At 40.7% G+C, this 144179-nt stretch overlaps 2 protein-coding genes and 2 pseudogenes across 5 annotated transcripts; 1 reads left to right on the top strand and 3 right to left on the bottom strand.

Moving 5' to 3' along the window:
* Window positions 1-18914: 18914 nt before the first annotated feature.
* LOC118650716 (dnaJ homolog subfamily C member 17-like) lies at window positions 18915-19823 on the bottom strand. The gene has a single exon (XM_036299025.1). It carries the CDS (start codon window positions 19818-19820, stop codon window positions 18915-18917), a length of 906 nt encoding a protein of 301 aa, XP_036154918.1. The 5' UTR covers window positions 19821-19823.
* A 2966-nt stretch (window positions 19824-22789) lies between these two features.
* AEBP2 (AE binding protein 2) lies at window positions 22790-86932 on the top strand. Of its 4 annotated transcripts, none has more exons than XM_036297325.1 (9): window positions 22792-23615; window positions 41765-41972; window positions 54228-54335; window positions 64987-65173; window positions 68078-68202; window positions 72790-72857; window positions 76862-76975; window positions 79526-79552; window positions 86720-86932. In XM_036297325.1, the coding sequence occupies exons 1-9, from the start codon at window positions 22942-22944 to the stop codon at window positions 86820-86822; spliced, it is 1614 nt and encodes a 537-aa protein (XP_036153218.1). In that variant the 5' UTR covers window positions 22792-22941; the 3' UTR covers window positions 86823-86932. The 4 variants fall into 4 exon arrangements, 3 of the variants coding, with proteins under 3 accessions (XP_036153218.1, XP_036153219.1, XP_036153220.1); XM_036297326.1 differs by having other exon boundaries at window positions 22793-23615; window positions 86756-86931; XM_036297327.1 differs by lacking the exon at window positions 86720-86932 and adding an exon at window positions 80069-81628 and having other exon boundaries at window positions 22795-23615.
* Window positions 27654-28196, bottom strand: LOC118649857 (annotated as a pseudogene).
* Window positions 86933-100161: 13229 nt separating the features above from the next.
* LOC118650714 lies at window positions 100162-100757 on the bottom strand (annotated as a pseudogene).
* Window positions 100758-144179: the final 43422 nt, after the last annotated feature.

Below are 144179 nucleotides of genomic sequence, written 5' to 3'. Positions count from 1 at the left end.
AAAATTTAAGCCCACTGGAAAATGGCTTCCACATTCCAAAGGATGAGGAAGGAAAACTATGAAATCATTTTGAATGGATTTGTTCAGCAGGGGAAGAGCTAGCTCATTTTCCACGTGAGCTGCCAAGTTCACCAGCCGTGGGGGGGAATGATTTTACTCTTACTTTCTTACCTCACATAGTTGTTTAAACTGCAGTCTTATGGAAATGAAAGTCCCATTTGGAGATCAGATTCTTCAGATGGATTTAATTTATGTACCATTTGACCAAGTCAATCAGACCAGGCTTAGTAGATGGCTTTTTTCATTAAAATGTTGTAGGCTTAGCTTAGGAATCTTTTCAGTAAGTTACAGAGAGTCCGTTTAGCAAGTGCTGCACTTAATTTAAGCTTTCTACCTAATTATATTTGCGCTGTATTAACATTTTCTACTGAGCAATAGTTCTATTGCCTCTCTTTAAAAGCAAACTTTCTGAATCATCCTCTGATTTTGCCTTCTAAAATCTAGAGTTTCCACCAGATTCATTGGTAGCTCAATATGCTCAAGGGAACGGATTTCAGCCTGTGTAGCTTGTTTGTGTGGCTGTCAGAAATGTGCAAGGATGGAGCAGACCGGGGCAAGATATCTGTACAATTAGAACCGCTCTTCTCAGGGATCAGACTCTGTCTCACTCTAAGATTAGGCCGAGTGTCCTAACTTCACTGCTAAGCTTCCTTTTTCTTACTGTTTGAGAATATAAATGAATTAAATTACTGTAACTTGCAGCGCTGAAGCCTGTTGGATTTAAGAGATGGTATGCACACCCACATGTAAATGTGCACCTGGGATTAACTCCCTTCAAGGGAAGGTGCAGCAAAGCACACCTCCTGCTCCCTCATTATGTCAGAGGTTAGTAAATCCACAGAGGGCGGACCTCCTGGCCGGCCCAATGGTGTGGATGTGTTGGAGGCGTAACAGCACCAGCTGCTCGACCCGGGAAGTCAGAAGGGACCTTAGTTCAGCAACCTCGGTACTTGAGTTCTGCCTAAGAAAGAACTCAGAGTCAAGACTCAAACTATAAGAGAAAGTTTATTTAGAAAGTCACAGAAAAAAAGAGAAAAAAACAAAAAAGGCGGGGCGGGGGGAAGAAATTTTTAAAAAAAGAAAGTGGCCGAAACCGGTTTGGCTCAGTGTATAGAGCGTCGGCTTGCGGACTGAAAGGTCCCAGGTTCGATTCCGGTCAAGGGCATGTACCTGGGTTGCGGGCACATCCCCCAGTGGGAGATGTGCAGGAGGCAGCTGATCGATGTTCCTCTCTCATCGATGTTTCTAACTCTCTATCTCTCTCCCTTCCTCTCTGTGAAAAATCAATAAAATATATTTTAAAAAAAAAAAAGAAAAAAAAAAAGAAAGTGACAGAGGTAGAAGAAGTGAGCTGTAGAAGAAATGGGCCCAGGAAACAAGTTTTACAGAAGCGAAAGCAGGACCTTGGAGCTTAGGAGAAAGAGAGAGGCCAGGAAAATGGGCTGGAGGGTGGGGGTGGGAAAGGCATGGGCATGCTCCATAGAGAGAGACGCACTGGGACCTCTCTGGAGGGTGTTTTTCTGGAGGTCTCAGGGGGAGGATCTCAGTAGAATATTCCGCAGTTTTCCAGGTGTGTTCTTTCAGGGCCATGGTCTCCTCTCATTAGTTGGCACCAGGCAGGAGGGTCATTAGTCAGTCAGTGCAGCTGGTCCTGATGTCAGCCATGGCGTCTCTAGTGGTTTTGCTGCATTTCTGAGCCTGGGGCTGAAACACAACTGAGGCCTAGATGTGTTTTATGCAGGTCGGAATCTCGTTGTCATGGGAGCTTAATGCTTAAGGCTATTCTCCCTTGTTCTTCCCCCTCTAGGGGAGGTCTAACCGGCATAATAGCAACATGCCAGGAGAGGAAAGGTCAGGGGAGGGTCTGAACCACATGGCCAGTGATATGAAAGGTCAGCAGTCTAAAGGGCAGGATCAGAGATGTGCTAGGGCAGGAAAACTTACCCAGGGAGGTGAGGATCTTGTTTTCCCAGGTTTGCCCGTTGCTAGGCACCTGGGGCTCTCCACCCTGGTGACCTCTACCTGGCCCTTCGTCCTTGCTCTGCTCACGTCTGTCTAACCGCCTACCACAAATGGAATAGATTCAAATATCTGAGAACAGAACCTGCATCATGTCTGGTTGTTTACCGATATGTTCTCTAGCTGAGAGAGCCCGTGAGAACTCCCCTGCTCTCTCCATAGCCTCCTGGTGCCTCTAGGAACTGCTTCTCTCGTTTCTAAGCTTTATCTATCCCTTTCTCCAACCAAAAAGAGATTTCTGAGTTTTTTTGACCCTACAAATCCTAGCACCTAGTAGGTGTTCAGAAATTATCTGTGGAGTAAATATAAATACTACTACCTTATGGCCATATGGGACGTGTCTGCCAGACTTTGGAAATTATCTGAACTGTTTCTGCCCACATGGATCTTAATAGCTAAGAATTCTGAGAGGGGAAGTGTCTTGAAGGCCGCTCATTGAGGTGCGTTTGAAGAGACCTGTCATTGTTATGCCAATACACATAGATAGCTGCTTTGGGGGCAGAGGAGGGAAAGGTTAACATGCTTTTCAAGTGCTAAAGTGCATAATTTGTTATGGGCAAACGAACTTTTGTTACTTAAACTAAAGTTAACTTCCATATCAATGACAGAGGAGTTGATGATGACAACAATGATTAGGCTCACTTAAAGCTCTCAGGAATGCTAATAGATGTGAAAAGCCGGGCTATTTTGCTGACAGATAAACTAAAGTACTGGCAAGGCTGTTAGAAAATGATTAGAGGTCAGTGTGTGGGAGCGAGGACTACAATTTGGGAGTGGGTCTTCTAAAGCTGTTTAAGTCCGCTGAACAAACACATTTCATAAAACACAAGGGAAATCATCTTAGGGTCTAGTGTTCATTAGCTCAAGTGTTAAAATAAATACTGTAAGGTGGCCAGTGTGGCTCAGTTGATTGAGTGTTGTCCTGTGAACTAGGAGATCAGGGTTCAATTCCTGGTCATGTTACATGCCGAGTTTTGGGCTCGATCCCCAGTAGGGGGCATGCAGGAGGCAGGTGATTGATGTTTCTTGCGCATGGATGTTTCTCCCTCTCCCTGAAATCAATAAAAACATATTAAAAAAAAATGACTACAGTATACAGCTGGCCCTGGCCGCAGTTGGTTAGAGAGTCATCCAGATACACCAAGGTTGTGGGTTCATTCTCGGTCAGGGCACATACAAGAATCAACCAATGGAATCAACCAGTGAATACATAAATAACAAAAATCTCCATATTTCTATCGCTCTCTCTCCCTCTCTTCCTTCTTCTCTCTCTCAAATCAGTAAATAAGAATAAAATAAATACAGCCCAGCCAGTGTGGCTCAGTGGTTGAGCATCCATATTTTATTGATTTTTTTACAGAGAGGAAAAGAAAGAGATAGAGAGCTAGAAACATCGATGAGAGAGAAACATTGATCAGCTGCCTCTAGTGGGAATGTGCCGGCAACCAAGGTACATGCCCTTGACCAGAATTGAACCTGGGATTCTTCAGTCCGCAGGCCGATGCTCTATCCACGGAGGCAAACCGATCAGGGCAATACAAATATTTTTAATTAAAAAATAACAACATAAAAACGTACAGCTTATTTGAGAATTAATGCTAATTTGAGAGTTCACAATATTAGAGATTGGTCAAGAGAGAGGATATAGCTCACCATTAGCATGGGAACCCCCTGGCCAGGCAGTGTGCCCTGACTGATGGACCCCATCTTAAACAGACTCAGCCTGCCCAGATATCCACCTGGACTAGAGAAGGATAAAATACAAAGAGAGAATTTCTTCTTCGGCCTTTAGTCTTACCTCTTACAGGGCCAGAGGAGCCTGCGGATGAAAAAGAGGTGCTGTAATAAATCATAAATTCTTTTATTTTAAAAAAATATATTTTTATTGATTTCAGAGAGGAAAAGTGAGATAGAAACATCAATGATGAGAATCATTGATTGGCTGCCTCCTGCACGCCCCCTACTGGGTATCGAGCCCACATGCCAGGCATGTGTCCTTGACCAGAATTGAACCAGAGACCCTTTAGTCTGCAGGCCGACATTTTATCCACTGAGCCAAACCTGGCCAGGGCAAATCATGAATTCTTAACAGGGTAGGTCATCATGCCCTATAACTTAATTTTTTTTTAAATATATTTTATTGATTTTTTACAGAGAGGAAGGGAGAGAGATAGAGAGTTAGAAACATCGATGAGAGAGAAACACCGATCAGCTGCCTCCTGCACATCTCTTACTGGGGATGTGCCCGCAACCGCAACCCAGGTACATGCCCTTGACCGGAATCGAACCTGGGACCTTTCAGTCCGCAGGCCGACGCTCTATCCACTGAGCCAAACCGGTTTCAGCAACTTAATTTTTTTTTAAATCCTCACCCAAGGATATTTTTTCCATTGATTTTTAGAGAGAGTGGAAGGGAGGGGGAGAGAAAGAGAGAGAGAAACACTGATGTGAAAGACATCCATCGGCTGCCTCCTGCACAAGCCTTGACCAGGGACTAGCCCACAACCGAGATAAGTGCAGACTGCTCTATCCACGGAGCCAAACCGGTTAGGGCCCTGCAACTTTTCAGCCAAAAGTTTATCTTAAGGAAGCCCTGTCCATCCATTGTTTCTGTGCATCAAGGTCACACACTTTTTTTTTTTTCAATATCATGGCATTATTTTATTTTTCAATTACAGTTGACATTCAATATTATTTTATATTCGTTTCAGGTATACAACTGTGGGCAAAAAGGGCCATGTGCTAACCTGACAAGTTCAGGGAAGGCCTGCTTGGCAGCATTTCAAATTCAGAGACTTAAAGTAACCACAAAGGATGGTCTGAAATGAAAACTTTTTAATTAAAAGCAGTTTATGGCAGGGAGTCAAGTCCTCGGCTAGTACCTCCCCTGACAAAAGTCAGTCTTTACCTTAACTGAGCCTGTCTATTGTCTTTTGCATCTATGATGACGTACCATTGGAATGTCAGGGTGACTTCCCTTTTTCCAGGCCCCAGGGAGCAGCCAAGGCACCAGAGCAGAGCCACACATCCTCTCGCCTTATTTTTGTCCTATTGGTTGCTGACTAGTAACTATGCTGTGTCCACCTATGTAAACGATGCTTCATTTCACTTTTTATCCAGTCCCAGAGGTTTCCCGCTTTGCTTTCTCCCTCCTTGCTAATCTAGCACCAATGAATTTCATGTAACCCACTAACACATCTTTTTTTATTGTAATGTATAAAATAAGGTGCAAAACTGCCATTCTCTGGAGAATCGTCTCAATGCATTGAGAGTTTGCTTCCCAGCAACTGTCGACAGTTTGGTTCAAATAAACTCACAAAAATTCTTTACAGGTTTGGCCTTGTGGTTCAGTGGTTAAGCGTTGACCCAGAAGGTCATGGTTCAATTCCCAGTCAAGGCACATGCCAGGGTTGCCAGCTCAATCCCCAGTGTATGCGTGTGTGTGTGTGTGTGTGTGTGGGGGGGGCGTGTAGAAGGCAGCAGACCGATGATTCTCTCTCATCATTGATGTTTCTAACTTTCCCTCTCCCTTCCTCTCTCTGAAATCAATAAAAACATATTAAAGCCCTAACTGGTTTGGCTCAGTGGATAGAGCATCGGCCTGCAGACTGAAGGGTCCCAGGTTCGATTCTAGTCAAGGACATGTACCTTGGTTGCAGGCACATCCCCAGTAGGGGGTGTGCAGGAGGCAGCTGATCAATGTTTCTAACTCTCTATCCCTCTCCCTTCCTCTTTGTAAAAAATCAATAAAATATATTTTTAAAAAAAATATTAAAAAAATTCTTTACAGGTTTGAATGTTTCATATATATATATAATATATACCATGTTATATAATGTACCATGTTAACAATTTTATTTTTTTAATATATTTTTATTCATTTCAGAGAGGGAAGGAGAGGGAAAGAGATAGAAACATTAATGATGAGAGAGAATCATTGATCGGCTGCCTCCTGCACACCCCCTACTGGGGATCGAGCCTGTAACCCAGGCATGTGTACTGACTGGGAATTGAACCATGATCTCCTGGTTCATAGACTGACGCTCAACAACTGAGCCATGACAGCTGGGCTGAATGGTTCTCATATGGACACAGCATGGTGGTTAGACAATTATATAATTTACAAAGTGATTCCTCCCAACAATTCTAGTACCCACCTGGCACCTTACAATGTTATTACAATGTTATTGACTATATTTACTATGCTGTACTTTACATCCCTGGGGTAGGTTAACCCTTGTCTTTTTATTATTATCTTTTTTATTTAAACCCACCTTTTGGAGTTCCTCTTTTCAGACCCCCTCCTTCTAAGACAGGGGTGGGCAAACTTTTTGACTCGAGGGCCACAATGGGTTCTTAAACTGGACTGGAGGGCCGGAACAAAAGCATGGATGGAGTGTTTGTGTGAACTAATATAAATTCAAAGTAAACATCATTACATAAAAGGGTACGGTCTTTTTTTTTTTTTAGTTTTATTCATTTCAAACGGGCTGGATCCAGCCTGCGGGCCATAGTTTGCCCACGGCTGTACTAAGATGTGACCACCCTCAAGAGAGCACGTAATCTTGTTAACTATCCTGTAGTCCAATCCCTGCCTTGCTTTCACCCACCTTTCTGTAATCTTCCTTTTGTCTCCTTTTTAATTTCAAATACATAAAAGAAACTGCAGCCCTAACCGGTTTGGCTCGGTGGATAGAGCGTGGGCCTGGGGACTGAAGGGTCCCAGGTTCGATTCTGGTCAAGGGCATGTACCTTGGTTGTGGGCACATCCCCAGTAGGGGGTGTGCAGGAGGCGCTGATCGGTGTTTCTCTCCCATCGATGTTTCTAACTTTCTATCCCTCTCCCTTCCTCTCTGTAAAAAAAAAAACATAAAAAAACCCTATTACATATATATATATATAAACTGCAGAGCGCAGTAATAGGTTTTTGGTGGGCCCTTCTCTGTGGGCGTCTCACAGTGCACCCACACCAGAGTAAATTACAGCCTGGAACCACTGCCCGGCCTCCCACTCTGTGGTTTGGGAACACAGTGTGGGAAAAGTAAAAAACACAAACTGCAAAACTCATGTTCTGGAGAGCATTTGAGATTTTTTAAAATTTTATTTTATTTCAGAGAGAGGAAGGGAATTAATCCATGTAAAGCTCTTAGAACAATGCTTGGCGTAAGTAAAAACTGAATAAATGCTTGTTATTATTAATAATCAGCATCATTTCAAGTCCTGCCAGATCTGAGACCACCACCACTGCTGGAACGTCTCCTAAAGAAAACATATTTATTAAATTTCTTTTAAGCTTGTGTAGGGAAACTAGCATTTATTTGTTTTTTAAACTATGTTTTTATTGATTTTAGAGAAAGAGGCAGGGAGGGGGAGAGAGACACTGCCTCCTGCACGCCCCCTACTGAAGACGGAACCCCAAACCTGGGCATGTGCCCTGAGCAGACATGGAACCTACAAGTGCTTAGTGAAGGGAAACTAGCACTAACTATGTTACAGGCAGGAAGCACCTTTTCATTTTCTTTCTTTTTTTTTAAAAAAAATGAGTATGTGTCATTCTTTTTTAAAATATTTTTATTGATTTCAGAGAGGAAGGGAGAAAGAGAGAGAGAGAGAGAGAAGCATCAATGATGAAAGAGAATCACTGATCGACCACCTCTGGCACAACCTCACTGGAGATGGAGACAGCAACCCAGGCATGTGCCCTGGCCGGGAATTGAACCCGTGACCTCCTGATTCATAGGTCCATGCTCAACCATTGAGCCACACAGACCAGGCACTTTTTAATTTTCATTATTATTTTTTAAATGTATTGATTTTAGAGAAAGAGGGGGAGGGGGAGAGAGAGAGAGAGAGAGAGAGAGAGAGAGAGAGAGAGAGAGATCAATTTGTTGTTCTACTTATTTATTCATCCATTGGTTGGTTGTTGTATGTGCCCTGACCAGTGATCGAAACCTTGGCATATCAGAATGATTTTCCAACCAACTAGGGCTTTTTTTTTTTTTTTAAATTTAAAAAGCACTCCTATATATACCTACTGCTTTACTCCTCACAAGAAAGTCACCATTATTGCCCACATTTTTGAGATGGGGAAACAGACGCCACAAGTGAGGTGAAGCCCAAAGTTTCCTGGCAATTGCTGCCTTGGATTTGGAAAACTCTACCTGTCTCTAAACCTGGTACCTATTTCACATCACCCACATGCGAGGGATCATCAGTCCCTGCTGTTCAGGCAGTGCGCGTTCTGTTCTGCACATCCCCGGCCACTACCTGCCCAGCCTTTGCCCTCCACAGGGCTGTCTCTCTCCTCAGGGAGTGCCTTTTTGAAGTCACACTCAGGTTTTCTATGGACTCTCCACAGACCTGGGAATCTTACATCTTGTGCCAAAATTCAAGTCACCTATGAACACTGTCATCATGACTGCATGTTTCCATGACCAGTGTGGTTTAGTGGTTAGAGTGTTGGTCGTGCACTGAAAGGTCATAGTTCAATTCCTGCTCAAGGGCATGTATCTGCATTGCAGTACCTGGGTTCTGGGTTCAATCCCCAGCCCTGGTCTGGGTTTCTCTTTTTCTCTCTTTCCCTGCCCCTCCCTTCCTTCCACTCTCTAAAAATCAATGGACAAAAATCTCCTAGGGTAAAGATTAACAACAACAAACGATTGCATGTTTTGATTTCCAAAGTTTTTATGAGAGGGAATCTCAAACTGAGTGGGTTTTTAGGATGTGCTGAAATGGCACACGTGAAGTGCCTGAGATTTTCAGGGAAAAGGGCAGACTAGGGTAAGGTGAGAGAGATGCCTAGGACCAGCATTTAAGGAAATGTTACTCTCGCAGGAACCAGAGAATGCTGCCTCTTTCTGTTTTCTGTTCCAGGCTTCTCACCTCACCCTCACCCTGGCCCTGCCAGTAAACACTGAATAGCTCAGGATGTATGTGTGGGTACAAAAGAGACGGTAGAAAAGTGGTTTAAGGCCAAGTCATACAGAACCTTCAGAGTCATCCCTGACAGTTTGTATGTGATATCATGGTGTTTCTCAAAGTGTGGTGTTGAAATCATCTTTTTATTTTTATTTAACTTTAGATAGGACTTACACCCATGATATCACAATAAGATATGGAAAATGTCATTGCCCTAAAGTAGCAGTTATTAATGTTGTCATCAGTATTAATTTCTAAAAGAATTAGAAAGGTCTTTTCTATAGAGAATACAGTAGCCTGGCCGAGTCCTTCGGAAATCTTCTTCCTCTTTGCCTTCAGGAAAGGCATAAATAAGAAAATGCTGAAAATTTCTAGTGAAGTCATTGTGAAGTCTGGAATTTTCTTTAATATATTGTAGCAAATACGTTGTGATGTTGTGTGTGTACCATTTGGATTAATCTATTACCCAGATGCTGCCAGCATTCTAATCCAGAAGGGACAAGCCAGTAACAACCAAATTCTTGTTGGGTCTGGTTTTTAAAAATTAACTGTGAAATCCACTTTGGGGAAAAATGTGGAAATTTGAGACCAGACTGAGCATTAGAGGATATTAGGGGATTACTAAGTATGTAACGGTATTGTAATCATGGGGAAATGTACTTAGGTTGTGAGAACTGCATACTAAAGTATTTAAGGATGGCCTGGCTGGCATGGCTCCGTGGTTGAGCGTGGACCTATGAACCAGGAGGTCGATTTCCAGTTAGAGCACATATCTGGGTTGTGGGCTCTGGGCTGGATCTCCAGTGATGGGCATGCAGGAGGCAGCCGATCGATGATTCTCTCATCATTGATGTTTCTATCCCTTTCTCTCTGAAATCAATAAAAATATATTGAAAGTATTTAAAGGTGAAATGTCATGATGTCTCTAACTATATAATATATGAGCAAATATGATAAAATGTTAAGACATAAAGTCTTGGTGATGAGTATATGGGTGTTCATTTTGCTACTCTTTTTATCTATGTTTAAAAATGTTCATAATGAAAAGCTAAAGAAAGAAAACAAGAATGCACAGTCCAGGGGCGGTGGTTTTCTGACACTCAGGCTTCAAATGCTTCTGTTACCAGTATCTTGATCAACACTGACACTTTAATTTGCTTACTAAATGTGAGAAATGGGTTTTTACTGGTAAAAAAAATGGGGCCTGTTGACCAACATGATGAATGCTAGCAACAAGATTTTTTCCTAACAAAATGAAACATACAGAAGATTTGTGATTATCTAAAATATCCCAGAGACTCTGCCTGCTCTTACATATGCGTGTAATAGTCCCCGGAGGCCCTTAGCAATGATGGCCTGGGCTAAATCCTACAAGGGACCTCTGGCCAAGAACACTGGAAGCTCCTGGATGACTGACCCAATTCTCCCTCTAGATATAATCTTGGCTTTCAGTTAAAGAGAAATTGTGTGTGTGTGTGTGTGTGGCTACTTTTATCTACCAAAAAGAACCTAAAAGTTGTGCATACCCAAATTGGCTCAGGTTAGTTTGCGAGATAGGACTTACACATACTAGGTTCTCAATATTTACATATTACTTCCATTCCCCAGTTTTGCACTTTCTGAGATATGTGGTGTCTTCTTAGCTATCTTTTCAAAATAGCAATGTCCCACTCTCTTTTACTTACTGTACACTCCAGCTAAACTGATAATTCAATAGTTGGCTAGGTCATCTAAATAATCCCCATATAATTTCCCTTTATTTGAAATGAAATGTTGGATATAATGTAAACACTAATGAACACCATGGTGTCGTTGAAGACCCATTCTGTTCATATTTCTCAGAAGTTGATGTCAAGGATGCATGTTTCATTTTCCTTGTTATTATATGTGTCTAGAAAAATCACATCGTGTTTTCCTTAAATCTCACACTCACGGTACTTTTGATACCAGATATGTGAACCAATTCTCCAACACCAGCTGAGTGTCTTACAATTCAATTCAGTTCTGACACTATCTATCTGGAATTAGAGTCAGATCCCACAAGTTAAGGGCTCAATCTCACAAGATTGTCCCCCCACTTCACATGCCAATCATAGGTACTTCTGATCTATAGGCTATAAATCAGAGTTCCCAAAACCCCTCATCAGGTTCAATAATTTACTAGAACAGCTCACAGAACTTAGAAGAATATTAACAGGTGAAGGTATTTACCAACCTGGAAGCTATCTAAACTCCATAGTTCTGGGACTTTTACGGAGGCTTCATCACTTAGGCCTGATCAATTATTTACTCAATCTTCAGCCCCTCCCCCCTCCCTGGAGGATGGGGGTAGGGGCTGAAAATTCCAAAGCTCCTAATAATCATGGCTTGGTCTTTCTGCTCACCAGCCCCCATCCTGAAGCTATCTAGGAGCCTACCCAGAGAGTCCCTTCCTTAAAACAAAAGATGCTCCTATCACCCAAAAAATTCCAAGTGATTTAGAAATTCTAAGGAACCAGGGTCAAAGACCATATATAAAAACAAAAGAAGTTCCTAGAATCTTTTTTTTCTTTCTTAAATTTATTTCAATTGATTTCAGAGAGGAAGAGAGAAGGAGAGATAGAAACATCAATGATGAGAGAGAAGCACCGATAGGCTGCCTCTTGCACATTCCTCACTGGGGATTGAACCTGCAACCCGGGCATGTGCCCTGACTGGGAATCGGAACTGTGACCTCCTGGTTCATAGGTCAACACTCAACACTGAGCCACACCAGCTGGGCCCTAGCATTTTTATTGCTTAGGAAATTACCAGGAACCAGGGTTGAAAACCAAAATTTATATTTATTATATTTTATCACAATAAGATATGGAAAATGTAATTGCTCTAAAGTAGCAATTATTAACACTCATCAGATCATGTGGGACTACATATACATACATGTATATGATTACTTACATAAATGGACCAGAACCTTAGCATTTCAAATGCACATTGATAGTTATTTTTTTAAAATATATTTTATTGATTTTTTTACAGAGAGGAAGGGAGAGAGATAGAGAGTCAGAAACATCGATGAGAGAGAAACATCGATCAGCCGCCTCCTGCACATCCCCCACCGGGGATGTGCCCGCAACCCAGGTATATGCCCTTGACTGGAATCGAACCCGGGACCCCTCAGTCCGCAGGCCGACGCTCCATCCACTGAGCCAAACCGGCTTCGGCTCAAATGCACATTGATAGTTATTTTTTATATAAATAAAATTCTCTAATACAAATGATTCAATAAAGTCCTGCTTTTACTTTCCTTTCTACCCAATTTACATTCCATTGTCCACTCTCCTGCTTATGTCTTTAACTTTTTTGGTTCTTTGCCCGTTTGACTTACCCTTCTGGAAACGCCCTGACGTTGGAACAATTCAGTATGCCTGTCACAGACTCCTACAGAAGTCTGTTGTAAATGTTTCCCTCCACGTCCTACGTGGTACAGGGCTCAGGATCTGGACGAGGAGCCGCACACAAATGAAAGAGAAAAGACAAGAGATAATTTGGAAATATTGGGGGGCCAGGCGGGTCAGTCCAACTCGAGAGGAAGGACTTCCACTGGTGCTCAGGCCGCACCAACCTTTTATTGGTTTGGGATCCAACCATAGCCCTTAGGCAGGCAATTTCCAGTAACAGGCAGACTAGCCCATGAGCAAGGATTTACATAATAATAAGTGGGGAAGTTGCTTCAACTACCATTGTCTGGACTAACAATGAATGCACAGCCCTGACCTTTGCAAGGGCTTCAAGGATCACCAGCCTTCTGGGTTCCTTGTCCACACCTCTCTGCTAGTGAAGACAATAGGCGGTCTCCCACAGAAGTCCTGCAAGCATCTCCATCACCCCACCAAATGAGAGTGTAAAGGTCCTGCAGCCTGGACAATCAATTTTGGCATGAATCCCAGACTAAGCTAAGACAGTTGTAATGCTATCCCCAAGTTATTTGGGGTAAGATTCAGAGAGTTTAGTCAATTTCTTCAAGGCTAAAGATTTGAGCAAGAGTGGTATTCAAAATATTCAATGCAGTGGTTCTCAACCTTCCTAATGCCGCGACCCTTTAATACAGTTCCTCATGTTGTGGTGACCCCCAACCATAAAATTATTTTCATTGCTACTTCATAACTGTAATTTTGCTACTGTAAACAATATGTAATTATATATGTGTTTTCCGATGGTCTTAGGCGACCCCTGTGAAAGGGTCGTTTGACCCCCAAAGGGGTCGCGACCCACAGGTTGAGAGCCGCTGATTCAATGACTGGAATGGTATGGGCTCTGGCCATTCAGAATGGTTGCAAACCATGTCACAGTACAAGGGGCCTGGAGGCACCTGATATGCCTATGTATATGTATATACATCTATATTTATCTATCTATCTATCTATCTATCTATCTATCTATATGTATTTATTGATTTCAGAGAGGAAGGGAGAGGGAGAAAGAGACACAAACATCAATGATGAGAGAGAATCATTGATTGGCTGTCTCCTGCACGCCCCACACTGGGGATAGAACCTGCAACCTGTGCATGTGCCCTGACTGGGAGTCGAACTGTGACCTCTTGGTTCATAGGTCAACACTCAACCACTGAGCCTTGCTGGCTGGGTCTGATATACCTTTTGTTGTTCTGGTAGTTGCTGGATCATGGGGAGAACCAGGGGAACCAAAGGATTTGGTAACTTTTAGTATTTTAAAATCTGTATGTGAAACTTGAAAGCTCTGGTCAGCCATACTCCCTGCCATATGTATTGCATCTGTTAGAATTTACTTTAAAATACTTCCTTATAAACAGTGTAATGTATTTGTGTGTAAATTAACTTTAATCTACACTCTCAGGGAGGTTGGTTATCATTAGAGTTACCTATTAGGCATTCACACTCTAGGGGTGGTTAGTTATAATTTGAAGTGCCCTAATCAGAAAGTCATACTCCCCAGGTGGCTACTTAAGCGTTTCAAAGATCTTCATCGAAATTTACACCAAGAGATTCATTCATTACCATAAGGGATATTAGAAATACATTTTCATTAGTGAAACAAATGGTGTTCCAGATACATGGCTAGCTAAAAAGATTTCACAGCCCTAGCACTCTTGTGAAAAGAGGTCCAAGAACACTTGACCAGAGTGTCAATTCCATGAGAGCAGGAATTTTATTGGCTTTACTCATAACTATAGACTCAGTGCTAAGAACAGGGCCTGACACATAATAGACACTAAAGATATCCTCTATATGACGAATAAGTTGCTGGAAAGCCCAGTAACCTACTACTTCCTAGGCCTGTTCTATTGGATTCTGTGTTGTCCACCTCTCCCCATTACCTTCTGTTCCATCTACTGACAAACCGGAACAGTTGGGCTAATTATGCTCTCAGAGTGAACCTCTCATATAAGATATTTGAAGGCATGCTTGAGGACAGAGAGTGAGACTTTCCTGAAACATGAGTAGGTTATATGACTTTCTGCTCACTTGCTCAAAAAAGTTTATATGTTTGGAAGAGTTTGGGCTCAGCCTTGTTTTCCTTGTAATCTACCACCTGATATTAATGTTGGAGGAAGGCATGCTTCTATCTAGTCTAATCAATGGATATTTTTGATATTTGCTAAAAGAATCTACCAGTTGCCCTGGCCGGTTTTACTGACTTTTTAGAGATTTGATGAATAAAATATATTTTTTAAAAATATATTTTTATTGATTTCTGAGAGGAAGAGAGAGAGAGAAACATCAGTGATGGGAGAGAATCATTGATCAGCTGCCTCCTGCACGCCACCTACTGGGGATCAAGCCCACAACCCAGGCATGTGCCCTTGACCAGAATCGAACCCGGGACCCTTTGTTTTGCATGCAAGCCGATGCTCTATTCACTGAGCCAAACCTTCGAAGGCTGATGGATAAAATATTAACTGGTATTGTAATGTGTATGCTACAATAACTAATCCATCAAATTCAATTTTCATAATTAAGAGTTTTAAACATTGAAAAAAGTTTTTTGGTTAGCAAGTCAGATATAAAATACATGAAAGGATAAAAAATGTGGGGTGTGTGTTATTTACCTTTCACATTTTGCTTACCTTTTTATTGATAGTTTATAGGAAAATCATTTACTAAATTCAAAACAAGCAATTAGCCCCAGCTGGTTTGGCTCAGTAGATAGAGCGTTGGCCTGTGGACTGAAGGGTCCCAGGTTTGATTCTGTTTAAGGGCACATGCCCAGGTTGCAGGCTTGATCCCTTGTAGGGGGCATGCAGGAGGCAGCCAATCAATGATTCTCTCTCATCATTGATATTCCTATCTCTCTCGCCCTCTCCCTTCCTCTCTGAAATCAATAAAAAATATTTAAAAAACAACAACAAAAAAAAACACAACGAGAAATTATCCAAAATACTAGACATGCCTATGATCTACTTATTGTGGAAAGTTGCCAGCCAAAGCAGTTATGTCTCAAAATGGTTGTATTGACAGAAATATTATAACTCAAAAATGATAATCCTTCCCCTGGCTGGTGTGGGTCAGTTGGTTGACCATGGTCCCATACACCAAAAGGTCTCTGGTTCGATTCCTGGTCAAGGCACATGCCCATGTTGCTGGCTTGATCCCCAGTTGTGGGAGTGTAGGAGGCAGCCATCAATCAGTGTTTCTCTCTCACACTGATGTGTGTGTGTCTCTCTCTACCCCCTTCCCTTTCTCTCTCTCTCTCCCAAATCAATAAAAACGTATTTTTTAAATAGTAGAATCATTATTCGGTTGTGTTTTGGTTGAATTGCAATCTACCAACTGGGAAAGCTTTTATTGGATTTCTAGTTCTTTTTTTTTTTTTTTAAATATATTTTATTGATTTTTTACAGAGAGGAAGGGAGAGAGATAGTCAGAAACATCAATGAGAGAGAAACATCGATCAGCTGCCTCCTGCACATCTCCTACTGGGGATGTGCCCGCAACCCAGGCACATGCCCTTGACCGGAATCGAACCTGGGACCTTTGAGTCCGCAGACCCACGCTCTATCCACTGAGCCAAACCGGCCTCGGCTGGATTTCTAGTTCTTTCCAGTTTTCCGATCTTCCTGTAAGATGCTCTGTCTTTCCATGCATGTTTTCTTTAGATTCCCAGTCAATCAGAGAATATGGTCATTATGCTGCTATTGATCCTGCTCAATACGGCAGTATCAAACCGCAGAATGAGGAACCTGAAATAAAGGTGCAAAACGGGCTATCGCTGCATATTCTAGAGACTTTTTCGGAAGTATCTCACGTATAGGGAGGTGTCTCACATGGATGGGGCAGTCATCTCAGCTTGAATCTCAACTGGGTCTGTTGCTGGGAGTCAAGCATGTCTGGGCACGTCTGGCAAACGGGTGAGTCAGGACAGAAGGAAACCTGCTGACATGGGGGCTGAGACTGCTTCCTAGAACAGAACTCATTTTAATGGAAGAGAGATTTAGACAGAGAAGCCCTATAAGAAAGACTTAGTCATTGGATGGGGAGTAATAAATACGGCGTGGGGTAGCTGTTACTCAAGTCTGTCGCCAATCTGGGCCCATGAAAGCATGTCTGGGTCCCTAAGAGAAACAGAGCTCTGAGTAAAAGCATAAAGAGCCATTTCACTGGAAACTATGATATTAGGTGCAAGCAGTCTGCTTTGGGGTTCCCCTAAAAAAGGTCAAACACCAGGATCTCCATTTCTTTAGCTGACACCATGGCTTTGGGTGTTTTGTTTGTATCACAGATCCTGACAGGAGCCTGCAGCACCTAGAGGAGCAGAGCAGAAGGGGCCACTGGGAGAGAGGAGTCTGTGAGCACATGAGAGGCCCCACCCCAGGGGCCAGAGAGCTGGAGGTGTCCTCACTAGGTTAGTAGGCTTGATAGGTAGAACCAGTGACATAGAAATTACTGTTGCTATATCGGACCCATTAGTGCTGTAGTCAATGAGTCTGAATGCTATTCCTAATCAAATAGCTCTTATGCAATGGTGTGTTCTTGGGGGAATTCATAATTATTAATTACCAAGCAAGAAGGAGGGGGCTATAGAACACTGGTTCTCAATCTATGAGGGACCAGGGTTTTTTTTGTGTGTGTGTTTTTTTTTAAAATTTCCAGTGGACTAATATTTTTGCAAAATATGTGCAAGTTAGTTATGAGAATAATCAAATAAACAGATGAAATAAAAAAATAGAAGCCCTGGTTGGTTTTTTTAATTATTATTATTATGTTCAACAGTCATAAAATTACTCTATCAAGTTGTGGTAAAGTTTTCAATACTTCTCTAACTGCAGACTGGTAATGAACAGTTTGTGGATGGGACTGATCTGTAGAACTCGTTTCCCGGTTTTATGAAGCTTCCACCTGATGCCACCTGAAGGGACTCCATCACCTGGAGCTCCTGCCTCTAGTCACACACATTAGTGAATGGGATAACGACACTGTGACACTGTGGTCGTGTAGGAGAGTGCCCTTGTTCTAAATAGATGTGTGCAGAGTAATGATGTCTGCAACTAAACATAGAGGGAGAGAGGGAATGGGAGAGGGGGTAGAGGAAGGTGAGTAAGGGGAGAGGGGGAGGGGGAGAAAGGAGGAAAGAGACCAGAGAGAAGACAGAGGGACACAGCCTGCACATATTTGGCAAAAGATTAGTAATTGATGTTATGCAGGTGTACAGGTGTTTATTATCCAGTTCTTTCTAATTATGAGATTTGTAGTTCAAAACCCCCCCCCCCAAAACCAAAAAAACACTTTCTAAAAAACAACAACACAGCTCTAACCGGTTTGGCTCAGTGGATAGAGGGTGAAGGGTCCGGGGTTGGATTCAGGCGTGCAGGAGGCAGCCGATCAAGGATTCTCTCTCATCATTGATGTTTCTATCTCTCTCTCTCCCTCTCCCTGCCTCTCTGAAATCAATAAAGATATATTTAAAAAACAAGGACAACAAAACTTTCCAGTGATAGGAAACACCCTTTTCTTCAAAAGCCCAGTTCCAAGATAGCTCACTTTACTCTTCAGTATATATATTGCAGCTCGAGCATTCATTTGTGGCTTTGATACCTGCCATTACCACATGTCTAATCTCCATTAACTTTTCACTCTTTTCAGAATGTCTCCTATATATTTGATACCCTTACGACATAACTTTAATCATATCACACCTTTAAAAAAATATCTCAGTGTGTACCTGTTGTCTTTCAAAGTAGAATGTTTTATTCAAGATTTTCTGCAATCTAATCTTTAACTCTTGTTTTAGCTTTCTAGCTTTGCTTTCTCATGTTAACACCATCATAAAAAATTTTTATGCTTTCCCATGTTATTGCTTCACACCTCTCGAAATTTCCCCTTAAAAAGGATTCCATTCTATACACTCTTCAAGATCAAGCTCAAATTAATTAAACTTAGATGTAGTTATATATCTTACTATACAAATTGTTCAAATCCTATATTGGCCATGAAGTTTTCCTTGATTAACTCAGCCAAACACTAACCTTAATCTCCAGGGCTTAATCCAGTGTCTAACAGGGGTGGGCAAACTTTTTGACTCGAGGGCCACAATGGGTTCTTAAACTGGACCGGAGGGCCGGAAGAAAAGCATGGATGGAGTGTTTGTGTGAACTAATATAAATTCAAAGTAAACATCATTACATAAAAGGGTACGGTCTTTTTTTTTTTTAGTTTTATTCATTTCAAACGGGCCGGATCAGGCCAGCGGGCTGTAGTTTGCCCACGGCTGGTAGCATATACACTTAGTACAGTATATACTTTTAACTTCTTTAATAGTTCTTTTTTTTTTTTTAAGAATGTTTTTATTAATTTCTGAGAAAGGAAGGGAGAGAGGGAAAGATAGAAACTTTTTTTTTTTTAGACTTAAAAGAAGTTGATTAGTGAAAGGGGCTGTGAGGCGGTGGGCTGGGTGCTACGTCAGCTGCCCACCTTGTCCTCCTGCTGCATCTGGGCGATCAGCTGCTGCCGCTCGGCTGCTTGGCTCATGCGCATCATGACGAGGCTTTCGTAGTCCCTCTCGGACACCACTGAGCCCTGTGACCATCCTGGGTGGCTGGGGCCGTCCTTGCCCTGGGGCCCTCCCTCCAACCAGGAAATCTTCAGAGGATTATCCACCAGGCCCACTTCATTCTGGACAGCCAGCTCCGCAGCCTTGATGGTCGCAAACTCCACCACGGCGGTGCCTGCCTTCTTGCTGGAAAGTACCAGGTTGAGCACCTCCCCGTACTTTTGAAGAAGCTGCAGGAGGACATCTCTGGAGTAGCCGCCTTTTGAACCATCCTCTCTGCACTTCCATTTTAGTTTTATCTTGGGAGTTCCTTTGCCTTCAGGATTTTCTGCCTTTCCTCGCAACCTTTGCTCCCGTTCCTGGCGTATCTGCTCCTGCATCAGCCTCTGCTGTTTTTCCAGCTGCCGGGAACCCTCTTCTCGCAGGCGTTGGATCTCCTGCTCCAGTGTCCTGGTGCTCCCGCTCTCCTCCTCCTCCTCCTCGTCCTGGGCCTGGGCCTGCCGCTCCTGGGCCTCCAGGTCAAGCTTCATTTTCTTCTTTCTCTCATCTAGTTTCTGGGTCCTCTCTGCTGCCTGCTTCTTGGCTTTCCTGATCTTGTCATACTCGGCCCTAGCTGCAGCGTCAGTCAGTACCTCCCAGGCCTGAGAAAGCTGGTGGAAGAGTTCAGCTGCTCTGGGATTACCCGGATGTTTGTCTGGATGGCAGGAGCGGACCTTCTGCCTATATGCCTTCTTTACCTCTTTGTCCGCCACCTTCTCCTCAATGCCTAGCAGCGCGTATAGGTCCATCTGTAAGAGCTCCTTGGCCACCGACATGGTTCCAACCCTGACCAGATTCGTACTACAACTCCCAAGAGTCTAAACGTGCCTGGGACTCTTCCCAAAGACTGTCCAAAACATTTTTGAGAGAGAACTATCCATCAGCTGCCTCCTGCACACCTGCTACTGGGGATCAAGCCCACAACCTGGGCATGTGCCCTTACCTCCTGGTTCATGGGACAATGCTCAACCAACTGAGCCACACCAGCAGGGCTCTAATAGTTCTTAAATTACAATATGTTGGGGTCCAACCCCAGCAGGTCCAAGGGTTCCCAAAGGTGTGGACGGAGTCGGCGAAGAAGAAATGACACGGAGACAGTGTTCAGTTGATCAGCAGTCTAGCCAGGTTCTCTAGTCAGGTTCTGTAGCCAGGTTCTGTAGCCAGGTTCTGTCTTTACTCTCCTGTTACATCTGTATTTATACCAGTTGATTTTAATCCTATCCATTCTATTCCAAAGGTTAGGGTGTTTGTTATCTCCATTCCAAGGTCACTACTCTATTCTGTTAAGCTACAAGGAAGTAACTGAAGGAGATTATCCTAAGTAAAGATTATGTAGCTTAAGCTTTATTGTTCATAGTTAAAGTGATTAACTTCCCCGCCTGGCACTTAGTTAAGGGGTTTTACTGATTTATTCCCTTCCTTAGTCCTGTTAAATCCCTAACTTCAGGGAAAAATCCCTACCTGGGGAAACAACCTTTCTCAGAGAGGTGACCTTGGTTAAAACACATAGCGCTAAGAAGGGGAGTAAACATATTAAGGACAGTATGCCATATACGCCAGGTCCCTTGAAACATATGCTGTACAGATGTTTCTTCCCTGCAGCGACTGTGTCAAGCAGCAAGGACGGACCCGCTTCCGGCAACAATACAGGATGATAATACATTACTTGTCTATCTCAAAGAATGGCATGGAGGTTAAAATGTTTGAGGTTAGTATTTTGCATTGTACCCGTCTGAAGGTATCTGTCAACCATAATGCCTCTTACTATTTATTATTTTTATTTTTGCTTTTCCTTGAGGCAACTTATGGAATATAAAAGCTGACCGAGGCCTAAGACAGTGGACATAATACTGGGGTACTCAAGCTATTTGAAGACTTTCCAAGATGTGTGTGCACAAGCACGGAGAATTTGTTTTAAAGTAATCAGTTCTCTGATCCTAACTTCCTATCGGTAGCCATCCCCAAAACCCATCTGCCTGAAAATGTGCCCAGGGGTCAGAGTGACAGAACCCTGCTTTCCTGCCTCCCTTATTCCAATTGTCCCTCCCCTACTTTACAAACAATGGCATAATTCTTCCCAGCCCAAATCTTACTAAAGTGTAATACCCAGGGGGGATGCAAAACCTTCAAGACAATAAAAAAGAAACAATGGACTGGAGAAACAGAATGGGTTAACACATCCTTTCATAAGTTAGGTGGTTTTCAGTTGCTTATTTCAACAAAGTTGAAAGAGAACCTAATCAGAATTGTCAGCTGATAGATCATGAAAAATATTTTCTCTTTGTTAGATCTTTATGTGATTTTTTTGGCATATAATTAGAATGAGTTTCAATGAATGGCATTACTATAACAAAAGTCCATTCTCATCTACTTATTTATATGGACTAGTTTTCTCAATGCTTACGTTCATGGAATTGAAAACTTGGAATAGAATTAATGCTGAATTCATTCTCATTCTAGTAATACTCATGCATGGATAGAATAAGCTGGTTGAAAAATAAAATGCATCCAATTCCATTTCTGTAAGATGCATTCCCAACAAAATTTTACTTTTATGTTTACTTATAAATATTTGCAATCTATTTGTTTTATCAGTTGAAATAATAAGATTTAGAGTTTTATGATCAGGGAATTTATAAACTACCCTTAAATTTCAATTTATATACACATTTTAAAAAAAATATATTTTATTGATTTTTTACAGAGAGGAAGGGAGAGAGATAGAGAGTCAGAAACATCGATGAGAGAGAAACATCGATCAGCTGCCTCCTGCACATCTCCCACTGGGGATGTGCCCACAACCCAGGCACATGCCCTTGACCGGAATCGAACCCGGGACCCTTCAGTCCGCAGGCCAACGCTCTATCCACTGAGCCAAACCGGTTTCAGCTATATACACATTTTTATTAAAAGGAAATATAAGATGATCAATAAGAATTCAAATACAAAATTTATTATGGTAAAACTCTGGAGAGGATGTGGAATGCAAACATCAATTCCAGAAGATAAAGGATGAAAACTGTTCAAGTATAAGAGACTATTTTAAAAAGTAGGTATTAGTTAAGGTTAATAAATCTCTCTGGTTTTTAAAGTTCACTCGCTATAGGTGAAAAAGTGTGACAGTTACGAACTATTTGTAACAAGCGGGGAGAAATGTTGATGTCCCTTTGAACAAAATTGTTCCAAAGGGCTCACGAGCCAAAAAGTTTGAGGATCCTGAACAGCCAAGATGTCCTTGCTCTGAGACTGACGGAACTCTTCCTGGAGGGACGCAAACGCAGGTTGGAGCGAAACCTGTGGCTCTGCGTGGGCGCTTGTGGATTTAGTCCCTTGCATTGTATTATTTCTTGTTCGTGTGAAATCGCCCCTCCTCGTAAGACTGTAAGCTCTCGGAAGACCAAGGGCTTGCTCGATTTCTGGGCTCAGTGCCGGTGCCCTGGGGACACTCCCCACACCCCCGCGCAATGAATGACTCTGTCGTGAGAACTCGGAGGGCTGTTACATCCCCGCTGGCGCTCGGGTTTCTGTGCGGCGCGTCCCGCCCGCTGCGAGGCCAGGCCCGCGAAGGCGTGGGAAGGCCCGAGGGAAACTCTGAGCGCTCGGCGGCCGGGAGGGGCGGGGCGGGGGCCGGGCGGGGACCGGTTTGGGGCGGGGGAGCGGGGGGCGCGGGCGCGGAACCGGGGCGGGGGAGGTGCCGCCGCGCAGGCGCGCCGCCGTCTCCGCGTGCGCGCTGTCCCCGCGCGGGCGCCGTAGCGCGTGTGCAGGCTGACGCAGCCCGAGGGCCCTCCTCTTGCTCCGCAGCGGCGTCGGTGGAGTTTTGGGCGTTAAGGGAGGGGGCGCGGGAGCCGAGCCGCGAGAGGGAGGCGGCGGGGAGGAGGAGGAGGAGCAGGCGCCGCCATGGCCGCCGCGCTCACCGACATGGCCGACCTAGAGGAGCTCTCCCGCCTGAGCCCTCTGCCCCCCGGCAGCCCCGGCTCGGCGGCGCGGGGCCGGGCGGAGCCCCCCGACGAGGACGAGGACGAGGAGGAGGAGGAAGAGGAGGCGGAGGCCGAGGCGGTGGCGGCGCTGCTGCTGAACGGCGGCGCCGGGGGCGGCGGCGGCGGCGGCGGCGTGGGGGGCGGCGAGGCGGAGACGATGTCGGAGCCGAGCCCCGAGAGCGCCAGCCAGGCCGGGGAGGACGAGGACGAGGACGACGAGGAGGACGAGGAGGAGGAGGACGAGGGCAGCAGCAGCGGCGGCGGCGAGGAGGAGAGCAGCGCCGAGAGCCTGGTGGGCAGCAGCGGCGGGAGCAGCGGCGACGAGACGCGCTCGCTGAGCCCGGGCGCCGCCAGCAGCAGCAGCGGCGATGGGGACGGCAAGGAGGGCCTGGAGGAGCCCAAGGGACCGCGGGGCGGCCAGGGCGGCGGCGGGGGCGGCAGCGGCAGCAGCAGCAGCAGCGTCGTCTCCAGCGGCGGCGACGAGGGCTACGGGACCGGGGGCGGCGGCAGCAGCGCGACCTCCGGGGGCCGGCGCGGCAGTTTGGAGATGTCGTCGGACGGGGAACCCCTGAGCCGCATGGACTCGGAGGACAGGTGAGTGCCCGGCGGCGTCTCCCGGTTCCTCTACCCTCCCTCCCTCCTCCCGCGCTCCCGGGCCGGGGGGACTTTTTGGCCGCGATGCCCCCCGTTCCCAGGGCCCCTCCCCCAGGCGCCCCCCTCGGAAACCTCCGGGCCGCCCCGCCCCTCTGGCCGCGGATAGCGGCTCCCAACTCTCAGACCCTGTCCCCCCGCGCTGCCCGGCGCCCCGCACGGCCCCTCGGACGGCCCCGACGCGGAAGCCGCCCCCCGAGCAGGCCCGGCCCTCGGTGGGAGCTGCAGCGGCCCCGGGGGCGCACGCCCGGCCCACGAGGTTAGCGTCCGCCGCGAGCGCGAACACTTGTCAGAACTGCAATTGACAAGTGCTTTCCAACATGGCTGGTCTCGCTCGGATTGCACAGAACTTCCTTGTTCGGGGAGGAGACCCCCAGCTGCCCCTCTTCTTTACTTAAAAAAAAAAAAAAAAAAAGGGAAAAAGAACAAGAAAAGGCTGTTCTTTTTTCTGTTTAACCGCTGCTTCCAAAACGCCTTCCGGGTAGTCGTTAACGTGGTCTCCAAAGGGATGTAAATAACTTCTGTGAGTCCCGCGAACAAATCCGGGAGAAAGTTGAAAGCGAGTCCATCGTTGTAGCCAAGAAAGATGAATTTATGGCGTTTGCAATAACTTCGCGGGAGCAGAGAGAGCTGGAGTGGGAACGAAAGACGCTCGCGAAGGGACCTGCATATTGGTAGGCGGTGTAGTATCCTTGTGTAGTGAGGCTTCGTGATTGTAGGCGGCAGGATTTGCAGCCCTGTGTTGGAGAGCGCTGAAGGAATTAGCATTCTTCTAAAGTTCGTGGGGAGTAGCGTGGGGACTGGCCAGAAATGCGCTTCCCTTTTTTCGGGACATTAAAATGACTGCCATTATTATGTTTCGATTGTTGCTGTTACTTTTGGGCTCTTTGGAAAACTTCCTATTTTAAGTAATTGGTCTTAATGTACTTTTTAACAACAGCACTCCCTCATTCATGCTGTACTGCTTCTAAAGTATATTAGCACTTGTTTTGACCATCTGCTAATGTTTAGATGAGCAGTCGATTTTTAAATCATCTCTATTGACTTGGATTTAAAGGTTTTAAGTATTCTAAAGTTCTAGGGATAACGATGGTTAACTGAGAAAAATTTATGTAATGAGGAATACAAGGCCCTACATATTTTGGAAATACAGTATTAGAATCTGTTTGACACTTAAATATCTAGTTAAGACACTTTGGCTGGGGTCAAACAGACTGTACAAACCTTAGAAAAATTGTACTGAACTATATAGGCATGGCGGGAAGGAGAATGTCTTAAAGAAAATTAAAATTGACGTGAACTGCACAATGAAGAATGTTATTTATCATTTTATTACAACCTCCTTCGTTGGTACCCAGAGATATTTGAAAGTTGGTAGTTTCCACAGTTCTATTTAGTTATGGACACACACTTGTTTAGCACTGCACAGTTTAAACGTTGCAGTCATTTCATTCACAATTTGGTGCAAACTAGATATTATTTTGACTTCCATTTAACAGATGAAGAAGCAAGTTGAATGTCTTCCTAAAAACAGTAAGTATAGAACGGTAGTGGTGAAGCTGAACAAAGGTTCTTAAGTCCCTTGCTATTTCCACTTCACAAGAGTAAGAATAGTTCACCTTAAATAACAAGCTGTATGTGTCAGTTTTTGTTTGTTTGAGTTAATATCTTGTCCACTGCATCCTTTTATTAGGGGACAATGAATTATTGGTCAAGTAAAATTTCCGAAAGTGGAGTTTTGGCTTCATTTTATATTTATTGGATATTTATTTGAGTATCTACTTTATACATCATTCTTCAGAGTAAGGAGTAAGATAATTGGTGCCACAAGTCCAAATAAGGTTAAAACTTGATAACTAAGCATACTTGCTTTTCTTAATGCTTAAGCATTAGAGACTACAAAATATTGTAGTCATTTTACCATTTCAAGGTAGTAGATTTATCACTTGTATGAAAAAGCCTTCCATTACTAGTGAAACTGGTTGTGGTCTTGATAATCTTAATTCTGAAATGCCCCCTGTTGCCATTGAGTTAAAGAACTATTTTAAATTTGGAAAGGATTCATAATTCTTATAAACTGTCCTGCAGATTACACTAATCTGTGTGGATTTTATAGATTGATTTCATGGTAGGAAGTCTTTATTTTTGTAACTGATGAAAGGATATTGTGGTTTTAAAGTGCTTTTAAAAAACTTGAGACAATCCTATCACAACGATTTCATCATTAGAATTTACTGTTTCTCTTAGGATGCTTGTTCATTTTTTCTAACTTTGAAATTAGGTAGTATCTTTGAATTTAGCATACTTTAGAATTTGTAAAAATATCTTAATATTTTTAACTGTAAGAGCTTCTTAAGAAAGAATTAATACAAAGATTTAGATTTTGAAGCTTGTGATCCAAGGTACCACTTTATCATCGTGTATTAGAAGTGTTGTGTGGTGAAAACTGACTAATTTATAAAATGATTAAATGACATTTGGTACAAAAAACATTGATTCTTTTCCCCAGGAGAGAGTTATTCAGAACCATGTAAGTGTATTAGTGTGTTTATTTTAGTCAAGTTAGCAAACTTAAAGTTGATAGGTAATTTACTTTGGTTATAGAGATAATGACATTTTCTTTGGGGGCGGCGGATATTTAGCTGTGCAAGAACACTAAAAACTAGTTTTTCTTTTACTTTGAATCTAAGCTTAAGTATTTTTTAAAAAATTATCACCTTTTAAGTAAATTTCAGAGGCTATCTTAAATACAGTTTTAGAATTTTAAATGCCTCAAATGTTTTTAGTTTACAAAATAGTTTTAGCTATTGAATCAAATTTTACTTACATTGAAAGTACTCTGAGCTACTTATCCTATATAAGTGAATTGATAATAACAATCTATTCCATTTTGTGGTTGTCTCTTTTTTAAATTGTCTCTCCCTTCCCCCCACCCTGAAACTAGAGTATAAACCATGACTTATTTTTGAAAAAGCCAAGGCCTGTTTCAGCCACTTTTATCAGCCTTTATGGATAAATCGAGGTATCAAATGAAAAGTGCATGGTTTCATTAGAATGAAACTTATTTTAAATGTTCAGCAAAGGCCACACACAGGCCCTTACCATCTTGTGGATATAAAATTTTGTCAATTTTTGGGTTGTAAACTTTGAGGTATAATTAGGATTGCTTTGAAATGGGGAAAACAGACTTAATATTGCTCAGTTTCCCTATAGTATGGTTCGGGAAATCTTTTTCTAATATAGAGGCTAAATTTTAACATCAGATTAATACTAGAAGGCTAATGAGGTTATTGTCAAGATTTATTAAGGATCTGTATGTTTGAGGCAATAAAATACTTTTATGTAGAATAATATTTTGCTCATACTTCATAATAAAACTCTTTTGCACTACCCCTTTCATCTCTGAAGCAATCAGCTCTTCATAGTCTCTAGAATACCTCTTTTTCACCACCCTTTTATTTTGATTAAATTTAGGTCTGTTTTCATTGATAACATTGTAATGCTCAGTTAAGGAAGGTATGGCAACAGTAAAAAAAACCCCACAGATTTTAGGGTCGAATTTATATAGGGAGATTCTAAGGGATCATTTTACTTTTAAGAAACATTGACTGCCCGACTGGTGTGGCTCAGTGGTTGAGCATCGACCTATGAACCAGGCGGTCATGGTTCAATTCCTGGTCAGGGCAAATGCCCAGGTTGTGGGCTCGATCCCCAGGAGTGGGTGTTCAGGAGGCCGCTCTCTCATCATTGATGTTTCTATCCCTCTGTCATCCCCTCTGAATCAATACTATATATATATATATATATATATATATATATATATATATTTTTTTTTTTCCCCCTGCAAAAAGCTTTATCTCATTTGGTCCAGTGCATGGGAGAGGGCTCCAGGGTGGTTAAAAGAATGGCTAGTAGTTTTGGGAAGAGGCTCAGGTAAAAGCCAGAGACACCAGGAGGATGCAGGGGGGTCTCTCAGAGGCTCTAGTCCTGCTTGAGGGTGAGCCTTTCGAAGAGATACTCGCCCAGCCCAGCCTGGGGGGTGGCCAGCCTGCGGATGTTAGTTAGGTGGATATTAGTTAGGTGGTCGCCCATCTTCTTGATCAGTTTCACCTCCTCATCCAGGAAGTGGTTCTCCAGGAAGTTGCAGAGATGAGGGTCTGCACGGGTAGAACCCAGGGCATGCAGCTCCAGAAGGGCCTGGTTCAGGTTCTTCTCTAAGGCCTGGGTGGCTTCCATGGCATCCTGAGTTTTGCCCCAGTCATCTTGGGAAGGTTTCTGCACCTCCTGGAAGAGAATGCGGCCGCCATACTTGTTTTGCAACTTTAAGAGATGCTCAGCACCATGACGCTTTTTCTCCGCCAACTCGCGGAAGAAGTGGCTCACGCCCTCCAGAGCCACATCTTCACGGTAGAAATAGTAACCCAGAGAGAGGTAGGTGTAGGAGGCCGGCAGATGCAGGCTGGCCAGGCGGGTAACCGCAGCCTCCACCTCGGTGGACTAATTCTGACGAATTTGGGAGCTCATGGTTGTTAAGCTAAGGAGTTAAGGTAGAAAAAGAAAACCGTGTGTTGGCTGGTCCTGGAGGTGGTTCTGAAGGTGATGACTGGATGAGACGCAGGAGAGTAGCCGGAGGCTGGAAGAAGGGGTCTGTTTTGTCCAAACAGAGTTGAAGCAAGAGACAGATCCGGGACCTTTGAGTGCACTGCCAATAAAATTACATTTTTAAAAAAGAAATGGTAAGACAACTATGGTCAGTTAGGGACTCCGTGTGTAAGCTAGTTTGCTACCAAATAGGTTTTAACTATGTTAAGGACTCTTTACTGAACATTGTGGAAGACACAAAATGATTCCCTCTTCATCCATTTTGTTTCAAATTGCTGTGGGACTTAATTCCAAAGTGTAGGTTTTTTAAAAAAAATATTTTTATTAATTTCAGAGAGGAAGAGAGAGATAGAACCATTAATGATGAGAGAGAATAATTGATCGATTGCCTCCTGCATGCCCTGCACTGGGGATGGAGCCTGTAACCTGGGCATATGCCCTGACCGGGAATAGAACCGTGACCTCCTGGTCCCCATAGGTTGATGCTCAACCACTGAGCCATGCCAGTTAGGTATTGCTTCAAATTTTTGATGACTGAGACCACCTTTCAAAACACATCAAAATACCACAACAAACCCCTTTCCTGGCCTTTTAAAACTTGGCTTTAATTTCTTTTTATATACTTTTCTTCTCCTTTTATGGTTCTCTAGGTAGAGGGATGTAGTATATTACAATATAAAGAGCCTGTAATCTGGAGTCAAAGGGAACAGTTCACATTTTAGTCTTGCCTGTATTATGATTTTAATTAATATCTTTGAGCCTTAGTTCCTCAGCTGCAAAACAGGCTTAGATTTTACCATGAAGGTGTTCTAAGTTCCAAATGAATTTCTGTTAATGACTCCTGTGAACTGTTTTGAAGAATCCATGTTATTTGGATGCTTGCTTTATCCTTTTTGTTGTAGAATGGTATATTTTTGAGAGCAGGGATAGTTTAGCTGGTTTAGAACTTTGTATTTAACACAGTACCTTGGATATGGTAAGTACTCATTTATTAGAATTAAATTGAAATACCAACAATAGAATTTATATAAATAAAGGAGACTAAACTGAGGGCCAAGAATTTGATGCCCTTGGTTGGATCATTGTAGCTGGTATTGATGAGTTTAAGGACAGCTTTGCCTGTGACATTTTATGCAAAATTTGTAAGTACTTTTCTCTGAGGAGAAACCAGCATTTTTCAAAAGAGTTGGTCTAAGAATTACCTATTTAGAGGAAACAAGAGGTACATAGTAAATGTTAAAAGATTTGACAACTCTGAAATGGAAAATTTCTATAAAAATGAGTGTGAGTATGGAAATTTGAAATGGATAGTTACCAGAGGGCTTTTTTTTTTTTTTTAAACACCACTGTTTAAAAGCATTTAGTGTATAAAAATGCTTTAACATTTTATCAATGAAAATTTTGACGTTAAGAAGGGAAAGAGTATTGGGAGAGAAGTGGGTTATGAGTCAGAATGTTTGGAGTTGGAATTCACTTAAGGTGGGTGACCATGGGACATTTATTTAAGTTATTTAGTGTCTTATTACTATTTCAGGTCTCTTCCCTGCAAAAGGGGAATAATAATAGACTATTGTGGGGATTACATGTAGAGTATTTAGCACAATTTAAGCGTTTACTATGTGATAGGTATTTAACAAATACAGGGTGAGGCAAAAGTAGTCTTACAGCTGTGAGTATGGGAAACAGTTTATTATTGTATTATTTTCTATGAATAACTGTAAATCTACATTTGCCTCACCCTGTATATCTATTCTGCAGTTGACCTAAAGGCCTCATAATACCTTTTATTTTTAATAGTTTTTAATATGTAAGTGAATCTACTGTTCTATTAGTAAAAAGCTTTATGTTTTCTTGTAATGGTAATGGATTTGCAGTGATCTGAGCACATGTTGAGTTCATTTTTCTGACTAATAGTTTGCTTGTGAAAATAATAGTTATTGACCTTAGAACTAAAGGACAATTTTGGGGTGGATATTTGAATGTTTAAAAGTAATTTTAAATCATGGTTACCATTGTACCCCTTTCAGTGATAAGCAAGAAATGTAATGGTACCTCTCCAGATGGTAAGTTTTAAAAAGACTAAAAAGATAATTCCATTATTTTCTAGTTTATCTGTCAGTTGTTTGTGACACAGTACATTAAAATTAAAATTGGAGAGTATTGTAATTAATGACTAAAGTTTTGGTGGGAGTATGGGACTGGATTTTATGATTAGGTGAGTGATGAATAGAAATTTCTAGAAAGCCTAAATGAAACACACAAAGGAAAGACCATACCATATTTCTAGACTTTCTGCCTAGATCAGAGAATGCACATTGGAACTGGAAAATAAGAGTTTTAATGGCTGAAGTCGGACCTTTCACACCAACACATGCACATCTTTCTCAGTGTAGGTTTGTGGATCAGAGTCTTTTGCCTCTCTGCTGCTTCTGTCTTTGTAACTTGTAGTTACAAAGTTCTTCATTGTCCTTATCACAGTTTGAATAATTAGTGCCTATCCTGTTAGAATGTGTGTTCCCTGAGAATAGGAACCATGTCTGTTTTGATCATCGCAGCACCTGGCACAGTCCTTGACACTTATTTTAAGTATTCTTAAATATATTTTGGATGAATGATGAAACTCCTGAAACAGGAAAATTAACTATGTGGTGAAAGAAGAGAAGGAGGGTTTGGAGCAGAGAGACCAATTAGGAGGTTATGCTACTATTTCTGAGTAAAAAATTTTTTCTTTGATTTAATTATAACAATAGCTCCCCCCCCCCCCCCCCAAGACATATCTATTGCTGAAACAAGGAACATTGGGTAGTAAAAAAACATGAACCTTGAGTCAGAAAGACTTGGGTTATTTTAATTTAACCATCTCAGAAGTTGTTTCCTTATAAAATAGGAGAAATATCTTAGTGTTATGAACAAGTGAAATTGAATATGTAAAACGGAAAAGGGCTCGTATTTAATTCATAGAGTCATTTACTCTCCCATTTCTCATGCATAGAAATGTGAAAAGAATACTCTAGTGGGAATAAGTAATCAATATTGTAGTGCTGGTTTTACTAGATCCTGCCTATAGAAAATTTGGCAAATCATTTCATTTCTCTGAACTTAAGATTCTTTTTCTTTAAAGTGAGGGTTTTTGACCACAATATAATTTGGAGTTATCCTTTAGACCAGGGGTGGGGAACATCTGCCACGGCCTTCACAATCATTTGGTCTGGCCCTGCCAAGGCATTAGGGGTGAGTTAATTGTTTGACCAAATACAGCAGGCTAATTTTTAAGTTGATAATTTTGTATGGCCCACAAATGATGTTATAAATATCCCAATGGCCCTTGGCAGGGAAAAGGTTCCCACCCTCCAGACAAACCCAGAATATTGCAGGTGTGGCTCTGCTGTATTCAGGATCTCAAAGAAACGTTAGATAGGTTCTTCTGAATTCAAATTTATATCACCAGAATTTTTAATTTATCTTTATGGTGTTGTATTGAAATATCATTTTTGTTTGTCTTCTCTAGGCTATAACATTTGTAAGATTAAAATCAGGTCCTGTTTATCTTTATACTTCCAGCACATACCTACTTACATTCATCTACTACACTGCCTATATTCAGTAACTCAGTAAGTAGTTGGTTGAATTCAACTGAATATGGATGTACCTAATACATATTTTTTCTTACTGCCATTAGTGTGGCTGCATGAAACAAGGAGAACCATTCTATGCCTTATATTTCTCCGTCCCCCTTTTAACCTGATGTTATATTTATTGATTTTAGAGAAAGATGGAGAGGGAAAGGGAGAGAGAGAAACATCAGTCAGTTGCTCCCTAAAGCGCCCCTACTGGACATAGGGATGTGGCCTGACTGAGAACCGAGCCAGCAACCTTTTTGGTGTATGGTACGACTCTTCAATCTACTGAGCCACCTGACCAGGGTTCCAATTCTTTTTAACGGCATATGTGGAAAAATTATCTGAAAAAAAGTTGTGACTATTTGGATAATTTTAAAGAGCAGACTTTCCCAACAAAAAAATAAATTTGCATATTATTTTAAGAGGAAACTACTATCTAGTTTGCTTAAGAATCTCAGACTCTTGAGCTTATAGAAAGGATTTTGAGAAATGCAGTTCAGCCCGGCCAGTGTGGCTCAGTGGTTGAGCATCGATCTATGAACCAGGAGGTCACAGTTCGATTTCCAGTCAGGGCATATGCCTGTGTTGTGGGCTCAATCCCCAGGGTGGGGTGTGCAGGAGGCAACTGGTCAATGATTCTCTTTCATCACTGATGTTTCTATCTGTCTTTCCCTCTCCCTTCCTCTCCCTCTCCTTTCCTCTCTGAAATCAATAAAAATATTAAAAAAGTAAAAGAAGTGCAGTTCATTGTATCCTCACCAACAACAATGAGGTGAGGAAGAGCACAGAGATTATGACTTGCCCAAGTCACAAGCTTCTTGAGAAAGCCCAGTCCTGGCTTTAGATGTGTTGTCTTAGCTACTGTACTGTCTATATGACTGTTTTAACAACCTTGACTGGAAATTTAATTAAAATCATATAAATAAATGGCTATTTAAATTTTCAACCTTTCTCTTTTGCAAAGAATTCATATACATTTCTGAACCTTCATTTGTAATATTTATATATACATAGATTATTTAGCCCAGGTTCATTTTAAGACTTTGAAATATAGAAGTTAATTTTGGGGTTGTAGTTATTCAGTTTTACAAGGAATAGAAGCTCTTTATTGACATTTTATTTCTGTTAACACTTTTTGAAGTTCCTGACTTGCTTTTTGGTTTTCATTTATATTTTGAGTTTCTAGAAAGATGAAGTGTTTACCAATTTGAGAAAACACGTTTTAGAAGGGTATTAGTATTTCTCAGTAAATACATTTGCTAATTCATTTCTAAATTACAAAATTTTGCCATTTTTATAAATATTTGTTAAAGTACTGAGAGTGAATGAATCAACAGTAGACTTTTTAGTGCTTTCAATTCATGTTGGCAGTCATTCGAACATATCTTTTGAGGTATTGAGCACTAGTATAGTCATTTTTGTCAGAAACATTTTTATGATCTAACACTAACTTCAAACACTAAATATGTGATTGCTTCTGTATAAAATGGGTGGTAGTCCTCATAGCATATTTTTTTAAACATACCTTCTTGGCGTATATAGCCATTTTTCTGTAAACTTAAAGAAGGTAAAAGATAACTCCTTATATTGTAATTGTGTTGAAGTAAAATGTTTCTAGTATTACTTTTTGAAGATAGTTGCTTGCTGATCTCTTAAGCAATGAAAGATGATGATCTTTCAATGGATGATGAAAGATGTGGGTGGAGTATCTTAAAGGGCAATAGACTAGAGATGAGAAACAAATTTAAAATGTGCACAGTGCATAGTGATGGTAGAAGAATGCCACCTACTTGCTTTCCATAGGCTATATTTCATCATTGTTACATAAAGTCCCTTTTGGCCAATTTAGTGAATGCTGCTGGGTCTTGGGGAAAAATCTTTTTTCTTTAGTCACAGAAATAATTGTGGGGACAGAGAATAGTCTTTTTCTTGATTAGAAAAATCCATTTTATCTTTTTAAATTATAGTGATAATAGATTGTAATTATAGTAATAATAGTAATAATACCTTGGTTTTAGCTAATAATTTGTAGTGTGCCTCCAATTAATTTTGATGATTATCTCTTGTGACATATTTTACTTGCCTTAAAAATCATACTTCAAAAAAAAAGGTCATACTTAAATTTGTTACTAAAAACTATTTGAATATCTTTAGGTTTAGGAGTTTACTACAAATGAGATGTTTATATGGGATTCTTAGTACAGTTCAGATCATAAGAAAGCAGAATTCCTTCCATCTTAGGTGAGTAGGAAGGGCCTTGGGGAAAATTGACTTGTGTATATGTAACACATGTAATAAAATAGGCACTTCTCTTTACTTTTAAAAGAAATTGTTTTCCAGTTTAAAGACCTAAAAGCCTACAGCACCATAGTAATTTGGAAGGGAAAATGAGTTGGCCTTATAGAAATCTAACATGGTCTAAATTCCTGAATCCCATTTAAGACCAATTTCATGTTACTTTTGTTCTTGATAAATAAAAACTAAAATGACCGCCCCTTTGTCTCTGGGATGAATTTTTGGAGTTGGATTTTATGTTGAGATTGTTAGGCTCAGATCTGTTTTAGTTCTAAATGTGGGACAAGTTCTACCTCAGGGAGTGTTGCTTTATTTATTTAACTTTTTAATTGAATTTATTGGGGTGACATTGGTTAATAAAATTGTGTAGGTTTTAGGTGTACAGTTCTATAATACATCCTGGGACCCTTCAGTCTGCAGGCCGATGCTCTATCCACTGAGCCAAACCGGTTAGGGCTTGAATTAAATTTTTTTTAAAAAATATATTTTATTGATTTTTTTACAGAGAGGAAGGGAGAGAGATAGAGAGTTAGAAACATCGATGAGAGAGAAACATCGATCAGCTGCCTCCCGCACATCTCCCATTGGGGATGTGCCCGCAACCCAGGCACATGCCCTTGACCGGAATCGAACCCGGGACCCTTCAGTCCACAGGCTGACGCTCTATCCACTGAGCCAAACTGGTTTCGGCTGAATTAATTTTTATGAAGCTAATTGACTTGTAGGAATTGCAAGTCAATATATAATAAAAGGCTAATATGCATATTGTCCCCTTGGGAGTTTGACCGACTAGGAGTTCCACTGCTCACTATGACATAAGCTGACCACTAGGGGGCGGCGTGGAATGAAGGAAAGCCCCGGCTGGCAGCCACCAGCCAGGGGAAAGAAGGCCCCGATTGGCCCTGATTGCTGGCCAGGCCTAGGGACTCTACTTGTGCATGAATTTCATGCACCAGGCCTCTAGTTTATATATATAAAAGGCTAAGTGATTGCCTGGTAGGTATGACGCACACTGACCACCAGGGGGCAGATGCTTAACGCAGGAGCTGCGGAGCTGTGGTGACTTGGCAACGGTGGTTCTTGGATGATGCACCCCGGAACCAGAGAGGAGGGAGCCCGATTCCTTGCGAGACCTTGCGATTCCACCTTTGGCCATGGATTATGTTGTTGCTGGGGCACTGTTAGCCTCGAATCTGGTTTACTGCACACTTGCATTTGCGTTCCACACCCTGTATGACAGCAACTTTGCAGAGTGCCCTCTCGCACTCTGGGGCCCCTCCGGGGATGTCGGAGAGCCGGTTTCGGCCCAATCCCTGCAGGCCAGACTGAGGGGCCCTACCTGCAGGAGGGACCCCGCTCACTCTGCAGATGCCCTTCGAGCTGCGATGCTACCCCAGGTGCGTGCAGCTGGGGAGGGACCATGGGAGGTTGTCTCCAGGGTGTGTCCGGTCTGTCTCGCCCAGTCCTGCCCCGCTGGCACCTTCTAATAAATTTCCTTTCAGTGTGCATGAATCCATGCACTAGGCCACAGATTCTAGTATTTAATAGTTTATCTTGATAGTAAAACTATCTGCCCATATAAGTCAAATTGTATGCAAACAATACCTTGTTTGTGTGTGCCATAGATGTACCAAAGCAAAGAAACAACTGGTGTGTGCATACCAGATGAAACTTGAGTGACAGTTATTTTGAAGTATATTATTGGCTCTATTTAATTATTTCTTTAATCAGTAATTTACCCAAATTTATAAATGTGGCAAGTGAATTTGTTTGGCATTAGTGAGTGTTCTTATGTGACTTTGGGCAAGTCACATATTTTTGTGTCTCAATCTCTAATCTGTAAGATGAAGATACTAATAGTGCTTACCTTGTATGGTTATTGTAAGCATTAAATGAGTTAATACATGTTTCAGTACATGACAGTCAACTCAAGCGTTGAATGGTTTAAAACAGATATTTTGCTTATGAATCTTCGATCTGAGCAGGGTTTAGCCTGGTTAGGTCATTCCACTTGGTGTCAGCTTGGAGAAGCATAAAGGCTGGAGACTGCAGTTTACAGAAAACTCATTCAAGTACCTGTCATATATGTGGTGCCTGGGCTGAGAAGACTCAAATAGCTGGGCGCTAGAACAGCTGGAGTTCCCCCTGTGTCTCTCTCTCTTTTGAAATTTATCTTTATAGTTGAAAGTATTACAACTATATTTCCCCCCATTTTCCCCCCATTGACTCCCTCCTCCTCACGCCTGCCCCCTCCTCAAGCCTTCACTGTACTATTGTCTATATCAGCGGTCGCCAACCAGTTGTCCGTGAGGTCCGAAAGGTTGGCGACCGCTGATTTATATCTATGGGTTATGCATATATGCATGTAAATTCCTTGGTCTGTGTACTTTCTTCAAGGATCTCTTCTGCATGGTGTCTTCAGAGCAGTCAGATTTCTTTACAGGGTAGTTCAGGGCTCCCAAGTTGTGTGTTCCGAGAGAGAGCCAGGCTGAAGCTGTACTGCCTTTATGACTTAGCTGTAAGATGTCTGGTAGTATCATAACTTCTGCAGTAGTCTTTGACCTGCTTTGATTCAAGGGGAGATAATATGAATTCCCCCCAAATATAGACCCCCCCCCCACCTCTTTTTTTTTAATGTATTTTTATTGATTTCAGAGAGGGAGAGAGAGAAAGAAACATCAATGATGAGAGAGAATCATTGATTGGCTGCCTCCTGCACACCCCACACTGGGGATTGAGCCTGCACCCAGGCAGGTACCCTTGACCGGAATCGAACCGTGACCTCCTGGTTCATAGGTCAACGCTGAATCACAGCCATGCCAGCCGCCCCCACCCCGCCAACTCTTGATGCCATGTTGTAAGAAGAGCATGTGGGAGGATGAATATTGCTGTAGCCATATTTCAATCTGACAACACAGCACATAGAACAAAAGCAGGATATACAGGAAATTGTAAGCTGTTATGATAAAGAATGGGAAGTCAGATTTAAATAGTGTCTTATTATTTGTGATATACATTTTGATGTAGTGAATTACATAATCCCTTTTTTTCCTTAAGAGGAAGTCAAAATGTAACAGGCAGGCAGTTTATAGTTTTCTTGAAGTGCCTGTTTTTTTTAATGATTCAGTTTTAGCTTTTAATCCCCCTGTCAATGCCTAGATTAAGGAGCATGGCACAAAACAATTGTTCATTCCAACAAATGGGGGTGGGGAATGGTATGGATAACTCAAAGTGTTTTCACTCTTAAAGTTGTATAATATCTGATACACAACTTCAGACTTTTCAAAAACATAAAATACTCTTAAATGCTTTGCACTGTTTTGAATTTTAACGTTTAATAATTTTGATTATAAGTGTGGGAGAGACAGAGTAATCTTCTGAGTAGTGAGTGGCAAAATTTTTTTTGGTAGATGAAACATTGCCTGCTAGCTTACTCTGCTATATGATTAGATTAGCACTCCTGTGTGTGGTTTTGTTTACCTACAATTTGATAAATAATTTGAAAACTATACATAGTATATTTCTATCCAAAGCATGTTACCAATTACAAAGATAAAGTTTATAATACTTACTCTGACTCTGTTAAATATTCCTTAGACCAGTGGAATTACTGTCCCTTTTTTCATACCACTTTTCTTCATTCTGTGTGGAAGACCATGTTCCAGTCTTAAAATATTAGACTTATAGAATATTTGTTTTAGAATAATTAAGATACAAATTAGGACTGAAGACTTCCTAATGATTATGTTTTTTATTGATAGAACAAAAATAAAACAGCCTGGTCCATTAGAGATTAGGGAGGTTCTTTGGTGGAACCTCGTTCTTTAACTTCCAGATCCTGAAGAAAAGTGGTTAGATGCCTTGCTCGTTCTGTTTTCCTACTACATTCCTTGTTTATGGTGCATTTTATCCTTTCTGTCACTCTGTATATAAGATAGGGCAGTGGTTTCTAACTTTTTGGTGTGAAAGTACTATCCATTTCATAATTAGTAACTTGACAATTTCGAGGTCTATGGTTGAGAAAGTAAACTAAAAACAATTTACAGACTTTGAGTAGTGGATGAAACTTTTTTTCCAAATGAATATTTATATGGAACCCAATACATAAAGACATATTAATATAGTATTTTATTAGTATTTATTTATTTAAATGTTTTTATTGATTTGAGGGAGAGAGGAAGGAAGGGTGGGAGGAGAAAGAGCGAAACAAGATGTGAGAGACATTAATTGACTGCCTCCTGCACTCCCTACTGAGCATTGAGCCGAACTTGGGGGGGCGGGGGGGGGGGGTGTGTGTGCCCTGTAGGGGAATCTAGCCGTGACCTTTTGGTGCATGGGAGGATGCTCAACCAGTGGAGCCACACTGGCCAGGGCAGTATTTATTGTTATAAGCTGAAAACATTTTTTATAAAATCAACCAAGAACAGTAAAGCTTTTAGAAGAATTTAAATTTGAAGTAGGGTTTGTTTTATCATTGTTTTCTTAATTCTGTTTTGGCTGCTTAAGTCATGAAAATGTGACTTGCAGATACGTACAGCTTGTCTTTCAGACTCCATATATACTTTAGTTGTACTGGTGGAGAGCTATAAAAGAGTATTTCTAGTATAGACATTTTGTTTTGAAAGACACCATTACTTAATTATCTTAATTATCTTTACTTAATATCACAAATGCAAAAGTGACCAGCCCCTCAAACTTAAACAACAAAACTTAATATTGTTTCATGTTAGCTCTTTAATTTGGAACCAGCCACCTGGCTACTCCCCTAGGAGAGGAGAGCATGCAGCAAGTTAACTTGTGAGTCTTCTTGGAAAGTGTTTAATTGGGAAAAGCATAAAATATGTGACTGTAGACTAATTTTAAATGAATGGACATGTGGAAGTCTAAATTATGGTTGGGAAACGCGAGTGCAGAGCTGCAACTTTACTAATCAATGTCTTCATAGGAATTGGACATTATATTTTAATTTTTGTTTGTGACAAGAGTAAGTTATATTTGATTTCAAATTATGCACCCATATCCTCTTCAGGTCCCTGTTCTCAACTCTTCTTTAAAGTTAGACATTTTAGTAGCTTAGAAATCATTTCAGAGCAGGGGGAAAAAGAGAAGGACCCAAAGTTGGCCAGAAAAATCCACAACACAAATGAATTTCCTCACAGATAGCTGAAAAGAAGACTGCAAATAAAGCTGTCCCTATCCATGTGACCTCAGGATGAATTTTAAATTCAATAATTAACCTAAGAATAAAATAAAAATATTCCAGGTCACAAACATACTCTTTCCATTCCAGAGACACTTAAGCTTTCCTCCCTGTATACCAGGGGTAGGGAACCTTTTTTCTGCCAAGGGTCATTTGGATGTTTATAACATCATTCGAGGACCATACAAAATTATCAACTTAAGAAATTAGCCTGCTGTATTTTTGGCAGGGCTAGATCAATTGATTATAAGACCCTTGGGCCGGACATTCCCTACTCCTGATACATACTCTAGATCAGTGTTTCTCAAACATTTGCTCTTAAGGACTCTTTTGCTTTCTTAAATATTGAGAAATATGAATTCTATATCAGTAAAAAATGTTAAAAAAGTTACTGAAGAATCCAGAGTTTTTGTTTTATTTTTTTTGTTAATCCTCACCCAAGTACATTTTTTCCATTGATTTTTAGAGAGAATGGAAAGAAAGGGTTGGGGGAGAGAGAAACATTGATGTGAGAGAGACACAGTGATTGATTGTCTCCTCCATGTGCCCCAAGCGGACCAGGGATCAAACCTGCAACCCTGGTACATGCTATTGACCGGGAATGGAATCCTCCACCCTTTGGTGCGGAGGCCAGTGCTCCATCCACTGAACCACACCAGCCAGAGCCTAAAGAGTATTTTTTAAAATGTAAAATAACTTTTCCAGTTAAAGAAATAGAAGTGACATTGTTTTATTTTTAATGTCTTTAATGTCTGGCTTAACAGCTAGTTCTCATCCGTGCCTCTTGAAATGAATTAGTTTGGTTGAACTTTGTGATGAAAATCTGGCCTCATACAGATATTTAGTGGAAAAGGTAGGAGTATTTTTTTAAAAATACATTTTTATTGATTTCAGAGAGGAAGGGAGAGAGAGATAGAAACATCAATGTGAGAGAGAATCATTGATTGGCTGCCTCCTGCACACTCCTACTGGGGATTGAGCCCACAACCCAGGCATGTGCCCTGACTGGGAATTGAACCCTGATCACGGTCGATGCACAACCACTGAGCCACACCGGCCAGGATAAGACTATTTTTGTAACTGAAGCATCATGGAAGAATATTTTTGCTAGTTCTTGGGGTGCATTTGTTGTTAGACACAAATCATTAAGCTTACTAAATAGGTTCAAATTCAGTTTAATTCTTAGGTGTGAGCAAATAAGGTTGAAATGGTATTAGTGAATGTTTTTCATTTTAGAAGAATGTGTGCTGAAATAATTGTGATTGAAGTATGTTTGCAACTTGCAGATGATTGAGAAAAACAAATTACATATAGCCAGTATCAGACTGAGATACATTTTTTTGTGTCTGAAATTTTTTGTAATAAAAACTTGGGGTAGGGAAGCATACCCATTAATATAATACAGTTTTTATAATTTACTGGTACTACATTGCAAACTGCTATAGATAGCTTTTGATGGGTTTAGGCTGAAAATTTCCATTGACTGTTCTGTAATTGAAGCTACTTCCATGTAGTTCTGTTGGGAAGATATTTTTTTTAAAAGTGATTTGCTTTTAAAATGAAGGAGAAATTGTGTTACATTTCTTAAGATGTGAAATTTTAAGTACTTAAAATTACTCAATAACGTTTATTACTAGTAGAATTTTTGGTAAATAAAAAGGTTACTAACATGTCATACTTTGTTTAGTAAATAAAAAGTAAAGGGGATTGATTGGCATTTTCAATTTTTTTAGATAGATTAGATTAAAAGACATTTTATTTGGACTTTGGGTAAAATCAGAGAAATTTGTTGCACCCAGTTTTCTCTCTTCTGCTTTTTTATTTAAAAGGGAAAATACAGCCAAATTTCCCAACCTATTTGAGATGGAAAGAGGTAGGATGTGATGGCAGTTATATTCTTAGATTAATAAAGACACAAGGATGTCGGGTCATCTAGTGGTTTGCAAAATTGTAAAGATAATCTTTTGATTCTGATATACGTATAGCTGGAAACTATTTATTCCTCCATTTTGCTTAGAACTATGGGAGGGATGAAAAGTGGTGACCTGTGTGCATATGTATGTATGTGTGTGTGTGTGTGTGTGTGTGTGTGTGTGTGTGTGTTTGGTTTGTTTTTTGTAATGTATAGTATTGGGGAGTTCATGAATGCCAAAAGTTGCTTAAATTACCCCATGCATATCTGGCACTTTGATTTGTACTTTATTGCCAACTATATAATCTCAAGGAAATTATTTGCTACTTTCTAATGGAAAATACGGGTAGTATGCTTTGTATGGGGCAGAATATCAAATGGTAACCTTAATTAAATATTTATAAGATCATATTCATGTTAGTGAATTTCTAGGAATAACACAGCCTTTTTTCTTCTTTTGTAGCATAAGCAGTACTATAATGGATGTAGACAGCACAATTTCCAGTGGGCGTTCAACTCCAGCAATGATGAATGGACAAGGAAGCACTACTTCTTCAAGCAAAAATATTGCCTATAATTGTTGTTGGGACCAGTGCCAGGCTTGCTTCAACTCTAGTCCAGATCTGGCAGATCACATCCGTTCCATACATGTAGATGGTCAGCGAGGAGGGGTTTGTTTTGTCATTTCTTTTTTTTACTCCCTGTGTTCATTAGTTTTATTAATTTATAATTGATAGGCTTTCCCCCCTCCAAGTAATTTGGGATTGTTTTTATACAGGCTTTATTTTTTCAAAATTTTTTTTCTACCTTTTATTTGCAAATTTCCACTTGATGCAATCAAATTAAATAGAACATATGATGTGGTCTTTGATTTACTCTTAGGTATATTAGACTTTCTAAAGTATAGTCGGAATATTATAAATGAATACAGTGTATTCCAAAGTTCTGATGTTTTCAGTTGAGGACATTTAGGAGTTGACACTGTTTACGATTTCTGTTAGGGTGGTTCTGAATTATCCCTGATGCTGAAATTAACTGGAGAGACCATTGGTATCAGGATTAGTGTATACAATCCTATTAAATGAAAATCTGCATTTACTATTTGCAAATGAAAACTGATCATCTTTTCCCAGGTCTTATCAGAGCTGATTTAGATAAAAACTTCTGATTAGTCAGTATTGACTTATATTCTTTCAGGAACACATTTATACATTTTGTCAGTTCTTATAGTTTTTTTTTTTTTTTTTTTAATATATATTGATTTCAGAGAGGAAGGATGAGGGAGAGAGAGATAGAAACATCCATGATGAGAGAGAATCATGGGTCGGCTGCCTTCTGCAAGTCCCTCCCGGGGATCGAGCCCACAGTCCAGGCACGTACCCTTGACCTGAATTGAACCTGGAACCTTTCAGTTCGCCGGCCGACGCTCTATCCACTGAACCAAACTGGGTAGGGCAGTTCTGATAATTTTGTTGGATAGTAAATAAAGAGCTGAGCTAATTAGGTTAGTCAAAGTGGAATGGAGCAAAATCTTTAAAATATTATAATATAATATAATATTATTATATTTCTATTTATACTATTTTCAGTTTTATCTAGGTTTGTCTTGAATAATTACCATGTTTAGTACATTTTCTAGGAATTAATGTTACATTGTAAATACTGATAGTTTATTAGGCCACACATTTTCCATCACCCTGCCATCACTGTTGAGATATACTAAAACGGTTAAAATCATTAGGGTTTAAGTGAGTATGCAGCTGTTTCCAAGATTATATTGATACCTAGAGGCCCGATGCACAAAAATTTGTGCACTCGGGGGGGGGAGGGGGGAGCCCCTCAGCCCGGCCTGTGCCCTCTTGCAGTCTGGGAACCCTCCGGAGATAACGACCTGCTGGCTTAGGCCTGCTCCCGGGTGGCAGAGGGCAGGCCCAATCCCTAGGTGCAGCCACTGGTCGGGGTCAGAGCAGGGCCGATTGGGGAGTTGGGGCGCCGCCCCCTGTCATGCACAGAGCAGGGCGGATCGGGAGGTTCCGATGCCACCCTCAGTCACGCTCAGGGTAGGGCCGATTGGGGGGTTGGGGCACTGTCCCCTGTCACACTCAAGGCAGGGTTGATGGGGAGGTTGCGGTGCCATCCCCTGTCCCGCACAGAGCAGGGCCCATCAGGGGGTTGGGGCGCTGCCCCCTGTCACGCACAGAGCAGGGCCCATCAGGGGGGTTGGGCTCCGTACCCTGTCACGCACAGAGCAGGGCCCATCAGGGGGTTGGGGAGGTCCCCCCTGTCACGCACAGAACAGGGCCAATCAGAGGGTTGGGGTGCCGCCACTGTCACACTCAGGGCAGGGCCGATGGGGAGGTTATGGCTCTACCCCATCACACACAGAGCAGGGCCCGTGGGGGCCGGGGTTGGGGCGCCGCTCTCTATCACCCACAGAGCAGGGCCAATCAGGGGGTTGGGGCGCCACCACTCTCACACTCAGGGCAGGGCCGATGGGGAGGTTATGGCTCTACCCCGTCACACACAGAGCAGGGCCGGGGGGGGGGGGGTTTGGGGCTCCGCACCCTGTCACACAGAACAGGGCCGATCAGGGGGTTGGGGCGCCTTCCCCTGTCACAAACAGAGCAGGGCGGATAGGGAGGTTGTGGCCCCGCCTCCTCTCACACACAGAGCCGCAGGGCGATCAGGGGGTTTGGGCGCTGCCCCCTGTCACGCTGATCCCGGTGCCAGGAGGCCTCGTGGCTCCGTTGATCCTGGTGCTGGGAGGCATATTACCCTTTTACTATATAGGATAGAGGCCTGGTGCATGGGTGGGGGCTGGCTGGTTTTCCCTGAAGGGTGTCCTGGATCAGGGTGGGGGTCCCCACTGGGGTGCCTGGCCAGCCTGGGTGAGGGGATGATGGCTGTTTGCAGCTGGTCACACACCCTTCAGGGTGGGGGTCCCCACTGGGGTGCCTGGCCAGCCTGGGTGAGGGGATGATGGCTGTTTGCAGCTGGTCACATACCCTTCAGGGTGGGGGTCCCCACTGGGGTGCCTGGCCAATCTGGGTGAGGGGCTGAGGGCTGTTTTCAGGCTGGTGGGTGACTGAAGCTCCCAACCACTCCTTTTTTTCTTTCTTTTTTTTTTAATTCTGGGCCAGCTTTCGCTCTGACTCCAGCTCTGAGGCCTCTGCTGCTGAAAGCAGGTATCTGGTTTGTTTGTGTTCTATAATCAAAACACTGTATCAACTCCAGCTCTGAGATCCTGGCTTGCTGAAAGCAGGTTTCTGGGGTTTTGTTTAGCTTCTATATTTGTAACTATGTTTCAAACTGCAAGCTCAGAGGCCAGCAAGGCAGGTGCGGAACGTTGGTTTCCTCTGTCACTGAAGCCAGCAAGCCTCATGTTAGTTTTAAGCTGCCTGGCTGCCGGCTGCCATCTTGGCTGACAGTTAATTTGCATATCGCCCTGATTAGCCAATGGGAAGGGTAGCAGACGTACGCTAATTACCATGTTTCTCTTTTATTAGATAGGATTAGATTCTATTACTGATCTTTAACCAAAAAAATATAATCATATAAGCACCCCTAACATATTTACCCGTGGTATTACATTTAAAAACTTCTTTTAAGAAGTATTTGCCGTTGTCACCATATGTTGTAATGTGTTAGCAGTCTTTTGAATACTCAAGCTTGATGAGTAAACATTTATCTTATTAGGTTTAATATATATGGTGTCTGGGTAGATACCAGATGGTGTATGAATAAACTGTGTTCATCCTGTGGTTTTTCACTGGTTAGGCAACTTTGGTAACATGTTTCTCCCCACCATACCTGCCCCTCTCCAATCAGGTTTTTGGTGAGAATTTTCCTTTTTTTAAAAAAAAATTTTTTTTTTATTGATTTCAGGAAAGAAGGGAGAGGGAGAGGGAGAGGGAGAGGGAGAGGGAAAGGGGGAGAGAGAGAGAGAGAGAGAGAGAGAGAGAGAGAGAGAGAGAGAGAGAGAGAAACATCAATGATGAGAGAGAATCTTTGATTGGCTTCCTCTTGCAAGCCCTAAACTTGGGATTGAGCCCACAACCAGGGCATGTGCCCTGACCAGGAATCGAATCATGAACTGGTTCATAGGTCGACACTCAACCACTGAGTCATGCTGGCCGGGCTGAGAATTTTCTTAACCAACTTGATTTCCTAGTCATTACTGAGTTGCCTTTTGCGAGTCAGTGCTTGATGTCACTTGGTATATATCACTACAGTAGTCTTTTGAGCCATGGCATGATGTTTTTTAGTAACTTGACTTAGCAGCTATGTAAAGGATTCCGAGCTATGTAGAAGATCTCTGGGTTTCTCTTAGTAAATGTGGAAGAATTTCACATTTCTAAGTCTTGGATTTTACAAGTTGAGTTGGCACACAGCCTTATGAGAATGTTTTCAGCTCTTTACAGATTTGTAGAAAAAATATGACTTATAGATTGAATGTATCATGTAGTCACTGCAACTACATGCACCTTATTTATTTTTTAATATATATATTTTTATTAATTTCAGAAAGGGAGAGGGAGAGAGAGATAGAAACTCCTATGATGAGAGAGAATCATTGATTGGCTGCCTCCTGCATGCCCCCTCCTGGGGATTGAGCCCACAACCGGGACACGTGCCCTTAGCGGGAATCAAACCTGGGACCCTCCAGTCTGCAGGCTGATGCTTTATCCACTGAGCCAAACCAGCTAGGGATACATATACCTTATTGATATTATAGAGCTAGACATGAAATCTTGTTAATTTCTATAATAAGTATAAATTTGTTGAAATGAAAACCCTTATGTCATTTCTTGAATCCTTACTCATAAAATTACTTTGTTACAAATAATGATCCTCTGGCTAATTTTAAGAGTAATCTTATTATATATATTATATAATATAACATAATATATATATGCATAAAATATATAAAACATCCTATCTAATAAAAGGCAAAAAGGGTAATTGACCGTACCTTCGCTGCGCTTCCCATTGGCTAATCAGGGTGATATGCAAATTAACCACCAACAAAGATGGCGGTTAATTTGCATACATAGGCGCCAAGCAATGGAGTGAAGCTGGCTGGCCCTGGGCAGGAGCAGCGAGCGAAGGCCGGCATGGCGAGCAAAGAGCAAAGAGGGAAGCCCGCTGCACCGGCCTCCGCCACGCCCCCGGGGCCCGCACGCGGCGAGCAGTGAGGAGCTAAGCCCCTCGCCTGCCGCGCCGGCCCCTCCTGGCGAAGAGCAAAGGCCTGGTTTCCAGGCACCGGAGGAAAACTGGTGCCAGCAGCCAGGGGAAGGGGCCCCCGCGGGGCCCCAGACTGTGAGAGGGCACAGGCCGGGCTGAGGGACCTACCCGAGTGCACAAATTTTTGTGCACCGGGCCTCTAGTCCTATATAATAAAAGGCTAATATGCAAATCGACAGAATGGCAGAAGGACTGGTCCCTAGGAGGTGCACTGACCACCAGGGGGCAGACGCTCAGTGCAGGAGCTGCCCCCTGGTGGTCAGTGCGCTCCAACAGGGGAATCGCTGCTCAGCCAGAAGCCGGGTTCATGGCTGGCGAGCATAGTGGTGGTGGCGGGAACCTCTCCTGCATTTGCTGCAGCACTAAGGATGTTTGACTGCTGGCTTAGGCCTGCTCCCCACGGGGAATGGGCCTAAGCTGTCAGACAGACGTTCCCTAAGGGCTCCCAGAGTGCAAGAAGGCACAGGCCAGGCTGAGGGATCCCTCTCCCCGCCCCCCGAGTGCATGAATTTCATGCTCTGGGCCTCTAGCGCATGTGTGTGTGTGTGTGTGTGTGTGTGTGTGTGTGTGTGTGCGCGCACACACGCGCGTATATGTGTATAAATCCTCACCTGAGAATTTCTTTTTTCTTTTATAGAGAGTGGAAGGGAGGGAGGGAAAGAGGAAGAGAGAGAGAGAGAGAGAGAGAGAGAGAGAGATATCAATTGGTTGCCTCTTGCATGAGCCCTGACCAGGGTCAGGGATGGGGAGCTAACCTGCAACCGAGGTAGGTGCCCTTGACGGGAATCCAGCATGTGGATGCTCTAACCACAGAAAACTGGCCAGGGCAAGAGAAATGTTATTTTGACCACAGAAAGGAGATTTCATTAAAAAAAAAAATATTTTCTTTTATTGATTTCAGTGAGGAAGAGAGAGAAAGGAACATTAGTGATGCGAGAGAAACATTGATTGGCTGCCTCCTGCACAACCTTCATCAGGAATCGTGTAGCCTGACCGGGAATCAAAAGGTCACCTTCTGGTTCACAGGTCGCCGCTCAATCACTGAGTGATGCTGGTCTGGCAGGAATCCTCATTCTTGAAGGACGTTAATTGCTGAACTACATATGTATTGGAGAAATGTAGAAAATACATCTGAATTTTTCTACAAACCAACATTGGTGTATATACAGACTATGCTTTTAGAATGAAAGTGTGAATGAGAATTTGAAAACCTGGAAATCTTGATCTGGTTTTATGCTTAAAGATAGAGTAGCTGTTGCCCTAGCTGGTTTTGCTCAGTGGATAGAGTGCCAGTCTGTGGATTAAAGTGTCCCTGGTTCGATTCTGGTCAAGGACACATGCCCGGGTTGTGGGCTTGATCCCAGTAAGGGGCATGCAGAAGGCAGCTGGTCAATGTTTCTCTCGTCATTGATGTTTCTATCTCTCCCTCTCCCTTCCTCTCTGAAATCAATAAAAATATATTAAAAAAAAAATAGAGTAGCTGTTGGTTGGAACGTGTATGTGTGTGTGTGTGTGTGTGTTTAAATGGCCTCTTTGAAATTTGGAACTTGAAAAAAAAATATTTTAAGTGTACACTTCAGTGGCATTAGTACATTTACATTGTTGAACAACTATAATCACTGTCCATCTCCAGAACCTTTCATTATCCAAAACTGAAGTTTGTACCAATTAAATAATAACTTCCTTGACTTCCCTTCCCCTAGCCCCTGGTAATTGCTGTTCTACTTTCTGCATATAGTAAGTGGAAAATAGCAGATTTTGATGACATAATTGTTTTTTTTTTAATCTTTTAATTTCTTCTTTCTACTGTATGTATTATACTATCATAATGGAATAGAAGCAAATGAGGAAAAAATTGGTAACTCTAGAGGACTTTGTGCTTTTAATTATTGAAAGATAATTTTACTGGAGCAGTAGGTTAGTAAGATTTAAATATTATATTAAATCTTATTTTTTTTTTTTCCTCATCCAACTTTGATCTTCACTCTGGAAAAAAACAAAACCATGTAACAGCTTAAAAACTTCCTTTTCCCCCTTTAAACAATGTTGCTGTGTCACTTGGACTTTATATTTACAGTCTGAAGCCAGATGGAGTTAAGTTTTCCTGACCTTTTCATGTATCAAAGTGGTTGGATACTTAACTCTATTAAAAGTTATACTAACCATTGAAATAGCAAATTACAAATATACCGTTTTTTTAAAAAGTCATGAAATGGTTTTCTGCTATTTAAAAAATAAAAACAGGCACAAAATATTAATCTTTATTGTTAAATGTAATAGAATTATGTTCTTGTGTCCATACATTCATGTATGCCTGGATTTCCAAAACTAGACTGAGCTGTAAAATCAAATTTCAAACCCCAGTGTTTTGATAGGTATGCAACTTCATCTTGTAGGATTTCAGTGGTCCAATAAGATCCATTAGTCTTCTGTTCTTTCTCTTTTAACTATTTCTTTAAATACAGTTGCTAGAAAGAAATGTGTTCATGTTTCTTGATGCAGGAGTTATTTTACACCTTTTATTAAGTTTGCATTTGTATATGTTCTTTGGTGTGTTTGAGGGGAGAGGACCAGAGGGCTATTAGGAGTGGGGGGCCAGTAAGGTATTATTCAAAGACTTGAATGAGACCAGTTACCTTTATGTTATATAAAATGACATTTGTAGACTCAGGGTTACATCAGATTTCTGCTAGGAAGTGAAATCAATTTTTGGTGGTCACTTTGTGTTTTTTTGTTTGTTTTTTTTTTATCCTCACCTGAGGATATGTTTTTAGTGATTTTTGGGGGGAGAGGGAAAGGAAGGGAGAGAGAAAGAAACATCCATGTGAAAGGGAAACATCGATCAGCTGCCCCCCAATTGGGGATCGAACCTGCAATTCATGTATGTGCCCTGACCAGGAATTGAACCCGAAACCTTTTGGTGTATGGGACAACACTCCAACCAGCTGAGCCACCCAGCCAGGGCTCACTTTGTGTTTTGATCGCCAATCTGATATCTCCTGAATACAACATGAGATTTGTCATATCTTTTGCAATACATGAAAAATATTTTAGGTTTTTAAACATTTTTGTCCTCTGTTTTATTACATATCTTTAACAGAAAATTGAAAATGTTAATACATTTACTGTGGCTAAAATTAATGATACAAAATTATAGCTTTCATTTTAGACAGATCTTGAAAGAGCAAAATTGTTTGAGACAAAATAGATATAAAAAAATATGCTTCTCTTTTGTATGTTCACATTTTGTAAAAGAAAGAATTTTTCCCTGAGAAATAATAGAACTTAATGGAACTCTAAAATCATCCATCTAACCCAGCTGTGGGCAAACTACGGCCCGCGGGCCGGATCGGCCCGTTTGAAATGAATAAAACTAAAAAAAAGAAAAGACCGTACCCTTTTATGTAATGATGTTTACTTTGAATTTATATTAGTTCACACAAACACTCCATCCATGCTTTTGTTCCGGCCCTCCGGTCCAGTTTAAGAACCCATTGTGGCCCTCGAGTCAAAAAGTTTGCCCACCCCTGATCTAACCCATTCCTGATTTTATTTTTTACTATTTTATTTAAAATATATATATATTTAAAATACATTTTTATTAATTTTAGAGAGGAAGGGATAGAAACATCAATGATGAGAGCATCACTGATCGGCTGCCTTCTGCACACTCTTCTCCCCCCTCCCCCCCTCCACCCTCCCCCAACTAGGGATGGAGCCTGCAATCCAGGCATGTGCCCTTGGCTGGAATCGAACCCGGGACCCTTCAGGCCGGATGCTGATGCTCTATCCACTGAGCCAAACCAGCTAGGGCTAAAAAATATTTTTATTGATTTCAGAGAGGAAGGGAGATGAGAGATAGATAGAAACATCAATGATGAAAGAGAATCATCCATCATCTGCCTCCTACACACCCCTCACACTGGGGATTGAGCCTGCAACCCAGGCAATTGCCCTGACCAGAAATTGAACCGTGACTTCCTGGTTCATAGGTTGACACTGACCATTGAGAAGCACTGGCCGTGCATATGTAGCTTTCTTTTTCATCCACAGTTGCAGAAAAATCTGGTGGCGGTTATTTTGAGAAGGTATCTCCAATGTCTAATACAAACATTTTTTCTGTTAACTGGTCTTTCTTAGAGAATATACATCATCTTACATTTTTACCGTGTTTTTGGAGTTATCAAATGTGTGTTCATAGTGTTTTTGATGAAAAAGGAAATGAGACTTAGATAAGTGGTTTCTCCCAAAATTACATAGCTGTGAAGTGTGAAAGCTTACTAGAATTTAGTCATTTACTTTTGTTCTTTCTGTTTCTGTTACATATAATACAACCCGATATACCATACATCCAATGTTCTAATTAATATGGCTAAATCTTAATTCATTTTAAGATAGGATAGAGGAACCTTAAGAGGTTTTATTTTTGAACTTTCTTTCATATTTGGGTTTAATTCCTATGGTGTTTGGTTTTTAGAATTTTTGCAATGAGAACGTTTCTAAAAATAAGGTATAAAAATATTTTTAACAAACTGGCATCAGAAAAGAACTGAGGTTTGAATAAAGATTCTTATGTCAGATTTTGGACTACCTGTTTTTATCCAAGGGATTTTCTAATATAAATTAGGAAAGGAAATTTAGCTTTTAAAAATTTTGTGGATCCTTGATGTGGATTTTTAGTGCCATTGTGTATATCAAGACTATCCTTGTGCAAGTTTATTGCTTCCTTCTTCTTGCCCCCTAATTATTTTTCAAATATTTCACAAGTATTTCATTCAAATATTGGCAAACATAGTTAGCTTTGGTCTCTTTACACTTAATTTCATTTCCTAAAATATTCACTAGGTTAAAGGTTATGGTTTTTCTTTGAATTTGAAGGTGTTGCCCTAATAGTGTTACTAGAAATTATTCCATCTCTAGTCTAGACCATACCTACTCACAATTAAGGCTATTATCTGATGGAATTACATTGCCTCCATACTTATGTGTATTCATAGGGGAAAAAATTAGAAGTTAGAGATTTGTGGTTTCTCTCAAATGTAGTGGTTGGTTAGTGTTTGAATATTTTTTGGGAAAAAAATTTTTTGAGAGTAATTCAGCACAGGGGTCACTTAAGAGTTGTATCAGCAGAATTCTTCACTGTTATAAAAGTTATTACATAGCCAAAACCGGTTTGGCTCAGTGGATAGAGCGTCGGCCTGCGGACTGAAGGGTCCCAAGTTCGATTCCGGTCAAGGGCATGTACCTGGGTTGCGGGCATATCCCCAGTAGGAGATGTGCAGGAGGCAGCTGATCGATGTTTCTAACTCTCTCTCTCCCTTCCTCTCTGTAAAAAATCAATAAAATATATATATAAAAAAAGTTATTACATAAATTATATTAATTTTGTACCCAAATACTTGTTTTAAGGCATTTCTGATTTTCGGGTATGATTTATGAAAATTTTAAACTAAGCTTTGATTCCTGTTTATAACCTGGATTAAAAATTTAAGACTTTAAGAGTCTAGTAAGTCTTCAGTCAGGAAATTGATAGATAGCATTGATTATCTTAGTGATTATCAAATATTACTGAATTAGTTTCCATAACATCATAGGTGTAGCTTCACATTTTTTCCCTTTTTTTCTGAATGCATTGAAAAGGTAGCTTTTAATTTTGGGAACTTTAGCAATCATTTTATAAATGTGTACTAGGTCAGAAATTTTAAGTATGAAGGAAGAAATGTTAATGACATATCTTCTTAAAAAGACTCACAAATCTTTTGTGGAATCAGGATATAACTTTCTGAATAGTCACATCAAACAGTGTTGCCTAGTTAGACCTATTTGATGTAAAATGGTTTTGGTTTTGAGTAAAAATTGATCTGTTATTTTAATGATTGCTTCCTTAATTTTGTGTGTTTTTTTCTGTTTATGTGTAGTACATTATAGTCTTCAAAGTGTGGCTCTATTTATAATTGCTCTTACTTCAGAAAAGAGCAGAGCTTAAGAAATGGTACTTTGAAGGTGATGATTACAGTAGATTTGTATTTCTTTTTTTAAAATTAAAAAAAATTGATTTCAGAGAGAGGAAGGGAGAGGGGGAGGGAGAGAGAGAAACATCAATGAGAGAGAACCATCAATTGGCTGCCACCTGCACACCCCCTGCTGGGGATCGAGCCTGCAACCTAGGCCTGTGCCCTGACAGGGAATCGACCATGACATCTGGGTTCAGGGTCTACGCTCAGGCACTACACTGAGGTGCACAGCCTGGGAGGGATTCATAATTTTTTTGCTGATTTTAGCAATCTGTTTTAATATCCAGTTTGATGGCAGTATAATCAATTAGAAAACTGATTATCTAAACCCAGTCAAAAATGTAAATTGCTGCCGAAACCGGTTTGGCTCAGTGGACAGAGCGTCGGCCTGCGGACTGAGAGGTCCCAGGTTCGATTCCGGTCAGGGGCGTGTGCCTGGGTTGCAGGCATATCCCCAGTGGGAGATGTGCAGGAGGCGGCTGATCGATGATTCTCTCTCATCGATGTTTCTAACTCTCTATCTCTCTCCCTTCCTCTCTGTAAAAAATCAATAAAATATATTTAAAAAAAAAAAAAAAGTAAATTGCTATGATGATAGAGTAGCTCATGCACATTGCTTTTGGAACTATGTTAATTTGACATTTTGCATTAGATTTTGCTTCCAATTTAAGATAATTAAAAATATATTTTTTTCAAATTTTATTTATTTTATTTTTAAACATATTTATTGATTTCAGAAAGAAAGGAAGTGGGAGAGAGGGATAAGAAACATCTATGATGAGAGAGAATCAGAATCATGGATCAGCTGCCTCCTGCAAGTCCCCCACTGGGGATTGAGCCCACAACCTGGGCATGTGCCCTTGACTGGAATCGAACCCAGGACCCTTCAGTTCTCAGGCCGATGCTCTATCCACTGAGCCAAACCCGCTAGGGCTAAAAATATTTTTAATGACTAGAACAATGTAAGAATAAGTAGTGTGCGTGTGATAATAGAAATTTAGTTGTAATTTGATAGTTGTATTACTCATCCTTTGAAGATGCAACTATCAAAGGAACATTTGACTCTTGTTTTTTTTTCATTGTTTATATCTGTTTTCTTATTTTGGTTAATGTTTACCCAAGGATTTTTTTCCATTAATTTTTAGAGTGGGAGCGAAGGAAAGGGGGGAGAGACACAGAGAGAAAAAAAACATCGATGTGAGGGAGAGAGACATTGATTGGTTGCCTACCGCACCCAGGTACTTGCCCTTGACGAGGAATCAAACCCTCTACCCTTTGGTGTGTGGGCTGACGCTCTAACTACTGAGAAACATGGGCCAGGGTTATGTTTTCTTGATAATTACAGTTAATACGTGCCTGTTTCCTCATATAGTAAATACAAAATGGTTCATACACCTAGGTCCTAGGGATGTTTTGTTAATTTGTGTATTTCCTTTTGAATGGTACTTTGGCATTGGTGTATTAGTTCCTTATTGAGGGAATGGACAACAGCCTTAAGGGGGAAGGAAGGGTTACAATTGCTTATCATACTGGAAGTTCAGTTTAACATTAAGCATTTGATTGGCTCTTTTTGTCAATTGAAGGCTTACAACATGCTCATTTGAGCTTAGAAGGAATAAAACTGTTGAAATAAGTACTAAAAGTTATTATTGCTCTTTTTTTTAACAGGTATTTGTTTGCTTATGGAAAGGTTGTAAAGTATATAACACTCCGTCAACCAGTCAGAGTTGGTTACAGAGGCATATGCTGACACACAGTGGAGACAAACCTTTCAAGGTAAGTAAATGTATGTGAGTTTTATTTTTTAAATTTCAATGTAAATTGACAAGATTCTTAATGGGCATACTTTTGCCCTTAAATTTAAAAGAACCATTTATTTTAATATGTTAGTACATGTAATAGTGGACAGATCAATGACTTGAATGCATGTGTTTTTGTTTTGTTTTGTTGTTGTTTTTTTTAATCCTCACCTGAGGATATTTTTCCATTGGTTTTTAGAGGGAGAGGAAGGGAAGGAGGGAAGAGTTTGGGGAGGGAGAGAAACATCAATGTAAGAGACATATCGATTGGTTGCCTCCCATACTCAGGTTTTGGGATTCTTTAAACTATTCTTTTGATCTTTTCTTTTTGTAATTGTGATTTTGATTCTTGTTAGTCAGCTAATATTAAGCTTCATCATGGCTAAGTTGTTTCAACCCAATATTGCCTACAAATATTTACTTAACTGAAAAAGAAAATCAGTTGTATACAGCATGTTTAGTGATTGTTTTTGATTTCCTTTTTCTTTCTTGTCAATGTGGCTGTGGTTTGTCTGGATAAATTTGTATGTATATGTTTGAAACTGTTTCAGGTAAGCTCATTTTCCCCCCTACTCTGATATTTTTGTTTACTTTGAGCACAGCATTTATAGTTATTTAGTTGTCTTGGGTTAACTTATTTACTGTAACTTTTCCTCAGCAACTAGTCTTCTATAGCTCAACACGATGGATTCCTTTCATAATATTGACAGTTGAGTAACTTCTCATTGTGGTAGAGTAATGTTTAAAAAACAACCTTTCTTTCAAGTCTGAATTGGCCAATCTTTTTAGGTATTTTGGAACTAAGAACCTAACCTAAAAGGTTGATGAAGAGTAGAAGAAATTTTATCAAACCAGACAAACTATTACATACTCACTCTAAGGTGGCTTATAGTTGGTGCATTCAAGCACATTCTGGTAATTTGTTGCAGGACACAGTGAGTGATACTAATATTACATCATTCACTGTGATGAGTGATGAAATAATTTCTTCAGTACCTTTATTATTTGCTCTATAATGGTAGTGATACTGCTCATATTAAAATATTTTACTTCTTTTCAGTTTTAGTGAAGTAGAATTGACAAAAATAAGATAGCTAAAAGTACATTGTGACTTGATATGCATATATAATTGTGAAAGGATTCCTTTCATGTACTTAATGCATCCATCACCTTACACACAACACATATATTGCAGTGAGAATCTTTTGCTTTTCAAGACTTTCTCTGTAATAATATAAAGCTTTAAATACCCTAATTTGCTATCTTTCATTAATTCTTTGCCGTTTTGTATGTCTCTGTGTATCTGCATTTGAAGCTCTCATGTGTAGCCTTGGCAACCAAGTTTTAAGAGGCTCCCACTCATACAAAGATGGTGTCTATCTATAATAATAAAAGAGTAATATGCTAATTAGACCGGCTGAACGACCTTCTGGACAAAGCCGGGGCTGCGAGGGTCGAGCCCCTTGCATGAATTTCTTGCATCGGGCCTCTAGTTGAGTATAAATAAGGATAATATAGCTGCAATGATCATCATGATTCTAAAAAATAAAAAATGATCTCTCCCGCCCCCCAAAAAAGAATGGTCACTGTTGGAGAATGGTAGGAATCTCATTATTTGGAAAGCCATAAGAATTGAGAGGTTCTTCTTTTATTATATGAACTGTGCCACGAGGTATCCAGATCCTGGTGCCTGAGTTGCACCCATGACCAATTAAATGTGATTCTCTGGGGCATGTTGCCAGGCATTGCTTTATTAAAAAAGATCTTTCCAATAGTTCCGATGTGCACCCACACATAAGAAACTCTGTTCTACGAGATAGTTACCTTATTAGAGAAATATCACCTATGATATAGTAGCTACTACTAAACATTTCTCTGATAAATGTGGTTTATCAGGAAATTCAGTGCTCTTTGAAAGGAAGAAAGTCTATGCTGTGTTTACCATGTGCATGTTGCATGTGGGATTTTTATTAACTTACTCTTCTCTAGGCCTCCTTGATACCACACTTGCCTATTTTTCATCCCTCCTCACCCATGCTTCCAAGCTCAGTGGCTGCTCCCTTTAGTCTGCTTCGCTGGCCTCTGCCCTACCTGACCTCTAACTGTTGGAGAGTACTCTCTTAAGAGCTCTCACCCTTGGTGAGATACACATCTAAGAGTGTATCTCTAGCCCTAACTTTCCTTCTTGGATTCCAGAATAGAATATTCATCTTGCAAGTCTAATAGAGCATTTTTAACTTAATTAACATGTACAAAATCTTGAGGTTTTCCATTTCAAAAATGGTTCTACTTGAGATTCAGTAAATAGTAAGATCATCCATCCAGTTACTCTGGTTTCACGAGCCCTGCGTTATTCTTGACTTATTTCTAAACTTCTGTATACTCCTGTTAGTCTGACCTGCAGTACATTTTGAATTTGACTGCTACTTCTTACCCTCCTCTTTTATCCCCAGTTCATCTTCTGTGATTGTTAGTCACTACTATTTTTTTTTTTTAATATATTTTATTGATTTTTTACAGAGAGGAAGGGAGAGAGATAGAGAGTTAGAAACATCGATGAGAGAGAAACATCGATCAGCTGCCTCCTGCACATCTCCTACTGGGGATGTGCCCGCAACCCAGGTACATGCCCTTGACCGGAATCGAACCTGGGACCTTTCAGTCCGCAAGCCGACGCTCTATCCACTGAGCCAAACCGGTTTCGGCTAGTCACTACTATTTGAAATTCTTGGTAACTTCTCACTCTTTCCAAATTAAAATTCACATTTTTTTTTAAAAAAAATCTTCATCTGAGGATATTTTTTCCATTGACTTTTATTACTATTTTTTCAACTGGATGTATTTTATTTTTTATTTTAAAAAATCTTTATTGTTGAAAGTATTACATAGGTCCCCTTTTATCTCCTATTTACCCCTTATAGTCCGCTACTCCCTCTATTCCCAGGCCTCCACCACCCTATTATCTGGTTATGCATATATGTATACAAGTCCTTTGGTTAATCTCTTTCTACCCACCCACCTTTTAGAGAGAGTAAGAGGGAGGGGGGAAGAGAGAGAGACAGAAACATCTATGTGAGAGAGACACATGATTAGGTTGCCTTGTGCACATGCCCTGACCAGAGCTGGGGATCGAGCCTGCAACTGAGGTATGTGCTCTTAACCAGAAAATGAACCCGTGACTCTTAGGTCTGAGGGCCAATACTCTTAGCACTGAGCAAAACTAGCCAGGGCAAAATTCACATTTCTTAGCATTATGCAAGTTCTTCATTCCTGATTCTTACCTTCATCTCTAATCTCATTTGTTCCCTTACTATATCTTCATAGGAAATTGTGTTCTGGCCATAGTATGGCTATTTGAAGTTCTCAAATGGATCACACCGTACCTTCATTATGGTTTTTTGTGTAGGCTGTACTTCCTACCTGGAATTTTATTGATTGATTTGAGAGAGAAACATAAATTTGTTATTGCACTTGTGTATGCACTCATTGGTGTTTCTTGTGTGTGCCGTAACGGAGGATGGAACTCTCAATCTTAGCATTTTAGGATGACACTCTAACTAACTGGGCTCTACCTGGAATTTTAAAAAGCCTTCATTTGGGAAAATGTTTAGATTTATGGACAAGTTGTAGAGATAGTAAAGAGTCCCCCTGTACCTTCACCCAGTTTGTTTTCCCTGATGTTATCATCTCATGTTACTTTGGTACATTTATCAAAACTAAGAAACCGGAATTTTACCTGGAATTTTTGTTTTCCTTAATATTACCTGTTAATAAATACTGTTACATCTTTTGTGAAACTGGTATTTTCTGCTTGATGTTTCTGGAGCCCCTTATGGGGTTTCATAGTACTTCATAGTCTTAGTACTGGCAAAGCAGTCTTAGTCATTTGAATAAATCTATTTAGGGGAGGAAAAAACCTCATTCCACATTTCACATTTTAGAACAGCTACTTCATTCACCACAGTGGACATAGAGTGTTTCAGTGGATTTGGGAGATAGAACATGTAAAACATTCAATCTCTAAAAACCAGGTTTTTTTTTCCTAATTGTTGAAGTGGTGCTTTTTCATCAGAACACCATGTGAGGTGGCTTAGGTTCAGGGGTCACTGTTGTATGTGTGGGTGAAAACATGAGTATTTGAACACTAAAATACCACTCAGTACCATGAAATGCTCATGTTACCAGGAATGAAGGTGCTACAGGCCATTTGAGGCAACAGCAAACTGTCTCTCACCTGTTCTCTGTGACACACACTGAGTGGAATATTGATTAGATGACACTTAAGGATTTGTATTTAAGTGAAATGTGTGTGATTGTATATTTATCCTCCAATATAATAAAGAGGCAATATGCAAATTGACCCTCACTCCATCACGCCGTCACAAGATGGCCGTGCCCACAGCGGAGGTGGAGTTCCCGTAACGAGCTGTAATGAGCGATCAGCAGCGACCTGAGGCTGTGTGGCGCCAGGCCAGGGCGGGGGACCTAAGGCTGCGCCCCCCCACCCAGTGGGGCTTGATGGGGGTGGGGCCGGCTGGGTCTGGGTCTCGTGTGATTTCGAGGTGCATGTGGGTGGGCCGGGACTTGACTCTGGGTCCCGAGTCGTGCCCTAGACTCTGACAGGAGGAAGATTTTCATATATATTTTACTAATTTTCTTTCATCTTTGAGACTTCTATTATAGAGAAAGGGCAAATAGCAATATTAAAATATTTCCTCTAATTAATTCCCTTTTAATGTGCATGAATTTTATGCACCAGGCCACTAGTCTACACTAATAATAGGCAAATATGTAAATTGACCATACATCCACAGTGCCACACAGCCAATCAGGAGGGAATATGCAAATTAGCGGGGCAAAGATGGCAGCGGCCACGGAGCCAGTGGGTGGGAGGCTTGGGTCGCCCCCGGCGAAGGAGCAAGCCAAGCTTCCCGCTCGCCCTGGCTGGCCACGCCCCATGGGGTGAGGGATGTGGCCAGCCTGCAAACAGCCCTCAGCCCCTCACCCAGGCTGGCCACGCCCCCCCAGTGAAGACCCTCACCCCATGGGCGCATGGCTGGCCTGCAAACTGCCCCAGCCCCTTGCCCAGGCCAACACCCTGCCCAGTGAGGACTCCCACCCCAATGGGGGTGTGGCTGGCCTGCAAACCACCACAGGCTCCTCACCCAGGCTGCCCTGCCTCTTAAGGGAACCCCCACCCTGATCTGGGACACCCTTCAGGGAAAACCAGCTGGCCCCCACCTCTGCACCAGGCCTCTATACTAATAAAAGGGCAATATGCTGCCCTGACCGGTTTGGCTCAGTGGATAGAGCATTGGCCTGCGGACTGAAAGGTCCCAGGTTCGATTCCAGCCAAGGGCATGTACCTTGCTTGTGGGCACATCCCCAGTAGGAGGTGTGCAAGAGGTAGCTGATTGATGTTTCTCTCTCATCGATGTTTCTAATTCTCTATCCCTCTCTCTTCCTCTCTGTAAAAAATCAATAAAATATATATATTAAAAAAGGGCAATATGCTAATTAGACTGGGAGACCTTCCAGGAGACCTTCCAGACGTTCTTCTGGACAAAGCCATGGTGGCGGGGCCGAGGTAGAGGCGGTTAGGGGCCAAGAGGGGAGGGCAGCTGTGGGTGATCAGGCCGGTGGGGGGGGGGTGTTGGGGGTGATCAGGCCAGTGGCGGGGGGCAGTTGGGGATGAGCGGGCCATCAGTGGGGTTCAGTTGGGGGTGAGCAGGCCGGCGTGGGGGGCAGTTGGGGGTGAGCAGGCCAGCAGACAGAGTGGTTAGGGGCAATCAGGCTGGTAGGCTGGTGAGCGGTTAGGAGCCAGCAGTCCCGGATTGCAAGAGGGTGCAGGCTGGGCTGAGGGATCTCCCCCTGTCCCCGCACAAATTTCATGCACCAGGCCACTAGTTTTTAATAAAAGTACTGTTTTTCATTCTAAATTTTTATAGGTATGTTTATGGTCCTTAATTGATGAATGATCAAAATCAAAGAAAACAGTTTTCTCTTAGAATTCTCATTATTGACTTTATTTTTAGACCATTGAATCATTGATTTAATTGTTGATTAAAATAAACTTGTGATATTTACTCTCAGTTTTAGATGTACCAGGGTCTATTCTTTGCAGTCTTGAAGGATCCCAGGAGAAAATGAATCCACTAAATCTACTGGGACCCTTATAATTAAGGCTAATACCAGTGGAATCATACCACAAAATCCCTCTGATTTTAAACCTGAGGGGTTGGATCTAAACTGTTACTGTCATCTCTGCCTTTTAATTATAGTCAAGTAGCTTTTCTAAAATTTTAAAATGCAGAGCTTTTTCAGCAAATTTGTTTGACTAACCAATATTAAACTGGGAACCCAAGGGCAAAGACTCTTACTTATGTTATACTTGAGGCCCGGTGCATGAATTCCTGCACGGTGGGGCCCTCTGGGTGACCTGAGGGGATTGGGCCGAAACCCGCAGTCCAACCCCGCCTGCAGTTCCTACCTGCCACTCCTACTCATCCCGGCCCCACTGCAACTGCTGCGGGCTCGTGCCCAATCAGTCCTGATCAGGAGAGGCTTGCACTGCCACAGCAGCGCTCACCAGCCGTGAGCCCTGTGTCGGGCGCCCTCCTGAGGGGAGTGGCCTTGGGATCGGACTGAAACCAGCTCTGACATTCCCTGAGGGGTCCCAATTGTGAGAGGGCGCAGGCCAGGCCAAGGGACCCCACTAATGCAAGATCTGGCCAGGGAGAGACTGCGGGAGGGCTCCAGGGCGTGTCTGGCCCATCTTGCTCAGTCCCGATCAGCCGGACTCCAACAGCAAGCTAACCTACCGGTTGGAGTGTCTTCCCCCTGATGGTCAGTGCACGTCCTAGCGACTGGTTGACCAGTCGACTGTCTGCCCTGTGGTGGTCAGTGCACATCATAGTGAGCAGTTGAGTGGCCTTAGCATATCATTAGGATGTTACGTTTTGATTGGTTGAATAGTTGACTGGTCACTGGATGACCAGACACTTAGTGTATTAGGCTTTTATTACATAGGATTCTTTGAAGTATCTAACACATTGGGTACAAAAGATGCTTATTTTAATGTATGTTTTTTTTTACATATATATTTTATTGATTTTTTTTACAGGGAGGAAAGGAGAGAGATAGAGAGTTAGAAACATCGATCAGCTGCCTCCTGCACACCCCCCACTGGGGACGCGCCCGCAACCAAGGTACATGCCCTTGATCAGAATCGAACCTGGGACCTTTCAGTCCGCAGGCCGACGCTCTATCCGCTGAGCCACCCGGTCCCGGCAATGTATGTTTTTATAATATATGTTAGGGAATATAGGGATGGTATCTTCTTGGAAAGTAAGAAAGTAAGTATTGTATGGCTTATTTTGTGGCAGTACTGTGTAATAGAAATATGTTTAAACCAGATAGGTCATTTAAAAATTTCCAATGCTACATTAAAATAACTGAAACAGGTTAAAATAACTTAAATATCTTTGAAGTAACCCATTACATTACTTCAATATCGTATAAGTGTACAAAATTAATGAAATGTTTTACTCTTTATGATACAAAATCTTCCAAATTCGGTGTGTATTTTATAGCCATATTTCAAATGCTCAGTTAGTTATATTTATCTAATAGCTAAAATGTATTGGATAGTGCAAAACTAACCTATACTAGTAAGTATAATTCCACTTAAAAAGTACTCTCAATTCAGATGCTAAAGAGTTGGTCTATGTTTAGATACTATAAAATTTGCAGTTTCAGAGGTAGAGTCACATACCCAAGTTCAAACATACTTAAAAGTTTTTCAGTAGTTAAGTATTGTGTTTTAAATTAAAAATCAAAATCGTTATTAGCAAAGTACAACTAAAAACCATAAAGAGTCCTAGCTGGTTTAGCTCAGAGTGTCAGCCTGCAGACTGAAGGGTCTCAGGTTTGATTCTGGTCAAGGTCACATGCCTAGGTTGCGGGCTCCATCCCCAGTGTGGGGTGTGCAGGAGGCAGCCAATCAATGATTCTCTCCCATCAGTAATGTTTCTATCTTTCTCTCCCTTTCCCTTCCTCTCTGAAATCAATAATAATAATAAAAAAACCATAAAGGTACTACTTCTTACTAGATGGTTTTAATAAAAGAAAAGAAAAATATTTGGCAAGGACATAGAGCTAATGGTTATACAACATTGTGAATAGACAACACTAAATGGTATTCTTTAACAGTATGATATGTGAATTTCACCTCAATCAATAATAAAAATTAATTTAAATACAATTAAAAATTTGGTTTCTTAGTTATAGTAGCCTTACTTGGCTCTTGGCTCCTGTAGTCAACAGGGTCATTCTATGGCAATATAGTAAACTGTAGAAGATGGAAACTTTATAAAGCATTATTCTTTCTTGGTACTCAAAGCATGTGTAATAAATTTTTACATTCTAAGAATTCAGTAACCATTAGATACTAATGGGGTCTATAGCTGAACATTCTTGGTGCAGGCTATCGGAGGACCGCACAATATTCATAGGGTCCTTGTAAGAAGTAAATGCAATATTATTTTAAAGTACAGGGTATGGCTGACAACCTTCTTTTCAGGGTTCCCATAGCACTCTGTGCCTCACCCCTGATGGTAGTCCTTTGAAGTTACTTTATATATATGTCTTGGTGACCACATGTAAGTAAGCACTTCCAGGGTGAGAACTATATCTGTCATCCTTATACTGACAGAATCTTGCATAGTACTGGACATAAAATAGATAATGATTTGAACTAAAACCTTGAATCACTCCTCTGCCTTTTAACTTAGTGTGCACCCTAGAATGGGCAAAGATTTTTATTAGTAATGCTGAGTACCATTAGAGCCCATATGTCTCTGAATTTCAAAGTAAAAAGAATAATGATTAATGGCATTATATAAGGAGCTTGCTGTAAAGTGTTTCAGCCAGCTTTGGTTTTATCAGTTTCTCTAAGCAGTTCATTTCTGCTGATACATAGAAATATACCTATGATGTAAAATGAATGGAAGGGTTGAGTTGGGAGAAGTATCTAGATATGCAGTGAAAGTGTAAGGATCTCCTCAAAGGAGGATGACCTCCTTTTCACTTAGGCAGTTTTAGAGAGACTTTGTGAATAAAATTAGGATCTCTACTAATAGAGGGTTGGGTTGTGCTTTTAGAAGTTTAAAATGGTAGAGGTGCCTATTGATAGAAAGAACCTGAAACATGTAGATTTTTTGTGACGTTACCTACCTAAAGTGTAATATAAATTGAACCACCTAGGAATAATCTCATGCATGTAATTGGTTAAATGTAACAGATTTGTAAGGCTGGACTTTGGTTGTCAAGTCAGAAACTAAGTCAATAAATTACTAATAGAAAATATACCAGCAATCTAGCTGTGGGTTTTGCTGTTTGGGGTTTATTTTGGAAAATGTTATTTGTTTTATTTAACACTCATTTGTTAGAAGATCTGCATATATTATTTCCTAAAAGCTAACTAGAAATCATCCACTTTTACTATAACTAATTTGTATATTGTGATTTTTAACGTATATGCTAATTTTAGTGATATCCAAGCGTTCTGCATTCATTGTTGGAATAACAGGTCCACCAGGTTGACTTCAATAGCTAATCTTTTGTTTTCTCAATCTTGTAAGTATAGAAGGCTGAAGAGGCAGTAATTAATGGAACTTATAGAGAAGCTGCATAAGCCCAACTCTGAGCATAAGTCTTCTGTGAGAGGCTAGATTTAATAGTTTAAAAATCAGTGTTACTGCCCTAGCTGGTTTGGCACAGTGGATAGAGCGTTGGCCTGTGGACTGAAGTGTCCCGGGTTCGATTTCGGTCAAGGGCATGCGCCAGGATTGTGGGCTCGAGCCCCAGTAGGGGCATTCAGGAGGCAGCTGATCAATGATTTTTCTCTCATCATTGATGTTTCTATCTCTCTCTCCTTCTCCTTTCCTCTCTGAAATCAATAAAAATATAAAAAAAATCAGTGTTACTGCCTGGCCAGTATGGCTCAGCTGTTGAGCGTTGACCCAGGAACCAAGAGGTTGCCAGTTTGATCCCTAGTCAGGGCACATGCCAGGGTTGCTGGCTTGATCCCCGGTAGGCAGCAGATTGATGATGTTCATCTTCTCTCATCGATGTTTCTCTTTCTCCCTCTCCCTTCTTCTCTGTCTAAAAATCAATAGAAACATATTTTTAAAATACCTGTATTACTACATTTCTTTCCTGTCTGTTAGAATAGCAGGTTGGTTTTGAAATAGCATATGTTGTAAGATAAAAATAATTTTAAAAATCTAGAATGCAAGTAGTTGGTAGGTATCTAGTTCTTTGGTGTAAAATAACGTATTGCTCCTCTTACAAAAGTGGTTAATTCAAAACCAGATTTTTCTGGAAAGAAGGTTACACTGTTTTTGTTTTGTGAATAGTGGGAAGAGCAATAAATTGGGGAGTCATGAAACTTGGATTTTATTTTCCAGCTCTGCCACTACCTAATATATATGACTTTGGGCAACTTATGAAATAAAATGAAAGGGTTCTTATTTTCTGGAATTAGTTCTATAGCTTGCTGATTTACTTCTGAAAATTTACTTGTTCCCAATACAGCATCCCTGATTTGCTTTTTTACTTTTATTTAGTGTGTTGTTGGTGGCTGCAATGCCAGCTTTGCTTCTCAGGGAGGGCTAGCTCGCCACGTACCCACACACTTCAGTCAGCAGAACTCCTCAAAAGTTTCTAGCCAGCCAAAGGCCAAAGAAGAATCTCCTTCTAAAGCTGGAATGAACAAAAGAAGGAAACTAAAGAACAAAAGACGACGCTCATTACGTAAGTGTTTCACTGAAAATCTGTGTGTATTACAGTGCTTTTGTTCATATCTTATTCTTTCATGAAAAACAGTTTTTACTGTTCTTCAACTCTGCTTATCTACTTTTGTTAGCAGTAATAAACAGATAGGATAACTGTGGGACAATGTGAGAATTCAATAACAGTTTTATCTGCAGTAGCTAAGAGAGTGTGAGTCTATATATATATATATGGCTTTAGAATACAAACTATATAGAATTATATTTTGAGGGCTACTTTGATTTTGTTCTAAGAAAATTTAAAACATGGTGGCGGTGTTGATGTTTCTAATAGTTTTTCTAAAAAATTGAACATGCTAAAGGTAAAGTACAAGTAAAAGTTAAGATAGGTTATACCTGCTCCAAAGTGATGTGTGTGTGAATAGCAAAACTATATCTTGAATGAAGAAATATGAGGGAAGCCATCATTGAAACGGGAGGCCACTATAAGGGTGAACTAGAAAGAAAAAAAGATTGCATCTTGTTTTTTCTCTTGGGATTTTTGAGTAGAGTATAGGAGAAACTCCAGACACTAATCCAGACTATAAAGCAGACAGTTATCTCTAAAACATTGAAATATTTTTGTTACTACAAAGCTACAGTGGGCAAATGAACACACCACAAGTGAAAAATAAACCTCTTTAAACTCTTAACTTTCTTATTGTTGAAATTAAACATTTATTTTTCAAAGTTCTATTGAATGTAGGTTATGGATCCAGTTACTTTTTGATTATGAGGTTTACCAGTTTTTAAAAAATGCTTGTGTACATAATTCTAACATATGTATGTAGTATATATGGGTAATACTGCTAATGCACATCATAAAACAGTTACCAAGGAGGACTATTGAAAAGCAGTGAGTTGAAAAGTGATATTTTCTTCCTTACTCTAATGCAGCAGTTCTCAACCTGTGGGTCGCGACCATTGGAAAACACATATAGCATATCAGATATTTACATTACAATGCGTAATAGTAGCAAAATTACAGTTATGAAGTAGCAACGAAAATAATTTTATGGTTGGGGGTCACCACAACATGAGGAACTGTATTAAAGGGTCGCGGCATTAGGAAGGTTGAGAACCACTGCTCTAATGGATCATGACACTCACCTACTTTGGAGACTATTGTTCAAGTTTAGTATTCTTTTTTGTTGTTGTTTATGCTCACCTGAGGATATTTTTTCCATTGAAAAAGTGAGAGTGGAGTGGAGAGAGGTGTGTTGGGGGGGGAGAAACATCGATGTGAGAGAGACACGTGGTTTGGTTGCCTCCCACATGTGCCCTGACTGGGGCTGGGGATCAAACCTGGAACCTAGGTATGTGCACTTAACTGGGAATTGGACCTGCGACCAACACTAAGCACTGAGAAACACCAGCCAGGTCAAGTTTAGTATACTTTGATACTTTAATAGTGGACATAACATGGTTATGGTCTGAATAGAATAGAATCTTAAGTTTGAGGGCTCCTTATAAATTTAATTCTAGTGATGACATCTATGTTTGAATCTTGAATGGGGAGTGGTAGATTTGAATGATTTAGAGAAATTATTTTTCTTTTTAAACTTTATTTTTATTGTTGACACTTTTACAGATGTCCCCTGCCCATTTCCCCCCACGTTTGCCCACCTCCACCTATTTTTATTTTCTCCAAGTGCTTATCCTTCCCAGGAAAAAGCATATTTGGAGAGCATAGAGAAAGTATACTTTTTTCCCAGTAGTCACAGATATAATGGGAAGGGGATCTGTTTCTTAGCATTAAATAAAATCATACCCCTTTTCTCTTATAAATGTTAAATATTTTTTCTTTTTAATTTCTCATTACTTCATTCTTAGTCTTATGGGTTCTGCTAGTTTGTTACTAGTTGGTGTTTTTCTTACTTCTTTCTGAGAAAAATCCAATTACAACAGAGGTATCTAGGTTGCTTTGTGAATGCCAGCTTGTAAAATATCCCCTGCTCTCTCCAAAAACTCTGGTGGATTAGTGTAGATGTTCTGACAGCTCCATGAATGGTGGAGGTAAATCCACTACACATAGTAGTAAATCAGAATAGTAAATCAGCTACATGTAATTCAGAATATGCTGTACTGTGAAATCAAGCCATTTCTTCTGTTGTTGGTAAATTTTAATTTTTAATTACAGATGATCTTATAAGATTACATGTATCAATAAGCTCCATAGTTGTAAAACAACAAATTAATTTTCCTTATTTTGAGTAATGCTCTAATTAAGAATAAAAATAATATAATTTGTAATATTGGTGGGATGAAAATAAAATTTTTTAAATGTTCTTACCAAATTAAATCTTCAATGTATAAGTTTGTTGTGAACACACTAAAAGTTTGCTTTAGAAGACTTATTTATAATCAAGAAATACTTACCCAAAACCCCCAAATAATATTACCACTGTTAAATTTGGAAAAAATTTGATTACATATTAATGTAAAATGTTCATGAAATGCATTCCAAATATTTGTGGTGAATGAAATCTCAGTGTGTTACATAGATGGAGGTGGTCATCAGATTGTTGAAAGAAAATGCAGAGTGGTGCTCGGAGAGATACTGGAATAAAATACAAAATTATATGAAAAGTATAGTAGCTGAAATGTGGAATCATAAGTTCTGAAGTTAGAACCTCACACACCAAGAGGCCTAATTAACTTATATGCATTCATTAGTTGGGATTTTGCTTTTGTACATCCTTATCTTGTCAGCTAGACTCTGTATTTTGAAAGCAAAGAAAATTTTGGATTTAAACACTAGATTGATACTTCTTAATTGTTTCCATCTTTCTTATTACATATTTTTGTGGAAAATGGACTACATGGTTGTTTAGCAGACTGTTGTACTTATGTATGTATTCTTTATCTCTTTTGTATTGATTTTTAGCACGACCACATGATTTCTTCGATGCACAAACACTGGATGCGATAAGACATCGAGCCATATGCTTTAACCTCTCAGCTCATATAGAAAGTTTAGGGAAGGGACACAGTGTTGTTTTTCATAGTACTGTAAGTATTTGTTTTTGTTTTTCAAATTAATTGCATAGGTTTGTGAAAATGTGTATTTTAACTTTCTAAATTGCTCAAAATCTACAAAAATACATTTTAACAAGAAAAACCAAAACTTTTTGCTTTAAAAACATTAAAATTTTTTTTCTATTATTGGTTATAAAGCAGTATTGTCCACAATTTGACATTTTATTATTAGGTTGAGTTTTTTATCCTTTAATTTGAGCTATTTGGGAATATTGGGTTGGCATTTGGGCCACTAGGCATAGTTGGTGTCTTTTTTTACCTGGTTTCCTCATTTGTAAAATTAGAACATCAGACTTAACTTTTTTTTTTTTTGTAATATATTTTATTGATTTTTTTACAGAGAGGAAGGGAGAGAGATAGAGAGCCAGAAACATCGATGAGAGAGAAACATCGATCAGCTGCCTCCTGCACATCTCCTACTGGGGATGTGCCTGCAACCCAGGTACATGCCCTTGACCGGAATCGAACCTGGGACCCCCCAGTCCGCAAGCCGACGCTCCATCCACTGAGCCAAACCGGTTTCGGCCAGACTTAACTTTTAAGCTCACATCCCTGTATACTGCATGTTCCTCTCTCACACACAAACATACATCTAAAGTTTGTGTTAAATAGAAAATGGATAATGGCTATCAAATCAAAGCTTTGTGAAGGGAAGGGGTTTTCATTCTGTTTTTTTCCACTGATGTATCCCAACTTTCTTCAGTTGTTTGTCTCTGACACATACTAGGTACTCATTATAGTTGCTGAATTATTATGTTGCTCAGTATAGAAAAAGAAAGCTATCAAATTTGAAAAAGCAGTACACAACATAGTTTTGGTTGACTAGGAGTTAATAGAGTGTTCTCTCTTCCCATGCTACTTGCCATTTTATTGTCCGGTCATCTTTAAATTACTATAGTTTGGTGACAGTAAGTTAGTAGAAGTAAAAATTTTAGACCCGGCTCTTAGTGATTTGAATCCCTGGAAAAAGAGTTGTTTAATTTTGGCTATTGAAATATAAAACACACTAAATTAAGGTTGTATTTTCATAGTTTAATTAAAATGCATGAGGATTTACATACAAAATGTCAATATTGATGATATCAGTGACTCCACTGGTTTGAATCTGTATTTTTTCCATCTCCTATAATAAATTTCCAATTTTGATTTTTATTTCCAAAATTAAAGGCAGGAAATTCAAAGATTAGACAAAAGAAAGGGAACCTTTTCTGAAATTGAAACACATGAGAGAAGTGAGTTTGGGTTGAAGGAAAGGTATAGTATCTTACACTCTTTTAAAGAACATTAGAGATGTCCTATATAGTAAAAGCCCAGTGACTGAATGCAGAATGACTGGTTGACCAGTCACCATGTCGCACACTGACTACCAGGGGGCAGACGTTCAACACAGGAGCTTCTCCCTGGTGGTCAGTGCGCAGCGGGAGCAGCCGCTCAGAGGGCGGGTCCACAGTCGCTCAGCTGACCAGGATGACCGGTGCTCCCACAGCAGGCCTATCCCTGCAGGCCACACCCCCCCACCAGTGCACGAATCCCATGCACCGGGCCTCTAGTAGTTATATAAATAAAGATGGAAGGGTTGGAAGGAAAATTAGAGGGTTTGAAGGCAAAGTGCTTGCACTAGGAATTTTATTGGAATTCAGCAAGATCAGGAGCTTGCTCAGCAGGGATTGTTGGCTGCCTTCTTTGAAGTTTCATAATGTAGGTTTATGATTTGGTAGGTCTATAAATTGTTCAATAAGATGTGGTTCCCAAACGCATAGTGTAGCAACTAGGATAATTTATTTCCTTAAATATTGATCACCTACTGTGTGCCACATATTATTGATGTAGCAATGAACAAAACAGGCTAAAACAAAACAGTAAGCCATGCATGCCTATACTCTAGTGGAAGAGACAGGATAAACATATTAACTAGTAAAAGAAAGTGATGGTATGGGCTATTTAGTTAGATTCTGGATAGCTTTTGAAAGTAGTACTGATAAGAATTATGGATGGATCACATGCCAGATGTAATAAAGGAAGGAAAGGATGACTTCAGATTTTTTTTTGCCTGGGCAGCTGGCCAAAGGATGGAATTGCCATTTAAAGCAGAGGCTATCGTGGTGAGTAGATCAAGGGAGAGGGATGTATTAAGAGCTCTAATTTCAGCACTTTCTGTAGAGTCATAATGCCTGTGTGGTCACCACATAGGGAGATGGACACAAGTTTGAACTTAGAGGGTAGGAGTGGCCACAAATTCAAATAAGGAAGTCTTCAGCATAATTAGTGGTATTTAAAGGTATCAAACAGGATACGATCACCAGGAACTCTTTAAGTATAAATAGAAAAGAAGAAATTTAAGGACAGGTTTGGGGCTCATTAACATTTAATAAGCAGTAAACCCAATGAAATAATGGTCTAATAATGAGCAAGTGTCTCTGCATATTAAGGAATAGGGAGTGGTGATGTGATAAAGAAGGTTGTATTTTAAAAAGCAAAGTTTCAACTTTCACATGCTTTCATTAGAGCAGCTCCTGTGATAAAATCCTTAAGTTTACTGTGGAGAAATTGAGATGATTTAAAAAAAAAAAAAAATGAAGCAACTACCAATAATGGTGATATAAGGAGTTTGGAAGAAATTTAAAAATTTACTGAAAGTCAAAATAGTCTGTGACCTTGAAAATAAGTTTTCTAGCTGTAGAAAACATCTGAGAGATTTTAAGAACATGAAACTTATGTTTGTCATAAATTTAAGAAACAGGAATAAGAGTGACTTGCCGCCCCCAAGCGACACTGGGGAGGTACAGGTAACCTTGACTGAGGGTGGAGTGTGATCTGGAGAACGCTTTTTCCTGGGGAAAGTGGAAGGAAGAGACATCCATAATGGGAAAAGGTGTTTGTTGGACACAGTAGAAAGGAAAGGAGCTGTTTCTCGAAGTTCCATGGCTGGGAAGATTTTGATGGAGGCAGTATGTGTTAAGCGTAAGCACTTCTGTTAGCAGTCAGATTTTAAGGTTCCTAGTTATTAAATTAACTTTTATAGGAAATAATCATGCCGATAGTGAAACCATTTGGAGGAAAATGTATCTGTGAGGCTCTATGCTGTGCAGTTTACCTAATTTGTCTTCTTTAATTGAAACATTTTCTTTCGAGCCTTCTCCAGAAGAGGTCAGCAGATTCCTAGTTACCAGTCAGTTGGCTTGCTGTGTTTGCTTGGTTTGCATTGTTTTCATATCTTTTTTTTTTTTGTCGAGGTATTTCAGCTCTATCTTTGTGCTTTTTAATTAATCTCATTGTCAAGTCTAGAATGGGGTATTGACTAGAGGTTTTTCAGAATGGAGATAGAAAGTGTTTCATTTTTGCATAGAGTGCTGTTGTTACTTAGTTCTAATATGTTTTGAGGATGACAATTTTGTGTGGCTTTTTAGAATTTAAACTTGGTAAAATATTGAGATTTAGATTATTAAAACACTAACGTGCTAATTTTGTTAATATGGAAATTGTAAATTACAAAATACCATCTTGATCTATTTTTATTTAATTTAAGTATTATCTCAGTTTTCAGAATCTGGTAATGAATGGCAAGTACATTGTTTTTCTGACCCTTCTACAGGTCTTTTTGTTCAGGTTGATCCACCTTTTAATTTATGTGGATTCCTTAAGATTGAACCTAACACTGTTCGGCTGATGTTCATTTAAAATAAAACCAACCAACCAAGAACCTCCAAGCAAACAAAAAATGTCTCCGTTGTAAATTACAGATTTTTCCCTTCCTAGAAGTATTTTTACTTTACTGTTTGTTCTTTAAAAATATTCTAGCCAGTGTAGAACCTTGGCAGCATTCTAGCTAAGCCACAGACTTAGGAGATAGTAAATAGCATTTTTAGTCCCTTAAGAAACATAATATGGCCTGACTGGTTTGGCTCAGTGGATAGAGCGTCTGCCTGAGGACTGAAGGGTCCCAGGTTTGATTCCGGTCAAGGGCATGTACCTTGGTTGCGGGCACATCCCCAGTAGGGAGTGTGCAGGAGGCAGCTGATCGATGTTTCTCTCATCGATGTTTCTAACTCTCTATCCCTCTCCCTTCCTCTCTGTAAAAAAATCAATAAAATATATTTAAAAAAAAAAGAAAACATAATATGGTTTTTCTTTTTTAATATATTTTTATTGATTTCAGAGAGGAAGGGAGAGGGAAAGAGAGATAGACACACCAGTAATGAGAGAGAATCATTCATCTGTTGCCTCCTACACATCCCCTGCTCGAGATTCCTGTGCCCTGACCAGGAATCAAACTCTGACCTCCTGGTTCATAGGTTGATGCTCAACCACTGAGCCACACCGGCTGGGCTGGTTTTTCTATTTGGCACCTTGTCTTCAGTTCCTTTTTTCCTCTTTCTTTTGTGAAAGTACATAATCAAAGGTAAAATTGGGGGGGGGGGGGGGGACAAGGCAGAACAAGATGTGGTAGTGATATCTAGTTCAGGATACAACACTTAAAAGTTCTTGATTAGGGTTAAAAGTGCCTTTTAATGATATTAGAATAATGTGTTATAAATCATTGTTATGATTTCTTATCATTAGGTAATAGCTAAGAGAAAAGAGGATTCTGGAAAGATAAAACTTTTGCTTCATTGGATGCCTGAAGACATGTAAGTATTTGGAATACTATGTGTAATTAATAGACTAATATCTTTTATTTAAATCTCATACTCGGTCGGTGTCACTCAGTGGTTGAGTGTTGACCTATGAACCAGGAGGTCATGGTTCGATTCCTAGTCTGGATACATGCCCAGATTGTGGGCTTAATCCCCAGTGTGGGCGTGCAGGAGGCAGCCAATCGATGATTCTCTCTCATCATTGATATTTCTATCTCTCTCTCCTTCTCTCTTCTTTGAACTCATAAAAATATGTTTAAAAATTAAATCTTATACTCAAAAATTACTTAACATTATTGGATTCAAATATAACAGAATTATGGAAATTAAACTATGAAATATTTTGAGGTCATGATTAAAGAGATAATCTGTGAAAGATTTTTTTTTTTTTTTTAATATATTTTATTGATTTTTTACAGAGAGGAAGGGAGAGAGATAGAGAGTTAGAAACATCGATGAGAGAGAAACATCGATCAGCTGCCTCCTGCACATCTCCTACTGGGGATGTGCCCGCAACCCAGGTACATGCCCCTGACCGGAATCGAACCCGGGACCCCTCAGTCCTCAGGTCGACGCTCTATCCACTGAGCCAAACCGGTTTCGGCCTGTGAAAGATTTTTAATTGGATGTGGTTATTTTTAGAATTTTCAATGGCCCTATAGTAGTATGCAAGCAGCCTTAGTTGGCCCTTTGTTTGCATCATTTATTTAAAAAAAATTCTAAACATTATCCAACCCACAGTGTTTTATAGAAAAAGCAGTTGACCAAGTTTTCAGCACCTTTACATTTTTCTTGGTGTTTTAGTACCTTTTAGAGCACTTCTGACCCAGATGTTCCTTAATTTAGATTTTAGTTTTAATTTTCTTTTTATCCTTTTATTAAAAAATTTTCTCTTATTATAATAGGTAATATTGTAGAAATTTTTAATGGAATTGATAAGCACCAAGAATAGAATAAATTTTTAAGAAGTAGAATCAAATTGTGTATACTTATTCTTCAAAAAATTAGCAATATGTGGTAATATTTGTCCTGGAGTTTGAAACCTTTTTAAAATTTGTTTAATAAACTCTGTTTGCTGGAACCGGTTTGGCTCAGTGGATAGAGCGTCGGCCTGCGGACTGAAAGGTCCCAGGTTCGATTCCGGTCAAGGGCATGTACCTGGGTTGCGGGCACATCCCCAGTGGGAGATGTGCAGGAGGCAGCTGATTGATGTTTCTCTTTCATCCATGTTTCTAACTCTCTATCTCTCTCCCTTCCTCTCTGTAAAAAATCAATGAAATATAAAAATAAATAAATAAATAAACTCTGTTTAAGAAAATGTTAATGAATGCAATGTGAATTAAATATTCTTAAGTAGGTTTGTGAGTTTACAGTGCACATTAGTATATCAATGTAAAGAAATCCATTTAGTTTTTAAAAAATCCTTTGACTATTAAGCTTCTAATAGTGTAGAACATATTTTCCACCACTTTCTCCTCCTTCCCTTTCAGGTTTTATGGAAATTAAACTATAGGACATTTTAAAAACAATAATTTAAAAAATTATCTTTATTGTTGAAAGTATTACAGATGTCCTTTCTTCCCTTCTGGACCCCCTCCATCCAGTTCTCCCCTTCCCCAGGCCTTCGTTGCACTATTGTCTGTGTCCATGGATTATGCATATATGGGTTATACATATATGCATAAAAGTTCTTTGGTTAACCTCTTCTCTTTGCCTCCATTTTTTATTTAAATCTATACAAGTCTTTAAGCATACATTCATCATCCTAGTAATTCCACTCCTACTTAAAGAGCTTAAAATGCATTTTTAAAATCTTTTTTAAAAGTTGAATTTATTGGGGTGACATTGGTTAATAAAATTATATAGGTTTCAGGTGTACAATTCTAGTGTACATCATCTCTATGTATATTGTATTATGTGTTCACCACCCCAAGTCAAGTTACCTTACATTACCATTTATCCCTTCTTTACACTCGCCTCTGGGAATTTCCATGCTATTGTCTGTATCTGTGAGTGGTGTGTGTGTGTGTGTGTGTGTGCGCGCGCACACACGCGCGCGCTGTTTTGTTTCTTTTTTTGCTTAATCTCTTCACCTTTTTCACCTAGCCTGGCAACCCACCTTCTCTCTGACAGCTGTCAGTCTGTTCTCTAATGAGTCTGTTTCTATTTTGTTCGTTAGTTTATTTTTTAAATTAGATTCCACATGAGTGAAATTATATGGTACTTGCCTTACACTGACTGGTGTAAGACATTTTTAAATGGTCCTGAAGCCTGGCTGGAGTGGGTCAGTGGATTGAGCGGTTTCCTGTGCACCAAGAGTCACCGGTTCAGTTCCTGATCAGAGCATATGTCCGGGTTTGGGCTTGATCAGGAGGGGACATGTAGGAAGCAGCCAATCGATTGTTGTTTCTCTCCCACTTCCTTTATCTCTATCTAAAAATCAATAAAAACATATTAAAAAAGTAAGTACATGGCCCTGTAAAATGTATTTAATGAGCTGTTGTTTTTTTTTTCTGAACATTGAAGTTACCCATTTTTCTTTACTGATATTCTAAAGTCTGCTAATATACAAACTATGCAAAATGTTACAGTTTTGATAAGTATTGCCCTCCTGAGTTTTTAGCAATTTCTAATCCCATCTACTACATTAGAGAGCTTTTTTCTCTTCTTTATTATCAACACTGGCTATTACATTCTTATATTTTGCATTTCTTTGATTACAAGTAAGATCATTTTTATTTTTTGTTGTTTGTTAATTCTCACCTGAGAATATTTTCCCATTGATTTTTAGAGACAGTGGAAGGGAGGAGGAGAGACAGAGAGAGAAGCATTGATGTGAGAGAGACACATCAATTGATTGCCTCCTGCACCAGGGCTGGGGCTCAAGCCTGCAACTGAGGTTTGTGCCCTTGACCGGAATCGAACTTGGGACCCTTCAGCTTAGGGCAGTAAGATCATTTTTAAACTGCTCATATCTTTGGTAAATTGATGGTTAGTGTGCTTTGTCTACCCTATCCCTCTATCCCTAATGAATGTTCACCGCCTCTTTCATACTGATTTGTAAGAGCTATTTTTATATATTAAGGTCATAAATATAGAGGGTAGGGCAAAAGTAGGTTTATAGTTGTGAGTACATGAAACGTGTTATTATTTACTATTGTATTATTTTTCACATGAAAAACTATAAACCTGCTTTTGCCAACCCTGTAGTTTCTTTAAAATATATATATATATATATATATATATATATATATATATATATATATATATATTTAAATGTCTCTATTCTTGGTGTTCTGGAAATTGATCAATCCAAATATCAATTTGCTTTTATTTGAATTTCCTTATAGGATCACATTTCTTTGATTTTGGAATTTTGGTTACATGTGCATTTTAAAAAAAATATATTTTATTGATTTTTTTTTACAGAGAGGAAGGGAGAGAGAGAGAGAGTTAGAAACATCGATGAGAGAGAGAATCGATCAGCTGCCTTCTGCACACCTCCTACTGGGGATGTGCCCGCAACCAAGGTACATGCCTTTGACTGGAATCGAACCTGGGACCCTTCAGTCTGCAGGCCGACGCTCTATCCACTGAGCCAAACTGGTTAGGGCACATGTGCATTTTTTAAAAAGTGGAATTTGTTGGTGTTTTTACTTCTTATTTCTTCATGAAGAAACTTAGTGTCAAATTTCCATCATGTCAAGCTCAAATGTGAATTTCACTCAGCAAGCTAAAGGACAGGCAGTGTATAAGTTTGATATGACTTGGCTACCAAAAATTCCTAATGCATCCCAAATTTGTGCCTCAAATTTCACCCTGCTATTTCTCCTCATCCCACTACCTAGATTGTTAAGTTCATTTGGCTTATGAGAAGCTTGTTAATAACCTAGGCGGCCCTGTCAAACTATCAGAAATGGCTGGGTAATATGAAGGTATATGAGTGGTAAATTTAAAATTAATGTTATTTGATGTATGGCTTGTTTTTTAATTTATAGTCTGCCTGACGTGTGGGTGAATGAAAGTGAACGACATCAATTAAAAACTAAAGTAGTTCATTTATCAAAGCTACCCAAAGATACTGCCTTGCTTTTGGACCCAAACATATACAGGTAATTTAATTGTTGATTTGATGTTTTACTTTCTGAATTGTAATCTTTAAATCTCTCTAAATATTTGGTGTAAGGTTAGGATTTATTTTTTAAGTACTGAATTCAGTACCAAGCATAATCTTGTTTTCTCGAGCTTTCTATATGGCAGTTACATCACAAAGATTTATAAATTATAGAATTGAGAAAGATAATATAGTACTGTTTGTTTTTAAGAGGTAGTTCCCAGTGTTTACGTTTCTAATAATTTTCTGCTTTGACCTTCACTTTAGTGTCCTGTGCTTAGGGAGTTATTGGGGCGGGGGGGGGGGGAGCTAGAGGTGGGGAAAAGAGACCCAACTTTCCTGACTATGTGCTAAGGCACTTTGCGAGGTGCTTTACATGTACTTTACTCACACAGCAGCCCTGTGAAATAGGTGCCACTGTCTCTGTGTTACAGATTAGAAAACTGAAGCAAGAGGTTAGATAGCTTGCCCAAAGTTACACAGATACTATGTGACTGAACTCCATACTGCCTCTACCCAAATTTCAAAAGTGGCGAGCCCTAGCCCGTTTGGCTTAGTGGATAGAGCATCGACCTGTGGACTGAAAGGTCCCAGGTTCAATTCCGGTCAAGGGCACATGCCCGGGTTGCGGGCTCAATCCTTAGTGGGGGCATGCAGGAGGCAGCCATTCAATGATTCTCTCTCATTATTGATGTTTCTCTCTCTCCCTCCCTTCCTCTCTGAAATCAATAAAAATATATTTAAAAGTGATGAAAATGCTTTAAAGGCAGACTTTCAAAAAAATTTTTTTTTACTGATTTTAGAGAGAGAGAGGGAGAGAGAAACATCAGTAATGAGAGAATCATTAATCGACTGCCTCATGCACGCGTGCGCGCACACACGCACACACGTGCTTGAGTCTGTAACCGAGGCATGCACACTGACTGGGAATTGAACTGTGATGTCCTGGCATAGGTTGATGCTCAACCATTGAGCCACACCGGCCTGGCTAAAGGCACTATTAATGAACAAAATTTCTATTTAAGATAAATTTTAATTTAGTATGTATTTTATAATAGGAATAGATTGGATAAGAATAAGAGGACATATAAAAATTTGGGATAATCCCAAATGTGAATTTTAGCTATCATAAGTAGACTGTGCCAGATTTTGAAGTAATTAACACTTTGAACGTTTGGTTCATTCCACGACACAACTTTTTGGAATGTTAGTCAATGCAATAGGATTTCTATAATTTGAGACATCTTCTGAGAATGAAATTCTAACATAATGGGCCTTGCCATGTGGAAACACTGAGACTCAGGTTTTCCTACTCCAAAAATAAATTTTAAAATATCTTTTGGTGAAAGTGCTAAGTTCAATAAAATCTTGTTTCTGTGGACCGAGCTGGGTTATCAAGAAATTAACTGGTATAGAGAACAATGAAATATCTTAAGGAAGAAGATTGAGGTAAATCCACCACCGAAAATACAGAAAAGTCACTATTTAAGAAATAATTGAATATTGTTTATTTACTATTACCTAATTTAAGGTTATTTCTGGTTCCTCTTTGAAGGATGTAATTAAAATTAGCATTCGAAAAGAGTGATATTTTGGGAGAGTCACCCTGCTATTACAACTGGTTGTAAACATCTAGGCAGAGTTGACAAAGGGGCATGAATCTTAATTATATGATTAAGACTAACTTCAGTGTTTCTGCTCTGCCTTGTACTCCCCCCTCTCTAAGGGTCTCCTTTCTCACAGAAACAGCCCCCCCCCCTCTTGTGCTCTATAGGAAGCAATTTAGATATTATAGTGAAAGTGACTTAAATCATTCAAGCTCAGACCGTTGATGTTATAGTGCATAGGAATTGCATGTTCTCAGTGTAATTCTACAGTACTTACTGATTTCATTTTTGGGTAATGAAGATGTTCTTAACACATGTAGGTACTTCTGTGGAGGTTTTTGTTGTTTTTTTAATTACCTCAATCTTAACATTTGAGTCTAAACTTTCATGCTTCTGGTATTCTGAAAGTTAGAATTTAGTTTACCCTAAAGTGGTACAGAGTAATAGAACTCCTTACATTTATTGTGGTGTAGCATTAACAATGTTTTGGATTTTGGTAGGGAAAACTTGTGAAATTAAGTAAAAGGGGGAAAAGCAGTTATTCTAACTAGTTTTAGGAGAAATAATTTGTTTATGCACATTTCAAAATGAAAGCATGCAAACCTTCTAAAACTATCTTAAAAAGACTAAAAAGAACCTATTTATTTGAGATTTTAAAACATTAGTTTCCATAGTATTAGTTGATTAAAATGTATGTGTTAGACATGAAATGCTTTTTTAGAAATACACTAGCAGGCTACATAAAAAGGATTAATTAAAAGGCTATACTATGTAACTAAATTTGTATTCATTATGTGTGAATGCTTTGGAAATAAACTTTAATGATGATCAATGATCATCACATTGCTTATATTTTATAAATATTTTTAATGTCTCTTGAAATACTTAATGTGTTTTTGATACAGTTGAATAAAAGAATATTCCTTTTTCTCTTTTTCTAGAACAATGCCGCAGAAGAGGTTGAAGAGGTAAAAAATAAATAAATACATTAAAAGCAAACAAGCGGGGACACCTGCAGTCTTAGTCACTGACAATGGGTTTAGTAAAAGTTGCACATTAGATTCAACCCCTTCCTCTTTTTTAATCCAATATTTAGAATAATATTTATGCTTAGTGTAAACATTCTGTGAATGAAGTAGGCTCTTCTGTGGAATATATTAATATATTACTGTATGTCCACATTTTCATGGAATGGTACTGTGGGAGACTGAGCAAACACTCTTTTGGCAACTTAGTGGAATAGCTTCTTAAAGGCTTTGCATGCTTGCTGCTTTAAGCTGCTTTTTCCCCCCTTTAGTGATTGCAGTAGTTTATATTGGAAAGAAAAACAATTACAATGTGTGCCCATACAAATACCAAAAGCACTGTAAGGATATTTATCTTGACAGTGTCTATCGATTTGACGTCATATTAGGACATATTAGGCAATGAAAATTATCAATTATAAATAGATGTGATTGGTTGCCATTTGTGTTCTTTTGCAGAACTCTGATAAGAAAAGTGTTCAATTTGTATTTAAGCAAACAGTGAACGACATTTGCAATCAACTAAATATTCGTCTTTCGAATTAGGGCTGCAAATTTCTGTTAAAGAGTGTTGCCGTATGTCTGGTGGCTCCCTTTTCAGGACTAGGGTTTTCTAATGGAGTACAGTATGTTAATATTTACCTATATAACTAATCTGTTAACGGTTTTTGAAAAACCTTTATTTCAAATATTTTAATAATCCTCTATTTTCATTTTAACCTACATAAGCCTCTAATTTTTTTTTTTCTGAGGAAAGCATTTCGTTAATTAGTTTTTTCTTAACATAAGAAAAATTGTATTTTTTAAGTGTTGTCAAACTGAATGAATCCTTTATGCACCAAAGTTGGTTTTGAAAAAGAAAATAAAATCACTTTCTTGCTTGGTTAAGCAAGAAGCCATATGGATTTTTTTTTTTTAACTTACAGAAATGGAAATATGTGTAACTTGTTAGTATTGTATCAAACAAATGTTGCATAGAGATAATAGAACATTGCTTGTAAATAATTCAGCAGATTTGTAATATATTTTTATATTATGAAATGTACTGTAGATGTTTTTCTAGAGGCATGAAAGTTAAATGTATATATTATGGGTAGAAATAATATTGAAGGATATTGTAATTCACTAGTGCTGCCAGAGGAATTGTTAATAAAGCACCTTCTTTAACAATAAATGTCTTTGCAGACTTAAGGGACTATGTACTACTGTTAATATCTTTAAGAACAAAACACATTGAACATCCTTCCAGAAAGTCTTTGAGGGAGGACCTATACCCATAATAGAATTATGGCACTCATTTCTGACAGTGACTGTGAAATCAATCATTTCCTTACTGTTGGAAGGACATATTGTAAAGTATGTGGTTATATGCAGTCAAACTGCAGAAAATACTCCTGATTGAGGAGTTTTCACTTTACTACAGTGATATAAAAACCAGCAGTTTTTACACTAAATTTTTAAAGAATAGACAAAAATATAGAACCAAGCCTTTGGTTCCAAAATGGGAAAGTTTCATGATACATAAATCATATCTCATTTACTTTAAAATATTTTAAAATAAAAGTTATGGGGACTTTATTCGTAAACAATGGGGTAAAGAGCTATATACATGAAATGAGTCATATAAAATGAAATGAAGTGCAAATAAAAGCACTGGTACTATAAGACATTCTGGAATGGTTGTTTAATAAGGGTATTATCCATATGATCTGTAGCAAATGTGATTTTATTTTTAAAAAGAAAAGAAAAGCAGTGTGTTTTCTTACCGTTTTTGTTTCTTTTGCTTAAGCACTTCATTAATTGCTTTATTCTGTATCTGGAAGTAATCTGCAATCTTCTTTGTTCTTTTTAAATTTTGGTTTGTTAAAAAATTGCCAAATAGAAGTGTTTCAGATATATAGTTTGTACCTGTATTTTTTATTTTATTGCCTCATGTTCTTGTAAGTCATTCTTAATTGACCAATGATTGTAGACCTTGCTGAGTATTTTTTCTAATAAAACAAAACCAAATCACATTTAGCTTCAAAATTGTAACAATTAAATTTTAAAACAACACCTGATATTTTCTTTAGGGATCCAGTACATAAAAGTTTTTTCATTGTGTAGAAATATTTAGATGTCAAAACCAAATTTCATGGTTCTTGATTAGCCTCCGAGTACTCACTCATGGTACTTTGCTGCTTATCTGAGTTTAGTCTGATTCTATTAACACACCAAAAAATATGGAATTAAAATGAATGAAAGTGTATTTAATTTGTATGTAAACATTATTACACACCATCAATTATGATTGGCAAGTAAATGTGAACATTTTTTTTTTTTTTAATCCTCACCTTAGGATATGCTTTTATTGATGTTTAGAGAGTGAGGACCGGGGGGATTGAGCGAGAGAGAAACATCCATGAATCGAACCCACAACCTTTTTGGTTCATGAGATGACACCAGCCAACTGAGCCACTTGGCTAGGGCCTACTTGTGAACATTTTAATTATGTTTCTTGAATGATGTCTATCCATCTGTATTGTTCCTCCTAACTTCCATATATGACATTTATAATATGGTACCTGAAATATAATTAGTCTCTTATTCAAAATCCATTGTTTAGCCCAGTGGTGGTCAAACTGCAGTCACAGGCATACCCATTCATTGATGTGGTGTCTGCGCTTGCTTTCTTCCTATAGTTTCGGAGTGGAGCAATGAGACCGTATGGCCTGCAAACCTAAAATATTTACTCTCTGACCTTTTAAGGAAAAACTTGCCAATCCCTGGTACAGATGATAAAATTTTTGGAAAAATAAACCTAGTCCACAGAGCCTACATTTTAATATAATAGTTTTAATCTTGGTAAAATGAACCAGTACATTGTATTTCAGTGAAAGCTGCTTCATATAAATGGCCATTTTAGGTAACTGCAACAAATGGTGTTTTTGCTTTTTTGGTATTTTTTTACACTTTCACATTGGGTTTCTTAATAGTTATTAATATTTCACCATTTGTTTTTGTGTGTTTTGTTTTACTAAGTAGGACTAAAGGAAATTTTATAAACCACAAGGCATATATTGCTTTAGCTAAAAGAATCTTGGAAGTGGAAAATATTGTAAAATTGAAAGTTGTTTATTTTTTTAAAATAAATTTTTCATATCTAAATCTTCCCTAAAGTGGACACATATTGCTTCTGAGTTTCAGATGAAAGGAAATTAAGATGGGGAGTAATGAACTCTAAATGTGTATTTTAAGATTTGGTTTATTCTCATTGAAAGCAATGATAATCATATCAGTAAAGTGCTGACTGTAAAATTATCTTTTTGTTTACACTTTAATGCTTTAAATATTCAAGTACTCTTAAAAGGATATAATTTGCAACGATTAAGTTATCTTTGTTTGCTATTTGAAATTTTAATAATATAGTTAACAAAAGTTAGATACTTGAATAAAATATAAAAATGGGAAAATATGGTCAAAAGTCTTTAAAACAGTTCTCTAAAAGGCAAACAAATTCGTATATTGTAAAACTGATGTTTATCTGAATAACAAAGCCTAGGGTTTTGAAGACAAGTACATTTTGGGGGGTTTCAATGAAAAATATTTTTTAAAATGTGCAGAAAATAATTTCTTAGGACAAATTTTTGTTAAAAATTTTCTTATGTATATGACTTTTTTGAATCCTTGTTTATAAATTAATTTTTATTGACTTCAGAGAGGAAGGGAGACAGAGAGAGAGGTAGAAACATCCATGATGAAGAGAGACTCTCAGATCACCTGGGCGGCATGGTAATCTAACCGTGACCTGGTTCATAGGTCAGCACCAAACCACTGAACCACACTGGTTGGGCAGAAAGAATCTTAATTAGGGCCAAGGAAATCTTAATCACATTTTGCTCATCTTTTTCCTTGTCTGATTCCAAACAATTTCCAGTTTTTAATACAACTTTTGTTGCCTAGTGATTGAAATTACTAGGTTCTCGAGCCACATGCGGCTCTTTGGCCCCTTGAGTGTGGCTCTTCCACAAAATACCACGTGCGGGCATGCACGTACAGTGCGAAGTTGACTTAAAACTTTAAGTAAAGTTTATTAAGTTAATTTTAGGGAATGTTGTGGAGTAATTTATGACAAACAACAAGGTAAATATGATACAAAACCATTTGAAGTATCTTACCCTCACTTACTCCTTCTCTAATGCTCTGCCTTTCTTTATGTAGATACTGTGTGGACGAGAAAGGGGCCACATACTAAACCTGACAGGCTTAGATCCTACATACTCAGAAACCAAAAATAGCCACATAGGATATTCTGAACATAAAACTTCCTAACCAAAAATGAGTCATCCTCTTTTGCTTCTAATGTATAAAGTTGTAAAACTGCTATTCTTTGGAGCATTTTCTCAATCCGTTAAAATTTTGCTTCCCAGCAATTGTCATCTTGACTGAAATTAAATCAAAACTTCTCTACAGGTTCGGACATTTCTTACGTCGACACTGGCCTATATATCATTTCCTTCTCTCTGAAATTCAATTTCTTGCAAGGCAGACCTGGCATCAAATTCTCCCAATTTTTGTCTGAAAAAGTCTTTATTTCTCCTTCACTTTTGAAGGATGGTTTCACAGAGTAAAGAATTAATAGGTTGGTGTTTTTGTTTTTCTTTCATTACATATTTCACTTTCTTCCATAGCATGGTTTATGAGGAAATGCCTGCTGCTATTCTATCTTTGCTCCTCTCTATATATGGTATTTTTGCACCCTTGCTTCTTTGAAGATTTTTTTTCTTTTATTTTTCTACAATTTGAATATGATAGGCCTAGTTGTAGATTTTTTGGGGGGCATTTATCCTTATTCTGTGTTTAGCTGTCTGACATTAATTTGGGGGAAATTCTGTCATTATTGCTTCCAATATTTCCTCTGTTCCTTTTTCTCTTCTGGTATTCCCCTCACACATATGCTAAGCCTTTGTAGTTGTCCCGAAGTTTGTGTCTATTCTGTTCCCCTTTTCCTTAGTCTTTAAAAAAATATTTTGCTTTTCAGTTTTGGAAATTTCTTTTTTTTTTTTTAAATATATTTTATTGTTTTTTTTTTACAGAGAAGAAGGGAGAGGGACAGAGAGTTAGAAACATCTATGAGAGAGATCAATCAGCTGCCTCCTGCATGCCCCCCACTGGGGATGTGCCCGCAACCAGGGTACATGCCCTTGACCGGAATCGAACCCAGGACCCTTGAGTCCTCAGGCCGACGCTCTATCCACTGAGCCAAACCGGTTCGGCTGGAAATTTCTTTTGATATATTCCCAAGCTCACAGATGCTTTCCTTAACTGTGTCCAGTCTAATGAACCCATCAAAGTCATTTTTTCATTTCTATTATCGTGTTTTTATTTCTAGGATTTCTTCTTGAGTCCTTTAATTTCTGTCTTTCAGCTTACATTAGCCATTGGTTCCTGAAAGTTGTCTACTTTTCCATTAGTATATTGATACATGTTATCTTAGCATATTGATGTAATTATTTTAAATTCCTGGCCTGATAATTCCAACGTGCCTGCTGTATCTGAGTCAGCTTGCTTTTTGTCTTTGAAATGTGTTTTTTTACATTTTGGCATCCATGTAGTAATTGTTTGTTGAAAGCTGGACATTATGTGCCTGCTAAAGAACCACTGTCAATAGGCTTTAGTGATGTGGGGAGGTGTGTGTGGGGGGGGAGGGGGGGAGGGGGTGGGGAGTGAGCCTGTGCCCCTGGGCTATGACCTTCACAAGGGCCTCTCAGGTTTTTGTGGTGGTGGTTGTTTTTAACCAAAGGGGAGGTTTATTAAGATGAAAGTAACAAAGCTCTAGGCTGGAGGAGACCCAAAAGGGGTTGCCAGGCCTCTCGGTGTTTCCTTCCTTAGGTGGAGCAGGATGGCTGGAGGTGGCTGTAGTTGGGTATTTGCCCTTCTCCCACCTGGAAGACTTCTCCCAGGTCAGCTAGGCCCCAATAAAACCTCAGTAGGGTTAGGCTCTGGTGAAATGGTTTCCCTAGAGGGCAGGCCTCCTCAAGAACTGCAGAACGTCCCACTGGTGTGGCTCAGAGGTTGAGCAGTGACCCATGAGCCAGGAGGTCATGGTTCGATTGCCGGTCAGGGCACATGCCAGGGGTGTGGGCTAGATCCCCAGAAGGGGGTGGGCAGGAAGCAGCCAATCAATGAGGCTCATCATTGATGTTTCTATCCTCTCCCTTTCCTCTCTCTGGAATCAATTAAAAAACAAACTAAAACTGCTGAATGCTTTGGGTCTCTTTGAAAATGGCTACTTTCCCGTCCTCCGGCAAAAAGCAAGAGGGGACTTTCCCTGTCTTTGCTGTGAGAATCTGATAGGACTCCTGGGGGTAAAACACAAAGTGTGTGGGGCTGGGCTGTGTGTATGACTGGGTCCCTTGGAGTTTTTAACTCCACCGTATCTACACTGAGCTTTCAGCAATTCGCCAACTACAGTTTAGGTTTTCCTACCCCACTGCTGGTCCCCATGGAGGTTCTGCTCTGGTAGGTTGTGATTCTCCAGCTCCTCCTGTCTGGGTCAGTGCTTTGCCTTGTGACCTCCGTTCTGTGATGGATCTAAGAAGAATTGTTGATACACAATTCAACTTCTACCTGTTGGGACAGACGACTTCTGAGCTCCTTACATTCCAGATTAGAAACTAGACTTTCAAACCAATTCGAATAGTAATCTATCGATTCATCCATTGCTCTGGCTCCATTACTGTAAACGAGAGTTAAGCCTATACAAGGCTCAGGGATGTGTTTTCAGGCTGCATTGTAATTTATTTTTTTGTTAATCCTCACTGGAGAATATTTTTTCCATTAAAAAAATATTTTTAGAGTGGAAGGGAGGAGGAGAGAAAGAGAAACATGGATGTGAGAGAGACATCAATTGGTTGCCTCCTGCATGTGCCCTGACCAAGGCTGGGGATCAAGCTTGCAACCGCCGTACATACCTCTGGGATTGAAACAGACCCTTCAGTCCGTGGGCTAATGCTCTAGTCACTAAGCAAACCAGCTAGGGCCTGCAGTGTAATTTATATCATCTTACATACCGTAAAGCATTTTCAGGCAAAATTAAAGTAAAATATTACTGTTTATATGATTTTTTAGTTTTTTCCCCCCTCAACTTCACTCTATTCAAAACAGAGGAACTCAAAGAAAACGGAATCAAAGGAGCAATAAAGGAGGGATCAAGAAAATGTATCAGCCCTGACCAGTGTGGCTCAGTAGATAGAGCACCGGCCTGCGGACTGAAGGGTCCCAGGTTTGATTCCGGTCAAGGGCATGTACCTGGGTTGCCGGCACATCCCCAGTAGGAGTTGTGCAGGAGGCAGCTGATCGATGTTTCTCTCTCATCAATGTTTCCAACTCTCCATCCCTCTCCCTTTCTCTCTGTAAAAAATCAATAAAATATGTTTTAGAAAAAAAAATGTATCAATTCAGTACTTAATTCTACATTATGTTCAGTGTTTTTGAGGGACACAGGAATGGATAGAGCAAAAGGCCCTGTTCTCACAGAACTTACATTCTAGTGAGGAGGGGAGGGATAAGACAATAAACTAATAGTTGAAGTCAGTGAAAAGGGCCATGAAGACAAGCAGTGGAACTAGAGAAAGAAGGTAGGGTGCTGTTTCAGTCAGCACAGTTGGAAGTTCTCTGAGGTGGTCATGGTTGAGCAGAGAGAGACCTGGCAGGTGGGTGTGCGTGAGGAGCGTGTTTGAGGCAGATATGGTAAGTACGAGGGTCTGAGGCGGGTAGGCTTGGCCTGCTGCATGAATAGAAAGCCACCCATGTGGCGGGAACACGGGGGGAGGGGGCGGGGGGTATTAGAGGCACATCATGAAGGATGGACTGGCACACTTTGTTCTGTAAAAATAGTAAATTAGTTGAAATAGTTTTAGTTTTCAATTACAGTTCACCTTCAACATTGCTTTGTTTTGGTCTAGCAGCACAGTGGCTAGACAATTATATGTTTTCAGAAAGTGTTTTCCCCAATATTCCCAGTACCCACCTGGCACCATACATAGCTTTCACAATATTATTGACTGTACTAGTGGCCTGGTGCATGAAATTCGTGCAGTTGGGGGGTCTCCCTCAGCCCGGCCTGCAACCTCTCCAATCTGGGGCCCCTTGGAGGATGTCCGACATCCCTCTCACAATCCTGGACCGCTGGCTCCTAACCTTGCACCCCCCTTCTGGCCTGATCACCCCTAACTGCCCCCCACACACACACACCGGCCTGCGCTCTCCTAACTGCCCCCTCTGCCAGCCTGCTCATCTCCAACTGCCCCCCCCCCATGCCTGCCTGCACTCCCCCAACTGCCCCTCTGCCAGCCTGCTCTCCCCTAACTGTCCCCCCGCCCCGTTGGCCTGATCACCCCCAACTGCCCTCCCCTCCTGGTCTGATCACCCCTAACTGCCTCGGCCTCAGCCCCACCACCATGGCTTTGTCCAGAAGGATGTCTGGAAGGTCTCCCGGTCTAATTAGCATATTACCCTTTTATTAGTATAGATTCCCTATGTTGTACTTACAGCATGTGACAGTTTGGAAATACCAACTTGTAGTTACCTCTTTCACCCAGTCCCCCAATTCCTTCCCCTCTGGCTATTACCAGTCTGCTCTGTGTCTAAGTGTTTCAATGTGTTTTTTTTTGTTTTTTGGTTTTTTAAATATATTTTATTGATTTTTTTTACAGAGAGGAAGGGAGAGGGATAGTGAGTTAGAAACATGGATGAGAGAGAAACATCGATTCAGCTGCCTCCTGCACGCCCCTTATTGGGGATGTGCCCGCAACCCAGGTACATGCCCTTGACCGGAATTGAGCCTGGGACCCTTGAGTCTGCAGGCCGACGCTCTATCCACTGAGCCAAACCAGCTAGGGGGTTTCAATGTTTTTTAAATTAAAAAATATTTTTATTCATTTCTGAGAGGAAGGGAGAGGGAGAGGGAGAGAGAGAGAGAAACACCAATGATGAGAGAGAATCATTGATCGGCTGCCTCCTGCACACCCCACACTGGGGATGGAGCCCGCAACCCAGGCATATGCCCTGACTGGGAATGGAACTGTGACCTGGTTCATAGGTGGACGCTTTGAACTTCAGCCCACACTGGCTGGGCTGAAGAAGTATTGAATGAAAGGTGATGCTGTTATCAGGCTTTTAATGTTAGATTTTGTCTCTGGAATTCTTTTAAAATTTACAAATATCCTAAAACCATTATGAGTGTTAGTGATCAAGAATGGAGATGATTTCCCTGTGGAAACAGAAGTGAAGTAGGCTGAAGTTTCTGACATTTTATTTGCCTACTGCTTTAAACAATAATTTTTTAAAAAAATATATTTTATTGATTTTTTACAGAGAGGAAGGGAGAGAGAGAGTTAGAAACATCGATGAGAGAGAAACATCGATCAGCTGCCTCCTGCACATCTCCTACTGGGGATATGCCCGCAACCCAGGTACATGCCCTTGACCGGAATCGAACCTGGGACCTTTCAGTCCGCAGGCCGACGCTCTATCCACTGAGCCAAACCGGTTTCGGCTAAACAATAATTTTTATATACAGCCATCATCTGTGCAAACTGCTTTGGGTTTATGGTCATAAATTTTCACTCTGTTGCCTGAGAAATAGTTGAATCAGTATTTGCCAGGTGCTATACAGCCAGCTGGGAGACGTTCCTTTGGCCGTGGTTAGGAGGAGGAATTGGGGATAGCTTTTGTTTTCTCTCAGGTAAGAAGTAAGGAGAAAAACTTAGGTCAGTATTTAGAAAATTGGTGAAGAAACCTCTAAGTTGTTCCCAGTCTTACCTGCACAGAGTATTGAATAGAAGATTATTTCAGTCCTAAACCAATTACTGTTTCAGTGACAAGACCCAGCCAGACTGCTCAATCCTACAGGAGTCTATATAGAGTGTCTGAAGGAAGCTTTCCTTTTGGGCCTATAGGATTGCCTAATTTATAAAGAGGAACTATTTGTAAAATCTGAATTTAATTTGTATAGCATCCCCACCCCATTTTTTTCGAAGATGTACAAATTTCAGAAGAAACGGTAGCACTCTAATAGTTAAATTGTTATTTGATAGCTAGATAACATACAAGGAAAAACGATGACTTCATTTTTTGCCTCAGCATTTTGTATTGCTCTTTACTTGAACCCTTTGGTAAAAGAAAAATAGTACAATGAGTAATTCTTGGTCAGTGCAGTACATTTTCTAAAAATATCAAATAATTTCCTTGAAAATGTTCCAAATATGTGACATATCTTCAATATAGAGATTTAGAAAATTCATACAAAAATACTTAAACTAAAATCCAATCATATTTTTAAAAATCACTATTAATATATTAGGTGTCAATGTATGATCACGTATATGCTGAGCATTTCTACATCACTGGACTCCTGGTACAATGTAACTTCCCATTGTGTGTGTGTGCCGTACATACTTTTGTTAGCTGGCCCCTTATTGTTGAGTATTTTAGTTTCCACTGTCTCACGAGTGTAAATAATGCTCGAACTGAAAATTTGGAGTGTGCTTTGTTATTTGTATGCTACAAATGGTGTGTGGCCTTGTGCCCTTCCATTCCTGAATACTATCATGAAAATAAAAAAAGTATAAAGGACAGCTATTGTTTTAATTTATATTTATGACAATAAAGCCTGGGTATATTCTTATAGTTATGTTTGTTATTATTCAACTATGTAAAACTATATATATAAAACCCTAAACAACCAGTTGATCGTTTGACTGGTTGCTATGATGCTCACTGATCACCAGGGGGCAGACGCTCAATGCAGGAGCTGGCCCCTGGTGGTCAGTGCACTCTCACAGTAGGAGCGCTGCTTAGCTGACTAATGGGCGCCAGATGTGGGCTCATGCCTGTCTAGCACAGCTGCGGCGGTGCGAGCCTCTCCCACCTCCGCGTCAGCGCTACTGAGCAGTGGCAGAGACAGGTGCTGTGGGGATGAGTGGGAGTGGCGTGGTGCTCGACTGCCACTTCTACATCCCTCGGGGGATGTCAGACTGCTGGTTTCGGCCTGGTCCCCGGGGATTGAGCTAAAACTGGCAATCCGACCTTCCCCAAGGGGTCCTGTGTAGTAGAGCTCAGGAAGTATGTCTCAGCGCTGCGGCTGATGCAATGGTGTGAGCACACTCCACCATGACATGCTTCCTCGGCACATCAGGAAGTAGCACGCCCGCCTGAACTAACTCCTAGAGCCACGTGCACAGTACCCCAGCCTTTCAGCCATTGGTCGCCTATAGCAACGTGTCTCCCTCTGATTGGTCGCCTATAGCAACGTGTCTCCCTCTGATTGGTCCCCTCATGCTATATATACCCCTGTAGTTCCATAATAAAATGGATCTGCATCACTGAACCTGGTCCCCGGAGTCGTGCACGCAGATGCCCTAGCGCGTTGGGGCTCCGTCATCCTTACTCCTGAGGGACCCCCTGCTTCAGTCCTGGATTGCAAGAGGGTGCAGGCCAGCCTGAGGGACCCCACTGGTGCACAAATCTGTGCACTGGGCCTCTAGTGTAAAAATATTAATCCTTTTACAATGCAAACAATGTCCAACTTTTGTTATTTTTATACAGATTTTTAAATCAACTCTTGCAATCTTTTTCATTATGAACCTTTTCTTGGTTAATATGGAGAAAGTCCTTTCCTATTCAGTGTCCAAGTAAGTTAATTTCTTCAGGTTATTATGTGGTTTTATTTGTAAAAAAACAAAAACAAAACAATTATGTAAAATTTCAAGCATATTTAAGAATACAGAGAGGAGCTTAGTGAACCTGCTTTAACAAGTGTCCAATACATGGCCAATCTTGTTCCATTTATATCTGTCCCCTTGGGATATTTTGAAGTAAATTTCTGACATCTGAGGATCATTTAATCTGTTGATACTTGGGATTGTATCTCTAAAAGTTAAGGATTTCACTTTTAAAACATAACCACAGTACCATATCACATGTAAAAAATTTAACAGTAATCCCTAGTATCAATTATTCAATATAATTTTTCTGATTGACTTAAAATTGTTGTTTGTTTTTTATCTTTTATAGATTAGGTTTTATTGAGAAAGTAATGCATGTACTTCATACAGAAAGTTTCACAGTACAAAAGTGTATAACAATGAAAGCCAGTCTACTACTGCACATACAAACATAAGTATATACATATTTTTATCAAAAAAGGCTGAACAACATATCCTCCATTGTGAATCTTTTTCTTTTTTAAGGTATGAAAATTTATTTTTTTTATTGTTTTAATCTTTATGGTTGAGATTATTACAGATGTCCCTCTTTTTTCCCCCCATTGCTCCCCTCTACCCAGTTCCCACCCCGCCCCAGGCCTTCACCACCCTATTGTCTGTGTCCATAGGTAATGCATATATACATATAAGATCTTTGTTTAATCTCTTCCCACTCCTCCAACCCCCCTTCCCTCTGAGTATCATCAGTCTGTTCCATTTCCATGCCTCTGATTCTATTTTATTCACCAGTTTATTCTGTCCATTAGATTTCTTATTCATTTATTTTGATTTTTAGATTCAATTGTTGATAGGTATGTATTTGTTGCCATTTTGTTGTTCATATTTTTAATCTTTTTCTTTTTCTTCTTCTTCCTCTTAAAAAATGCCCTTCAACATTTCATACAATACTGGTTTGGTGGTGGTGAACTCCTTTAGCTTTTTCTCATCTGTGAAGCTCTTTATCTGACCTTCAATTCTAAATGATAGCTTTGCTGGTAGAGTAATCTTGGTTGTAGGTTCTTGCTATTTATCACTTTGAATATTTCTTGCCACTCCCTTCTGGCCTGCAAAGTTTCTGTTGAGAAATCAGCTGACAGTTGTATGGGTGCTCCCTTGTAGGTAACTAACTGTTTTCTCGTGCTGCTTTTAAGATTCTCTCTTTGTCTTTTGCCCTTGGCATTTTTATTATGCCATTACCTTGGTGTGGTTCTCTTTGGGTTCCTCTTGTTTGGGACTATCTGTGCTTTCTGGACTTGTAAGTCTATTTCTTTCACCAGGTAGGGGAAGTTTTCTGTCATTATTTCTTCAAATAGGCTCAATATCTTGCTCTCTTCTTCTTGCACCGCCATAATGCAAATGTTGGTATGCTTGAAGTTGTCCCAGAGGCTCCTTACAACATCCTTACATTTTTTGGATTCTTTTTTCATTTTTCTCTTCTGCTTGGGTGTTTTTTGCTTCCTCATATTTCAAATTGTTGATTTGACTCTCAGAATTCTCTACTCTACTATTTTTTTATTATTTAAAGTATTACAAATAGTAGTACATATATCTCCTTTTTTTCCCCATTGACTTTCCCCAGCCTTCCCTACCCCCTGGAACATTCCCTCATCCCACCCTCCCAGTGTCTTGTATCCATTGGTTGTGCTTATATGCATGCATACAAGTCCTTCGGTTGATCTTTTTCCACCCCCTCCCCAACACTCCCCAGCCTTCCCGCTGTAATTTGACAGTCTGTTTGATGCTTTCCTGCCTCTGTATCTATCTTTTTGTTCATCAGGTTATAATGTTATTTTCCATAAATGAGTGAGATCATGTGGTATTTTTCTTTCATTGCCTGGCTTATTTCACTTACCATAATGCTCTCCAGTTCTCTACTCTACTATTGAATCCCTGTATATTATTCTTTATTTCAGTCAGTGTATGCTTAATTTCTGACTGGTCCATTTCCATTTTTTTTTAGAGGTTTCTTAAAGATTCTTGAGTAACCTTATAACCGTGGTTTTGAACTCTATATCCAGTAGTTTGCTTTCTTCCATTTTTTTCATTTGTGACATGTTTCTTTGTCTCCACATTTTGGCTGCTTCCCTGTGTTTGTTTCTATGTATTGGGTAGAGCTGCTATGTCTCCTTGAGTTGGTAGAGTGGTCTTGTGTAGTAGGTGTTCTATAGGGCCCAGTGGCTCAGCCTCCCCAGTCACCTGAGCTGGGAGCTGTAGGTGCACCCCTTTGTGGGCTGTGAGCACAATCTTGTTGTAGTTGAGACTTAATTGCTATTGGTGTCACTGGGAGTACTTGACCTCCAGGCCATTTGGCTGTGAGGATCAGCTGCGACTACAGTGGGAGAGTTGCTGTGCAGGAGATACCCCTATGGAGCAGGACTTGCTTCAGTGGGGCTTTGGGGCTCACTGAGTCTGCCCCTTGAGTGTGTCACTTATGGATATAAAGAGATGTAATCTGGTATGGTCTGACACTGACCATTGGGCATACTGGCTCCTGGGTCTCCAGGGAGTTGCAGTCAGCCACTGCCTGGGGCCACCCAGCAGGAGCTACAGAGAGATCTGCAGATTCCTCCTCTTTGTATCAGGTTTGGAAGTGCCCAGATGAGGCCCTGCTATGAAGCAAGGCAGGCTGGTGCTGGTGCTGGGTCTTGGGCCTTATAGTGATAGGTTTGGGGCTTCCTGACCCAGCTGCAGCTTGTTTGAGAGAATTTAGCTTAAGCAAGGACAGGCCATTCTTATGCAAAAGCCGCTACACACAGCTTGGGTGGGTTGTAAATTGGATGAGGTGGGGTCTTAGGGAATCACAAGGGCAGAGCAAACAGAAATGGCTGCCAGTCAGCCCTGTGACCCAGAGGTCCCAGCATAGGAGCAATGATCCCTGCGAGCACTTCTGTCTGGGAGAAAGCTGCCCTGAGTTCCTGCCCTGATGCCAGACAATCCAGTTCTTCCTTGTATGTGTCTGTGCTCCCCAAAGCCTCACCTGGCACTGGAGCTCAGAGGAAGTGGGACCTTGTAAGTTCATTTCATGATGCCAGCCTTTTAAGAGGAATTGCTGGGTCTCCAGCAGCCTCTGTGTCACTGAGCTCCAACCCCCACTGTTTTTTATGGCCCGTAGTTCTTACTGCCCATAGGGACTTCTTTTACTGGCTCTGGGACCCTCGGCTGGGGGTCTGGTGTGGGGTTGGGACCCCTTGCTCTTGTTTAGAATATAGGTGTGACCCAGCTCTTCTTAGGCTGAAATTTGATTCTTAGCTCATTTCATGTGGTAAGTTCATCGGTGAGGTGATTGGAGCTCAAGTCCCTAATAACTTGAGCAAATAGAATAATACTGTTGAGATTCCATTATTGCTGTGGTGAGAAAAAACCAATTCCATCTAACTGATGTTTAATTTTTGTTTGGATAGAATATATTTTATTTATTTATTGGATGACATTGGTTAATAAAATTATATAGAGTTCAGGTGTACAATTCATCATCTGTATATTGCTTTGTGTATTCATCGCCCCAAGTCAAGTTTGTCATGTGAATATCTAAGAATTAGTCCATTCCTTGATAATGGAATTATCTAGGAATTTAGTCAAAGTCTCAGTATGGACTGGGAGCTTGTTAGAAATGCAGAATCTCAGGCTTACTGATCTGGAATGTGCATTTTAACAAGGTTCCCAGGGGCCTAGTATGTCCCTTAAAGTTTGGCACTGCTTTAGCATATTAATTACATCACAGGCAACTGAGGGGTCTGTGGAGGACCATTTAAAATATTCATTCCTCCACAAAACAGATATCTTTTAAGCATGTAATTTTTATTAGGCATTAGTAGTATTGGCAATAATAACAATGACAAGAGTAATATAATAAGCCAACCACTTTACATAATACATTGTTTCTAGTTCTAGAGCAGTGGTTCTCAACCTTCCTAATGCCGTGACCCTTTAATACAGTTCCTCATGTTGTGGTGGCCCCCAACCATAAAATTATTTTTGTTGCTACTTCATAACTGTAATTTTGCTACTGTTATGAATCGTAATGTAAATATCTGATATGCAGGATGTGTTTTCATTGTTACAAATTAAAGCATAGTGATTGATCACAAAAACAATATGTAATTATATATGTGTTTTTCGATGGTCTTAGGCAACCCCTGTGAAAGGGCATTCGACCCCCAAAGGGGTCGCGACCCACAGGTTGAGAACCGCTGGTATTGAGGAAGGTGACGTTAGTTTGCCATGATAACTCAGGGTGTGGGCGGGGCACAATCAGAGAGCCTAACCCCATCTGACAAGTCCTCTGTATTTCTACCACGTCTGACCTAAAACCAGAGGGGGTAAGATCTTGTATTTTGAAATCCTTGATAATCTTAAAGCTTGTTCTTGGTGTAGAGGAAAAAAACAGGGAAATGTGATCTGGTTACTTACGGTCAGCGCTGAAGCGTCACCTGGAAAAGGAATGCAGACAGAAGACAGCAGATTTCTAAATGAAAATGTTACTTCTCGGGCCATTTCAGATCCAATAAATGGAATAACACACCTGTTTGCCTAACACTCTTTTTTTGTGGAGGAGTAAAATAAATTTCAAAACACAGCCTGGAGAACTGCATTTCTCAATGTTTTGTATCAAATCTTTTGTTTGACCTCAAAAGTCTAATGACGATTTTGGGTGAAAAGCAGGAGAGAGAGGGAACTGCCAGCGCGGCTGTGAGCTGGCCCCTGCTCCTCTGGATCTCAGTGCACATCAGAAAGTCGGTGGAAGAAAGGGAACATCTGCTTTTCTGAGGACGGGGCAAGGCAAGTATTCTTATCAATCACAAATCAACTTGCTTCTAGTCAAGAGAATGCTGCCCCAGGCCCTGCCATGCCTCCACCTTCTTGTTTGCCTGGAAAGAGAGATTCCAGAGGCCGGCAATTGACGGGCAATTGACGCAATGAATGCCTTTGATTTCCACTCCAGAGTATTGGGGCATGCGTGTGCGGGGCAGTCAACATAGTTTTCCGTGTCATAATCGTATTTCCCATTGCTGCAAGAAAGACTGTTTATGATTTTAGCACCCAGAATCAAAGAAAATTGTTTTCATATTAGCCAAACAAATAAAAAATAAAATATAAGTACCATCACAAAATATTGACCGGTTCAGGTGAAGCAATGAAGATGTTTGGGGTAAGTACACTTCAAGTTCCTCAAGCTGGGACGTGGGCTTCCCCAACGTAGCTTTGTTCGGACTGCCACCGGTTCCGGGAGCTGGCTTTCTGTTGGTGGGAGGAGAACTTGCCCTTTGAAGCATGTGGCGTACACGCTCTTCATAGAACATGAAAGGAAAGGCTCTTCGTGCCAAGAAATCACTCACGTGAGATGGAATTTTTTTATTTTCTCAAATAAATCTGGTGGCAAGCTCCCCCCCCCCCCCCCCCCCCCCCCCCGAAAGCTTCAGGGAAGAATGAAATAATCTGAAACTGTGTTCAGGGCAGTCACCATCAGCCTCTCACGCAGTTTGCAATGCCTGTCCAAAAGCACAAACTCAGCTTGCAGGTTTTTTTTGTTTTTTGTTTTTTTTTGTAGAGTGGACTGGTGTGCAAAGGCTGCTTCTCTGGCTAACTGGATAGCTTCCAGGTAGTGGTGATGATTTTTAGATTTATGACAAGCTCTAGATCTGCCTAGAGACCCAGCATGTTTGAAAAACAAGGTGTTAAGTACGTCAGGGGTGGGGATGGAGGGCCTCAGGGTAATAATGTTCAAGTTCAGCACTGCACCCGCAGGCAGTTCAGCAATGAGGCACACGAGCTCCTTTGGAGGATTTTTACAATTAAATTTAAAAATGTTCCTTATAATCAAGGGCAGTGTTTTCCTCCATCACCGTTGGCGCCATAACTCTTTCTTAAGTACAGATTCCATTGACGAGTAACGTTTTGCCTAGGATATCTTGATGCTGCTGGGAGCTTAGGAACTTTCAGCCTTTAGTCTTTGAGCCTCAGGAAGACGCCACCCGTCTTCGTAGTTGCAAGTTTCCCCCCAGCCTTTACAATGGGAAAAACACCCTGTTTCCATCTCAGCCCTGCCTGCTTGACCTTCCGTATCACTGGTGGTTTGCAGGAATCAAAAGGCATCGCTCCTCTGCATCCTTTTCCCAATTTGAGGCTTTTCTCCGTTTGGAGAGACGGGTTGCCTGTTGTTAGCAAGGCCCCTTTGACCTTAACCTTTGGAGAGAATTCAACAAAGGCAAGAACTCAGCCAAGAAATTAAATGGGATCAAACTTCTGAAGAGTGTCCAGAACAAACACTGCCCTGAATGAGGGCCCAAATAACCCCTGGAAGTTACTTCCCTCAGCGCCACAGCGTGGTAGGAAAGATGAGGATGTTACTATTTTAAAATTTCTTTTTTTTAAAAAATATATTTTATTGATTTTTTTTACAGAGAGGAAGGGAGAGAGATAGTTAGAAACATCGATGAGAGAGAAACATCGATCAGCTGCCTCCTGCACATCTCCCACCGGGATGTGCTTGCAGCCCAGGTACATGCCCTTGACCGGAATTGAACCTGGGACCTTTCAGTCCGCAGGCCGACGCTCTATCCACCGAGCCAAACCGGTTTCGGCTTAAAATTTCTTTTTAATAAGTAATATCCTAGGGTGAAAAAAAGTAATTATTTTGTCCCTATTGGAAGTGGTAGCCATAATAAATCCCTCTTGTTTTCTTTCTTTTTTTTTTCCTGACTCAATAGAACATACCAATTACATTTGAAGTTTATTTTTGCTGCCATCAAACGCAAAATTTAGCTCTCTACCCAAATACGTGGAAATTGATTTTGGATTTATGACAAATCCTAGACTTGTCTCGGGTAAAGAATCTATATTTATTTAAATATGAAAAGCAATCTCTTGAGAGCATTGTGTGGGAACCATGGATTTAAATATTCTTGTGCTGGAAAGGCTGTCTTTTTCAAATCCTTTCTGGCTTCTAGCCCTGGAGAATGCAGCCGTATTCCAGAGGGACAGGGGAGAAATGCTGGATTAAAAATCAAGAGCTGTAGCTCTGGCCCGTGGTGCTCAGTGGTTAAAGTGTCAGTCCCTCCACCGAAGGGTCTCCGGTTTGATTCCCAGTCAAAGGCACATTCCAGGGTTTCAGGTTCAGTCCCAGCCTCTGGTCAGGGCAAGTATTGGAGGCAACCAATCCATGTTTCTCTCTCATATTGATGTCTCTCTCTCTGTCTCTCACTGTCTCCCTCCCTCCCTCCTACTTCTTCCCTTCTAATCTCTCTAAAAACCAATGGAAAAAATATCCTTGGGTGCCCAGCCAATGTACTCAGTGGATGATCTTGACCTATGAACTGGCTCCTGTATACCCCCTACAGGGGCTCCATCCCTCCATTCTTATCATTGATGTTTCTATCTCTCCCTCTACCTTCCTCTCTGAAATCAATAGGGATATATATATATACACCCTTGGGTGAGGATTAACAACAAAAATATCAAGAGACATCCTCCCCATGTCTCTATTCTCGCTCTCTCTTCTCTCTCTCTCTCTCTCTCTCTCTCTCTCTCTCTCTCTCTGCAAAAAGCTTTATTGTTTGTTTGTTTTTTTGGTCCGATGCATGGGAGAGGGCTTCAGGTGGTTAAAAGAATGGCTAGCAGTTTTGGGAAGAGGCTCAGGTAAAGTCAGACACCAGCGGATGTAGAGGGGCCCCTCAAAGGCCTCTGGGCTCCAAAGGCTCCTAGTCCTGCTTGAGGGTGAGCCTTCGGAAGAGAGATTCGCCCAGCCCAGCCTGGGGGCCGGCCAGCCTGTGGATATGAGTCAGGTGTTGCCTATCTTCTTGATGAGTTTCACCCCCTCACCCCGGAAGCGGTTCTCCAGGAGTCACAGGATGAGGGTCTGCGTGGATAGAACCCCGGGCCTGCAGCTCCAAAAGGGCCTGGTTCGGTTCCTCTCCAAGGCCAGGGTGGCTTCCATGGCCCTGAGTTTTGCCCACACATCCTGGGAGGCCTCAGCACGTCCCGGAAGAGAACGCGGCTGCAGTGCTGTTTTGGCAACTTTAAGAGGCGATCAGCGCCCTTGTGCTTCTTCTCCACCAACTCGAGGAAGCAGCTCATGCCCTGGAGGAGCCACATCATCAGGTCAAAATAGAAGCCAGAGAGGGGGAGGTGCGGGAGGCCCCAGGTGCAGGCTGGCCAGGCGGGTGACCGCAGCCTCCGCCTCGGTGGAGTAATTCTGAGGAATGCGGAGGCTCATGGTTGTCTGGCAATAAGGAGTTAAGGTAGGAAAAAAACCGGCTTGTTGGCTGGTCCTGGAGGTGGTTCTGAGGTGGTGACTGGATGAGACGCAGGAGAGTGGCCGGAGGCTGGAAGAAGGGGTGTCCCTGGGTCTGTTCCGTCCAAACACTGTTGGAGCAAGAGACAGACCCGGGACCTCTGAGGGCAGTGCCTATTTTCCCTCTGTATAAGAACATCAGTCATTTGGTTTAGGGCCCGGGGTGGGCAAACTTTTTGACTCGAGGGCCACAATGGGTTCTTAAACTGGACTGGAGGGCCGGAACAAAAGCATGGATGGAGTGTTTGTGTGAACTAATATAAATTCAAAGTAAACATCATTACATAAAAGGGTACGGTCTTTTTTTTTTTTTAGTTTTATTCATGTCAAACGGGCCGCCGGATCCCGCGGGTCATAGTTTGCCCACGGCTGGTTTAGGGCCCATCTTAATTCAGTATGGCCTCTTCTTAACTTGAATATATCTGTTTTTTACATAAGATTACATTTATTTATTTGTTTTTAAAACAAGAAACAACTTTATTACATGAGTTAAGATAGGAAGGCCTTTCCAGGCCTTAATTTTCCTCACCTGGAACTCCAGCATGTAACCATGTGTGTGGCCACCGGGCCTGGTCTTGGAGCGAGGCCTGCAAGAAGCTTGCTTGATGCTCTCTAGCTAGAAGACTGCTGATGCTGGCATTCTTTTTCTGTTCATCATATTTCTTCTGAATTTTTTTTCATTGTTTATTTTTGGTTTAAATTCTCTTCTTCCTCAGGAGTCAGGTTGGTCCCCTTCTTGTGGCCCAGGGCGATGTGTAGTGGGACCCGTCCGACTGTCAGTATGGTGTGTTGTCAATGAGCACCATTCATTTCTTTACAAGGGTCTTGGTGGGTACCAGTTTGTTGTTGGATGCATTGTAGATAACATCAGTAATCCTTGTTTTGTGCCTATAACACTCGGAGCCCCAAGAGAAGTTGCTCACGTCCGGCCTCAATGCTTGGTACTTTTTGCTTCCCTGCACTCGCACTGTGTGTGTGGCTGGGGCCAATCTTAGTGCTGGCAGCAGGGCGTCCCAGGGCGTCCCAGCTCAGATTATTGCTTCTTGCGATGGGGCTTTCTCTTGCCCCTGGTCTTGCAGCACATGTGCCAATTGTCCCAAGAGATGCCCATGGCTCAGCGCCCTCTGCAAAGAGCTAAATAAGATCACATTTATAGGTACTGGGTGTTAGGATTTCAACATATCATTTGGGGGATGCGATTCAACAGTAAGAGTTATAGATGACAATTGCAGTGCCCTGTTAACATCAGTACCTAATTTATTTCTGTATTTTGTTTGGAGGCACAATATGAAGAGAAATCTTGGCCCACACTTATAAGAAATCATCTATAATAATATAAGCATAATATGCTAATTAGACTGGACAGCCTAACAACCTTCCGAATGTTATTTTAGACGTCCTTCCGAATGAAGCCACCGTGGCAGGGGACGAGGCAGAGGTGGTTAGGGGTGATCAGGCAGGCAGGTAGAGTGGTTAGGGGCAATCAGGCAGGCCTGCAAGTGATTAGGGGCGAGCAGGTAGGCAGAGTGGTTAGGTATGATCAGGCAGGCAGACGAGCGGTTAGGGGCAATCAGGCAGGCAGGCAGAGGTGGTTAGGGGCGATCAGGCAGGCGGCAGGCAAGCAGTTAGGGGGTGATCAGGCAGGCAGAGGTGGTTAGGGGTGATGAGGCAGGGAGATGAGCAGTTAGGGGCGATGAGGCAGGCAGGCCATCGATTAGGAGCCAGTGTCCCCAGATTGCGAAAGGGATGTCCAACTGTCGGTTTAGGCCCGATCCCACAGGGGTCCAATTGTGAGGGGTCCTGGATTGTGAAAGGGTGCAGGCCAGGCTGAGGGACCCTCCCCTCCTTGTGCACAAATTTTGTGCACCGGGCCTCTAATAAATGATATTAAAAACTTTCTAGAACATGTCATCTTGCAATCTCAACCTCAACACCTTCCATTACATTGATCATGAGGTTTGAAAGAGCCACATTAGGAAATTTACTTTCCCATGTTAAATTACTGAGAATATCCTAAAAAACACTCTCCTTCCTTACTAGAGTGTTTACTTAAAAAAAAAGTTTTTATTTATTTCAGAGAGAGGTAGGGAGAGGGAAAGAGAGATAGAAACATCCATCTATGAGAGAGAAACATCTATTGGCTGCTTCCTACACGCCCCCTACTGGGGATCAAGCCTGAAACCCCGGGCATGCGCTTTGACTGGGAATCGAACTGGCTACCTCTTGGTACAAGGAGATGATGCTCAGCCAACTGAGTCACACCAGCCAGGCGAGAGGTTTCACTTTTTTAAAGGCGTTAAAGGGCCTCCTGAAGAGCTTACATCACCATTATATTGGGCTGACAATGTGTTCTTAAATGTCACAATACCCTGAATTATTCAGTGGTGCCATTTGAAAACATCTTGTTAGTGGTGCATTCTGTCTGGCATGCCCTCAAAATTTCAAATGAGTTAAAATAGTGTTATTTTGTATTTGGAGTCTAACCTTGGTTTCAGTTTTATTGCTGGCACTTTCTTTGCTTTTCTGTGCAGTAACATGGGGGACTGGGAACTGTCGCAATGAGCCCCTTAAGCTGGTTAAAAATAGCATGTAGATACTCCAGCTGGTACAACTAACTTACAGTTGAGAGATGTTTAATTAAGGGAGTTTTCTTAAACAGAAAACGTTATTTATATTTTTATTTGACATATCTGTTCTAGGAGCTTGTCTTGAAACTACTAAAAACTTCAATGTAAACGTGTACTTTATGAAATGCACTGCCCTTATCATGAAAATAACTGAAAAGTCCCCAGTTTAAAGACTAAGCCGTTATACATTTGACAATTTTTATGACTTGATCCAACTTCTTTCAAAATGTTGCATAGATAACTATTTAACACAAGTATAATGACCACACACATATTTCAGCAACTGCTTTCATCTCAGCAACTCTTCATATCATCAGAATAATATGGCTATATCTTGTGCAAAGTTATTCAATGGTATAATTATAATCTCATCTACAAATTGATTTTTTTCTCCAGTTTTGTTTTATCTAATAAATCTTCCTTGGGATCATTTGCGTGATTCTGTAGGAAAACAAGCAAAACATTGATATCAGCAAATAGACATTTTCATTCAGCTGAATTATAAAACCTAAGCTTTAAAGGAATTCATATACATATATTTTAAATTCGCACCGGAGGATTTTTTCCCCATTGATCTTTAGAGAGAGTGGAAGGGAGGGAAGAAGGTGAGGAGAGAGAGACACACACACACACACACAGAGAAACATTGATGCGAGAGAGACACATCTACCAGTTGCCTCCCGCATGGCCCTGACCAGGGCCAGGGATCCAACCAGCAACCAGGCATGTACCCCTGACAGAGTATTGAAACTGAGACCCTTCAGTCCTCGGGCCAGCGCTGTAACCACTGTGAAACGCTGGCCAGGGCCAGATGTGTATTTTGAATGTGTATTTTGGGGTTTGAACAGGGATGCTAACCAGCATATTTGGTAATATGTAGGGGGCATGTTTGGTTATCTCAAGACCTAAGGGTACAGGTGGCACTTGGTTTCTGTGAGCCAATGATGCTAAGCGACCCACACTTGTCTCATCTTGAAGGTCAGTAGAAAAAGAGGGTGATTATGCTTTTGTAAATGTCTGTTTACCTAATATAGCCCAGACTTTAATAAGATTTTTCTGATAGAATTTGTCTTTTCCTCACTCTGGATGGTCCTATTCAGGAGCTGTCCTTCTCAGATTTAAATTTTGTTCACATAGAATAAATAATCTGATGAACAGAATGAACTGGTGATTATAATAGAATCAGGGGCATAGAAAGGGAGTGGACTGACTATTCTTGGTGGGGAAAGGGGTGTGGGGGATGCGGGAAGAGACTGGACAAAACTCGTGCACCTGTGGATGAGGACAGTGGAGGGGGGGGTGAGGGCGGAAGGGGGGGTGGGAACCGGGTGGAGGGGAGCTATGGGGGGAAAAAAGAGGAACAACTGTAATAATCTGAACAATAAAGATTTAATTAAAAAAATTTTGTTCACGTAAACTTTTTGTTGATGAAACTAAGTAGTTGAATTAGGCAGGAACATCTCAATCCATCGATGTTTCTCTCTCATATCGATGTTTCTCTTTCCTTTCCTTGCTCTAAAAAATAAATAAAATAAATAAGTAAATAAAAAATGAAGTTTCCCTTTCTTAAAAAAATTTTTTAAAAATATATTTTATTGATTTTTCACAGAGAGGAAGAGAGAGGGATAGAGAGTTAGAAACATTGATGAGAGAGAAACATCGATCAGCTGCCTCCTGCACACCTCCCACTGGGGATGTGCCCGCAACCAAGGTACATGCCCTTGGCTGGAATCGAACCTGGGACCTCACAGTCTGCAGGCTGACACTCTGTCCACTGAGTCAAACCAGTCAGGGCTTAAAAAATTTTTTATGTGAAACTTATAGGCAATTGCTTTCATTTCATATGAAATGAAAGTGGTGTGATAGTGGTGTGGTTAGATATTAATTGAATATTACCTAGTGCCAAATTGGCACTTTTCATCATGAGGCAATCTTATTTTACTGATTGTATTTTCTCCTAAATTTAATTTTTAAACCAATGATTCATTTATACTTTTAGAGATAATTACTATATCTCACAGAAAATTAAAAATAAATTAAAACAAAAGTATCCAAAACTTACCCTAAGACTTCAGCTCAAATAATTATCATGACATATGACAAGAGCAAGTGCTGAGCAGAAGTGTCTGAACCTCATCTGGCATCTGATGAACTGGATTAGTATGTTCTAGGCCAGTGGTCGGCAAACTCATTAGTCAGCAGAGTCAAATATCAACAGTACAACGATCGAAATTTCTTTTGAGAGCCACATTTTTTAAACTTAAACTATATAGGTAGGTATATTGTTATTAACTTAATTAGGGTACTCCTAAGCTGGCCTTTGCTAAAAAACATCCTCAATCTGATTGAGGTATGTTCACTGAAGTCGACCCCTTCCAACTCTCCCATCCACACTCGTCTTGTGTACTTGTTTCGTCTATCTCCTTTCTGAAAACCGACTTCTGCGCATGGGCCACGAAGTTTCAATCGCACTGTACGTGCGCTCCCTCACGTGGTATTTTGTGGAAGAGCCACACTCAAGGAGCCAAAGAGCTGCATGTGGCTCGTGAGCCGAGGTTTGCCGACCACTGTTCTAGGGGAAGTCTGCTCCCCCACATAATTTTATGGGAGAGGCTGTGTGCAAGTCTGAATTAAAAAAAAAAAAGACTGACGCAGAATTACTACCTATGAAGTGTATTATATGTATGCTAGAGATGGCTAAAAAGCTATCATTCAAGGTCTGCATACAAATGAAGAAACCTGATTGGAAGATAACACAGTGGTGGTCTCCAATGTGTTCAAAGTTGGTGTTTCTTTAACAACATTTAAAAAATAGTTAAATTCTGCCCTGGCTGGTTTGACTCAGTGGACTGAAGGGCTCCGGGTTTGATTCCTGCCAGGGGCACATGCCAGGGTTGCCCGGGCTCTTTCCCCAGTGGGGGGCATGCAGGAGGCCGCCAGTCAATGATTCTCTCTCATCACTAATGTTTCTATCTCTCTCTCCCCTCTCCCTTTCTCTCTGAAATCAAGAAAAATTTATTTTAAAAAATAGTTAAATTCTATACTGACTGATTTCAGACCAGCCTGAGCTCTCAGCCCATGGTATTCAGCTTGATCCAGTTAGCTTCATCCTTTTCTTTTTTCTTAGTCCAATCTTTTATATATATATATATATATATATATATATATATATATATATATATATATATATATATATATATATTGATTTCAGAGAGAAAGGGAGAGGGAGAGAGAGGTAGAAACATCAATGATGAGAGAGAATCATTGATTGGCCGCCTCCTGCACATCTCCTACTGGGGATGGAGCCCTAGTCAGGAATTGAACTCTGACCTCCTGGTTCATAGATCAATGCTCAACCATGCCAGCCAGGCTAAAAAGGCGGGGGTGTGGGGGTGGGGTGGGTGGGGTGGGGTGGGGTGGCAATATGAAGTAACTTATACTCTGCTAACTTAGTGGACTATTTTACAATGATTAGAAATGATAGTTATAAAGACTGTGTATGTATGGATTTTAAGTAAAATTTTTAAAAGAATTTTTTATCAATAAAGATTAAGCTTATGTAAAAACAATATCTACATTTTGAAAAGATCATAAAATGTAAACAATAAAATGTACAAGAGTTGGTTATCAATACAATTTTTAAAAAGAAATTTTAATAATAAAACTGTCATGAAAAAGATATGTTATTTTGATATTAATGCATGTTTTAAATAATGTAATTTGAAGGAAATATTTTCCTCCAGATCAGAATAAACAGATATGATGTCAATAGATATGACAGTGTCTTAAATAGCTGTCTAAATTGTGTTAACAAAACTTAAAATGCTTTTATCTAATTCTTTCCCCTTTTGTTTAACCCACACATATTTCAGAGAGAAGTTTATCCAAACATCAGATTAGTCTTTTAATTCATAAGAATGCTGATTTGGAAAATTGAGTGTTCTGTGCCTAAATATCTGGTTTATTAGATATTCAGTATTCATTTTCATGTTTTGCTAAGAAAAATCACTATTAAACTTCCCATGGCTACAGTTGGGAAACAATGCCCTCTTTTCATAGTGATAAACATGTTGTGAAACCTTCTAAAGGCACAATGTCCTGGTTCAAGTTCATTGGATTTTTATGAAGATAAAAGGGACAGGGAGGATTATGTAAGAAGATCTCACATGAAAAGAGATTCTAAGATCTAGAAACCAAGAAAAAGAAAAATTCTAGGAATTTACATAAACTCAATGTGGTGATTTGGTAATATGGCAATATGGTAATGTTTAACTGGCAAAGCTCTAATAGTTGTGTGTGTGTGTGTGTGTGTGTATATATATATCTTTGATTAATAAAAAAGGGAAAGCAATAATTACTCCTATTAAAAAATAAATCTAAAACATAACTCATGAAAGCCTGTGAAGAATGAAGAAGGTAGTCTTCTAAGACCATTTAAAGAGGTGAAATGAGACTTAATTTTGGCTTAATTAGCAATTAACACCAAATATTTACTTGTTGGCAAGAGACCAAGGCAAAACATGCAATTTGTTAAAAGCCTATAGTTCTTTTACTCTGATGCAAATAATCCTATCTAATAAAAGAGAAACATGGTAATTAGCATACGACCGCTACCCTTCCCATTGGTTAATCAGGGCGATATGCAAATTAACTACCAGCCAAGATGGTGGCCGGCAGCCAGGCAACTGGAAGCGAACATGAGGCTTGCTTGCTTCAGTGACGGGGGACTCCAACGTTCCCAGCCTGCCACTGCAGGCCTCTGAGCTGCAACTCTAAGCAACTATGTTACAAATATAGAAGCTAAACAAAACCCCAGAAACCTGCTTTAGTCCGCCGGGCTTTAGCGAGCAGGATCGCAACATTGTTTCAAATACAGAAGGTAAACAAAGGCCAGAAACCTGCTTTCAGCAGCGGAGGCCTAAGAGCTGGAGCCTCAGAGCTAAAGCTGGCCCAGAATAAAAAAGAAAAAGAAAAAAAGGAGCGGTTGGTAGCTTCAGTCACCCGCCAGCCTGAAAACAGCCCTCAGCCCCTCACCCAGACTGGCCAGGCACCCCAGTGGGGACCCCCACCCTGAAGGGTGTGTGACCAGCTGCAAACAGCCATCATCCCCTCATCCAGGCTGGCCAGGCACCCCAGTGGGGACCCCCACACTGATCCAGGACACCCTTCAGGGCAAACCAGCCGGCCCCCACCTGTGCACCAGGCCTCTGTCCTATATAGTAAAAGGGTAATATGCCTCCCAGCACCGGGATCAGCAGAGCCGCGAGGCCTCCCGGCACTGGATCAGCGTGACAGGGGGCAGTGCCCAAACCCCCTGATCGCCCTGCAGCTCTGTGTGTGACAGGGGGCGGGGCCACAACCTCCCTATCCGCCCTGCTCTGTTAGTGACAGGGGAAGGCGCCCCAACCCCCTGATTAGCCCTTCTCTGTGCCTGATAGGGGGGAGCTCCCCAACCCCCGGATTGCCCTGCGGCTCTGTGTGTGACAGGCTGCGGCGCCCCAACCCCCTGATTGGCCCTGCTCTGTGTGTGACAGGGTGTGGCGCTCCAACCCCTCCCGCCCCCCCACGGGCCCTGCTCTGTGTGTGATGGGGTAGAGCCATAACCTCCCCATCGGCCCTGACCTGAGTGTGACAGGGTGTGGCGCCCCAACTCCCCTATCGGCCCTACTCTGTGCGTGACAGGGGGGAGCTCCCCAACCCCCCTGATGGGCCCTGCTCTGTGCGTGACAGGGGGGAGCTCTCCAACCCCCCTGATGGGCCCTGCTCTGTGCGTGACAGGGGGTGGCGCCGCAACCTCCCCATCGACCCTGCCTTGAGTGTGACAGGGGGCGGTGCCCCAACCCCCCAATCGGCCCTACCCTGAGCGTGACTGAGGGTGGCATCGCAACCTCCCGATCTGCCCTGCTCTGTGCATGACAGGGGCAGCGCCCCAACTCCCCAATCAGCCCTGCTCTGAGCCCAACCAGGGGCTGCACCTAGGGATTAGGCCTGCCCTCTGCCACCCGTGAGCAGGCCTATGCCAGCAGGTCGTTATCTCCCGAGGGGCCCCAGACTGCGAGAGGGCACAGGCCAGGCTGAGGGCCCCCCCTCCCCCCCAAGTGCACAAATTTTTGTGCACCGGGCCTCTAGTCCTATATAATAAAAGCTTAATATGCAAATCGACTGAACGGTGGAATGACCGATTGGTGGGGGGCAGGGCCGGTGCCAGGCCAGCCAAGGGGGGTGCCAGCGGGCAGAGGGAGGGGACAGCAATCGGGTGGTGGCAACTGGCGGCAGTGGAGGGGCAATTGGGGAGCGGGGCTGGAGCTGCCCCCTGGTGGTCTGTGCACTCCCACAGGGATGTTTGTGAGGAGCGGGCCTAGGCTGTCAGTCGGACATCCCCTGAGGGCTCCCGGACTGCAAGAGGGCACAGGCCGGGCTGAGGGACCCTCCACCCTGAGTGCATGAATTTTTGTGCACCAGGCCTCTAGTGGTAATATAATTACCAGAGACAGATACATTTTTTTTCTTCTCATCATCCATTTTCATTGATTTTAGAGAGATGAAGGGAGAGAGAGAGAAACATCTATCGGATGCTACCTGTATGCTCCCAGACAGGAGATCAAACCTGCAACTTAGGTATGTGCCTGGACTGGGAGTCAAACCTGCAACCCTTTTTTTTGGTTGTATGGTATATCACTCCAACCACCTGAGTCACCAGCCAGGGCCAGATATCATTCTTTTAAACATTTTAATTTCCCCCTAGATTTTGATACTTTGGCTGGTAACATTTAGCAAGTCAGTCAAATACTTGTATAATATGACACATGGTGTCATTTAAACTGAAAATATTGAATTGTGTTAAGTTTAAGAACTTGCAACTGTATGACAATGAAAAGGTTATATTTCTTCCTTTTTAAAAAATTGATTTCAGAGAGGAAGGGAGAGGAAGAGGGAAATAGAAACATCAGTGATGAGAAAGAATCATTGACTGGCTGTCTCCTGCATGGCCTGCACTGGGGATTGAGCCCACAACCCAGGTATTGAACTGTGACCTCCTGTGCTTAACCACTGAGCCACACAGGCTGGGCATATTTTTCTCTTTTATGTCTCATTTGCTCAACATAGAAAATGAAATCAAACTTTTGTTGCCAAGTGTTTTTCCTCCAAAGTTTTTTTTTCTTTCTTTCTGTGTTCTTCTCTGACTGGATAATTTCAAAGGTCCTATAATCTAATTGATATTCTTTCTTCTGTTTCATCCATCCTTTTTTAAAAAAATATTTTTTAAAAATTGATTTCAGAGAGGGAGAGAGAGACAGAAACATCAATGATGAAAGAGAATCATTGATAGGCTGCCTCCTGCACGCCTCCCACTGGGGATCAAGCCCGCCATCAGGGCATGTGCCCTTGACGGGAATGGGACCTGGGACCCTTCAGTCCCCAAGCCGAAACTCGATCCACTGAGCCAAACCGGTCAGGGCTCCTCCAAAGTTTTTAATGTGTATTCATTTCAAAAGACAACAGTTCAGTTGAAAAGACTAGAAATCCTTGGTCTATGCTCCCAAAGAATAGGATGGTTGTCAGAAAAATCAAAGGTGAGGAGATGAAATCATGCTTGTAACCCTGCTTGAGAGTTAATCATTATTTTTTTAAATATATTTGATTGATTTTTTTTTTACAGAGAGGAAGGGAGAGAGATGGAGAGTTAGAAACATTGATGAGAGAGAAACATCCATCAGCTGCCTCCTGCACACCTCCTACTGGGGATGTGCCCGCAACCAGGGTATATGCCCTGGACCGGAATCGAACCTGGGACCTTTCAGTCCGCAGGCCGACGCTCCATCCACTGAGCCAAACTGGTCAGGGCTCCTCCAAAGTTTTTAATGTGTATTCATTTAAAAAGACAACAGTTCAGTTGAAAAGACTAGAAATCCTTGGTCTATGCTCCCAAAGAATAGGATGGTTGTCAGAAAAATCAAACGTGAGGAGATGAAATCATGCTTGTAACCCTGCTTGAGAGTTAATCATTAAAAAGAGGGTAAGGGAATGCGTTTGTAGAGACCTCCACGTTGGGTAGCTTCAGTTTGACTTGCCATTCACAGTAGAGCTGTTTTAAGACTTCGCTTTCCACGCACATCCTCCTCACCTAGAACAGCAACATATGGTCTCCAGATCTTGCCACCTGAAAAATGACTGTGAACAACAGCCAGATCTTTCCTGTTCTTTACAGAAAAAATTTTTAGATGAACATTTTTTTCTCCTCCATTAACCTTTTCTCTTCTGAAGTTTTATACGAAGAGAGACATTCTCTAAATCATTCATCTGAATAAATGTATCATTTATATCACATAGTCATAGAAATGTCTTCTCAGAAACTCTACATGGACCTCTAAGAAGTTGCTGCCCTGCTTCTTTTCAAAAGAATAAAATATTTAATGAAACAAATCAACAAAAGAATAAAACAGGATTTATATTATGTTCAAGAGTAACTCTGAAACGTGGCTGTGAGTTAGGGTCCACAGGTCTGTGGAAGGATCTTGCTTTAAGGCCTCACCAGATTGATAAGGTAGGGGAGTGGGTTCTAGAATGGCCTCTTCACGAACTTGCTGTGTAGCCTGCCTGTGCTCTTCTGGAGTGAAGAACACACTGATGATCTTTACAGTGTTTCTAGTCATGTGACCTAACTTCGTTTTCTACATTATCATCAAATCTATGTTCCTATTCCTTGCCACCTGAGAACTATTTCAGGTATTTATTGCTGCACAACCAGCCACCTCAAAACTTAGTGGCTTATAAAAACAAACATTTTTGCCCTGGCTGGTTTGACTCAGTGGATGGAGCATCGGCCTGCAGACTGAAGGGTCCCGGGTTCAATTCCGGTCAAGGGCACAAGCCTGGGTTGCAGGCTTAATCCCCAATAGGGGGTGTGCAGGAGGCAGCCAATCAATGATTCTCTCTTATCATTGATGTTTCTATCTCTCTCTCCCTCTTCCTTCCTCTCTGAAATCAATAAAAATGTGTTTTAAAAAAACCCAAACTGCCGAAACCGGTTTGGCTCAGTGGATAGAGCGTCGGCCTGCGGACTGAAAGGTCCCAGGTTCGATTCTGGTCAAGGGCATGTACCTGGGTTGCGGGCATATCCCCAGTAGGAGATGTGCAGGAGGCAGCTGATTGATGTTTCTCTCTCATCGATGTTTCTAACTCTCTCTCTCCCTTCCTCTCTGTAAAAAATCAATAAAATATATTAAAAAAAATAAAAAATAAAAAAACCCAAACGAACATTTTATTATCACTTGATTCTTTGGCTTGATTATGACAATCTGGATGATTCTTCTGCTCTATGTGATGCTGTTTGGGGCTGTTGGCATATTTGAGGTTCAAATAGACTAGAACAGTGGTTCTCAGCCTTGGCTGCACATTAGAATCACCTGGGAGTCTTTTTAAAATCCTGATTTCCGGGCCTCATCCTCTGGAAATTCTGTTTCTTTGTTACTAATGTGTGGCCCCACCCCATAACAAAGAAACAGAATTTCTGGAGGATGAGGCCCGGAAATCAGGATTTTAAAAAGACTCCCAGGTGATTCTAATGTGCAGCCAAGGCTGAGAACCACTGATCTAAGGAATCTTCTTCATTGGTGTTAGCTGCAGGCCTGGGGCTCAGCTGGGTTGGTTGGCCTTGATTCTCCTTAATTTGGTCTATCCAGGTGGTTTGGGCTCCTGTGCTTCAAGTGGGAAAAGGTACGATGAGCCATTTCTTCTAAGGTTTGTCAATTCTAAAACATCACTGCTGCTATATTCTACTTGAAAATGGGCACAGCGTGAGCTTAGACTCAAGGGGAAGGAGGGGACTTTAACTCTGCCTCTTGATGAGATGTGTCGTATGCACACAGGGAGGGCAGGAATTGGTGGTGGCCGTATTTGCGACTATCTACCCCAGCCAATCCTCTGGAACAAAAATTCACATCCCTCCCACATACTGAGTACAATCAGTCCTCACTCAAAAGTCTCATCTCATTACAGCCTGGGCTAAAATTTTAGAATGTCTTCACCCGATTAGGTTCAGGCATGCTATGGACTGAATGTGTGTCCCCACCACTCCAAGTTCCTATTAGAAGTCTAATCCCCAATGCGTTGGTTTTGGGAGGTAATTAAGCCATAAGGGGGGGCCCTCATGAGTAGGATGAGTGCCTCCACAAGATGAGAAGAGACCGCAGAGCTGGCTCACTCCTTTTCTGCCTTGTAAGGGTACGACGAGAAGTCAGCTGTCTACAACCCAGAGGCGGGCTTTCACTAGAACCTGACCATACTGGCACCGTGATTTTGAACTTCCAGCCTCTGGAACGGTGAGAAATAAATTTTTGTTGTTGATTGGCCACATAAGTTATGGTATTTTGTTGTAGCAGCCAAGCAAAGACAAAGTGTGGCTGGGATTCTTGGGTGTGGTTCCTTAGGAGCAGAGCCCTGAAAACAAAAAACGCACGTAGTCTGGCACTCATGTATCCAGCGTATAATGATGAAGGGGTTCTTAAGAGTAAGATGTCCTCATCTGTACTTGTGAGGATACCAGAGGAGAACGCCTGGTCTGGGGAGCGGGGTTAGGTGCTGCTTACAGGAGATCAGAGTTGGGGGGTGAGAGATCCTGATTTCTGGGCCTCATCCTCTGGAAATTCTGTTTCTTTGTTACTAATGTTGTAGCCCCACCCCATAACAAAGAAACAGAATTTCCGGAGGATGAGGCCCAGAAATCAGGATTTTAAAAAGATTCCCAGGTGATTCTAATGTGCAGCCAAGGTTCAGAACCACTGCTTTAAGGGCACATCACCTGCCCCATGTGGATTGTACTTTAGCAGGTCAGCTGTCCAGACCCTGAGACTTTGACAAGCTCTCCTGAGATGATCTTGTCTGTATAGCTCTGTTTCCCCCCCTCTTTTCTCCAATAACACAGCAGGGAGGAGTCTGAAGATCCAGAAGGATGAGTCCCTTCCCTCCCCACCATACAGGAATAAGCAATCTATTCTCCTCCCATTAATCAATTGATATCGCCTATAACATTCATACATATAGTGGGCCTTTCTTAAATGGGCAGCCACCATTTAAAATAAGAGGCCTCAGACTCTCCCTTGTTTACCATGACAGCTGAAGGGTAGAAAGGGAGAAGCCGTGGAACATCTCACACTCTGTCAGTGGCCTGAGGTGGGCAGGCAGCACTGAACCTGCAAAACGCATCAGCTGAGCCTACCGTGGTTTTTAATATTTGGGGGATTGCTCAACTGGAACGTCGTAAACTTGGGTGGAGCAGACTGGAGAACCTGGCAAAGCTACCCAGTTAGAAGAACAAGCTGGGGAAGAATGGGAATGGAGCAGATGGGTTACCTAGAAGTTTCTCAAATTTTCTGAGAACGTTATGGGTTAAATGGGATTTTATGAACCTGCTAGGGAAGCTCATGATTATTTCTGTGAGAAAATGTAATCCAATTTTCGACTGAGGAAATCTGGAACACACCTCCATTTATCACAACTCCAAAACGGTTCCTGGGAATTTCAATTTCCTTTTACTCTGATCACAGAGGTGGGAACTCTACCCTCTAAGCCGAGACTCCACAGACAGAAGCAGGAACAAGCCAACCCAAATCACACGTGGTGGATGGGAGCGGTGACTTTTATCTCCGTGGAGAAAGGGGATTTCACAGCAAGGAGAGTAGGGTGTCCGGTGCCTGGGCCACATCCATACATACCAGTATATCGTTGTGAAAGGAAAAAAGCTTGGAGAACATGAAGACAGAGCCCAGAGCACAGGACTTGGCGGGAAAACAGGCTAGAGCTCCCCTTCCTGCATGTCAGTCCTTACTTCTCCATGTGTTGGTTAGGGTGCAAGTGGCTGGTAATGCCACTGAATCCCGGACTCACTTTAGAGCCTGCCTAGCACACAATATCATATTGTAATATCTCCTGTCCTTTTTGTTCTGGGGGCAAATGGGATGGACTTGCTGCTTGGGTATATCCTGTGAATTCGTGGAATTGAATAGGGCTAAGCTTGGCCAGCATGTGACAGGTCCTGTCAGTGGGAGTAGTCACCATTGCTTCTCACTGACTTCATAGTTAAGAACATGAGATGAAGATAGCGTTTGATCTCGCTTGCACAGAGTTGGTTCAGAAAAATCTTAAAAATGTAATGAAAGTGGCTAACATTTTCTCTATTGTGTCTGTTCCCTAGATGCAATAATTTTGTGTTGGAAAAAAATATTATCGATATATAAGTACACGGAAATGGAAGTATTTGGTGTTATGGAAAAACAGATGGATAACCTCTCTCTCTGTCCATCCCACACCCTTCTCTTTTTTTTCTTCCCCCATTTTCTCCGTTTTAACAGTTAATTTGATGAATAGATTAAGGACATCTTTAAATGACTATAAAAAATAAGGTTCATGTTTAGACAATTTTCCCAGCTGGAATGCTCTGCTTAAAAGACTCTGTTTTCATGGCCCGCTCTGTTTATTTTATATTCAGAGATGTGGGCACGTGGGAACCATTTGCAGAAAATATCTTTGTTTGCTTCTACGATTGATATAATACAGAAGCAGAGGGTAGAAGTTCAACAGGCTGCCTTTCTAAAGCCAGATGTACAATCTTTCTTTTTATTACTACTGGCAAGTACATTTATGACAAAAAAAGATGGAAGTTATGCAAAATAATGCAGAGATAAATCCATTCTGCCTTTGAAAGTGTACATAACACCCAAGATTTACAGAAACATGAAAGTTCTCAGTGATCATTTGTAGTTGAATTCTGGTGGAAATGCCCGGAATCATTTCACCTACTTGTATTGAAAAATAATAATCAATGATAAAAGTGTGGTGCCTTATTTTAGGCCCTCAGCACATCTACTACCAATGATTGATTGCAAGAGCCTTCAAACTGATCTCTGATATTCAATTTCAATTTTTCCTTCCCCCCAGTCAATCCATTCTGTCTTTTGGCACCAGAATAACCTTTAACACTTCAGATTTGGCTATGGCTCCTCTTTTCCTTAAAATGTTATAATGGTTGCTTCTAGAAGAGGTGAAAACCTGTGGTCCATTGGCTGAATATAATTTTCATTTGACCACATACCGTGAGACTGAAAAAACATGGAATAGTTGCCAACATTTGAAAATTGGAGAATTTGACAGAAAACTCTGGACATTCTGCTATTATTAAAAAACTGGAAGCTCTGGAAACACTAACCTTACATTTTGTATGAAAATAATCGGACCGTTCCATTAGGAAGGGCTTGATTTCCCCAGTTTCCCACAGGGTCCTACACTTCCTGCCTTTCTTCTCATTTACACGATCTCGTTTTGCTCATTGACATGATCTGTTTGGCATTTGCAGGTACTTACATTTTCAACTACTGGACTGTGGGCTCAAGTCCAGCTCCTCACCTTCATATACAAGGACCATCTGACTCTTATTAACTTTTTAGGTCCATTTCTCACATTTTCTCCTCTTGAAGTTTACAATTCAAAAATACAGTTTCCCTTAACACACTGCGATTTTAACCATTTTCAGGCCTTTCCCTCTATCTGGAGAGCTTTCCCCTCTTACCAAACAACAGTATTTTATTTCTCCTGGAAAATGTTTTCCTGATATCCTTAGCGTTAACCATTTCTTCTTTGTGTGTGTGGTTGTTTTTTCTTCTGAACATTGATTATATGCTCCCATAATTGCTCTATATCATTCTACATTTTACTTATTTGTGTAAAATAAGATAAACTTTCTCTTATGAGCAGCAAGTATAAAATTCCTTGTGGGGAGATGCGAGTCCTTGAAGAGGGGTCAGGCCGATTTGACAAGCTTGGCAGGAGCTGAGCCCCAGGGCTACACAGAGGTGTCCCAGGACTGGGAGGTCAGGTCCTCTTAGGGAACAGGCAGGAGTGTGTGGTGGGGCTGGAGGGCAACATTGAGAAGATGGAGAGAAGAGACTTGACAGGAGGAGAGACATTTCAAATGGAGGAATTTTCAGATAAAAGCCACCAGAAGATCGAAATATAATGGTAGTTGAAAAGAACTGAAAAATGTTGGTCCTGGAGAATGGATTAGGTGTGATCGGGGGAGGCAGTTGCTTTTCACCATAAACCTCCTGTAGTTTTTGAGTTTTAAAAACCAAAGGCACATAAAAGTTTGAAAAATTATTTAAAAATTGTATTTAGGAAAACAAATGTAACAGTTGATTATCTGTGATCTGATCCTCTTCCGTGGTCCCATAAACCTCCGTAAAGAATGTACACAACTGCCAAATTTGCAGCCATTCTTTTTCTGATGGAAACCAGGGAAGGAGCGGGGTTCTACGTACTGGCTGTTGTCAGGTGGGAGGTGTCAGCTTGGGAAGGTCAGAGGACAGCTGATTTCTTAGCTATGTTTGTTTTTCTAAGTACAATCTTAAAAGCATTTACAAACTAACACCTGCACTCACTAAGAAAATATTGCAGAAAGCTTGCGATAAAGGGTAGTCCCCACCCTACTGTTTATCAGCACAAGTCCCATCCTGCAGGGTCAACCTCCTTTCATTCTTTTAAAGCAATTCTGAATTTAGCTCTTCGGGTGCTCATCCTCATAGCCCCAGATAATATGCTAAGATCACACAGAAAATGGTATTTTCTTTTCTTTCTTTCTTTACTTATTATTTTATTGAATTTATTAAGGTAACATTGGTTAATACAATTACATAGGTTTCAGGTGTGCAATTCTACAATACATCATCTGTATAGTGTATTGTGTTCACCACCCAAAGTCAATTCTCCTTCTGTCACCATTTATGTCCCCTTTCCCATCTCCTACCTCCCCCCGGACCCCTTTCCTCTGGTAATCACCATACCGTTGTCTGTGTCTATGAATTTTTTTTTTTTTCGTTCTTAATCCCTTCACCTTTTTCACCAAGTCCCCCAGCCCCACTCCCCTCAACCAATTGTTAGTCTGTTTCTATTTTAGTTTATTTTGTTCATTAGATTTCACATATAAATGAAGTCATATGGTACCTGTCTTTCTCTAACTGGCTTATTTCATTGAGCATAATGTCCTCTAGATCCATCCATGCTGTCACAAAAGTTAAGATTTCCTTCTTTTCTGCTGAGTAGTATTCCATTATATAAATGTACCACAGCTTTTTAATCACTTATCTATTGATGGGCACTTGGGCTGCCTCCAAAGAGATTATATTTTCTAAGGACGATCAAGACAATATCTCTTCTCTCACATAACTTTCTTCTTTTTTAAATTTACTTTATTATGAAAAGGAAACAACATGAAATCTATCCTCGTAGCAAGTGTTAAAGTGTACAATATACTATTGCTGACTACAGGTGCAATGTTCTACAGCAGATCTCTAGAGCTTATTCATCTGGCTTGACTGAAAATGTAGGCCTGTTGCTTAGTAACGTCTTATTTCCTTTTCCCCGTAGCCCCTGGCAACACCATTCCAACCTTTGATCCTATGAATTCAACTGCTTTCGGCACTCCATATAAGTGGACTCATAGAATATTTATCTTTCTGTGACAAGCATATTTCACTTAGCAGTTTTTCAAGTCTTAGTTTTAAGAAACTTGCCATTCTCCTATCAAGAGGAAGAGTCTTTGTCCCCTCCTCTGGAAACTTGAAGGGCCTTTCTTCATTCGGGGTGTGGGGCGAACCACTTTTAAAAAATTTCTCTAACTTTATAACTGAAATTTTCATCTGGATACAGGCAAGGCTGTCTCACACACTGATGTCATTAACAATTTGATCACGCAATCGTGCTCAGATACTAACAGATGTATTGTGACTCTTACAGCTTTACAGCTGAGAAAATAAGTACAGTGGGGCCTTGACTTACGAGTTTAATTCATTCCGAGACCGAGCTTGTTAACTCAAATTACTCTATCAACTCAATGCAAAAAATCGGCCGAGAGACAGCTGGTATCTCAAAAAACTCATTAGTCGGGACACTCGTAAGTCAAGGCCCCACTGTAATGTAGTTAGTGTGTAACCAGAGCACAATTCTCCACAAGTTCAGACTTGAGCCTGCCTCCCACCGTTCAAGCATCTGGGGTTGCAGCAAACTCTTTCTCTGGTCTCCTACCAACTGCTGCCTCCAGAAGGCAGAGCCAGATGCTGGGAGCAAGGAGAGTCACTCAAGCTTTGCAGCAGGGGCCTCCTGGCCATCAGCAGTGTAATTACATTGGAAGTTTAAATGTGGCACAGAGAACTGTCACAAACTGGGAAGTGCTAAAGTGGACTCTGCTAATTAAAGTGATTGGACCCCTGGCCTAAGCCTAACTGGCCCCTCCTTTCCCCTCTCAGAATGGACGTGCAGAGCTGGCTGCACTCATTTACGTGATGTCCCTTGAGCCAGATAGTAAGAATGGGCTCCCTCCATTGGGGTGATGCTAACAAAGTAGGTACAAGAAGAGAGATCACGATGCCCAATACAATCTTACGTACACACGTTAGGTGCTTAATAAATGTTTGCTTGTTGATCTACATGTAGAAAAGTACACAATGAATAAGCTCAATAAATTATCCTAGAGTAAAGGTATTCGGGCAGGCACAATATTATAGACCAAGGAGTAGGACATTATCAGCAATACGGAAGCCTCCCCAGAGCTCCCTGGGGTCATTACCTCCTTTTCTTCCCAAAGGTATATGTTGTTATAATTCCTAACATAATACATTTATTCAGTGTATAGCCATGGCACCTCACACTTGGGAAACAATAAAATATTCCACCACCATTAGATTTGCCCATTTTTGAACTTTAATGTACTAGTAAATGCAATTGTATTTATGTTTAGTAAATGCAACAGTATGTATGTTTTCAAGGTTCAATGATGTTGAGGCATGTTGTTATAGTTGAATCATTCAATTGCATGCCTAAAGCATGATACATACTAGTATACCTTTTCTACTGTTAAAATATTTTGATTGTTTTCAACTTTAGGCTATTACAAATAATGCAGCAATTAGCATTCTCTGGCATGTCTTTTGGGGTATATAGGCATATATTTCTGTTGGGCACATATCTACAGTGAATTGCCAGGTCCTAGGGTATATGTACATTTTTCTTTTTCCCTTTTAATTGAGATGTATTTGACTTATAAAATTGTGTTAATTTTTCCAGTTTTATTGAGATATATTGTTGGGGTCCAGCCCCAGCAGGTCCAGGGGTTCCCATAGGTGGGAACGGAGTCGGCGAAGAGGGAATGACATGGAGGCAGCATTCAGGTGATCATCATAGCCAGGTTCCCTAGCCAGGATATCCAGCCAAGTTCTGTCCGGGTTCTCTTGCCATGTTCTCTCTCTAGGTTCTCCAGCCATGTTCTGTTTTGGATCTCCAGCCAGGTTCTGTGTTTTATTGTCTTGTTACATCTGTATTTATACCAGTTGATTTTAATCCTATCAATTTCTATTCCAAAGGTTAGGGCATTTCTTATCTCCATTCCAGGGAGTAAAGATTATGTAGCTTAAAGCATGATTGTTCGCAGTTAAAGTGATTAACTACCCGCCTGGCACTTAGTTAAGGGGTTTTATTCCCTCCCTAACTTCAGGGAAAAATCCCTACCTGGGGAAACAACCTTTCTCAGAGAGGTGATCTTGGTTAAAACAAATAGTGCCAAGAAGGGGAGCAAACATATTAAGAACAGTATGCCATATACGCCAGGTGTCTTGAAACATATGCTGTGCAGATGTTTCTTCCCTGCAGCGACTGTGTCAAGCAGCAAGGATGGACCGGCTTCCGGCAATATATTTGACATATAAAATTCGTTTACAATATGACTTGCTACACATATATATTGCAAGATGATTACCACAATAGGACTGGTTAACACCTTCATAACCTCATATAATTACCTTTTTTTTTGTGTGTGTGTGGTGAGAACACTTAAGACCTACTCTCTTAGCAACTATCAAGTATATAACACAGTATTATTAACCCTAGTTACCAATGCTGCACATTAGATTCCCAGAATTTATTCAATTTATAACTGAAAGTTTGTATTCTTTGGCTAACATCTCCCCATATCTCCCACTTCCCAGACCCTGACAATCACTACTCTACTTTCTGTTTCAATAAATTCAGTTTTTTTTTTTTTAGATTTCACATATGAGAAGATATGATATTTAGTCTTTCTCTGCCTGACTTATTTCACTTAGCACAGGGCCCTCAAGGTTTATCCATGTTGCCGTTTATGTCAAGATTCCATTCTCTCTCATGGCTGAAAAATATTTCATTGTATGTATATATACCAAATCTTTTTTAAAAATATGTTTTTATTGCTTACAGAGAGAGGAAGGGAGAGGGAGAGAGAGATAAAAACATCAATAATGACAGAGAAACAACTATTGGCTGCCTCTTGCATGCCCCCAACTGAGGACCAATCCTGCAACCTGGGCATGTGTCCTGATGGGGAATTGAACCAGTGGCCTTTTGGTGCATGGGTTGATGCTCAACCACTGAGCCACACAAACCATGCTACACCAAACTTTTGTTTATCCATTCATCCATTGAGAAACACTTAGGTCCTCTCCCCTCCGCCCATAGCTTGAATATTGTAAATAATGCACCAATGAGCATGGGACTGCAGATATCCCTTTAAAATCTGGGCCCCTCAATTGGGCCCTGATGACATTTTCTATAGACCACTGCAATTATTTCCTATTGGTCTCCCAACTACCATCTTATCTTTCTGCTCATTCTTCTGGTGACCAGATTGATTTTTAAAAAATATACACATCTTACCAGATCAATGTCAAGCTTGTATCCTTCAGTGGATAAAGGTGTTAGTGGTGCATTATTTTTCAAGACCGGTCTACACTGAGGAGGGGAGAGCAGTGTTCAGCAAGTGTCAGTGACTGACAGGTGATAGGAAGAAACGAGGGCCGAGCATGCTTATGAACATGTTTGAAATGACTGAATTCCTGACTTGTGCAAGGGCTGGAGGGTGGTATGGAGCAGCAGAAGAAAAAGATTGATCTTGAGGCTTAAAAATGAAAAAGGTGAGATGAAAGGAACATGAGGTAAAGGTTGGAAAGAGAATAGAGAAAAATAAAATTGGAATCATAACTTCTGCTTCTATTGAGTTGGGAAGTAACAGAATTTTTACATTAATGTGAAGGAAATTATTGTATAAATGCCAGAAGTGTCTGTAACAATTCCCTAAAAAGATGTAAAGAAAGAGAGCCCAGTTGATATCGTAAAGGAGGGGGAAAATGTAAATCAGGAAATGAAGTTGTGGTTCCTTTTTGAAGTTCAGGAGAAGACCAAACAAAGTTACAAAAAAATTTTGCAGGGTTGCTTTTTTTCCCTCTCTCGTGTGGGTTTAACATCACCATTTCCATGAGTCTGGAGGGCAGTTTCTGACATCTGTTAAATGATCTTGAAACAAGAACAGCGCAGGCCTGGCATGATATAAAGTGCAGTTTATAGATGAAACTTGCCTTCAAAATGTTGATTCTGGTACATTTGCTATTTGAAATGAGAATTAAAAGTAAAAAAGTAAAATAAAAGTTATGGAAAATTGACAGCTAATAAAAGACAATGAGCTCACATCTCTATTAGAAATAGCTATGGGTGACTTGCAAAAAATAAAATAGAGGCAAAGCAGGGAAATTTATCTGTTCAAGCAAGATGGAAGGTTTATGGGAAAGAGGTTGTAAACCTGTTCAGAATTGCCTTGCCCAGTGCTATAAACATTTGAAGATGATAGTGATTGAAAACATAAGCCAGTAGCTATCATAAAGTAGCTATTTCATTGAGATATGGATAAATGTGATGCTGCCATCAAAAGCCTCCCCAATAATGCTTTGAGTTTAAATATGTTATAAAAGGTCAAAAACAAAATCAGAAAAAGAATTTTATAGCATAAAACTGGATTAGAATTAATAAATGAAACCCTATGTAATTGAAAGACAAAATCAAAAGGAATTCGTGAACTTCAGTTTACAGACGAGCTATACCAAATCACACTGTACGTCTGCCCATGCATGACTGGGTGGGATGAGCTTTACACAGAATCACATGGACAAGGTGCCTGCCCTAAGGGGGCTGCCCTAGCCAGGAGGAAGGAGGTCTCTTCTAATTTATTTACTCAGAGGAAATTACTTTTTGTGATTCATCCACCAAGAGGGGGCGCATTTTCCTAATTCATTAAAAGTCTTGTGCAGAAAAAAAAACCCCAAGTCTTGTGTAGAGTTAGTGCAACAAATCAAGAGCAGGAGGAGTGCTTGGACAGGTGTGATAGAACATTGGTCTGTTATTATGTAGGCCCAAGGGTCAGTCCTTCCTGCATCACTGGTCATGAATGTGGCCTTAGCTTCTCTCAGTCTCGATTTCCTCATTGCAAAATCACCTAGATTACCTCACAGTGCTGCTGTGAGCTTTCAAGGTGATAACATCTACAACAGTGCTTTGTAAACTGTAAAACACAACTTAGTCTCCATTCAGTAACAGTATTGAGCACATACTGTGCCAGGCACTTTGTTAAGCTCTGCAGATATGAAGCTGAAAAAGAGCACAGTCCTTATCCTCGAAGAGCTAACAATCTATGGAAATGGCAGATGAATCCATAGTTATAATGCATTGTGATCTAGAACATAAAAAAACGCTATGGACTTGGCTCATTTGGTTGAGCATTGACCCATGAACCAGGAGGCCACAGTTTGATTCCCAGCCAGGGCACATGCCTGGGTTGTTCGATCCCCAGTGTGGGGCATGCAGGAGTCAGCCAATCAATGATTCTCTCTCATCATTGATGCTTCTATCTCTCCCTTTCTCTTCCTCTCTGAAATCAATAATATATACAGCATATATATAAAATAAAGTCAATAAAAACATATTTTAAAAAATAGTACTATGTATGTTAGGATAGGAAAATAAATACACAGGTAGGGGGCCTCCTCTAGCATAAAGTTCCCGTTGTGCAAGTTAGAAAGAGAAACCCCTTCTGTGCAGATAAATTGTGATATATGTTCCCTCTCCCTTTGCAAAGACCAATCAGAAAAAGGCATCCTGACCAAGTCAGCCCGGGGCAGGACACAAGCCCTAGTGGTCAGAGGGCCAGATTGGAGCCATCTCTTACACCCGCCTGGCAAGAGGCTATTGTGTCAGGCACAGCCTGAATCACTAGCTATGGTGGCCTGGCAGGGGTAGGTTTTTGTAATTCTTGCTGTTGAAGATTGCAATTTAAAAAAAAAAAAATAGAGCAGGGATACAGCACATGCAATTTAGGGGAAGAATTTAATTCTGGGGCTTACAGACTGATATTCTCCGGGGAGGGATGGGAGCACTTCGCCAGCTTTCTGATTTTGTAGATGTGCCTCAGAGCCCATCAGAAACACAGAAACCACTCTGAGGGAGTTCACTGTGGGAACTGGTCACACAGCGGATGGAACTGCTGAGTAGGCAAACAGGAGGCGGTGAGCCAACCCCGATACGGGCAATGGCAGAAAGTTAATGTCACTCCTAGGGCGAAGTTAGTGTTACCAGAGCCTGGGGGCAGGATCACTCTCTGGACAGTGAAGCCACTGTAGCCTGGGTGGTATGAGATGGCACTAGAGGGGGGAGGCAAGCCCTGCTGGAGGTGCTGCTGAAGGTGGAGAAGGAGGGGGAGAGGTGCCCCATTCTTTCCTCCATGTCTGCAGTCTCCCTCTGCCCCCCTCCTGGCTGATTCAGATCCTCTCACTACAGGGAACCCCAGAAAGGCAGTCTGGGAAAGGGAAGAGGAATGACATTTGAGGGCTCGCAGGCTCAAGCTTGGATCAGGAGAGAGAAGACAGCATGAGGTCAAAACGATTGACCAAGAACTATACAAAGTTCTCATTATAAAATAGTTGTTTAGAAAGAAGGAGCATGCATGAAGAGGGGTTTAGGTTTGCAGTTAAAATACTGATATCCAATGACCAATAAGGCTGTATATCCAACAGCAGAAAATGGCAAATAAAATGAACAAAAATTTAAAACATGAAGTATAAAAATTTTCAGTCGATATCACTGAATTATATGACAAAGGGCCTGAATTATATGACAAAAGAGTACACATTTTCCAGTGGAGAAATTTCCCTCCTTCATTTTGTAACAGGTATCAGCTGCGTGGAGTAACATGGAGTAACAGCCTGGGTAAAAGACAATGATGGTCTCATTCTGTCATAACTGAGATCAGCCTACTAGTAACAGTGAACTATGACAAGAGCCCCTGTCCAAGTCTCTCCCTCTAGGTCAAGGGAAGGAGTATATTTTTAATCCTCACCCGAGGGTATGTTTTTTATTGATTTTTAGAGAGAGAGGACAGGAAAGAGAGAGAGAAACATTGATGTGTGAGAGAGAAACATTGATCAGTTGCCTCCTATTCATGCCCTAACTAGGGATCGAACCCGCAGCCTGGGTATGTGCCCTGACCAGGAATTGAACCCACAGTCTTTCAGTGTAAGGGAAAGAATGATTTTTGAGGCCTCCCCCCAAAATGTCTACTCCCCCAGTGTGAGCCCTTCTGGCCCTTAGTTCTTCCAGATGCTGATGTGAAACCAGGTTACTCTAGGTGTGAGTCTGGGTGCCTAGTGCCAAAATCAATCCTGTTATTTGGGACTCTTACTGCCTTTCTTTAGAGTACCCATTTGGCATGCTCTCTGAGGATATGTCTTATTTTATTTTTGTTAATCTTCACCCAAGGATATTTTTTTCCCATTGATTTTTAGAGAGAGTGGAAGGGAGGGAGGGAGCGGAGAGAGAGAAACATTGATGTGGGAGAGACACATCAATTGGTTACCTCCCCAACAAGTCCCGACTGGGGCCAGGGATCAAATCTGCAACCCAGGTATGTGCCCTTGACTGGCAATCAAACCTGCAACCCTTCCCAGTGCAGGCCGATGCTCCAACCACAGAGCAACACCTGCCAGGGCATAAAATGCTCATAGCAGCTTTTTTTAAAAAAAATATTTTAAAACTGATTTTAGAGAGGGAGGGAGGGAGAGAGAGAGAAACATCTAGTCTGAAACCTGGGCATGTGCCCTAACCCAGAGTCAAATCAACAGCCACTTGATTTATGGGATGAAGCTCAACCAACTGAGCCACACTGGCCAGGGCTCCAGAAAAGAAGAGACAGGGAAGAAGAGAGAGAGAAACATCAATGTGAGAGAGAAACATCGATCTGTTGCCTCCTGTCCACGCCCTGACGGGGATTAAACCTGCAGCCTGCGTGTATGTCCTGACCAGAAATTGATCCTGCAGCCTTTTGGCACATGGGATGATGCTCCAACCAACTGAGCAACCCAGCCAGGGCGCCCAGTTTGCTCTCTCTTATGTAAGCATCTTCTAAGACAGTGCTGACCAATAGATTTTTCTGTGATGATGTAAATATTCTATGTCTGTATTGTTCAAAAGGGTAGCCACTAGCCACAGGTAGCTATTAAGGACTTGGAATGTGGCTAGTATAGCAGAAATTGAATTTTAAGCTTAATTTTAATTATGTACATTTTAATAACTATATGCGGCTAGTGGCTATCCTTTTACCATGCGGGGTGGTGTATCTCTGCGGTATTGAGACTGAGTCTTTGGATTATTTCACTGGTTTATTCCACAAGGGGAAACAATCTTTCCTTTATTTGCCAAGTACTTCCTGGAATTAAGATAATTAACTCAGACCACCAAGATAGACTGAAATTTCACTGCAGCCCCAGACTTGATAATTCTATTGTTTATGTCCCCAACGCCCCATGCAACCAAGGAGATTCCAAACCTCTCTTCCTGATGAAGTCAGGAGAGATAAAAAGACTTGGGAAACGGTTCCTTGGCCAATGTGAGTCTAGGAAGAGAGGGCCAAGGGCAGCACTTTATTTATTTATTTTTTAATTTCTTTATTGATTAAGGTAGTACGTATGTGTCCTTATCCCCTCATTACCCCCTGACCCCCCCACTTATGCCCTCACCCCCCTGTTGTCTGTGTTCATTGGTTAGGCTTATATGCATGCATACAAGTCCTTTGGTTGATCTCTATCCCCTCCCCTCCCCTCCCCTACCTTCCCTCTGAGGTTTGATGGTCTGATCAATGCTTCCCTGTCTCTGGATCTGTTTTTGTTCATCAGTTTATGTTGTCCATTATATTCCATAAATGAGTGAGATCATGTGATATTTATCTTTCTCTGACTGGCTTATTTCACTTAGCATAATGCTCTCCAGTTGTAACAGCATGGATGGAACAAGGGCAGCACTTTAATTGTTCATGACCACTCAGTGGTGTGGAAAGTCATTTGCAAGTTCTTTTTTGCCCAAGAGAGACACAGAAAGGCTAAGAGGAAGATCTATGACGCCTCTCAAAGGATGCCACCAAAGAAAACAGCCAATACCAAACTAAAACAGTAATAATAACAAAAATAACAAAACCAGGATGAGATCTATCCCAGAGGGTGCCAGTGGAAGGCAGAGTACAACAGTGGACCGGAAGCCTCCTAGCCATACAAAATGATGACCCCCTGCCCTAGCCAGTTTGGCTCAGTGGATAGAGCATCAGCCTGCACACCGTAGGGTCCCAGGTTCGATTCCGGTCAGGGCACGTACCTCAGTTGCAGTCTCCTCCCTGGCCTGGGCCCTGGTCAGGGCTTGTACAGGAGGCAACCAATTGATGTGTTTCTCTCACATCAACATTTCTCTCTGTCTTCCCCTCTCTCTTCCATACTCCCTAAAAATCAATGGAAAAATATTGTGGGGTGAAGATTTAAAAAAAAAAGATGACCCCTTAAGTTTATTCAAGTTTCCAGGGCTAAATTAATTAACTGCCTTAAAAACAATATCAGAGATTATCATACCAATTGGTTGCTCAAGAAGACATGAATGGGATGAGGTGCTGGGCTGGGACAGGGCAAGAAGATCATCAGGTATGTCCAGGAGGTTGAGTAGACTACAGGTAAAAATTTATGTCTTTAGTATGCAGATTTCTATGTTTGATCTTAAAACAGGTCTTAAAACTTCTCCCACCACTTCTTTTTTTTTTTTTCAGTTGATCAGCAGCCTATCCAGGATCTCTAGCCAGGATCTCCAGCCAAGTTCTGGTCTGGATCTCCAGCGAAGTTCTGGTTTGGATCTCCAGCCAGGTTCTGTGTCCATGTTCTCTTGCTAGGTTCTCCAGCCAGGTTCTGTAGCCATGTTCCCTCGCTAGGTTCTCCAGCCAGGTTCTGTCCAGGTTCTCCAGCCAGGTTCAGTCACCAGGTTCTAGTCAGGTTCTCTTGCCAATTTCTGTAGTCAGGTTCAGTCCAGGATCTTTTGCCATGTTCTCTCCAGCGAAGTTCTTCTGTCTCTAGGTTCTGTGTAGGTTCTGTCTTCTGAGTTCTCCACTTCTTGTAATAAATGATAAACTTCCCAGTCGTCACCCCTGCCTTTCCTTTATCATATTTAGAAGAGAGTAGCATATCAGGATGGCATTAATTTGGAGTTCTATCTTTTTTCATTTTTCCCATTTTTGCAATGACTTCAGTGGACAAAGGAGTGAATGAAACTCCTACCTCCACCCAATTTTTATATAATAAGAGTGCCTTAGCATTACTGCAGCTGTCGCTACCACAGTAAGCTGGGTTACAGATGTTTTCCACTGAGTGTCGCATGTGCTATAAAAACACACAGCCAAATTCCCCAGATGACACTGGATACCCTGTTCAAGTGAGATGTTTTATCCTTGCTTCCTTGCTCTCGTTTGCTTCCTTCTTAGGATGATGTTAGTTTGGAGTTTTAGCCCATTTTTGCAATGACTTCAGTAGATGGTGCTAGCCATCAGAGAGTATGGAGATAACGGTTTGTTATCCAGAAAGCACAATAAAAAGTTATCAATAGCATACATGGGACCAAAGCACACACTTGGAAAAGGGATGCAAGCTTGCTTTGAGAAAGAATTAAATCACACATGTTCCTATGTGATTTAATTCTGATCCACAACAAAAAACTTTATGGGCACTTAACCATCTAGTTCTCTGCTTTATTTCCTGATAATGAGGCCCAGAAAGCATATATTTTGTGACTTTATACTTTTCCCCAGGTTTGCTTATTTCAGTAAGTAGAGATGAAAAGAGTATTTTTGAAGTATCATATAACATTTTCTATAACTGGGATATTTTAATATCACCAAAATGGATCTAAATTAAGATGCATATGTTACCATCCTGAGGGCCATTCAAAGCAATGTAAGTTGGCATCCTGCTCAGTAGACCTTCCCAATTATGCTCTGTGTCAGAAGCCTGCACTTTACTGTTTAGGAGTATGAATAGCTTTCTCTAGCCCGAAAAGGCTAAGAATTGAAAATTACATCTCTAGAGGACAACAGTCTTTGAATAATTCCGCAGACTGGCTCAACTTTCCATCCCACTTATTCAGTTATTACTGAGGGCCTAATTTGGGCCAGTCATAGTGATTGTGAAGATGATGAACCTAATGATAGACTCTTCTTTGGAAAGCTTCATTAAGGCTCTAGTTCAGCTGGTTTCCTATGTCACTGTGTTTATCGTCATTGACTTTCTATTCATGCTTACTGATCCCTTGGACTACATATGCCTTTGTCCATAGCTGTCAATCTGAAGTGGTTTTCTTTTCATTGGAAACGCCAGATCACTGTCTGGGGAGCAGTAAACAACTTTATGGTTATTGTATTACGAAAGCGTTTTAGGCAAGAAAATGGTCTGAAGGTGGTCACCTCGTCTTATTTTGCTTGGCGTGCTTATCATTGGTCTTAGTCCTGAAACCAAGAAATCTCCATATCCATCTTAGTGTGTGGTCTCCGGTTTAAAAGAAATGACTTGGCAGGACTTTTACTAGAAAGATTAAGCATCTCTTTGGATCACTTACCTACTCAACATAATGGAAAAATGACACTAAATCCTCTTTGAAATTGCAGCTAATTTATAAGAATAACGAAGAGGAATCTATCAAGAAAGAGCATCTCACCACTTGAAGATAATTTAGGTTTTAAAAATTATGTTAAAAATGAAGTCACTAACCACAGCAATGCAGCAGTATTTCTACCAGGACAGACATTTCTGATTAATTCCTTGGCCATTAAACACTACAGGTCAATTCACATGAGCAATAAAAATGTAGTGAGAGAGAAGTGATGGAGAAAGTTTTACTTTTCTGACCGTCAGCATTACCGGTCATATTTTTTTTTCACTCTTCTGAGTAGTAAACTGTGGACTGCCAAAATGGCTAGGGAAAGATTTTGAAGTATTAAATACTCTCTCCATGGCTATTAAAATAGAAACTCCATCTGTAGGTTATAGAATTAAGTGATTCTAAGGAAAATATTAGCTCTTAATATTCTTTCAGTAGTGTTTTGTTGCATTAACTTCCCAGAAGGAGGTCTTAATGACAGTTTCTGAGCTTGGCTGGAAAGAAGAAACATGGCTCTAATTTTCTTTCCAGAAGATGATGATGATTTTGGAACAGGAACATTTATTTTCCTTTTGAATTGTGTACACAGTTGCTTCTCCAAGAATACCAAAACGGAATATTTTTCATCCCCATTTTCCTTCCACTTTCAGAGCATACAATAATTTGCCTTCCATAATTACAAATGGATAAAAGCTCTTTCCTTTCCCTTAATATCTACCTTGAATTCTTAGCTTGAATTAATCTTAACCTGAATTTGAAAAGGGAGTCACTGTTTTGCAGCTGGTGGCTAACAAAGCTGCAGTTTCTACTGCTTTTCCCATTAAATGGTGCCAAAAATCACTGGAGTTGAGGATCAGTGGCTTCCCCGGCATAGATAGGAAATATCCAGGACTGTACCGGCTCCATGCCTGCTCCAGGCAACAGCTCTCGTGAGTGCATAAAAATCAAAGTGAGTGCCTAACTTTTGTAAGTTCTTTGTAGCTTATAGGCATATTGACATGCATTATATGTTTGCATCTTTTTTTAAAATATACTTTGTTGATTTTTTTACAGAGAGGAAGGGAGAGAGCTAGAGAGTTAGAAACATCGATGAGAGAGAAACATCGATTAGCCGCCTCCTGCACATCTCCCACTGGGGATGTGCCCGCAACCCAGGTACATGCCCTTGACCGGAATCGAACCTGGGACCTTTCAGTCCGCAGGCTGAGGCTCTATCCACTGAGCCAACCCGGTTTCGGCTGTGTTTGCATCTTGACAACCCTTTGAGGTAGGCATGATAGGGATTGCTGTGTCCTCTTTACAAGGATGAAGAAATTGAGGTTTGGAGAGATTGAAATACTTTTCTAAGGTCGTTCATCTAGTAAGTGGTAGAAGCTCCTGAAGCGTCTCGGGTTTTTTCTCCCCCATTGAACCACATGAGCTCCGAGCCACATGGCCCCAGGGCTACAGGGGAGTGTCCAGATACCCAGAAAGAGGGTGCTGAGCATAAACTAGAAGTTCAACAAAGGCTTTGGGATGAGAAGATGTGGCTCAAGGTGCAACTCTACTACGTGACCTTTTAGTCAAGAGAATCTGCTTCTCTCCAAGGTGAGTGTTCTCCTCCATTCTCCAAACAGCAACATCAACAACCCGCGCGCCCCCCCCCCCCCCCCCCCCCCCCCCCGCCTCCCGCCCTGCCAACCCCAAAGTGTAATACTCACAGTTTCACGAGCATTTTTTTTTTTGACTTGAGGGTTAGAAAATCTGACTAATTCATCTTTGCTATTCTCATGAAGGATTCTTTTTTTTTTTTTTTTTTTTTTTTTAAATATATTTTGCTCTGACCGGTTTGGCGCAGTGGATAGAGCGTCAGCCTGCGGACTGAAGGGTCCCGGGTTCGATTCTGGTCAAGGGCATGTGCCTTGGTTGCGGGCACATTCCCCAGTGGGGGGTGTGCAAGAGGCAGCTGATCGATGTTTCTCTCTCATCGATGTTTCTAACTCTCCCTCTCCCTTCCTCTCTGTAAAAAATCAATAAAACATTTAAGTATATATATATATATATAATATATATATAAAATATATATATATTATATATATATTTTATTGAAGGGAGAGCGAGAGAGAGATAGAAACATCAATGATAAGAGAGAATCATTGCTCGGCTGCCTCCTGCACATCCCTCACTGGGGACTGAGCTCATAACCCAGGCATGTGACCCGACTGGGAATAGAGCTGTGACCTCCTGGTTCATAGGCCTATGCTCATGCAGCCGGGCAGCATGAAGGATTCTTGATGGAAAATACTGGCCACTCTTAGTAAAAGAATCATGACTCCAGTCTTAAACACTTACTGTCTAATGAATGGAATGATTCTGTACTATATTTGAAATTCTTTTGACCCTATAGTTTGGTTATTATGATAACTTCATTTTATGAATCAAGATACAAAAAAGCTTATGACTTTTAAATGTGCTAAAGTTCATAATAGTAGCTTCTAAACTTTTTTGATTAATATGTACTGCACTAATATATTATTAGGCTTACATACAGAAATGGAAATTCCAAAGAATGAGGAAAAAAATATAAACAGTATTTTTATATATTTTTTCTCAAGTAGATAAGTTAGCTTATTCTTGGGAGTATGTGCAACCCAGATTGGAAATTGCTGTTATAAAGAATGAAAAAAAAATATCAATAGCAGATTACATTGATCAAGAATATGTGAAATCTTGTCACATGCTTTGTGATTCATTCAAATCAAATGTTGATTTTCAAGTGCACATGCTAAGAATTAGAGCCTTTGGACATGCTTCACTTTTAAAAGACAATTGATATAATGGAGTTACTTGAGAAGGTTAAAGGTACTAATACTAAACAATTATGAGGTACTGTAACATGCAGCATAAAGACAAAATCCCTATGGATGAGACTCTCACAACAACAATTGTAAGTATCTAAAACTTTCCCTCAGGAATTGTTTTAATGACTTTCATAAATCAATGTGAAAGAAAGTACCCAGGAGAACATGGAGAAAATTAAAATTTTGTGGAGAATAAAAGTCAGCTCAGGTATAATTTCTAACCCCGTTCATAAGATATTTATTCATGTTAATGTTCATATTCATATATAATTACATGGAGGACTCAGCCAAAACCTTGCATAAAGGTAAGAAATATTAACTGTGTTTTTGTAAAGAACAATGCTTTTTAAAAAAATTCTAGGTAGAAATGCTAATTATTTGAAAGAGTACATTAAAGAAGTTAGTTATCTAAACAGATATGAAGGAAAAAGAGATGGAACTGGTGACAATTTTTTTTAGATAATTACTCCCTTTGAATGGGGTATAATTTAAAGAAATATATATATCAGTAGAAGCTCTTAACATTTTGAAACTCAACTGTTACTCCTATAAAGTGCGACCTACCTATATAACTTTGACTTTTCTGTTGTTCATTTATTTATTTTCTTTTATCTCATTTTCCTCATCCATGAGCACCCACTCTGAAATAGCTTTCAGTTTTATATATTCTTTATTATTATTGTTTTCTGATCAAAAATTAAATTTTATCTCTAGCAATTCCCTCCTTTATTTACCTTGGTATTTTTAAAAGTTATATTTTTAATTTCTTAACATTTAGTACCTGTTTTGAATTTTAACTAATATTAAAACATTTAATGGTATAATTTTGGCTTTGAGTATAATCTTACCTATGGCCCACAGGTTTTGGCATCAAGTCATCTCCTTTTGGTTACTTTTGAGACAATTTACAATTATAATTTTGAAATGAACAGGCTCCTCTGGAGTAATGATTTATGACTCAAAGAGTGGCATCAAATAATTTCTTAAGAAAGATTTGGATATATTTATAGGTCTTTCTGAGACTCTTGAGTCACACTTTTCCCTCAGAATCATTCTAAAAATAATTTATAATAATGATAATTCTTAATTGATTTTTTTAGACAGAGAAAGGAAGGGAGCGGGAGAGAGAAACATTGATAGGCTGCCTCCTGCATGCTGACCAGGGAATGAGTCTGCAACTTAGTCATGTGCCTTGATCGGGGATCAAATCTGTGACCTCTTAGTGTATGGTACTATGCTCAACCAACTGAGCCACACTGGCCAGAGCTAATAATTTTTAAAAAGTACTTGACATAACCCTAATCCATTCTGGGTCAGTAGACATAGCAGGTCAACCTGGCACTGACCTTTGAGGAAATGATCACTTTGGTGTCTCCATATTCAGGATAATTGACTCCTTTATATTGAGCTCAGTGTTCTAACCCACAACTGTTTTCATCCTGTAGAAATATATTTTGACCCCTTAGACACGAATATACACATTTTAGTCAGATGTATACAGACATTGATGACCTTTCATTATAAAATAGTTTTTGGAGCAAACTCTATTAAACAAATTAAATTTTTGTCCACCTCAGCCTTACTGCTTATTAAGTTTAGCAAGTTAATCCTGTCTCTTGTGTTTAAGTGACTCTGTTGGCTTCTTCCTCTCTAGAATCTCATAATCTTTTTTTTTTTTAATCTTCACTCGAGGATATTTTTTTCCATTGATCTTTAGAGAGAGAGAAAGTAGAAGGGAGGAGAAAGGAGGGGAAGAGAGAGAGAAACATTGATATGAGACACATTTACTGCTTGCCTTGCACATGTGCCTCCAGAGGGTCAGGGATCAAGCCTGCAATCCTGGTACATGCCCTTGACCAGGAATCAGAACCAAAGACCCTTCCGTCCATGGGCCAATACTGTAACCACTGAGCCAAACTGGCTAGGGTGATCCCATGATCTTTATTGAAATAATAGAATGCATTGCAAAGGCAGCTTTCCCACTTATCTTGATCCACAGAGTTCAACCATTATAATAGTGCTTTTCAAAGACCTCAACATTTGAATATTTTTCATTGCTGTGGTAAAGGCCTTGAGCCTTCATGGGAGACTTAATTGGGGATAGAAAATAAGTTATATATAATATTTTAGTTTATTATTCCTGTTTCTCTCTATATTTTTTTCTACTACATTATTTAATCTAGTATCACAGTCTCTTTTAGCATAGACCAGTGGTTGGCAAATTCATTAGTCAACAGAGCCAAATATCAACAGTACAATGATTGAAATTTCTTTTGAGAGCCAAATTTTTTAAACTTAAACTATATAGGTAGGTACATTGTTATTAACTTAATTAGGGTACTCCTAAGCTGGCCTTTGCTAAAAACGTCCTCAATCTGATTGAGGTACGTTCACTGAGGTTGACCCCTTCCAACTCTCCCATCCACACTCGTCTTGTATACTTGTTTCGGCTATCTCCTTTCATTCAATTGCACTGTACGTGCGTGCCCACACGTGGTATTTTGTGGAAGAGCCATACTCAAGGGGCCAAAGAGCCGCATGTGGCTTGCGAGCCACAGTTTGCTGACCACTGGCATAGACCACCACTGAGTTGAGATTTGAGTTAAGCAACCAAGAAAACAGGTAAAAGCAACCTGGGTTACCTAGAACTAGTATATTGGATCCAGTATTTTTAGAATTTGTTTCCATATGTATAACTTCATTAAATCTAAAAAATAAAATAATGTTCTTCTCCCTCTAATTTAGCATCCTCAGAATCCATTTTCACATTTATTCTTCAGACTTCCCATAATAGAAATGGACCAATTCATAATTTTTCTTGCATGCTCATGGTTTGACTTTATAATATTCCTCAAAGGGCATGATAAAATATTTCTTTAGGGTGGGGCAAAAGTAGGCTTACAGTTGTGAGTATGTGAAATACAGAGTTTATTCTTCTATTACTATTTGTCATTATATTATTTTCTATATGAACAATTGTACACTTACTTTTGCCCCCACCCTGTAGAAGCAATGAAGACATGGGGAGAATTGGCAATCTTTGAGCAGAATTAGTAAGGTATTTACAACCCAGGCTTCTGTAGTAAATTAGGAAAAAAACTTAATGGAAGAGGGAACTACTTCTGGTAAGAGAGCAGTAGTGGTCTTAAAGGTTTGAGGCTACCAATGGACTCCATACTAGCTCTTAGGGTCTCACTCTTTCTCAATTGGCTCCTTAACTTATACCTTAGAGAAGGGTTGTGAAATCCACCTCCATTGCAATTGCACAAATTCAGGTCACACCGTGTCTGACTTTCAGTGATCTCAACCAAATATCTGCCAGGTATAGGAGGCTCTTTTTCAGGGTAGTTATAGAAACTCTTTTATTTGATGAGCATGTCTCGAGTCAAGCATTTTAAATATTGAGCTTGGCATTTCTTTTTCCTGTGTGGAAGGAGGGATCACTCCGTCTTGCCAACAGTAGATGCTGCATCCTAGGTTACCACAGGTGAGCATGTAAGTAACAATTTTACCCCACGCACCATGAACTACCAGTGCTTTAATGGTTGTGAGATCTTCACTGCCTTCAAACCACACTGGGGAAGAGAATCAGTCCATAATCCCTGTTCCTCTGAGGGTCTATTGACTGCAAATTCTTTGGCACCAGTTACTCAGTGGCTTACTGTTGTAAGTTTGAATCGTCTCTTGCTCATTATAACAAAAAGGACTTTATTAAAGGGCATTAGGTAGCTTATAGATAGAATCTCTAAGATGGCCAGATAATCAGGCCTTGACATTAGAAACACAAAGAAATTTCAAGTTGTACCAATTACATTGAAAGCAAATCCAGCCTATCCTCCTTCAGGGCCCTAATGTTGTTTCCTTTTACCCTGAAGATAGTTTTGCAGAAATATGTATCCAGTGATTTTTTAAAATCCCTTTGGCTCATATTACCAGTATGAGAGCCAGGCAAAGATATTAAAACTGAAAGGTAAATCCTATACGCACTTTTAATTGGCAAGGAAACACTGCACTAAATGTTTTATAAACACTGTGTTGTAACAAGGCCAGCGATTTATGCATTTGTTCTTTTGCCTAAAAAGACCAGCAATCAACTCTGATTTACCTTTGGGTGAACTTTTGTTTTTGAAAGTAAGCAGATTTTTTTTTTTCTCTGAGTTTGAAGAGTTGGTGTTTCTACTTTTGCTTTTTAAGGCAAATAATTACCATAGTGCCTTTTGATTTTCTGGCTCTGTTAGTTGTTAGTAGAAAGGGTAGAAACCCAATTTCTGTTTTATTAAAGCAAATGAACATTTTCCAGTAAATGAAAATTGACAAAGAACTGTTTTCTATCCTCTTTTCAAAATGTCCTTTTGGTCCCAAGCATAGCATTTTGGAATTAAAAAAAATGCCTAGGCAATTGATGATTTTAGGCTAAGCGACCAGGGTCCCAGCATTTAGATCTTTCAAGCAAAGTAAAATTGCTTTTATATTAAAAATCCTTTGGTGTTTTTTTTTGTATGTTTTTATTGATTTTTTAGAGAGAGGACGGGAGAGGGATAGAGAGATAGAAATGTTAATGAGAGAGCAACATCGATCAGCTGCTTCCTGCACACCCCTCTAAGGGGAGCAAGACCAAAACCCAGGCATATGCCTGATGGGTAATTGAACTGGTTATCTCTTGGTTAAAGGGTCGATGCTCAACCATTTAGCCACACTAGCCAGGCTAAAAATCCTTTAGTATAATAGGCAACAAAAAGGAAAGGAAGATCTAACTATATTGGCTATTTATTCTGTCTATGTCCTTCAGATAATTGTTCAGTTCTCTCCTTTCCTTCTAGTTTGCTGATGCTTAGTGCCCCAATAGCTTTTAGTCTGTTCTCTCAGTAGCAGACCACCATAGGAAAAATATGTACACAGTACAGGAAATGTAAACTCATGCAAAATCTTCACTTAATCTGTCTTGAGTTTAATATCCTATCATCTTGCATCTTCATCCAGGAAGTCTTTCAAGAGACTAATCTCAAATAACTATTTATATGCCTGTTGGTGACCTCAGTTAAAAATTCTTAGTGGTGAATGTTTGATTATTAGTGGATTAGTCTGAAATTTGAGCGTATGTGAGAGTAAAGTGAGGAAGAAAGTTGTAAATAGCAGTGTGCTCTATTAGGTCTAGGCTTCATCCCAAAGTGTTGGTGAGAATCCTGTGAATATATAGAAATAAAGGCTCTCCCAGCTCAGGCCAGGGTCCTGAGAACAGACTCTAGACCAGGGGTGGGCAAACTTTTTGACTCGAGGGCCACAATGGGTTCTTAAACTGGACCGGAGGGCCGGAACAAAAGCATGGATGGAGTGTTTGTGTGAACTAATATAAATTCAAAGTAAACATCATTACATAAAAGGGTACAGTCTTTTTTTTCAATAGTTTTATTCATTTCAAACAGGCCGGATCCGGCCCGTGGGCCGTAGTTTGCCCACGGCTGCTCTAGACTCTGAGATTTCCAAATAGGAGGTTTATTGGATGATTTTTCTTCTAATACCTGTACAGAAGTGAAGAAAGCAGGATTGGGTAGAGGGAGAAGTTCAACTTTGATAGAGTTTTAGCAGTGGCCTCGGTGATCTCATGGGGACCTGTGGATTGAGAATGGCCATTTTTGCATGCAGTGTTCTTATATTCCAGATGAGGAACTCTAAGGAAACTCAGAGCTTAGGAAATCCCAAGATTTCACAGCAGAAAGCAAGCAAACTTTACCCTAAATAGAGAAACACAGATATTTCTGAAATGACTTATCATTAGTACATGGTTTTTATTATTTACTAGAGGCCTGGTGCACAGATTTGTGCACTGGTGGGGTCCCTCAGCCTGGCCTGTGGGGATCAGGCCAAAACCAGCTGACATCCCCTGAGGGGTCCCAGATTGTGAGAGGGTGGTTCTCGGGTGATGCACCCTGGAATCAGACTCCCTCCTCTCTTGTTCCAGGTGCATCACCTGAGAACCACAGCTGCCAAGTCACTGCAGCTGGGCAGCTCCTGCTTTGAGCATCCTGGTGGTCAGTGTGTGTCATAGCTACTGGTCGGAGCGTCTGACCCCTGGTGGTCACTGCACATCATAGCTACCCGTCGGACGGTAGAATAGTCGGATGGTTGGACGGTTGCTTAGGCTTTTATATATACTAGTATAGATAGTTTGGGCCCATAAGTTCTTAGGATGAGATATCAGAAGCTTGGGCAAGTCTTTGTATTGCTTTATTAGTTAAGGTAAAGGTAGATGCAAGGGAGGTGAGGTTTGGGAGACATTGTGCAGTTGTAATTGCATAACTGATGGGGTGGCTATTCTGGCTTTCAGCCCCCAATCCCTCCCTTTAGCTTTCTTCTGGCCAGGGCTGAGGGCTGGTCACAAGACAGCCAGTTCTGATCTCTACCCATGTTGTGATCGCTAGGTAAAATCTTCATGACAGAAACATCAGTTTGTACTGGACCCGGCTATGACCTTGTCTCTTTTGTCGGACCATCTGTCTTGACAGTGGCTATGCAGCAGCACCCAAGACTCTACACTTGGCAGCTGCAATGCCCAGAAAGATTACGAGCATCAGACTTTGCAGAATGCTTGAAAGCCATGATTCCATATTAGCAAACCTAGATAAGGAAAACTGTCCAGGCCTATATGGGTTTGTCTTGGAAAGCCAGGTGGCCATCTCCTTCTGTTTAGAGATCAATTGTTCTGCCTGAACAGATGTACCATGAAGTCTTGGCAATGGCACGGACACCTCCTTTTCTAGTGAATGGGAACTTTAAAGCTAACTGTAGTCGATTATCACTTGAGCCAAACAGTTTTTACTTGAGCCTTAAAAACAATTTAGTTATGAATTTCTGAGTAGCATTTCTAACATGTTAGGATGTTGTGCATAAAAAGTGAATCAGTGAGCCCTAACTGGTTTGGCTCAGTGGATAGAGGGTCGGCCTGCGGACTGAAGGGTCCCAGGTTCGATTCCGGTCAAAGGCATGTATGTTGGTTGCGGGCACACTCCCAGTAGGGGATGTGCAGGTGGCAGCTGATCAATGTTTCTCTCTCATCGATGTTTCTAACTCTCTAACCCTCTTCCTTTCTCTCTGTAAAAAATCAATAAAATATCTTTAAAAAAAGTGCATCAGTGATTCCTTAGGTTAATTTTCCAGGTTAGTCTATTGTGGCTTCATTTTGTAAGCTCCTGGATACAAGCTTCAGTGAGAAATAGTCCATAATGGCTACAGGAGATTCTAATACCTGAAAGTTTGTGTGTGGTAAATTAGGAAGAGCTGAGTGTGCACATAAAAAAGAGTATTTTCTAGATAGAGGAACTGATGGTTAGCAAAGTTAGATACCTTTACCAAGGTCATGTAACCAATAAGTCAGAGAGTTGAGATTTGAATGCAGCCCTGAGTCCAAAGCCTTGTTTTAAACCACTACAGTGTAACCACTGCCCTTGTGCATTGAGATTGTTTCCTGTTCTAAGAGGCTGCCCTTTGAGAAAATTAGTAGCAATGACTGAACTAGTGTTGCTATCATTTTTGAAAATGACCCTTTCACAAAACTTGGGAAAGTTCTGTAGAAACTCAGGGTGGATCACCCCTCAATTCACTAGTTGTAAGTAGAAATTGTTTCCTTGAAAAGATTCTGAAAATCTTAAAGCTTAGAACTTAAGTTAATTTTTACTCATCACATAAATATGTTCAGGGCACTGTGTTAGGCTGTTTGGAAACAAAATTATTTATTGCTTAGGTAAACTTGGTATGAGCAAGTGAAAAAATAAACAGCCGACTAGGGGAAGATTCACCTTTTCTTTGAAGATGATCAGACTAAAGTAACCCCTTAAGGACTGGTCGTATGATTAGCAAAAGTATGCAATTACCCATGTTGTATTCTGGACATACAGGCACTCAATTCCCCAAACTCTCAAGGCTTTGTGACCTTTTGTGAAATTTGATGATTAGAGATTCATTCTGTTGAGATGTAATAGCTTTTTAGATTTCGTGAATGTTCCATTAAAGTTCAAGACTTTAAACGGCATGTATGTGAACACCAAGGGCGAATACATGAAAGTCTTTGATGGTACCTAAGGCAGGAGAATTGGCAGCTAGCTAAGAGCAGCACCCTGAGGATTGTGACCGACGAGGCAGCAGGGAGAGGTAAGTTCTCTGGGGCAGAAGGGGACCGACTTCCCAGCTTGGCACCATTGGCCCTTTCCTTCCTAAATGTGTCTTACACAAGCTCCAAATTTCTTTAAATTTTACTTTAGAACATATTGTTTGCTTTTCACATTTCTTCTATGTTGCTGTATAATTTTCCCCTAGCTCTGCTGGAAAACATGCCTTTTAGACCTGCACACATAAACCCACCCCAAGCCCCACAGCTAATGCAAGAATAGGGTACATGGCCGTTGTGGCTCAGCAGTTGAACCAAGAGGTCGCCTGTTGGATGCCGGGTCAGGGCACTTGCCTGGGTTGTGGGCTCGATCCCCAGTAGGGGGCATGCATGAGGCAGCCAATCAATGATTCTATCTCTCCCCTTCCTTTCCTCTCTCTCTCAAATCAATAAAAACATACTAAAAGAAGAAGTAAAAAGGTGATCTCTTGGACTTCAGTGTGTAGTGTGGTAATGGTTAGAGGTCATGGTTTAGAATAAATGAGTTCTATGTCCTTTCTTGAATTATAACTTAATATGGTGAAGAGATTAAGTAACTTGGTGAATGATGCATGATTAGGAAGGGTCAGTGTTAAGGTTTGGTCTCTATATCCAGCCCTGTGTTCCATACCCAAGAGACTTTCTGTTTTATTTTGTTAAAAGGAAGGAGACAAAAGTATCAGGGCCCAGGAGGTAAGCTTTTCCTTTTTCATCATTCATCTTAGCTTGTCCCTAGTGTGTAATAAAGCTAAGCATTTATTTCCTTCAGGATATCCTATTCTCTGATTTTTCCTGGAACTCTGGAGGGAGAGCATTCCAATTGCCTAAAAGTGTTCTTCCTTCAAAATCTCTATCCATTCTCAGGCCGGTAGGATTGGGTGGCATGGTGTCAGAAAGACTGAGCATTCTTGCCTAGCTTCTTAACCTTTTGAGGGGTTGCTGCTATTTATTGATTGAAGCTACTGCAGAAGAACCCCTGAGACATGGGCTTAAATTTGCTTTTGTTATTATGTTTGACTTTCATGGTATTTAAGACTGAACTGTAGAATAATTTTCCATTTTATTTAAAGTCAGTTCCCTTTTGTGATCAGTTGACATTCTTGCTTGAGGAAAGAAATTAATACTTGATTGATTATGTTGCAGCCGTAACTGTGTAGGAATGTCAGGCTGGTACAGTTTGTATATAGTATACTGTCCTTCCCATGAGTATGTTCTCCGGTTCATGCACAGCAATGATCTAGGGGTACCCGAGATCTAAGTTTCTTTGCTTCTCTGCCTTCTCCGATTTATTCTCCCCTTTCTCTCCACTGTCCTTTTTGCTACCCTCGTTGAGTCTTTAGGCTGAGGGTGGGGTCATACTGGTTAATGTCTTCCTGCAAATGGATTGTGACTACATTTAGCAGTGAAATTGAATCCAGGGATTTCATAGTCTGTTTAATCTACAGCTGCTCTTGGCTCTTACTATCAAAATGAACATTAGAAATATTGGTCAATTATATGATGTGAATTAAAGATTGCCATCCTGCTGAGGGTTCGGTGAGCCTTAAAGAATACCTTCCTTGCTAAAACAGTCTCTACCTGAGTATCACAAACACGATAGAGTATTGGGTCATATGTTAATTTTATATTAAAACATCAATTGTCACACTCTCTGTTTTTATTGACGCCTACAAGACTTCCATCTCATGACTGTGGCTTGAATTCCAGGCAAATTTGCGTGCCTTTTCTGTTTTTCTGCTTTTTCACAGATATGTTTTAAAATCATTGTGGTCTAAATGTTTCATTATGGAAGAACCAAAGTGATAAAGAGCTGGAATTGCTTTCTATGCCACCATCTGTTTTACCATTTGTCTTCTGTAATGAGAACATTAAGTTGAGCTTCCCTACCTATTTCTCTTTAAGGCTCTGATTTAGTGCCTACCAGGAAGGGATGAACCATGTGTAGGTTTTTCCGCCAGTAAGGGTTAGTTGCCAAATCTTTTTTGATGGTTTTCTATCGAGCAAGAAGTTATATAGAAGGGCAATTCATTGATCTTTATTCCCAAATTTGTGTACAAACTATATATAAACATTTGTGAGCACCTTGCGGTAAAATGAAGTTACCTATTACATAGGTACAGGGCTGCATTTGACAGGGATCTCCTTCTGATTATTTGAGGTACTCTCAAGCTGGTTAATGTTTTAAAACTACTTTAGAAGGAAAACAAGGGAAAACTTAGAAAAGTCTGGTTTTAAGAAATATATTTTCATTGATTTCAGAGAGGAGGGGAGAGAGAGATAGAAACATCAATGATGAGACAGAATCAGCCTCCCTCACACCCCAAGGAATCGAACCATGACCTCATGGTTCATAGGTTAAACCTCAACCACTGAGCCACTCCGGCCAGGTGAAAAGTCTGATTTTTAAGCCTCTTACTTTACTAGAAGCATTCAGCAGGCTACAGATTTTGATTCTAGGCATGTGAACACTAAAAGACGAAAGCTGCTAAATGCTATAAAACAGTTAAATTCTCCATCTGGTTTGCAATATGGGTGAAGATTGGCTGCAAATATGGATTGAATGCCTTGCCCCAGTTAGTTTACAAATATGGTGGGTCTTTTAATTATAGAACATGAAGTGTGGTCCTGAACACCAAAACTCTTACAACTATTCTGCAAAAATGCAATATAGAAGCAATGTCATTAAAAAATTTGCTCTACTTAATTTCTAAAAGCAATTTTTACATCTTCAAGAATCTGACAAAGAATAGAAAAATCTTAGATCTAGATTAACTTTGGGATGACAATGAAGTGAAAGGAAGAGCAAAGATATTTGTGTTACAATCGAAACTGCCTGATGAAGGTAACACTTTGAATCTGGTATTTCTTTCTTTCTTTTTTTTTTAAAAATATATTTTTTATTGATTAAGATATTACATATGTGTCCTTGTCCCCACGTTACCCTCTACCCCCCCCCCTCATGCCCTCACCCCCCCATTGTCCGTGTCCATTGGTTAGGCCTATATGCTTGCATGTAAGTCCTTTGGTTGATCTCCCCCCCTTACCCCCACCCTCCCCTACCTTCCCTCCAAGTCCCGACAGTCCAATCAATGCCTCTCCGTCTCTGGATCAGTCCTTGTTCATCAGTTTATGTTGTTCATTATATTCCACCAATGAGTGAGATCATGTGGTATTTATCCGCTCTCCAGTTCCATCCATGCTGTGGCAAATGGTAAGAGTTCCTTTTTCTTCCTCCTCTTCTTAAAGAATACCTTTCAGCATTTCATATAATGCTGGTTTGGTGGTGATGAACTCCTTTAGCTTTTTCTTATCCGTGAAGCTTTTATCTGACCTTCTATTCTGAATGATAGCTTTGCTGGATAAAGTAATCTTGGTTGCAGGTTCTTGCTATTCATCACTTTGAATATTTCTTGCCACTCTCTTCTGGCCTGCATGGTTTCTGTTGAGAAATCAGCTGACAGTCATATGGGTACTCCCTTGTAGGTAACTGACTGTCTTTCTCTTGCTGCTTTTAAGATTCTCTCTTTGTCTTTTGCTCTTGGCATTTTAATTATGATGTGTCTTGGTGTGGTCCTCTTTGGATTCCTTTTGTTTGGGGTTCTCTGTGCTTCCTGGACCTGTAAGTCTAGTTCTTTCACCAGGTGGGGGAAGTTTTCTGTCATTATTTCTTCAAATAGGTTTTCAATATCTTGCCCTCTCTCTTCTTCTGGTACCCCTATAATTCTGATGTTAGTACGCTTGAAGTTGTCCCAGAGGCTCCTTACACTATCTTCATATTTTTGGAATCTTTTTTCTTTTTTCTTTTTTGGTTGGGTATTTTTTGTTTCTTTGTATTTCAAATCTTTGACTTGATTCTTGGGATCCTCTTGTCTGCTGTTGGATCTCTGTAAATTATTCTTTATTTCAGTCAGTGTATGCTTAATTTCTAGTTGGTCCTTTTTCATGTCCTCCATGGTCTCACTATACTTATTGAGGGACTCACTAAATTTATTGTCGGTTTCCATAAAATTCTTGAAAAACCTTATAAACGTGGTCTTGAACTCTATATCCAGTCGTTTGCTTTCCTCCATTTC

This window comes from Myotis myotis, unplaced genomic scaffold (genome assembly GCF_014108235.1).
Source record: "Myotis myotis isolate mMyoMyo1 unplaced genomic scaffold, mMyoMyo1.p scaffold_m19_p_3, whole genome shotgun sequence".
Classification (NCBI taxonomy): domain Eukaryota; kingdom Metazoa; phylum Chordata; class Mammalia; order Chiroptera; family Vespertilionidae; genus Myotis; species Myotis myotis.
This window is presented reverse-complemented; position numbering and strand designations above follow the sequence as displayed.

Coding starts and splice junctions, on each gene's coding strand:
- AEBP2 (XM_036297325.1), top strand. CDS start 22,942: ATGGCCGCCGCGCTCACCGACATGGCCGACCTAGAGGAGCTCTCCCGC. Junction 41,973..54,227: donor TAGATGGTCAGCGAGGAGGG/GTTTGTTTTGTC, acceptor TTTTTTTAACAG/GTATTTGTTTGCTTATGGAA. Junction 79,553..86,719: donor CCGCAGAAGAGGTTGAAGAG/GTAAAAAATAAA, acceptor ATGATTTTTTAG/TTTTTTCCCCCCTCAACTTC.
- LOC118650716 (XM_036299025.1), bottom strand. CDS start 19,820: ATGTCGGTGGCCAAGGAGCTCTTACAGATGGACCTATACGCGCTGCTA.